The sequence below is a fragment of the Pleurodeles waltl genome, chromosome 10, assembly GCF_031143425.1.
Source record: "Pleurodeles waltl isolate 20211129_DDA chromosome 10, aPleWal1.hap1.20221129, whole genome shotgun sequence".
Classification (NCBI taxonomy): Eukaryota; Metazoa; Chordata; class Amphibia; order Caudata; family Salamandridae; genus Pleurodeles; species Pleurodeles waltl.
The window spans coordinates 52272601-52416779 of record NC_090449.1 but is presented as its reverse complement, the minus strand read 5'-3'; the positions used below and the strand labels follow the sequence as shown (position 1 = coordinate 52416779).

At 45.0% G+C, this 144179-nt stretch overlaps 1 protein-coding gene across 1 annotated transcript; it reads right to left on the bottom strand.

Annotated features, from left to right (window-relative positions):
- Nucleotides 1-58651: 58651 nt before the first annotated feature.
- On the bottom strand, nucleotides 58652-123594 carry LOC138262365 (muscarinic acetylcholine receptor M4-like). Its single transcript, XM_069212262.1, is given in 6 exon segments — nucleotides 58652-58797; nucleotides 81544-82977; nucleotides 91837-91946; nucleotides 98449-98666; nucleotides 122818-122906; nucleotides 123366-123594. Coding segments are annotated over 6 exon segments (2226 nt in total).
- Between the last annotated feature and the right edge of the window lie 20585 nt (nucleotides 123595-144179).

Genomic DNA, 144179 nt, shown 5'->3' with positions numbered 1-144179 from the left:
AACCAAGATGTTTTTCTCACAGTAGACTAGACATGATAAGAGAGAGTGCATGGGTGTTGTTTTTCTTCGCTTGAGCTTGGGAACAGGAGTAGTCTTGGAGACCTGGCCAGTCTCCAAAAGGCTTGCTCAGTTTCCCAGGTCTGAGAGGAGGGGGCACACCTTTGTAACGAATGACACAGGCTGCAGAGATTCAGATTCAAATCTGCCGGACCTCGTGCTGGAGCTTGGCGCCAGCTGCCAGCAATCCCGTGTGGGTAGATGAATCTCTTTCTCGCGGCTGACAAGGGGTCATCAGCTTGCAGACCTTAGAAAGATGAAGCTGTAAATAGTTTCCCACACGGTGAAGTATTTGTTTTGCTTTGCATTCAATATCTTATAAATATAACCTGCTGTGTATATTGCAAACTGATATATTTTGTTTGATTAACGCGGGCTTGAAAGCTACTAATTCGTCATACATAAAAATTGTGGTTGGGGAAGAATTAACAACAATAAAAGTCTTCTTTGAACTCAGAAGTGTATTTCTGGTGGTTTATGTATGTGCTTAGAAACTAGATAAGAGAAAAGCACTATACCCAGTGAAACAGCTGATTCGTCCAACTCAGCCTTGTTTGTGCCAGCAATGGCTAGGAGCATTGATCAGGGCTTCTAGGATCCATATTGCATGGACTATTTGTATGTTGCATGCAAATGTGGCAAAGGGAAAGAAGAAATCTATCTCCACACTAATCCCACTTGCTGAATCACCACGCTAAATGTTAAATACATAACTTGTGGAGGAAATCACATATGAATATACCTTATGCTAATGAAGAAGTAAACAACTGTGTTTCTATATTTCTCTAGCAGCACCTAATAGTGATGCAGGTGTAACACAGCAAACCAAAATGAAAGACATACATGCTCAGTGATGTGTGGTTTCACTCATCCAAAAAAACTTACCCTATCTCAGGGTTTTATTGGGCCTCATCATCTGGTTGGAGTAGGGTACCCCTTGTAGTTTCACCCTTGTAAAGAATTAATACACTAACTCAATGTCACTTAAAAGTATTTTTGTATCCATACGTCATTTAGGGGAAAAGGGAGCAATAGTGGTAAAATTTAAGTTCACGACAAATGTGTGTTAGTCAAAGGGACTCAAAGTAGCTCCATCTTATCATAAGTTGAATGATACTTGAAGAGTGGTAGCCAATGAATAATGGTGAAATTATATCAGAATAAAATCATTGGTGGCAGCGAGACATGCATATACCCATAACCATTCATGCCCTCACAAAAACAAAGTGCTCTGCTCAGTCAATTGTTGCTTTAAAGTGAAAATAGATCATAAGTTCCCATTGTGGGATAAACACAAACACTTGGGGCCAGATGTATCAAAAAACAATTTGCATTTCTTAAATAGCGAATGTTAAGAAATCTCTATTTAAGAAATGGAAAATGGTATGTATGATTTTTGCGATTCGGTAATAGCGATTTCTTAAAATTAACAAATGCTATTACCGAATCACAAATAGAGAATCCGACCCCATTCGCACCTATGGGCCAGTTGCGAATGTTTTTGCATTTACCAAATTGCGAATTCCAGTTAGGAATTCGCAAATAAGGAAATGCAAATCCTAGGGTGCTGGGGGCCTAAGGCCTCCTCTGCTGCACCCCAGAAATATTTTTACGGACATGTGAAGCACACACATGCTTTTGGGGCATGTGTGCGCTACATGTCAATTTAAAAAATGCATTTATAATGCATTTTTAAAATTTGCACATGGTTAACAGCAAACTTTAGTTTGTGGTAATTGCACTTCCTAAATGGCCAATTCGCATTTAGGAACTGCTTGATACGTGTGCTTTAGAAATCGCAAATTGGAATTCTCTATTTGCGATTTCCAATTTAGAGAATCACAATTTGCGATTCTCTAAATGGTGTCGCAATTTTAATGAATCGCTATTTTAGTGATTCTTTAAAATTGCACTGCGAATGCCTTTCATACATTGTGAAAGGCATTTTTGCATTTGCAAACGGCCGAATTTTGCAATTCGGACCGTTTGCGAATGCAAAAACATTTGATACATCTGGCTCTTGGTTACAAGGTCTCCCTAAGAACTCCTTTAAGATGACTTGCTCTAACATAGACTCAATTACAAGAGTAATTCCAGCCACCTTCTCTGGCAAGAGGATCTAGTGGGGCATTCAAGGGTACTCTGTGTTAGGTTCTATTGTTATTCTCATGGGTTCAACATCTTTGATCAGGCCAATGTCTTTGCCAGTATAAACCCAGATTTCCTCCTTCACGGAGTCCTTTAAGTCAGGGGGTTAGTGTTCTCTTGTGAAAACTGGCAACCACATGGCTTGCCTTTGTGTGCTCAACTGAAAGTCTGCATTCTCATTGTGTGTCTGAAGTTTGACAGCACCCAGTGTGCAATAATCACAGAATTTAGTTTACCTAAAATGTTTCAGCCCAACAGATTAACTGGGCTCAAGTCACATATCACAAATGGATGGTCCTCTTCAATGAGACCTATCTTCACAAGGAAATTAACTGAAACAGGATTCACTATCTGCTTGTTTGATATTCCTACAACTTGCTTAACCAAGAAGGGTACGTTTGGACTTCTACAGTTCTTTCAGTAGAATGGGTAGTTCCAGTGTTGAAAGCAAACAACATACAGTGGGCATTCATGTGGACTCTCCATCCATCTATGGGCCACTCTGGTCTCCCTCAAAGACTCTTTCTCACCTCTAAGGCACCGTCAATGTGATTGATCAGACCATGGATCTCCAAAAGTACTAAAGGCCTGGTACAGTTTAAAAGTGTCAGAATTTGTGTTGAACTCTGGGTTACTGGCTCACATTAAATCTGGGGTTATTAAAAGTATGCTGCATTATGAGGTCTTGGGGCATATTAGGATTCTGAGGTCTTGACATTTCCATGTCCTGAGCTTGGAAAACATTCACATTAGATATTTTACCATCAAGTTTCATTCAATTCAGGTTCGATCTACATTCTCATGTCCAATGGCCAACTTGTTACCATAATGACACTGTGTGGTTTCCTTTCATATGGCTATATCTATCCCCGAATTAGGATCAACTGGCATACCTTGCCTTTTACCCTGTGGGACACAATTCCCATTGTGCAGTATCTGACCACACCCTTGATATCCAACTCCCTGAATTCCAGCACCAACATCAATCAATCAATCAATCAAAAAAAATTATAAAGCACGCTACTCACCCATGAGGGTCTCAAGGCGCTTGGGGGGGGGGGAGCAGGAGGGTCACTGTTCGAACAGCCATGTTTTGAGGTTCTTTCTGAAGAGCAGGAGGTCTTTGGTTTTGCGGAGGTTGGTGGGGAGGGAGTTCCAGGTTTTGGGGGCAAGGTAGGAGAAGGACCTGCCTCCTGTGGTGGTGCGTTGGATGCGGGGCACTGTGGCTAGGGCGAGGTTGGCTGATCGGAGGATGGGGGTGGGAGCGTGAAAGTTTACTCTTTCGTTGAGGTATATAGGGCCGGTGTTGTGGAGGGATTTGTGTGCATGGATGAGGATCTTGAATGTGATTCTCTTGTTTATGGGGAGCCAGTGAAGGGTTTTGAGGTGTGGTGAGATTCGTTCGTGGTGGGGGAGACAAGGACGAGGCGCGCAGCTGTGTTCTGGATTCTCTGGAGTTTGCGTGTGAGTTTGAGTGTGGTGCAGGCGTAGAGGGCATTATCGTAGTCTAGTCTGCTGCTGATGAGTGCATGGGTGACTGTCTTCCTGGTCTCTGGGGGAATCCATTTCAAGGATTTTTTTAGAGTGCGCAGTGTGAGGAAGCAGGAGGAGGTAAGAGCATTGATTTTCTGTGTCATGGAGAGGGAGGGGTCCAGGATGATGCTGAGGTTGCGTGCGTGATTTGTGGGGGTGGGTGCGGGTCTTAGGGCGGTGGGCCACCAGGAGTCGTCCCATATGGTTTTGTTGGGGCCTGAAGATGATGATCTCGGTTTTGTTGGAGTTAAGCTTGAGGTGGTTAGTTGTCATCCAGTTGGAGGTGTCGAGGGGAGCTGCGTGTAGGTTGGTTTTGGCGGTGGTGGGGTTGCGGGTGAGGGAGAGGATGAGTTGGGTGTCATCTGCATAGGAGAGGATAGTGAATCCATGTGATCGGAGGATGTTGGCTAGGTGGATCATGTAAATGTTGAAGAATGTGGGGCTGAGAGATGATCTTGGTGGTGGAGTGGAAAGGTGGGAGGCGGACTCTCTGGGTCTGTTCAGTGAGGAAGGAGGTGAGCCAGTCTCAGGCTTTGTGGCGAATTCCTATGTTCTGGAGGTGTGTGCGGAGTGTGTGGTGGCAGAGAGTGTCAAAGGCTGCGGAGAGGTCTAGGAGGATGAGTGCGACGGTCTCGCCTTTGTCGACTTTGGTCCTAATGTCGTCAGTGCATGCGATGAGGGCGGTTTCCGTGCTGTGGTTCTTGCAGAACCCAGATTGAGAGGGGTCAAGAGTGTTGTTTTCTTCGAGGTAGTGGGATAGGTGGGTGTTGACTAGTTTCTCGACGACCTTGGCAGGGAAGGGAAGGAGGGAGATGGGGTGATAGTTGGAGAGGATCTCTGGGCCAGCTTTGTTTTTTTCTTTAGGAGAGCGGTGATTTCCGCGTGCGTCCAGGGGTCTGGGTAGGTGGCAGAGTCGAAGGAGGAGTTGATTATGTCACGGAGTATGGGGGCGATGGTTGGGCAGGCTTTGTTGTAGATGCGATGTGGGCAGGGGTCGGAGGGGGATCCGGAGCGGATGGAGTTCATGGTTTTTTCGGTTTCTTCGTGTGTGGTGGGGGTCCAGGTGGTGAGTGTGGTGGGGGTTCATGAGTTGGGTGAGTGAGGGGTGTGTGTGGTGGGTGTGTGTGGTATGAAGCTGTTGTGGATGTCCAGGATTTTGTGGTGGAAGTGGTTGGAGAGGGCATCGCATAGGGGCTGTGTGTGTGAAGGGTCTTTGTTGCTGGCTTTGGGTTTGGCTAGTTCAATAACAATGGTGAAGAGTTCTTTGCTGTTCCCACTTTTAAGAGTATGAGTTCCTAAATATGAGTTTTTAGTGTTCACATGGGTGTGTGCTGGTCTGCCTGCATTTATATCTGATGTTATTTGTTTGTGTGCATACATCATTGAAGGGTTGGAACTTTGGGCTTTGTGAGTGCTTGTTTTGTGCTTAAATTGATTTAACGAGCATCTACTTAAATAAACAGTAACTTGGGTTACAAAAAGTAAATGGTGAAACTTAAGATAATACAGAACTGAGTTCAGTGATACTCAAAAGATGGCCCTCCTGACCTTTATATGCGTCAACAGTTGGCCAACAGCAGCACTGGGCTGGTGTTCAATGACTCCCCACTAACATTGAAAAGATGTTAAAAACATGGGCAAGCATTCATTTAATTGAAGTTAAAGAAAGGATGTAACTAGGGTGTCCTGCCTCACTGCTCTTTCGGAACGACTTCATTTTTAAAGACTGCTTGCAGGAAATGTGTACATATATGTTAAACTCCATTCAAAATTCAAAAAGTGTATTTTGTTAACATGCAGAACCCTTTCACCTTAGTACATCAGATTATATCAGTGCATTAAGAAGTTTTATTTTAAGTGATACTTTTCAAACATGAATTTAGAAACATTCATGCTTCCCTGCACTAACAACAATGCCAATAGTGAACTAAGATGCAAGTCAATTGTTATGTGCTTCAATTGGGTGACCTAAGTTGTTGCACTTATACATGAACAACATTATAGCTTATCATATAAAACACAGGAGAAGGTTTTGTACAGCGCACATCCTGAAGTCATGTATTTCGAGGTTCTCTTATATGTGATAATGAAAAAAGGAAGGAGAGTGAAATAAAATAGTCACTTATAAGTCATTTACAGCGCAATGGAGATCGGAGGACTGCAATTCAATATACTGCCATCACTGTCAAAAGACAAAAGAGTCACTTGCGCACTTTATGTTTTTCTGCCCTAGATATCTGGTACCCAGGAAAAAGTGGATTGCTCCCTTATGTAGGGAAATTGGAATAAGGGAGTGGAATACGGCATTACGACTCCTAACAACTGATACAAGTGATAAAATAGTTTTCTCTGTGGTGGGATACCTACGAAGTGCATGGTCAATAAGAACAAAAGAACTATTATAAATGTGTAATCCCAACACATTGGTTTTAGACCATATTCATTTAATATATCAGTTTTCAATTGGATGAAGCTATAGCCTTAATGGTCTGGACTTTTAGTTAAAGAATAATGATGATTTGCATGTTTTATAAATTTGTGACCATAACTTTATTTAGGGGTTTAAAAAAAAAAAAAAAAAAAAAAAAAAGAGATAAATGAAAAATTGGTCCTCCAGCGGCGAGGGTTTTTGAACTAAAACTTTGATAATTACGTGCTTTTAATAATTTGGTTTTAGATTATAATTAATTAGTCTGATAAATTTTAATTGATTGAACCCAAATTCTAACGATCTAATATTTTTATATGTCTTGAGATTTTGTAAAAACAAAAATGTTTAAAAACAATATTATCTACACATTTTTAAAAATCTTAAAGTGCTATGGCCCATATTTATACTTTTTGACGCTAAACTGCGCTAACGCAGTTTAGCGTCAAAAAATTTAGCGCCGTCTAACGCCATTCTGAAGCGCCATGCGGGCGCCGTATTTATGGAATGGCGTTAGCCGGCGCTAGCAGACCGGCGCTGCCTGGTGTGCGTGGAAAAAAACCACGTAGACCAGGCAGCGCCGGCGTAGGGGGAAAATGGCGTTAGGGCGTCTTAAAATGGGGCAAGTCAGGTTGAGGAAAAAAAATCGCCTCAACCCGATTTGCGCCATTATTTTCGACGCCCAGACGCCATTTAAATGACTCCTGTCTTAGTAAAGACAGGAGTCATGCCCCCTTGCCCAATGGCCCTGGGCATGGTCATTGGGCATAGTGGCATGTAGGGGGGCACAAATAAGGCCCCCCTATGCCACCCAAAAAAAATTAAAAAATATAAAAAATTATACTTACCTGAACTTACCTGAATGTCCCTGGGGTGGGTCCCTCCATCCTTGGGTGTCCTCCTGGGGTGGGCAGGGGTGGCAGGGGGGGTCCCTGGGGTCAGGGGAGGGCACCTGTGGGCTCATTTTGAGCCCACAGGCCCCTTAACGCCTACCCTGACCCAGGCGTTAAATAGTGGCGCAAATGCGGGGTTTTTTGACCCGCCACCTCCCGGGCGTGACTTTTGCCCGAGAGTATAAATACGACGCATTTGCGTCGCCGTCATTTTTTAGACGGGAACGCCTTCCTTGCATCTCATTAACGCAAGGAAGGCGTTCACGCAAAAAAATGACGCTATTTGCCCATACTTTGGAGCTAGACGCTTCTAACGCCAAAGTATAAATATGGCGTTAGTTTTGCGCCGAATTTGCATCGAAAAAAACGACGCTAATTCGGCGCAAACGGAGTATAAATACGGGCCTATGTTTCTTAATCATGTTATGTTTTGTTTTGTCTACTTTTATGGCTTACAGCCGAAATAAAGAAAGATTGACTAGTCACTTATGATCAAAGGTTAGTCAAGTGGGGAAGCCGGGAGTGATCCCAGGTTTTCTGGTTTCACATTGTGCAATGTTTGCTTCACTTACACCCAACTTAACTCACCACCACTACTACTACCTAACTACTGCCCTGCTGGCATCAGTGTAGCTCTTAGTCACACCACAGACCAAACTTTTTGAACCGTGGGAAACATTTGCCAGTGACCATGATCCAGTCTGTTTCATTACTTTCATGCAACTTCCATACCTTCTGAAGACCTGCCCCTTCGAAATAATTCAACACTACCTAGTTCCACATTTCTACGCATGCTAAACTGTGACCTCTACAAACATACAAAACTGGTTAAGGTAACAAAAAAAGTGCATGTAATTATCCTTTTGTGAGCAAGGGCAGAATTGGCAACTTCTTTTTCATTCTTGGCGGACTGAGAAGTATGTGGTTGCACCAATTTAGTTCATGCTACATCTTTTAATCAGTATGAGATGGGGTAGAAGTGCACAACATCCATCGTTCACATGCAAGTGCGCAGAATACCCAGAAATGCATGCACAGAAAACACAAGGATGAATCCTGAGCGAGGCCTGGAGTCACACCCAAAACCGAGCCAGCGCCTTTGTTCCACCAAGCAAATTTGCATCAAATTAATATTACAATTTTGAAACGAGGAGTAAATATATTGCTTATAATGGCTGGTCTAAGCCTTCTGCTTCAACATTCCAAAGGGTGTCTCTATGTTTCTCCTTTTTAATTTATCACATTCTTCCCTCAGTGGGTGGAATGTTCTAATATCTAATAGCTTTATAGCCTTTCTGCCTTGGGCTACACCTAGTGTTATAAGCCCTAGCCCTTGTTATAGGCCCTCACCCGGTTCTAGAAACTTTTCTTTAATAGTTTAGATTGTATGCCGACACACCAGATTACAGACAGGCAACCAGGCATACTAGCTCTGCGCCCACACAACACACAACGAGGCCTAAGGTAGGGCTCCATTAGGGCTGAGAAGGGGGCTTTGATGTGGAACTGAGAGTCTTGCAGGATAACAGGCAGGTCACGTGGGAGAGGGAGTGGAATAAGTGAGTTGAGGATTCTGGTTTGGGAGTGGTGTGGATATTATGAGATACAAGTCTGTCTGGGACAGCCAATAGTTGGACAGGTGGTACAGTCAGTACTGCACCTCAGGTTGGAAGTGTGGCATGAAATGGCGTGGGACTGTCAGTGAAGGTAAAGCATGATGGGATAACACATTTGGAAATCTGGTACAAGAATGAGGGAGGACAGTGGGCCACCATCAGTACTCTCTGACTGCCAAGGATGCCGGTCCGAGAGGGATGTTGGCTTTTCAATGGTGAGGAACACTAAACATGTTTTTATCTTATCACAATAGTTAAAGATGGAGACAGTCACATCGATAAGAATGACAGACCACTGGCCATACTCACATAGGGGAAACCATCAATCCCGCTATAAGCTGTGATTCATAATTGTAACTGGTCTTCAAAGACTGCTGTAGCACTACCAAGGCAAAAAGACGGCTGTCGAATAGCAGCTCTGCTGGCAGTGGATGCAGGTGCAAAAGACAGCATGAAGGGTATTTTTTAATAGTTGTTTCTTGGTAGCTCTTTTTTTAATGATAAGCACTTGCACTCAGTTCAGTTTGTGGCATGTACTATATCGATGGCCAGTTAAACTAATATTGAAATAGCATAAAATTCCTAAATTATCTTATATTAACGGGCATTTTCACATTCATCCGAAGATTCTTGTGACCAAGCCGGGTACAAACACCGATTTCAGGGCATTCAGAAATAGGTGAACCGGCATGTCTTAAATGCCCCCCAATAAGGAGTGGGTGCTTAAGAATGTGTTGAAAGCAGAGATGCGAAGTGCCACTGCCCTGTCTGTACAATGTGATGCCTAAGCAAAGATGCTGTATGAGCTTTGCGGGGAAATTAGCACGTGCTGGGGGTGCAGAAACCAGGTTTCTGTGTTAGAAACTGAAGATTTCATTGGTAAAATAGAATTTAGTGGAGGAAATAACCTTAGATTACAAGTCGACATGCTGCTTTAACCTCTGCATATTTAGGCCACAGAGAATGAATTCTGACCAAGGGAGATCACCAGAGCAGTGGCCTAACAAAGGACACTGCAGCCCCCGCAGTGAGGGGGCCCATGAGCTCCAGGGCGCCCCATCTGCACAGCACCTGGCCTTAGTGAGTCCAGAGGGGGGCTCCTCCATGTTCTTTGCAGGGGGCTTCCCTCAAGTTTCATTACACCACAGCACCAGAGATGCTCAAACAAGATAAGGCCACATTACCGTAATGCTATGAGTATTACATGCCCTCCTCAGGGTTTCATGTCAGGGTGAAACACGTGTTTGCTGCAGCCTTCACTGAAGCTCATTATCAGCAGGACAACGGTTTTTAGTGCTAGAGGTAACCTGACCAACACATAAGTATGGATCACAGGGAAGAAACAGAAAGCAAGAGCTGACGCAGTTTTAAGCGAGACAACAATTCATGATCACAGTAAAGACATTGATAATTTTCCTTTTAATGCTTTGGGACTTGCTGTGGTGTGCAGCATAAAAAAGGAGAGACACTACACCCTGTTTTGATTTGATTCATTGTGATTTAATTCAATAAATCGCTAATGGTGATTTAATTTGAATACACATTTTATGCAGAGCAACATACACCACAAAATGGCTTCCTGGTGCTCCAAAATCAGATGCAGGGGTGGATTAGTGCAAGAAAACACAAATAACAGATAATGAGAAATATGATGTTGCCCAACAGTAAGAAATAAATGGGAATGAGAAAAGCAACAGCAAACAGAAACCATACGACTTGAGCATTGCACTACTGAATATCAACACCAAGAATATTGTGGGATAAGAAAATTGAGGGAAGTAAAGATTTACTTTTCCTAACTCCACATCTGCATACCTTGAACAAATATGCACCAGATAGGTACATATATGTAGAGTTAGGTATAGAAAATCTAGACTTACTTCACTGTCAATATATTTTTTTGATATTTTGCCCTTGATATTCTGCCCCATCGATATTGTGGGTTTGAATTTTAGGGGCTACAGACTCGTCAGTGAAGCTCATGTGACTCCTTAGTTTGTTAAAGTGTATGCACAGCTTTTTCCTGAGCTACTGAAGGCGCGACCTCCACACCAGCAGCTCTTGAAATGGGTATCAAAAGACTGAAATTAGAGAGAAAAGTTCTCAAAGGATTATAGTGGTAAGCTGGCTGGCCAATCAGGCGGGAGTGAGTACCATCAATGTTCTTGGACTCTACAAGCCAAAGATAGCTAATGCAGGTATTAAGGAGATCCTGAGACGTGGTGAATTGTCATAAACTGAAAACTCCACACAGCCTGTGGGGCTCACTCAAAGTAGATGATCAAAAGTACTTGCATTACACTTGGTATGTACTTTCTACGAGAAGCTTTGTCTTACTGGAGGTCAGTCTCAGAGAGTTAGACCTCACCCAAATGAAATGGTGTAGTGAGCAGGAAATGGGTGCAGTGCACAAAGGGCTGTGCATAGTGCTCCATGAAACTGATGCAGCGGCCCGGTGGAGGGATAAAGAAGGCATGTTCATGGAGATGGTGCCACAAACAAAGGAAGGGGTGAAGGGAAACCCTGAATGAATTCACTTAAGCGTGAGTGAACTGGTGAGGCAGCCCAATGATCCAGTGAAGAGTCAATAACTCAAGCAATGGGTGCAGCCGCAGAGAACTGTTATAAGTGAATGTGACAAAATGGCACAAGTCAACACAATTTAATGATGGGTGTGGGTAATTTAAATAAATAGAAATACAAGTTGTGCTTAAAACATGCTAAAAGCTTTCCTACAACCTAATTGTGGCATAATTTATGATATACAATTAACAATAACCATTAATCGTTATGCCACCTCATTTTCAATATAGAAACTGAAAGTGATGGGATCAGCAACAGACAGTACTATAAGTTGTAAGGTTCCAGGAATCCTTTTTCTATTTAAATAGATCAGGTAGTTCAAATTCCTGAGAATGTAATGTATTAATGCTTGTTATATCCTAACACAGCAGCAGCTAACAATCAGCATGATAAAATGGCTAAGTAAATACATCACTTAAATCACGCATCAGATCTTGTATGATATTTATTTACTTAGTTATGTATTGATAGGGTTTATAGAGTGCGTTCCTAGCCAGGTGTGCAATTAGGCAATTTACACCAAACAGGTTAGCCACAGGATAACATGCAGTAACACCAAACAAAAAGGTTAATTCAGCTTCAGCTTATTGCCATGGTGGACGTACTGCGGGAGATGACTTTTGAACATGTTTTATAACATTCTTTCTCTGTTTAAGTTTACATGTGGCTAGGCTGAGATAAAATGTAAACCCAAAAGTGCCAAAAGTATAAAGTATGATGGAGTCGAGATAAATGACATTTAGAAACCCAAACATTTACAGAAGTTACATCATTTGTGTGTCCTATTATTGACTGCATCCTGGGGTTACAGAAATATCATTAATGTTTTGGCTTTAGCAACGATGTTGCACAGCCTTCATCAGGATTTACAATGCAACATTGTGGTGGATATCAGTTTGACACCAGAAAAGGCCTGAGTGATAGATCCTTCAAAGTACTGATCGACCAAAAATGAACTCCCAGATGCCAGTCAAGTAATTCTGATGTCTTTGGCATTAGTGCTCAAGGACAACTATCTAAGCTGGTAAGTCTTCTCAGACTGTCAGATGTGCAAGTATCTCAGGCACATCCTGTCTCTCTATTCACTATTCACAGGTTCTATATGACATCAGCATGACCTCGGTTGTGAATAGGACACTCTGAATGGCAGAGTAGAAGTCTAAATTGACATGTCATCCTCTCCCAAACTTTGACAGGAGAATCCTTATCACCTATGATGATTCAGCAGTGGTAGCTGTACAATCAGTGTCAGAAATACATAGCACAATCTATCATGGACATATGTGGGACTCCTTACCTGTTGTAACAGTGGCTTAGTTCGGTGGAGATTCACAGGCAGCTCTTCAATGGGTGGTGTGGATCCTTTAGAGAGAGACAGGGATAGGTATAGGCAGATGACCTCTCACAAATAATGGAAGATTCTCTGAACACCAGTCTGGAGAGATCTTTTATATTAAGCCCCTTCTGTGCACAGGAAGCTGATTACAGTGACATTACTGTTCCCTTGACAGCCTCTCCTCATTCCAGACCCTAACAAGTGCTCTCCCATAATAGTTAGGTAATCTTTGGACAATATCCAAGGTAACAATTATAAATAAATTGCAGTCTTTGAAGATATGGTTTGCACATGATAGATGCACAGTGTTTTGTGTAAAAATTATTATTATGTTGTGGGTTCACTTTCTCTTAACCATATTTTCCAAAGTCCTGCGACACAATAGCTACATTAGTCCTGTACCGTACTGGATCCTTGCACGTTGGTGTGCAATACTCATGGTCCCATTATAATTTTTATAAATTATTCTTCAATAATAGAAATGCTGCACTTCCTTTTGAGTAGGGCCCTGCAGGTTCTTTTCTGAAACTGTGCTATAATAATAGTAGCAAGAAATTGCGTGACTATGCAATATGAGTAATTTACCATTAAAGCGAAGGGAATCTAGCAGGTCCCTGACATGGCAATGTGCCAGGAGTGTTCATCTGATACCTCTCTCTAATGGGTCAATGCATCATTTCTAGAATTACCTCTTTGCCTCTTACTGCACTGATGTGTGTTGCCTCCACATCTACCATGTCAGCCAATCCCACACTGAATGGTTGTGTAGAGTACCAATCAAAATCTTTCTTTTCTGGCTCGACCTGGTGAGGCAACATAATTCATACGTTATCTCAGTTGCGCCATAACGCAATGGATCTAGATGTTGCTTCCATTTTCATGTTTTCTTGCCCTGTGATCTGCAGACCTCACTAATAGCGTTGCAGCCTGGCTTCAGTGTCAAATAAATCCCTTAGAAATTGGCGACCAAGGAATATTTGTAGGCTTTATGAAAGCTCATTCCTAGATCTTCGCATGATGTGTTAGGATTCAGGACATTTAGGGGAAATGAGTAGTTCAGTGCACATTTCTGCTACTGTTTGCTCATGTTACAAACTGACAGCTATCAGCGATTAATGATAATGATGTATCTTAAAAAGTAATGCTGCATTGTTAGGTTCACAAGTTTCTGACGAGCAATTGTGTCTAATAGCAAAGGTTGTAGTGGATAAAATATCACTGTTTCCTCACTCATAAAATAAATCCTACAACCAAATGTGTTTTTGTGAAGGACAGAAAAGTGTTAGAGATCAAATTTTACTAATACATTAGTGGCATCGAGGTTAGCATATGGCTTACAAGCTTCATTTAAAAGCTTAAGAGAAAAATTTACATGAGATGTAAAATTGTACCAAAGCAAAACAAAAGGATGATGGACAGAGTGCTGAACAATGCAAACACTCACCCCCAGTCGCAGATGCTCACCATGCCACCCCAGTTTGGACTCAGCCATATACAAATCAGTCTTGATCCTGTTCCTCATGGGAACAGTCCAGCCTGAACTGCCAAGCCAGGTCCTCCCTGGACCGGGAACAAGCATCCTGGGACCGGTTTCAGGGTTTCACCCTTTATCAGCCAGGCTAGCTTGAATCCAGTGGCACAGTGAGCAAGGGACCCACGTCTGGGCATACCCTTCCCACTTAGGGCAACTTTAGCAAAACAAAAAGATGATGGACGGAGTGCTGAACAACGCAAACACTCACCCCCAGTCACAGATCTGGGTTTAATCCATTGTTCTTTTGCTCACCATGCCACCCCAGTTTGGACCCAGCCAGCAGGGTCAAGACTGATTTGCATATAGCTGGGTCCAAACTGGGGTGACGTCGCAAGCAAAATAACGATGGATTAAACCCAGATCTGTGACTGGGGGTGAGGGTTTGAAAAGTTTCAACACTCCGTCCATCATTTTATTTTGTTATATTGCCATGTAAAATTGTACACCTTTGATTGGTGGTTGACATTGTGAGCTCCACTTGTTTTCGACATCATGTTTTACAACCGAAGATGTTGCACATTTATATTTTAGTGAACAACTGACATGAATTAATATTAATATTAAAAGTGTTATTTTTAGAGAAACAGTAGACATGAAAAGAATATAATGAGTATTAATTAAACTTGAATTATTTGTATTCATGTGGATTTAAATTAATTTATTAACGTGAGTTAAATGTGTGCAGAAAAATTAATGCACATTTGAATTGTTTAAACTAAAATCCGTAGCAATAATTGCAATTAAATAATTTGCCTTACATATTTAATATAAAATTCTAAGGACGCAATATCTTTATATGTATTGATTTTTATTAATATGTATTTAGGCTTTCTTAGCAATACTAGGCCTAGAAATCCCTTTCACTGTATTAATGAAATTGCTATCTCATTCTGTTTCTTTTAACCTGAATATTTTTCCTAGGTTGCAGCACTTGTTCTAGCTATTGAACAAGGTAGGAAGCATTATTGTAGTAACATAAGAATGTTAGAATTATCCTGTAGAAGCTTAGGAAATTGCTAGATGTTTCAAATTTATATAGCTGTTATAATTTGCTGGAACCGCATAAGCTCATCAAGCTGATGTTGCACCGTCTCTGAGAAAATCCGGGATCGTTGCAAACCTGAGGGGTGTCCGCAACTTCAATTGGATGTCGACCTTTCTTTGCAAGATGAGTCCAACCTGAGGTCCAATCAGGATTCTTCGTACACTTCTAGTTAGTAATAGACTTTTGACGAGTTAGTTATTCTGCCCCTGATAGTTGGTGAGTTAGTCTTCAGAAACCTTCCCTGGCAGGGTGAGTCTTTTGTTTGTCTGCCTCCTGATAGTTTTCAGTGAGTTTTCTTGTGAACCATCCTCTAACTTCATATTAAGCCTTTGTCACCTATTTTAGTTGTCCTTGAACTCATGCTGTTCAGTATTTATGCCCTCTTTACTCTGGATAGATGACCTGTTATATTGTGCAGCCCATGTTCTGCACTGCCCCTGATGCTGCTGTTTTCTGATGCTGCAACGCTGTGAGTGCTCTGATAGACGAATCCTTCCTGTCTGCTGTACCATGAGGAGAGGTATAAAATGCTATATTGTTTTCTTTGTTTCCTTTTCAGTTTATGGTTTAAATCTCTGTTATTGAATTTATAATGCAGGAACAGTACAAGACACCCACCTACAACCACTGGCCAGTGGGGAAGCAGATAACGTGAGGAGATGGGGTGGAAAGAGGGGGAGAGGAGGGCTACCGAACCTATATCAGGGAAGGTACCCTGCTCAGTGTACGGATTCAAGTTCTGCAATGTGGGTGAGAAGGACCTAGGCCTCAACAGTCAGTCTGATTTGCGGGAGCCCTGGGATGAGTTTGTCAGGCATAGAATGCACAGGTCGGAAGGGCAGGTTAGTTCCCGAAATTCATCCGACAGGTACTGTATACATGTTCCCCAAGTTTTATCGAAGAGGGGCAGCGAGCCGGTCACTGCGGCTGTCAGCTTTTCCATGCCCACAAGGGCCCATAGCCTGTGTAGCCACTTGTTACTTGTTATGTATGGGAATGGTCACAGTACCCCAGTGGGAAAGCAGTAGCAGTTTAGCAGCCCCCAGTGCCAGGCTAACTGCTCTTCCCTTAGGTGTGCGGAGTGGGGATGTTTGAGGGTTGGGAAGGCCCAGCAATACATAACTTGGAAAGCACGGAATGGCTGTGTTATACATGTCATCAATTGCAGTGAGGACGGATTGCCAAAAGGAGGCTATCCCTGGGCAATGCCATAATATGTGAGTAAGTGTACCTTTCTGTCCACACCAGCGCCAGCACTCGCCATCGCCGCATGCCCTCCACTGGGCCACCCGTACAGGTTGTAGTACATGTAGTGGGCTATTTTCGGAAAAATTTCTTTGGTGTTCGTAGCCTGTGCTGTGACCCGTGCTCAGTGAAGGACAAGCCGCTATTCCCGATCTGTAAAACTGCGCTTGCATTCCCTCTCCCATCTACGCCTTGCTGGTGTCATGGAGAGTGTGGGTGTTGTAGTCAAGAAGGTGTAAATGTCGGACAAGAGCCGCTTGTCTGTATCTTTAGTCAGTAGCCATTGCTCAAATCTCATAACGGATTGGCCTGCATGTGGGCTTATCGTGGGTGAGGTCACCCAGTGGTGGACGGCCACAAATTGCCAATAGGCAGAGGACGGGAGTCTGCACCCCTTTTGGAGGGTGTTGAAGTCCATGATGCCATCCTCGTCAAAGAGGCCGCCTATCCGCTTACAATTTGCTTCCTGCCAGGACAGGAAGGCGGGTTCGTCAAGTGCAGGGGGAAAGTCCGGGTTACCGATGATCGGTGTTTGTGGGGACACCGGTGTGGAGAGTCCTCTTGTGACCTGTACCCTGTCCCATGCGTTTAGTGTGGCCCTCAAAATCGGTGAGATGTATACCCCAGGAGGTCTGTATTTCTTCTGCAACCAAGGCATCTTCCAAATATTGATTCCCAGCACCGCCTGGTCTATAAAGCACCAGTATTTCTCTGTCATGGGTCGGTGCCATTCAATCATATAGCGCAGCTGTGCAGCTTGGTAATATCTCATTAGATGCGGAAATCCCAGCCCGCTTTCAGACTGGGGTAGATATGCCTGAGGTCTTGGCGAGCGCGAGCGCGAGACTGTGGTGAGCGCGTCTTTTGTAATCGATGCAGTTTTTACCCATTTTTTTTTTGCCAAAAGCTCTTGTTATCTTGCTCTGTTTGAATTTGAATTTGCACTGAATAATTCATCTATCTTTTACTATAAAATTTGAAATTATAGCTGGCATGATTTAAAAAAAAAAAAGTTTAGAAAGTTTATAAAAGTTTTAACGGCGGAATTTATTTAGTTTACGGGAAGGATTGGGATAATCAATGCCCCTCCTTACCGGAAGAATACTTGATTGAGGAAGGTTTTTCCTTCAATTTGGTGCTCTGACACTCCGACTTCTCTCGGGGCAGGAAGTTGGGCCGGTTAAAGCCCACTTCCGGTTTTCAGGGCCTAACCGCGGTTGGCGGTCTAGTGGTCTGGTCAAGGGGGATAAATGTCGGCGCAAACACGGCCGCGCAGACTGTGGTGAGCGCGTCTTTTGTAATCGATGCAGTTTTTACCCATTTTTTTTAGCCAAAAGCTCTTGTTATCTTGCTCTGTTTGAATTTGAATTTGCACTGAATAATTCATCTATCTTTTACTATAAAATTTGAAATTATAGCTGGCATGATTTAAAAAAAAAAAGTTTATAAAGTTTATAAAAGTTTTAACGGCGGAATTTATTTAGTCTACGGGAAGGATTGGGATAATCAATGCCCCTCCTTACCGGAAGAATACTTGATTGAGGAAGGTTTTTCCTTCAATTTGGTGCTCTGACACTCCGACTTCTCTTGGGGCAGGAAGTTTGGCTGGTTAAAGCCCACTTCCGGTTTTCAGGGCCTAACCGCGGTTGGCGGTTTAGTGGTCTGGTCAAGGGGGATAAATGTCGGTGCAAACACGGCCGCGCAGACTGTGGTGAGCACGTCTTTTGTAATCGATGCAGTTTTTACCCATTTTTTTTAGCCAAAAGCTCTTGTTATCTTGCTCTGTTTGAATTTGAATTTGCACTGAATAATTCATCTATCTTTTACTATAAAATCTGAAATTATTGCTGGCATGATTTTTAAAAAAAAAAGTTGATAAAGTTTATAAAAGTTTTAACGGCGGAATTTATTTAGTCTACGGGAAGAATTGGGATAATCAATGCCCCTCCTTACTGGAAGAATACTTGATTGAGGAAGGTTTTTCCTTCAATTTGGTGCTCTGACACTCCGACTTCTCTCGGGGCAGGAAGTTGGGCCGGTTAAAGCCCACTTCCGGTTTTCAGGGCCTAACCGCGGTTGGCGGTCTAGTGGTCTGGTCAAGGGGGATAAATGTCGGCGCAAACACGGCCGCGCAGACTGTGGTGAGCGCGTCTTTTGTAATCGATGCAGTTTTTACCCATTTTTTTTAGCCAAAAGCTCTTGTTATCTTGCTCTGTTTGAATTTGCATTTGCACTGAATAATTCATCTATCTTTTACTATAAAATTTGAAATTATAGCTGGCATGATTTAAAAAAAAAAAAAGTTTATAAAGTTTATAAAAGTTTTAACGGCGGAATTTATTTAGTCTACGGGAAGGATTGGGATAATCAATGCCCCTCCTTACCGGAAGAATACTTGATTGAGGAAGGTTTTTCCTTCAATTTGGTGCTCTGACACTCCGACTTCTCTCGGGGCAGGAAGTTGGGCCGGTTAAAGCCCACTTCCGGTTTTCAGGGCCTAACCGCGGTTGGCGGTCTAGTGGTCTGGTCAAGGGGGATAAATGTTGGCGCAAACACGGCCACGCAGACTGCGGTGAGCGCGTCTTTTGTAATCGATGCAGTTTTTACCCATTTTTTTTTTTTTAGCCAAAAGCTCTTGTTATCTTGCTCTGTTTGAATTTGAATTTGCACTGAATAATTCATCTATCTTTTACTATAAAATTTGAAATTATAGCTGGCATGATTAAAAAAAAAAAAGTTTATAAAGTTTATAAAAGTTTTAACGGCGGAATTTATTTAGTCTACGGGAAGGATTGGGATAATCAATGCCCATCCTTACCGGAAGAATACTTGATTGAGGAAGGTTTTTCCTTCAATTTGGTGCTCTGACACTCCGACTTCTCTCGGGGCAGGAAGTTGGGCCGGTTAAAGCCCACTTCCGGTTTTCAGGGCCTAACCGCGGTTGGCGGTCTAGTGGTCTGGTCAAGGGGGATAAATGTCGGCGCAAACACGGCCGCGCAGACTGTGGTGAGCGCGTCTTTTGTAATCGATGCAGTTTTTACCCATTTTTTTTAGCCAAAAGCTCTTGTTATCTTGCTCTGTTTGAATTTGCATTTGCACTGAATAATTCATCTATCTTTTACTATAAAATTTGAAATTATAGCTGGCATGATTTAAAAAAAAAAAAAGTTTATAAAGTTTATAAAAGTTTTAACGGCGGAATTTATTTAGTCTACGGGAAGGATTGGGATAATCAATGCCCCTCCTTACCGGAAGAATACTTGATTGAGGAAGGTTTTTCCTTCAATTTGGTGCTCTGACACTCCGACTTCTCTCGGGGCAGGAAGTTGGGCCGGTTAAAGCCCACTTCCGGTTTTCAGGGCCTAACCGCGGTTGGCGGTCTAGTGGTCTGGTCAAGGGGGATAAATGTTGGCGCAAACACGGCCACGCAGACTGCGGTGAGCGCGTCTTTTGTAATCGATGCAGTTTTTACCCATTTTTTTTTTTTAGCCAAAAGCTCTTGTTATCTTGCTCTGTTTGAATTTGAATTTGCACTGAATAATTCATCTATCTTTTACTATAAAATTTGAAATTATAGCTGGCATGATTAAAAAAAAAAAAGTTTATAAAGTTTATAAAAGTTTTAACGGCGGAATTTATTTAGTCTACGGGAAGGATTGGGATAATCAATGCCCATCCTTACCGGAAGAATACTTGATTGAGGAAGGTTTTTCCTTCAATTTGGTGCTCTGACACTCCGACTTCTCTCGGGGCAGGAAGTTGGGCCGGTTAAAGCCCACTTCCGGTTTTCAGGGCCTAACCGCGGTTGGCGGTCTAGTGGTCTGGTCAAGGGGGATAAATGTCGGCGCAAACACGGCCGCGCAGCGGGCGCGCCGCTGGCGCGCCAAAGGCGCGCCAAAGGCAAGCCCGTCTGCGCCCGTCTGTGCCAGAACGGGCCAGAGGGCCAGGAACCTTGTATTTGGTTCTGGAAAAATGAGTTATACCTCTGAAGAACTCAAGAAGTTGGCTGGCCCTCGGTGCACCCACACTCTGAGCCCGGACACTGCTTGCGCCTGGAGGTGTGCGCAGTGCAATTGGATGGTGTCTATGCCATCTTTGATGGGAAAGCAGGTAACCCAGGGAGTTTGGGCTGCAGGGGTGAATAATTTTGAACATGCTTTGGGGGGATTTGTAAAGGACGGCAGAGCGGGGGGCCCTTTTGCTCTTATAAATGCTAGATCCCTCCCTAAACACAAATTTTAAATTAATGAGCTCATCCTTACTCTCAATATAGACTGTCTCTTTATAACAGAAACTTGGGCCAGGCCTGATTCGGATTCCGATTTTATCGAAGCAACCCCTACCGGCTACTCCTCTTACAGAGTGGATAGGAATACAGGCAGAGGAGGAGGCCTGGCCATCATTTGTAGGTCTGAGCTTACCTGCACCTGGAATAGTGCGAGTCACATTCCAGAGGTCTGTGAAGCTATGGCCTTTAAATTGCTCCGAGATACATCTCTAGTCTGGGAAGGCCTGCTAATTTATCGTCCCCCCGGTCCTGTTGCTAAGTTTCTCTCGATATGGCCCTCAGTATTGGAACCTTTAATCATGGCCCCTAAAGCCTTCATCTTGGGAGATTTTAACATTCATTTTGACAATACACGCGATTTGCTGGTTGCGGAATTCCTCAACCTTATGGTGGTACTAGACTGGGTCCTAAAGGATGGGATGGCCACGCATAGAGCTGGTCATACCCTAGATGGGATTTTCACGCGTCCTGAGGAAGCATTATATCTTTCTACCACCCCATTAGAGTGGACAGATCATGCCCTTTTGACGTTTAAATTTCTGGCCAAGCAGCAGCCCATAATATCAATTCCCCAGAAAAAACTGATAAGACCCTGGAGGAAAATTGAAGTAGAACCACTGACAGCTGCACTTCTACATAATTGGAATGATCCCAAGGTGTCCAGGCTGTCTCCACTTGCTAGATTTGATCTGGGTATTAAACAAGCAATGGACACGCTAGCATCGGTAAGAATCTCCGCTCCTCGCATTAGGAAGAAACCTAATCAACCTTGGTTTTCTCAAGCCCTTAAAATCCTACAGAGGAAATACCGGCAGAAAGAGCGCTGCTGGAAACTCAGCCTCGGCGAAGCCGAGAGGGCGGATCTTAAGCTCGCACTTCACACTTATAAAAAAGCCTGCCAGGTAGCCAAATCGGTCTATTTTACATGTAAAATTAATGAAGCAGCTAATTCTTCTAGACAACTATTTAGAACTGTTAACAGTCTCACTACTCCGTTAGGCTCTCCCAAAGTTGAAAATTCTCAAGATTTCTGTAATAAAGTAGCTAAATTTTTCGAATGTAAGGTGCTAGACATTCACTCCAGCTTTAGGTTGGATAAGACATTAGCTAGCCCGTCCCCCCGGCTGACTGTTCATCCGCATCCTGAGGTGACTACCAACCGGGTGCCAGACAAGCCATTTTTATTTTCAAATTTTAAGATGCCCTCTCCTGAGGCTCTGTGTAAACTGCTCTTGGAAGGCAAATCAGGCTCCCCGATGGATCCCTGCCCCCCGGCTATTCTCCATTTAGTACCAGAACTAGTGGTTTCTATGCTGGCCCCTATTTTTCAGGAAGTACTAGCATCGGGCTCTTACCCCAGGGTCTGGAAAGAATCTACTATCATTCCGCTAAAAAAGAAGGCAGCAGGTAAACCCGATGACTTGACGAACTTACGTCCTATAGCCCTTCTCCCCTATGCAGCCAAAATTTTGGAAAAGCATCTTAATAAGGAATTGGTTGATTTCCTGTCTGCTTCAAAAGGCTTGGACAGCTCGCAACATGGTTTTCGGAAATCCCATAGCACCGAATCTGCGCTTATTGCATCTTCTGACACCATATGTAGATTGGTGGATAAGGGGCAGGGGGTCTTTCTGGTGTTATTGGACTTGTCGGCAGCTTTTGACACAATTGCTCCCCATATCCTGCTAGACCGCTTATATCAGGCAGGCATTAGAGACCAGGCTCTCAAATTGATCGAATCTTTTTTATCTGACAGGTGGGCCACAGTTAGTTGTGGTGATTTTAGATCTTCTTCCTACCTTTTGCCATGTGGGGTTCCTCAGGGCTCCTCTTTAAGCCCAACGTTATTTAACGTGTATGTGGCACCGCTGGCAGAGCTGGTTCATTCTTTTGGCTTCATTCCCACTTCTTATGCTGATGATACTCAAATCATTATCCCTATTGATAACGATCTTGAAGAAGTGGCTATCCACTTCAACGCCTGTATGACGGCAGTCAGTCATTGGATGAAGTCCAACTGGTTGAAACTCAACCGAGATTTTGTGCTTTGGAATTGAAAGGGTACATTGGACCTCTAGCTGGTGGCCTGAAGAGTGTGGGACGCTTCCTGTTCCACGGTCTAACTCAAGAAATTTAGGAGTAGTGTTCGACGAGCAACTGTCATTCAAACCTCAGGTCAATCTGACAATCAAGTCCTGTCTGTGGACTATGAAGAAATTAAAAAAAATATTTCCTTTTATTCCTCAGACCTGTAGAACCACCGTCATTCTGGCTCTAGTCATTTCCAGATTGGATTATGGAAATGCGCTCTTACTTAATTTGGATAAAGAATCTTTGCACAGACTTCAGCTGATGCAGAATACTGCTGCCAGGCTGTTATTAAAATTGCCTCGTGGGGCCTCTGTTAAGAGGTGCCTTAAAGATCTACACTGGCTTCCGGTTATCCATCAGCTTTCTTTTAAGGCTCTCTGCATCACTCACAAGGCTGTCCATGGGATTGGGCCGACAATACTAACCACCAAGCCGAAATGGCATAGGCCGAATCGGCTGTTGCGCTCAGCCGGTGCCTATCAAATTCAAACATCCCGTACCAAGAAAGTAAAATGGGGAGACAGAGCATTTACGATTGCAGCTGCTAAAATTTGGAACTCTCTACCATTGAATATAAGGCAAGAACATAATTATTTAACTTTTAGGAAGCTGGTCAAGACTTGGCTGTTTCCTCAATAAGTTTGGGAGTTCTCCAGCCTAGTTCCTTTGCCTCACCCAGTTAGCGCTTCGATGCCCTAGGGCCGGAATGCGCTTTATAAGTACTCAATACAATACAATACAATACAATTATGGCCCTCTTTCCACCCCAGATGAATTCCCAGATGAGTGTTTGCATTTTGTCCAGGAGGGCGGGAGGGGGCTCTAGTGGCAGGTTCAGTTTAGATAATTACACCAGTGGCCAGTTATAGCTAGGTACCATATTTAGAGAATTTTCCAAATTATTTTTGCCTCTTCTTTTGTTTTTGCCTTCATGTGCAAGTTCATTCCCAAACATGCATGTCTGAATTCGTAATAGGGATGAGGATGATCAAGCCCCAATTACCGACTGTTGTTGATTGACTTTGATGATTACTGATGTCACCATTATCTGCTTTGAGAACTAATCGTGATGTGCATATAATTTTTTTGTTGGTTTGTGTTATATTTTTGGAGTGTTTAATAGTATTGCTGTTTAGTAAGCTTAATATCTTTAGACATTTTGGTAAGCCCATGATTTTTATGTATGTTCATAATTTAGTTGTGCACCATTTATGTTAAATTGGCTTCGTGTTTGTTAAAAAGCTTTGAAACTGTATTCATTTTAGAGTTTTCTTTCTGTGGCCAAATTGGTCATGGTGTATAACATTATTTGTGTTTTCATGTTGTTGGTTTATGTTGATTGAATCTTACTACCACACTCTTCACTAATTCCAGAGATCTGGTCGGCATCTATGTGGGTGTGACGTGTTGTGGTGTCTCACCTGAGTGCACGCGGTTTCTGAACTTGAGGCGTGAAGAAGACTTCTGCGGTTTGTGCTACAGCAAATGCTAGTGCCGGGAAAAAAGTGCTGGGAAAAAAGCCTGAGGCCAGACAGAGGCCTAGGTTTACTGTTGGTTGAGTGGGAGCTCTTCAGCACAGCACAATTTTGATCTTGAGGTGCCCTTATGGGCCTTTTTGTGATAATTAACTCAAGGTGATACTTTGTGCCTCTTTTTGCCACACAGGCACCAACATAAATTAAATAACTCCCAGAATGTTCAGCAATCTCTTCGAGCTAATACTTCCAGTCCCTCAACCAGGTGAGACAAGCATTGGTAGCTGTAGCTTGGAAGAATGATTTACGGCTGCACAATGACCTCTCTGAGATATGGGCTTCCCAACACTTGGGATTCTAAAAAGCAATGCTGTGGTGTAGAATGTGATATTTTGTAGCGCATACTCAGATCACCAACAGAATGTTAGAAACAAAAATATTGTGTGGATAGAATATTGTGACAAAATTATTGAGGACCAAAATATCAAGAAGATAAGTGCAAATAGGTAAGTTTAGATTTATGATTCTTAACTCCACATCGACATACCTGACATTGTCAATGTATTTATTTGTGGGGTTATATATATAGTAAAACTTGGCTTACCTAAAGAAACTTACTTTCACAATAATTGTGTCCTCAATATTCTTGACACTATGGGGGTCATTACAACATTGGCGGTAAAAGCCACTTACCGCCGTGCAGAAGACCGCCAATACACTGCCGCGGCCGCGGAATTCCGCCACAGCTATTATGACACACATCTCAGAATCCGCCAAAAATCAGACACCCACACAAGTCCGCCACACCAAAGGTCAGTGATAAACTGGCAAAAACAAATCCTCCACTGTCACACCAACAGAAACACGCCCATTCTATTACGACCCACGAATCCACACGGCGGTCTTTCAACCGCTGTATTCCATTGGCGGTACACACCGCCGCGCTCAAAATACACACACATCTCCAAAACACCGCCACATTGGACATTTCAAAATACACACACCTGATACACATACAAACACCACTCCCACACACCCAACACAATATAAAACACACACCCACATCACCCACAAACCCCTACGACCAAAAATTAGAGACGAAGGCGACAGAGAGAGCACAGCAATAGACAACTCCACCACACAGAGGCACACAACACCATCACCCACACAACATCCATGCACAAAACACCCCACACCACTACACATCACCACACTCATCACCACATACACCACCCCACACATCACCTACACCACCCAATGGCACGCCAAAGACACCCCAGGTTTTCGGAGGAGGAGCTCAGGGTCATGGTGGAGGAAATCGTACGGGTAGAGCCACAGCTATTTGGATCACAGGTGCAGCACACCTCGATAGCTAGGAAGATGGAGCTATGGCGAAGAATCATGGACAGGGTCAACGCAGTGGGACAGCACCCAAGAAATCGGAAGGACATCAGGAAGAGGTGGAACGACCTACGGGGGAAGGTGCATTCAGTGGTCTCCAGGCAAAACATTGCGGTTCAGCGGACTGGCGGCGGACCCCCACCTCCTCCCCCACAACAACATGGGAGGAGCAGGTCTTGACCATTATGCATCCTGAGGGCCTCGGAGGAGTTGGTGGAGGAATGGACACTGGTAAGTCATATCTTAACTATCATATCCCCCACCCTACCTGCATGCTATCACACACACCCACCCTCACCCACTCCCCTATCACTCCAACTCCTCACTAATGTACTAATAACACAAACCACACATCTCAACACCAAGCCCTGCATGACACAACAAAGCATGGACACCCATCACTAAAGCATGCCCACTGCACATACCCATAACAACCCTTAACCATCATCACACAAGCCCCCACACAGGAATGCTAGCACTGGGGTACACGCTCACCCACCCATTGCACACCATGACACACACAGATGCAATGATCATGCTTTTATACCCCTGCAGGACCACTACCTAATGTCACCAGACAGGAGGGTCCAGACATCTCTACCCCACCCACAGAAGAGGCCCACAGTGATGACAGCAGCTCTGGCCAACTGGATCCAGATGACCAGCCCGGACCATCGTGGGCCTCGGGACAGTCGGTTCACCTCGTGCAGTCACAGCCCAACACTGACCTTCCACCCTCTGGAAACACCAGTACAGCACCCACCCAGCGGGCCCATACCTCCGTCCCCAGGAAACGGCAATCAGCTGTGTGTCCACCACTCCAGGGAACCCAGGATAACCCACCAACCCAACAACAACAGGGACCTGGGGGCAGTAGTAGTGGGCACACGGTCCTGGGGACGGAGGCACAGGAACACAAGGGAACTGGGAAGGCTGCTGTGCGACAGGGGGCGGACAGGCCAAGGGAACCCACTCTCCATGAGGCCCTCTCCTCCATCATAGGAGCATACCACCACTTCCAGGAGACGATGGCTACGGTCCTGGCCAAGTTTCAGGAGACCCAGCGCCTGCAGGAGGAACAGTATTTGGGGTTCAGGGAGGAACTCAGAACCATCAGCTCTGCCCTGGGCACCATCGTAGGGGTGCTGAAGGACATACAGAACACCATGAGGGCACTTCAAGGGGCACCTGACACTAGCCTGGACGATGAACTGCCCACCACCTCCGCCGGCACTGGTGGACAGGACGCCCCACCACAGGACCACCACACCAGCACCCCACCCCCTGCAGACGGAGAACCACCGCGCAAGCGGTCCCTGAGATCCAGGAACAGGACAGAGCACGATGGCAAGACCCCCGCCAAGAAATGAGACCACCCTGATTGTCATCCCACTGTCCCACTTTGTAACCCTGTCCAGATTGGAACTGCCCCAGCTCCACTTCCTATGCCCATATGGGCAGTGCACCTGTGAGACTAATAGACTGGACTCTGCCATGGACATTCCTCCACCATCACCCATCCCCATTTTACCACCCCCTCCAACAATTAGCACTTCAATAAACACCCTTGAACCACAAAACAATCTGGAGTCAGTCTGTGATTTTGAAAATGTGTATTAGCTATGACAATGACAAAATCCGTTCTCAATAGTAATGTCAACATACCTATGTCACCACATCACAAGTCCATGAAGGATGCAAGCAGATGACACACGTTGGTAACCACACCTGTGAAACCGTAATGGAAATGTACAACTCAGTTACCAAATACTGCTTGAAATTGACAGACAGGATAGAGGTAGAAGTGTGAAAGTAAAAGTATTAGTAAAGAAAGTGTTCTCACCTGTGTGTCACTGGAAATACTGCTGTATGACTGAGTCCCTGTTGTCAATGTCTTCTTCCTCTGCTTCCTCCTCATCACTGTCCACAGGCTCCACAGCTGCCACAACACCGTCATCTGGACCATCCTCCTGCAGAAAAGGCACCTGGCATTGCAAAGCAAGATTATGAAGCATAGAGCAGGCGATGATGATCTGGCACACCTTCCTTAGTGAGTAGAATAGGGAACCACCTGTCATATGGAGGCACCTGAACCTGGCCTTCAGGAGGCCGAAGGTGCGTTCGATTACCCTCCTAGTCCGCCCATGGGCCTCATTGTAGCGTTCCTCTGCCCTGGTCCTGGGATTCCTCACTGGGGTCAATAGCCATGACAGGTTGGGGTAACCAGAGTCCCCTAATAGCCACACCGGTGCCTCTGGAGTTGACCCATCACATAAGGGATGCTGCTATTCCGCAGGATGTAGGCATCATGCACTGAGCCAGGGAGCATAGCATTTACCTGCGAGATGTACTGGTCTGCCAAACATACCATCTGTACATTCATTGAATGATAACTCTTCCGGTTCCTGTACACCTGTTCACTCCTGTGGGTGGGGACCAGAGCTACATGGGTCCCATCAATGGCACCTATGATGTTAGGGATATGTCCCAGGGCATAGAAGTCACCTTTAACTGTAGCCAAATCCTCCACCTGAGGGAAAACGATGTAGCTCCTCATGTGTTTCAGCAGGGCAGACAACACTCTGGACAACACGTTTGAAAACATAGGCTGGGACATCCCTGATGCCATGGCCACTGTTGTTTGAAATGACCCACTTGCCAGGAAATGAGCACTGATAGCACCTGCACTTGAGGGGGGATTCTGTGGGATGGCGGATTGGTGACATAAGGTCTGGCTCCAACTGGGTACACAGTTCGTGGATTGTGCCACGGTCAAACCTGTAGGTGATGATTAAATGTCGCTCCTCCATTGTAAACAGGTCCACCAGCGGTCGGTACACCGGAGGACTCCGCCATCTCCTCACATGTCCCAGCTGACGGTGCCTAGGAAGGACAACAGCGACCACAGAGTCAAGCAATTCAGAGGTATGTACCCACAGCTACACAGAACACAAAACAAAATCCCAAAAGTTGTCTGTATGTGTGTTGAGTCCAGGCCTAGGTATGTGTGACGCAGTTGAAAATGAAGCCATGTGGGCCCCTGAAATGGCAGATGCCTGACCTCTAAACTGGGACAATGGGATGTGAGGTAACTGCGCTGGCGTTGTACACCGTCGGGGTAGGCGGTCGTAGACCGTGGCGCAATGCTGCATTGGTTAACATTGGACCCTGTGGGTCCCAGGAGCCAATGATGAAGTGCGCCGGCGGTGATGATACGCACCGCCGCGGACGTCACCGCCGCGGACGTGACCGCCATTTTCTATCTGTTCAATCACTCGATACCTGATCTTCGACAGGAGAGGACCTATACTGCAAGTGCTGCTGTGACCTCGGTCTGGAAGAGACAATGGTACCTGCGTCTGGGGAAAGGACCCCTGCCTTCACTGCACAGGAGTTGGAGAAGCTCGTGGATGGGGTCCTCCCCCAGTACACGCTACTCTACGGGCCTCCAGACCAACAGGTGAGTACATAGGGTGCAAGTTGTATGGGCTATGCCTGGGTGGAGAGGGCTGGATGTAAGAAGGAAGGGGGCAGAGTTCTGCGAGCATGCATGAGTGTGAATGCATGTGCCACATGGCAAGGGCAAGGATGTGGGCCACTCACTTCGATGGTGCAGTTGGTAATGACTTCTCTTCTTCCCCTGTACATGTCATGTAGGTCAGAGCCCACCAGAAGAAGGATATTTGGAGTGCCATTGCCAAGGACGTCCGGACACCTGGGGGTCCACCAGAGACGGAGCACCCACTGCCGTAAAAGATGGGAGGACATTCGCCGCTGGAGCAAGAAGACGGCGGAGGCTCAGCTGGGGATGGCCTCCCAACGTGGGAGGGGTGCCCGTCGCACCATGACCCCCTGATGTTCCGGATCCTGGCGGTGGCCTACCCTGAGTTGGATGGGCGCATGAGGGCATCACAGCATACACAAGGGGGTGAGTACACTCTCATTCTGCTGACTTTGCGCGCAGTGGGGGGGTCTGGGTGGGGGAGGAGGGCTGTGGGTTTCCACAGGCCAGGGCGAGTTCCGTAGGCTAGGCCCCTCCGTAATGCAGGCCATGTGCCACTCCACCCCACCTCTGTAGAGTGGCAAGTACAGGTATACATGCCCCTGTGTCATCTATGTGTGCCGAAGTCCACCATAGCCATGTAGGCCATATCCCAGGAACTGCATCTGTAGAGCCCAAGAGCACGCGTAGTGCAGGGGGCTGCTGTGTCTGTATTGTCCGCCAACGGTAGCGGTAAGCCATGCACTCAACCTGTCTTTCTTCTGTTTCCCCACCCCTTTTTGTGCTCTCCCTTTTCTTTTGTGCATCAGCATCATCAGGCGGAGGTACAGTAGCACCGGAGCACGAGGGGGCTGCATCCCACATGGCCATGGAGGGCCACACCACAGACTCTGAATACACCAGTGGGACGGAGGGCGAGGGGAGCTTCACGGTGGTCACCGGATCAGCAACCAGCGACACAGACTTGTTCTCCGATGGGAGCTCCCTTGTGGTGGCGGCACCATCTGTGCCCCCCACTTCTACAGGTACAGCCGCCACCCCCCCTACCAGCACCGCCCTCCCAGCAGCCCCTCAGCCTTCGCAACGTGCCCACTCACCCAGGAGGGTGGGCATCACCTTTGCCCCAGGCACCTCAGCCCCTGCCCCTGTCACCCCTGCTGCCCTCAATGAGGAGGCCATTGACCTCCTCAGGTCACTCACTGTTGGGCAGTCTACCATTGTGAATGCCATCAAGGGTGTAGAAAGGGAGTTGCAACACACTAATGCATTCCTGGAGGGCATTCATTCTGGTCAGGCTGCCCATCATCGAACCCTGCAATCTCTGGCCTCAGCACTGATGGCAGCCATTGTCCCTGTGTCCAGCCTCCCCCCTCCAACATCCTCCACCCAGACCCAATCCCCTGTACCTCAGCCTATCCCAAGCACACCATCAGACCATCCTGCACACACCTCAACACACAAGGGCAGCTCAGGCAAACATAGGCACCACACTTCCCACAGGCACTCACACAAGCATCACCCACATACAGACACAGCAACATCCACTGCCTCCACTGTGTCCCCCTCGTCTCCCTCCTTCCTCCCAGTCTCGTCTACACTCTCACCTGCATGCACTACCACTATAGCCACTAGGACTCGCACCAGAACACCCAGCACCACACCCCGCTCACCTGCACTCACCACCCCCACTACCGTTTACACGTCCCCTTTGTCCTATCCCAGTGTGTCTGTGACGCCCCCTCCCAAAGTACACAAAAACGGGCACACACACACCCAACATCCATCCACCTCAAGACAGTCTCCAGAATATGCACCTGCACCCAAATCATCAAAAGTTACACCTCCTACAACCACATCCTCTTCCTCCACTCCCAGACCCCCTCCAGCTACCCGTCCCAGTGTTCCTAAGAAACTTTTCCTGAGCAACGTTGACCTCTTCCCCACCATTCCCCACCCTCCAATTCATAGGTCCCGTAGTAGCACCTAAGCCAAAAAATATCCGGTACCAGTGGTGCCTGTTAGAGGTATGTGGAGTGCACCGGGCACCAGGGCAGCCAGTGTGACACGGAGCCAAAGCACAGCCAGTCGTCTCCCCTGTGAAGCACCAGAAGTTGGACAGTGCCCGACGGGAGAGGGTGAAGACTCCTGCCGGCAAAGCCGCTCACAAGGGTCCTGGGGGGAGTGTCGAGTCAGCTGTGACTCCTCCCAAGGTGGGTAAGGGGCAGAAGAAAGTGCCAAAGTCTAGGAAGAGCAGCACGGCGGAGAAGGCCACGATCATCCCCGCTGCCCAGGACGCCACCGCCAGCCCCATCGTCACTGGTCAGGAGACCACTGCCAGAGTCAGTGCCCAGGAGGGCAGCCCAATCGTCACTGGTCAGGAGACCACTGCCAGAGTCAGTGCCCAGGAGGGCAGCACATTCGTCACTGGTCAGGAGACCACCGAGAGAGTCAGTGCCCAGGAGGGCAGCACAATCGTCACTGGTCAGGAGACCACCGCCAGAGTCAGTGCCCAAGAGGGCAGCACAATCGTCACTGGTCAGGAGACCACCGCCAGAGTCAGTGCCCAGGAGAGCCCCGGCAGCCACAGCCCCGCTGGGCAATGAAGGACCGCCATGGCACACACCGCAGCACAGGTTAGAGACAGCAAAGTCAGGCACCGCTGAACAGGGCAAAGACCGCCATGGCAAGCACCGCTGAACAGGGCAAGCACCGCTGAACAGGTCAGAAACTGCAAAGTCAAGCACCGCTGAACAGGGCAAAGACCGCCATGGCAAGCACCGCTGAACAGGGCAAGCACCGCTGAACAGGTCAGAAACTGCAAAGTCAAGCACCGCTGAACAGGGCAAAGACCGCCATGGCAAGCACCGCTGAACAGGGCAAGCACCGCCAACTCAAGCATCGCTAGCCCATGTGCGGCAGGGGCAGTGACGGAAATGAGACTGTCACGGGAGAGTGATGCTCTCTGGGAACCAGTCCCCCTCCAGAACCAGTGGAGAACAGCATCCACTACCTGAGTCCTTAACAGGATGAAGCACTCTAGGCACCAGTCCCCCTCCAGAACCAGTGGAGAACAGCATCCACTACCTGAGTCCTTAAGAGGATGAAGCACTCTGGGCACCAGTCCCCCTCCAGAACCAGTGGAGACTGTTATCCACTTGAGAGTCTGTGGCTTTGCACTCCCCAGGATGGTACAGTGGGCAAACCACCCACTGCAAAGACTTGTGAGACTGTGGCTTTGCACTCCCCAGGATGGTACAGTGAGCAAACCACCCACTGCAAAGACTTGTGAGACTGTGGCTTTGCACTCACCAGGATGGTACAGTGGGCAAACCACCCACTGCAGAGACTTGTGAGACTGTGGCTTTGCACTCCCCAGGATGGTACAGTGGGCAAACCACCCACTGCAGAGACTTGAGAGACTGTGGCTTTGCACTCCCCAGGATGGTACAGTGGGCAAACCACCCACTGTAGAGACTTGAGAGACTGTGGCTTTGCACTCCCCAGGATGATACAGTGGGCAAACCACCCACTGCAAAGACTTGAGAGACTGTGGCTTTGCACTCCCCAGGATGGTACAGTGGGCAAACCACCCACTGTAGAGACTTGAGAGACTGTGGCTTTGCACTCCCCAGGATACATCAATGGGCATGGAGCCCTGTCGTGGATCTGGCGTGGTGCTGTAATCCGGCTGAGGTGCTCCCCCTTCCCTTCCCCCTGAGGTGCCTGTTGTATTTCTATCTGATGCTCCTGCAGTGTTCTCTCCGTTTCTGGACAGGTATCGTGTGTGGGCCTCGCCCATGCATTTTGGGCCCAGTGGTCCACGGACATTGAATGGTGCATACCTGCACTACTAATCGTGATGTATATTTTTGGAATTTGTATATATTTCTGTATATATTAGCTTACTGTATTTTGATACATTACAATGGTTGTACTCATTTCCTTTTGTCTTTGCATTCTTCCGGGGGGGGTTGGGGGTTGTTACTGTGATGTTTGGAAATGCATTGGTGTGTATGTTGTAGTGTGCGAGGGTCGGGGTGGGGGTGGGGGTGTTGCGTGTGTGTGTCCCTGTTTTTTGCCTCCCCTATGTCGTAGGTGCAGTACTCACCGTTGTCTTCGGCGCCGGCGTTGCTGATGTTCGGAGAGGAGTAGGAACACTATCGCAGGGAGTATTTGGAGTTCTGGCTCCACGGTGCCCTCCTTCCTCATGGAGTGTGTTAAGGTGAGCGTTTTCCCATTGCAATGGCTGTTTCCGCCGTGTTTTTATCCACGGTGAATCCGTCCCGGAAAAGGTGGCGGATTGGCCTGTTGTAATACTGTGGGCGGTACTTTGTCTTCCGCCTGTCTGTTGGCGGTGACCGCCGCGCTGCTTGTCTGTACCGCCGTGGCGGTCGGAGTGTTAAAGAGGCTGTATATGTTGGCGGTTTCTGCCACGGTCATAATTCCCTTTTTTTTTCTGCCAGTCTGTTTGCGGTATTACCGCCGCTTTAACACCGCCCGCCAGGGTTGTAATGACCCCCTATATTTTGTCCACACAATATACTTTCTCTAATAGTTTGTCTAAGCACTGCATAAACATAGCCATGTAATTTCAAGCCAGTAACACATTCATGTGATTTTTAAGAAATAAACAGCATTTTTGTTCCATAAAGGTTGCTTGTTATTCAAAATACAGCACAGCATAGAATCGAAATTTTAAAGGCTATTCAAGGTCACCTAACTATTAAAAAAGATTGTGAGTGTGTTCTTTAAACTGACATGCAGACTTTTATTCATCCATTGTAAGTCTCATGTACTTCTCCTTCTCTGACATGTATGAAGACCATGCACAAGTAAAAGGAGCAGGGAACAGGGTTGCACTGCTGGAAGGGATATATGTTAGCCCCATTAAGCGGTCTTGCCTTTGAGACTGCCTTTAGTTTTTCTAAAAATATATCAAATTATGTAAAATGCATACAGTTAGTGTTTTTTTGTTAGCAGTCTTCATCCATTGGTCTGGTAACTTCCCATTCACATTTTGTGTATGCTCACCAACTGATAGATAATTCATTAGTGTTAGAATAATTCAAACAAACCTTTAGTCCCCGCCACAACTTCCCCCAACCCCCACTTGATTCCCAGGCACATACTTATGGCAGTTGGTGCTCTCTTTCAGACCAGCAAGAGACCTCAGGGTCCATAGTGGTCTAAAATGTTAGGAGGGTCATTCATATGAAGATTTGTTCCGTCATAGCAATTACACCACAAAGTGCCCCTTAGAGTCAAGGAAAAGGCTCCACCAAGAGAAAAAGTTGATATTGAACAGTTTCCATATTGCACGGTTTCCTTATTGCACACATCCCAACTTGATAATCCCTAAAAATGTAATGAAGCGTAGCATATGCACTGGATACCCATAATTAAATAGGAAAAGTACCCAAAATGTAGCGTGGACATCCAGCACAGTTAAGTTAAATATTCATGGTATTTAAAGTAGAAAAATGGGTTTGTGCATTACCAATAGTTACAAAACACATATTTATAAAAAAAATGTGTCAAGTAGTTTGACCACAAACTAAAATCCAAGTTTATTAATCATTAATGTTCAGAAACACTGTCCTCAGTGTAGGAAAGTACCATCTTTCTTGGCATGCTACCCCTAATTTCTGCCTAATGTCAATGTGTTTTTGGCTGTGTCACTGGGATCCTGCTAGTGAGGACCCCAGTGCTTATGTTGTATGGCCTACTTGTCAGTGTGTTTTACTGTTTTCTAAATTGTAACTGGAGTCCTGCTAATAAGAACTCCAGTGCTCATGCTCTTTCTCTCTTCCTAAATTTGTCACTATAGTCTGGTGACTCCATATTCCACTGGGGTTCCAGGAGATCCTTATGGGCTGCAGCATTTCCTTTGCCACCCATAAGGAGCTCATACAAACACTTCTTCATGACTGCCATTGCAGCCTGTGTGAAATAGTGTAAGCATTATTTCACAGCCATTTTCACTGCACCAGGTCACTTATGAGTCACCTATGTATCTAACTTTCAGACCCTGAAGGCTAGGTTCATAGTACCTGTGTGTGAGGGCACCCCTGCACTAGCAGAGGAGTGCCCACGTCGTCCAGGCCCATTCTCCCAGACTTTGTGAGTGTGGGGGCACCATTATAAGCGTGAACTACATATAGGTCAATACATATATGTAGCTTCACAATGGTAACCCAGAATATGGCCATGTGAGGTGACTAGGAACTGGAAATCATACCCCCAATCTGATTCTGGTATGGGGGGGGCAATTCCATGCACCCTGGGGGCTCCACCATGGACTCCCAGTACTACCAAACCAGCTCTCTGAGGTTTCCACTGCAGGCCCAGCTGCTGCCACCTCACAGACAGGCTTCTGCCCTCCTAGGGCTTGAGCAGCTCAATCCCAGGAAGGTATAACAATGTATTTCCTCTAGGAGAGGGGTGTTACACCCTCTCCCTTTCGAAATGGGTGTTACAGGCATGGGAGGGGTATCCTCCCAGAGCCTCTGGAAATGATTTGAAGGACACAAGCAGTGCCTTCCTTGCATAATCCAGTCTACACCGGTTCAGGGACCCCCAGTCCCTGCTCTGGAGTGAAACTGGACAAAGGAAAGGGGAGTGACCACTCCCTTGTCCATCACCACCCCAGGGGTGGTGCCCAGAGCTCCTCCAGAGTGTCCCTGGGTTCTGCAATCTTATTTTCAGGATGGTCAGGGAACTCTGGGAACATCTGAGTGGCAAGAGCCAGCAGATGACGTCAGAGACCCCTCCTGATAGGTGCTTACCTGGTTAGGTGACCAATCCCCCTCTCAGGCTATTTAGGGTCTCTCCTCTGGGTGTTTCCTCAGATTCAGTTTACAAGACTCCAGCAGGACTCCTCTGCAGGCTTTGCTTCACCTTCTACTATCGGATCAACCGCAGAACTGCTCCAGGAACTCTACTACTGCAACAAAGTATCCAAGACGGCTACTGCAACCTTGTAACTCCAGCTCCTGCCAGCAACTGCAACAGTTTCCATGTCATGCACGCTCCAAGGACCGCCTATCTTCAGCCTGCACCAGAAGGGCCGAAGGAATCTCCTGTGGAGTGATGGAGTCACTTCCCTGCTTCAGCAGGTACCACTCTGCAGCGACGACCGGTACACTGGGTCCCCTCTCCTGATGACAAGCGTGGATCCTGGAACACAGGTTGTGGACCAAAGGGACCCTGAGTGTCCAAAAGTCCAGCTGTCCAAATTCGGTGGAGGTAAGAGCTTGCCTTTCAGAGCCAGACAGTATCCCTGTGCTCTGTATGTTTTGCAGCTCCTAGGACTTCTGTGCACTTCTCCAAGAAATCCTTCGTGCACAGCATAGCCCAGGCCCCCAGCACTCTATTCTGTGACGCTCAGCTCCCTGAGGTGTTCTCCGACGGTGTGGGTTCCCTTCGTGTAGTGCTGCAATGACCTCGATTTGCAACTTCTTTGCCCCCATGTCCTGGGACTCCTGTGGGTGCTGCCTGATCTTCTGAGGGCTCTCTTTAGTGCTGAGAGGCCCTTCTGTCGCCTCAGTCTGAGTTGAGACCCCCAGGTCCCTCCTGGGTCCAGGGAGCACCGTTTCCCCCAAACGCATCTTGAGCCAAGGCTTGTTGGTGGAATCCAATGATGAAAACCAGCCTGCATCCATCTATTCAACGTGGGACATCTCTTGCACCAAGCAGGAACCCGCAGCTGTCTTCGTTGGTGCATTTCTGACTTTTTCTTCTAACCGGAGAATCCACTTTTGCACCTTCATCCGGGTTAGCAGGGGCTCCTGTTAGTCCTGGACACTTCAGCTGTTCTTGGACTTGGTCTCCTCTCTCCACAGGTCTTCAAGTCCAGGAATCCATTGTTGGTGTCTTGCAGTCTTGCTTGGTTGTTGCATAATTCTTTATCACAACTTCTAGTGTGTTCTGACGAAACTTGCTGTACTTTACTCCTCTTTTCCTGGGCTCTGGGTGGGATGATTTGCTTACCTTTGGTGTTTTCTTACACTCCCAGCACTCCTCTACACACTACTCTTGCCTAGATGGGAAACCGACATTTGCATTACACTATTTTAGTATATGGTTTGTGCTCACCCTATACCCATTGTAACCTATGGTGATTTTCACTATTTGCACTATTTTATGACTGTTTACTTACCTGATTTTGGTTACTGGTGCATATTTTATGTATAATACTTACCTCCTAAGGGAGTATAGCCTGTAAGATATATTTGGCATTGTGTCACTAAAATAAAGCACCTTTATTTTTGGTAACACTGAGTATTGTATTTCTTGTGTGTGAGTACCGTGTGACTACAGTGGTACTGCAAGAGCTTTGCATGCCTCCTAGTTCAGCCTTGGCTGCTCTGCCTACAGCTACCTCTAGACACCCTGGCTTCTAGACACTGCCTACATCTCACTAATAGGAGATAACTGGACCTGCTGTAAGTACCTTAGGTACCCACTCCAAACCATGTAAGCCTCCTACAGACTGTCTAGGTTCCAACCCTTACATCATTAAGTCATGAGGTAGGGAGATTCTCTTTCGCCTTTAGTTTCCGGTCAACTATTAATACAACTTTGGTGAACTCACAATTTAACGGAGTGTCCAGGGAATTAAAGCTGGCTAAATTGGTGTGTCTACATGATTGTATTTCCTGGTGTTAAAAGATATTCTCAGAAGGGCTCTCCTTTCATTAAAAAATTAGCAGAGAAACATAAAAGGTGGGTCAATCTTCAGCACCTATCCCACCTAAATGACAGGGGCTTATTGCCTCAGACCGAAGCCAAGGTAGGGTTTGTAACCGTGCAGGAGGATGAACAAAGCAGAACCTCATAAATGTCCTCTTCAAGTGCTGATTCCAACCCACAGTTAGATAGGACTGTGGTCTGAGTGTTTTATAGTCATTTAAAATCATGCAGCCATGCAAACATTTTGCTAGTAGCTCTTTATTCATAACTGCTGATTGCTTCCTCATAAAATGTTTAATAGATATTTTAAATACTTCAGAGAAAGAACATCAAGAGTGATTATTGCTGATTCAAGTTAAACCCGAGGAAGAGCACTTTCATTCCTGGCAAGCTCTAGCCATAAATCTTTGCTTAATGTATCGTCAGGGGCTGCTCATTGTTTATGCCAAGTTTTAACATAAGCCCTCATCTTTCCAATGGGCTCCTTTATTAGACCAAAGTTTAAATGAATTTGGGCTCAGGAGGCACTGATTGGCAAACTAAAGAGGAGTCTATATGTTTTTGAAACATCTATATCAAAGATAACTGCGTTGTGTCCATGAAAGGCTTCCCTAGCATACGCTAACGATGGTCACAATTTGGCAGACATGACCTTTAAAATTGGATCAAAGTTAGAGCCAACCAAAGATCTTTTTAAAGTTAGCAAAGCAGTAAATGCAGAACTACTTTTCCACTTTAATTTCTGTTTGTTGGGAATAAAGGTTCTCTTGTCATCAAATAAAACACCTAAATATATATACTCATTTGCTCTCTCCAGTCACTGATTACAGTTCAACACTATTCTTTATTGCATATCATGAAAGCACATTTATGAGCCCTTCCAGGCCAATGTCTGTTTGATTAATTAAAACAACGTCATCTGCTTAAAGAAGTACGTATCCTAACTTTGGTGGATGAGTATTGACTTCATCAAGAGCTTTTGGGAGGTCAGCCAGAAATAAATTGAATAAATAAGGTGCCAGCACACAACCTTGCTTCACAGGTGTGAATTGTTGTCAACAGTGTTGAACCATCAGCAATTTTTATTTTTACCCACATGAATGTATAAAGGAGTTGAACACCTTTTAATAGTGCAGCAAAAATACCCCAGGATCATAGTTTTGTCCAGAGAAGATTGCAGCAGACACGATCAGCGGCTGACCACTAAAGTGTACAAATGGTGTTCCTGGAATATGTTGGTCCACTTTGGCATAGCCTGGTAATGTTAAGAATTATGATAGAATCGGTATAAAGTGGTCTTCCATGGCATTTTGTGATATGGTAGGTATTGTAATGGTTCTGCAATAACCTGACCCAATTTGGCATAGTCAGGGAATTCTAATAAGTATGTTAGCATTGACAAAAACTGATAATCTGTGGCATCTTGTCAATATTCTAGGAATTATGGATGTCTATTTAAAACCAGGCAAAGTGTCAGCTAACAAAAATCAAAGGAGACATATTTTGGCAAAAACACTTAGAAAAAACACATATTCAACATGTAATTAGGCCAGGATGGTTGAAAAAGATACTTTTGCAAACTGATTATAAAATGCAAGGTACCAGTTAGAAAGCTAGTCCAAAATTTCTGTTTAGTCAAGAAGCACACATTTCAAAGACAGATTAGAGTGAGAGATTTTTCAGCTAGGATATGTAAGTCCTTGTAAAGATAATCAGAGCCAAATATGGGAAAGAAATAAAAAACAGATAGCAAAATAGAAGTGCATGTGGGAATGCCTTTCTCAATAAGGAAAATTAATTTCACCAGTAGGAAATAATAACATTTGCAAGAGTGGCATACTAAGGTCATGGAGAGAAGTTAGCAAAAGAGAGACACATTTTGAACATTTCTTTGAACATTTACCAGGTAGACATAAGAAGGGTGTGTGAAGGAATGACTCAAGAGACAGACAGACAACACACAACACAAACATAAATAAATATTTGATAGTATTGTGCAAGGAAACACAGCTCAAAAGTAACAAATTTTTCAAAAACAGCTGCTACAAGCTTTTGAGTTAACTAATGAGCAGTAGATTGTGTTCCTGTGCTCAACTGCAAGAAAGCAGCTGGTATATGTTTACTTTATAAATCATTTTTAACATACCATAACAAACAGGTGTTTCCCAACCAAAGAGAGCTAGATGCAAGATTATTATGGGTATTACATTTTTAAAATAAGTATTAGCAGCTATACCATTATTTTCAGTGTTACACTTACACCAGAGACGGAGAAATCTACATTATCATTTACTAACATGACTTACTAATATGACATCTGGACATGTATGGATGAGGGTAAATTGAAAGCTTCATTTGTAGATTACATGAAAGAAGATTACACAACAAACGTTTATTCTAGGTTAGTACAAGAATACACACAAGCTTTAGATGCAAAGAATTGTGCGCACTTACCATCAGCTGTGGATATGGTGGCATACCATCACTTACCTTTGTCATGCAATTACATGTAAAATTTAGCTTTGCTTAGTATATAGGCAAGAACACTTTGAATATTACTATTCTAACATTAACATGATCCTATCAAAAGTTCCTTTGCAGAAGAGTATGTATTTACATCCACAGGCAAAAGAAATGGAGACAACTTTACATTATTTTAGGCCATTCTTACCTATACACACTGTCTAATGAGACCATTAGAAAAAATGTATATCATGATGTTAAATGAAAGGAGTGCACATTTTCATACAATACAAATAGAGAAAAGAACATTTTTGAAAAAGGAGGAAAGTGTTTTCCGAAAGAAAATTATTTATCCTAAAGTGAAATTAGACCGAAGAAACAAAGAAAAAATATGTGTTTGCGGCAGAAAAAATGAATTTAGGAAGAGACCTATAGGTAACAGTAATTGTAGACACACATTTGAATTATCGGGAGGCTCATGGCAAATTTGACAAGGAGAGGAGGCAGTCATACCTGGACTTTATTTTGTTTGTAGACATGATTCTTATTTGAAATTGCTAGCTGATTGAGGGGGTATTTTCTATTTCGCATTGCTGTTCCCTAAGATGTATCATGTATATAGTATAGCCGCTTTCACAATAACACCATCACACAGACACACATGTAGTATTAGTGATGGATAACAATTAGTTGGAGACATTTTCGGAGCGATCCTTCCACCTGTGGGAGTTGTGTTTAATTACAAGAAGATTAGAAAACATTCAACAGTACCCACTCCCTGTAAGGAGATTGAGACAACAAACCCACATTAATAAAGAAGGCAGAGCAAGTTGATTCTCAGGGTTTTGGATTAATTACATCAGGAGTAAAATTCCTGTTCTGGAACGTGGCAGGCCTGCGTAGTAAAATTGAGAACGAGGATTGGCTGAGCTTCATTAGACCCTTTCCTTGTGTGTCTCTACACGAGACCTGGTCTATAGAGCCTATCCATATAAATGGTTATAGGACATTCCATACTCCCGCTATTCCCTCTGCACGCAGAAGGTCAAAGGGAGGTCTGTGTACATTCATCTTCAACAAACTTGACTTAATAAAGGTGATTAGCTTAACCTCCAACACTTTTTATCAGCTGATTTTATGCTAACTAAAAAACGTAGCGCAGTTAGCTATTATCAATTTCTATAATAATGCTCCACCATTCAAAATTCCACACATAATTAAACAACTACAGGATGACCTGGAACGTGTATATAATTCTACACGTAAAGAGATTCTGATTGTATGGGGAGGTGATTTCAACACACATCTATGCACACAACCAGCCGAGAAAGTCTGCTGCCTTTATGCAGGAGAAAATGACTACAAATTTCACTTTATTCATAATCCTTATGGTAGTTTATTGAATGATACAATATTCAAATTTAATCTACTTCTCTGCAACTGATTAGATGACAGCAAATCACAGATTAAACCTACTTTTAATGGCAGATGTGCAAATACAACAATAGACTTTATATTAATATCTGACAACCTCGTCTATAGCACATCTGAGTACCAAATCTATGATATTGCGTTTAGTGATCACTACCCCTAACGTATACAACTTGCATTGACTCAAACTATTAATAAAGGAGTCATAGAAAATGTTCCCAATATTGAATTGGGTGCAAGAAATGGATATTCCCTACGATGGTTCCAGATTGAACCAGCTGTTGAGTGATTATGATAAAGAGGTTGAAATCTACCTCACACAGAATACAAGCCCACTGGACTGTATTAGAGCTTTTACAGCAATTACCACGGGAAGTAAAAAGTTACTCACTGTTAGTGCAAAAAAGTCCAGAACCCGTGGACAAAAAAGGGTGGTTTGATATCGAATGCACACGGGCTCATAAGAAACTCAAACAGTATTTACACACGAAAAATCCAAACAAGAATGAGATTACTATTCTTAGACATGAGTGTAAGAAGGCCATAAAAAATAGGAAAAAATGTATAAAAGAAGAAGCCTGGAACACTCTGTATGAAGCAAGCCTCCAAAATAATAATGCCTTATTCTGGTAAGTTGTAAACTCTCCGTTGTTGGGAGAAAGTACATCACCTAGCATTGAAATAGCTATCACGGAAGAGGAATGGATTACCCATTTCTCAAAAATATACTATTCGGAAAAGGCAACCCTAGACCTAGAAGACCATAGAGTTAATCCCCAGTCTATTACTCCACCATTCACTTTAAACGAGGTCATTGACGCTATAAACGACAGCAAGAGTGAAAAAGCTCTAGGTCCAGACGGAGTCCCATCTGATATTTCTTAATCCAATACTGCACTCTGGGGCCCCTTACTGACACAAGTTCTACGAGCACCATAGGCTTTATTCCTACCTGGGCGGAGTCCATCATAGTCCTAATATTAAAAAAAGGCAATCGTCAAAATCCTGCATGTTACAGACCAATTTCACTTCTCGATTCCCTTGCAAAGATTGCAGAACGTATTATCTTGTATAGGTTGCGGGAGTGGACGGAATTAAATAACATATTAATGGACACATAATACGGATTCAGATCAGGGATAGGGACGGTAGAACAGGCCTTGAATTTAGACATCTCGCGTGCAAATATACAAAGGCCAAGATAGGAAATCTATATCTTGTTTTTGTAGATCTGACCTCGGCGTTCGACTGTGTAATTCATAGTAAACTATGGTCCATTCTGTTACAAATGGGGGTAGACAAAACAATAGTCTATTTTATCAGGGAACTAAATTCTGGCAGTAAAGCAAGGGTGCGATTTGGGACACAGGGATAATGCACTACTTCCTTTGCCATAAAACAGGGGGTACGACAAGGTTGCGTTCTAGCACCTCTTCTGTTCTCTCTATACATAAACAAACTAGAGTCTGTTTTATCTACAGCATGCAGAGATTTACCACAAGTCGGTTGTCGACTGATTCCAGCTCTTATGTACGCCGATGACGCCGTTCTTATGGTGCGAACCCAATAGCTTTGCAGCGTTTACTGGTAACCTTTGCTAATTATATGGAAGATCTAGGACTCAAAATTAACCGCTCTAAAACATACACAATGAAATGTGGTATACAATCAGCTAAAAAAACTCCCTGTTACAATAAAGGGTGGTAAATTAGACTGGGATTCATGTTTGATAAAAAGGGCACCTGGTCGCAAGCAATTAGCTCAAGGAAACAATACTTTGCAAAAACTATCATGGCTATAAAAAACAATTCCAAAAAAAGTTGGAAGGGTCACTCCAAAAGATGTGATGAAAATTTACACTGTGAAATGCATCTCTGTTGCATTGTATGGGGCAGGCCTATGGGGACATAGAAAATGTAACGCCTTGCAGACAGAAGAAAACAACTTCTTAAAGTCTATTTTATGTGTTCCAAAGTCTACTTCAACCTTTGCATGTCATTTAGATATGGGGGTCACATATATCACAGACTTAATAAGATTGCAACCAATACTAATATGGCACAAAGTTTGGACTTCAGAATTTGCAAGTTTGAACAGGGCGATTATAGCAGACTCTCAATCATTAAGCGATTCACTGCAAATTCCATGGCTGGAGTATATAAAGAATTTTTTACGCACCTGCGTCATCCAGAGTATTATTTTACACTAGCAAAAATTGACTCACTTTCCAAGAAAGATTTGAAAAAGACCTGCCTTACCCACCTGGCCGACTTAAGGTGGGCTACTGAAGCAAGGAAACCTAGTGTGATGAGGTACTACCTGCTGCAGCAAACAGACGGTATGGAACCATATCTGAAGTACGTCTTGAATCCAAGGCACCGCTATGTTCATACTCGTTTAAGGCTAGAGATATACTATTGACTCGTTAGTTTTCCACTCATTAATGACTGGAGCCCAGACCTGGAGAAATGCCCTTGTGACTCAGTGTCGATACAAAGTATATTGCATATAGTCTTATTTTGCACATTATACAACGAACCGAGGAAAGATTTTGTGATACCACTTTTAAAAACCCTGCGAATACAACAGTGCCGCCCGGCCTTTCTTTATTTGTTGACGTTGCCATCAGTACAGATCTGTAATGGCCTTGCGGCCTACCTGTGTGCATTTTTGAAGGCCAGAAAATACTTTTAGACAAATACGAAGAGGCTTTATCTCAAAAACAACATTAGCTAAGCTACAAGACCTCCATTTTTAACAAAATGCACATTAACACGTCTCTTTCTATTTAGTTTTTTTCTGTCATTTTTAAGAATAATTGATTTTAGCTCCTTGCACTGAATTCCATGACACAGAATATAGCTGTTAGAAAGATATTATCAATATATTGATATTTTATTTTAAATGATGCTAATCCCTTGTCGTTTGAAAGAACAATACAATCTAGTTCTCTGTACTGAATCTCATGATATAGGATATAGGCCCTCATTACAACATTGGCGGTATAAGCTGCTTACCGCCGTGCAGAAGACCGCCAACACACCGCCGCGGCCGCGGAATTCCGCCACAGCTATTATGACCCACATGCCGGAATCCGCCAAAATTCAGACACCCACACAAGTCCGCCACATCAAAGGTCAGTGATAAACTGGTGATAACAAATCCTCCAACGCCACGCCAACAGAAATACGCCCACACTATCACGACCCACGAATCTACACGGCGGTCTTTCAACCGCGGTATTCCATTGGCGGTACACACCGCAGCGCTCAAAATACACACAGCCACATTGGACAATTCAAAATACACACACCTGATACACATACACACACCACTCCTTCACACCCATTACAATATAAAACACACACCCACATCACCCACAAACCCCCACGACAAAAAATTCCAAAAGAAGGCCCGAGAGAGAGCACCAGCAAGAACAACAGCATCCACAGGCACACAACACCATCACCCACACAACTTCCACGCACCTCACACAACACACCACTACATATCACCCCACATATCACCACACACTCCACCCCACACATCACCTAGACCAGCCCATGGCACCGCAAAGACACCCCAGGTTCTCGGAGAAGTAGCTCAGGGTCATGGTGGAGGAAATCGTCCGGGTAGAGCCGCAGCTATTCGGAGCACAGGTGTAGCACACCTCCATTGCAAGGAAGATGGAGCTATGGCGAAGAATAGTGGACAGGGTCAACGCAGTGGGACAGCACCCAAGAAATCGGGAGGACATCAGGAAGAGGTGGAACGACCTACTGGGGAAGGTGCGTTCCGTGGTCTCAAGACACCACCTGGCAGGTTCAGAGGACTGGCGGCGGACCCCCACCTCCTCCCCCACAACTAACAACATGGGAGGAGCAGGTCTTGGCGATTCTGCATCCTGAGGGACTCGCTGGAGTAGCTGGAGGAATGGACTCTGGTAAGACAAATCTTAACTATTACAACCCCCACCCTACCTGCATGCCATCACATACCCCCACCCTCACCCCCATCACCCCAACTCCTCACATATGTCCCAACATCACAAACCACCCATCCCAACACCAAGCCCTGCATGCAACAACAAAGCATGGACACACATCACTCAAGCATGCCCACTGCACATACCCATACAACCCCCTAAACCATCTTCATACAAGGCCCCAAACGGGAATGCTAACACTGGGGTACACGGTCACCCACCCATTGCACACCATGACACACACAAATGTAATAACCATCCTTTTACACCCCTGCAGGACCCCTACCCAACGTCACCGGACAGGAGGGTCCACACATGTCCACACCACCAACAGAAGAGGCCCACAGTGATAACAGCACCTCTGTCCAACTGGATCTAGATGACCAGCCGGCCCATCGGGGACCTCGGGACAGTCGGTTCCCCTCACACAGTCACAGGCCACTACAGAGCTTCCCCCCTCTGGAAACACCAGCGCACCACCCACCCAGCGGGCCCATACCTCTATCCCTAGGACACGTCAATCAGCAGTGTGTCCACCACTACAGGGAACCCAGGTTAACCCACCACCCCAACAACAACAGGGACCTGGAGGCAGTGGTAGTGGGCACCCGGTCCAGGGGACGGAGGCCCAGGAACACAGGGGAACTGGGAGGGCTGCTGTGCGACAGGGGGCAGACAGGCCAAGGGAACCCACTCTCCACGAGGCCCTCTCCTCCATCAAGGGAGCGTACCACCACTCCCAGGAGACGATGGCAACAGTACTGGCCAAGTTTCAGAAGACCCAGCGCCTGCAAGCGGAACAGAATATGTGCTTCAGGGAGGAGCTCAGAACCATCAGCTCCACCCTGGGCACCTTCGTAGGGGTGCTGAAGGAACTACTCAACAGCAGGAGGGACACTGTGGCACTACAAGGGGCCCCTGACACTAGCGTGGACGATGAACTGCCCACCACTTCTGCTGGCGCTAGTGGACAGGATACCACAGGACCACCAGACCAGCACCCCACCCCCTGCAGAGGTCCGTGAGATCCAGGACAAAGACATACCACGATGCCAAGACCCCCACCAAGAAATGAGACCACCCTGATTGTCATCCTACTGTTCCACTTTGTCACCCTGTCCATCCTTAAACTGCCCCAGCTCCACTTCCTATGCCCATTTGGCCAATGCACCTGTGAGACTAATAGACTGGACTCTGCCATGGACATCCCTCCGCCATCACCCCTCACCATTTCACTACCCCCTCCAATATTGAGCACTTAAATAAACACCCTTAAAGCACAATCTGGAGTCTGTCTGTGATTTCGAAAAATAGTGTATTAGCAAGTACATGCTCTTACAAGTTTAATGTCAACATACCTATGTCACACAGCTCTAGTCCATGAGGAAACTAAGCATATGTCACACAGTGGGACCCACATCTGTGAAATCATATGGGAAAGTGACAACTCAGTGGCCATACACTGGGTGAAAAAGACACACAGTAGAGAGGTAGTAGTGTTAAAGTACATGTAGTAGGCAGGGCTGTACTCTTACCTGTGTCTCACTGGAAATATTGCTGGATCACTGAGTCCCTGTTGTGCATGTCTTCTTCCTCTGCTTCCTCGTCTTCACTGTCCACAGGCTCCACAGCTGCAACAACACTGCCATCTGGACCATCCTCCTGCAGAAAAGGCACCTGTCATCGCAAAGCTAAGTTGTGAACCATACAGCAGGCCACGATGATCTGGCACACCTTCTTTGGTGAGTAGAATAGGGATCCACCTGTCATATGGAGGCACCTGAACCTGGCCTTCAGAAGGCCGAAGGTCCGCTCGATCACCCTCCTAGTTCACCCATGGGCCTCATTGTAGCGTTCCTCTGCCCTTGTCACTGGGGTCAGGAGCCATGACAGGTTGGGGTAACCAGAGTCACTTGCAAATGGTGATGGACAACTGTTAGACACGCACTATCCTGGAGGGATATCCCCAGACCCAGACAACCATTCCCACTGACTTGCTTCCAGGTGCTCACCTAATAGCCACACACAGTGCCTCTGGAGTTCACCCATCACATAAGGGATGCTGCTATTCCGCAGGATGTAGGCGTCATGCACTGAGCCAGGGAACTTGGCATTCACATGGGAGATGTACTGGTCTGCCAAACATATCATCTGTACATTCATAGAATGATAACTCTTCCGGTTTCTGTACACCTGTTCACTCCTGTGGGGGGGGGGCAAAGCCACATGGGTCCCATCAATGGCACTTTTGATGTTGGGGATGTGTCCCACGCCATAAAAATCCCCTTTCACTGTAGGCAAATCCTCCACCTGTGGGAAAACGATGTAGCTCTGCATGTGTTTCAGGAGGGCAGACAACACTCTGGACAATACGTTGGAAAACATAGGCTCGGACATCCCTGATGCTATGCCCACTGTTGTTTGAAATTACCCACTTGCAAGGAAATGGAGCACTGACAGCACTTGCACTTGAGGGGGGATTCCTGTGGGATGGCGGATTGTTGACATCGTGTCTGGCTCCAACTAGTTACACAGTTCCTGGATTGTGGCACGATCAAGTCTGAAGGTGATAATCAAATGTCACTCCTCCATTGTCGACAGGTCCACCAACGGTCGGTACACCGGAGGATGCCGCCATCTCTTCACATGTCCCAGCGGACGGTACCTATGAAGGACAACAGCGAGCACAGAGTCAAACAACTCAGAGGTACGTACCCACAGCCTACACAGAACACCAATCATACACAAAAGGTGGCCTGCATGTGTGTTGAGTCTAGGCCTAGGTATGTGTGATGCAGGTGGAAATGGAGCCATGTGGGCCCCTGAAATGGCGGCTGCCTGACCTGTAAACTGGGACAATGGGATGTGAGGTAACTGCGCTGGCGTTGTACACCGTCGCGGTAGGCGGTCGAAGACCGCGGCGCAATTCTGCATTGGTTAACATTGGACCCTATGGGTCCCAGGAGCCAATGGCGATGTACACCGGCGGTGACGGTATGCACCGCCGTGGACATGACCACTATTTTCTATCTGTTGAATCACTCGATACCTGATCTTCGACAGGAGAGGACCTACACTGCAAGTGCTGCTGTGACCTCGGGTTGGAAGAGACAATGGCTCGAGTGTCTGGGGAAAGGGCCCCTGCCTTCACATCGGAGGAGTTGGAGAAGCTCGTGGATGGGGTCCTCCCCCAGTAGACGCTACTCTACGGTCTTCCAGACAAACAGGTAAGTACACAGGGAGCATGTTGTATGGGCTATGCCTGTGTGGAGAGGGCTGGATGTAAGAAGGAACGGGGGAGAGTGCGGCGTGCATGAAAGATGGTGAATGCATGTGCCACATGGCAAGGATAGGGATGGGGGCCAATCACTTTGACGGTGCAGTTGGTAATAACTTCCCTTTTTCCCCTGTACATTTCATGTAGGTCAGCGCCCACCAGAAGAAAGATATTTGGCGTGCCATCGCCAAGGACGTCCGGACCGTGGGGGTCTTCCATAGACGGAGCACCCACTGCCGGAAAAGATGGGAGGACATTTGCCGCTGGAGCAAGAAGACGGCGGAGGCTCAGCTGGGGATGGCCTCCCAACGTGGGACGGGTGCCTGTCGCACCATGACCCCCCTGATGTTCAGGATCCTGGCGGTGGCCTACCCAGAGTTGGATGGGCGCTTGAGGGCATCAGAGCAGACACAAGGGGGTGAGTACACTCTCATTCTCCTGACTTTGCACGCAGTGGATGTGTCTGGGTGGGGGAGCTGGGCTGTGGGTTTCCCTAGGCCAGGGCGAGTTCCGTAGGCAAGGCGCCTCCATAAGGCAGGCCATGTGGCACCCCAGCCCACCTCTGTAGAGAGACAAGTACACCTAGTCATGCCCCTGTGTCATCTATGTGTGCAGATGTCATCCATAGCCTTGTAGGCCATTTCCCAGAAATTGAACAGTGGAGCCCAAGAGCGCGGCGTAGTGCAGGGGGCTTCTGTGTCTGTTGTGTCCGCCAACTGTAGCGGTAATGCATGCACTCAACATGTCTTTCTTCTCTCTCTCCCCCCCTTTTTGTGGTCTCCCTGTTCTTGTGTGCATTAGCATCATCAGGCGGAGGAGCAGTGGCACCGGAGCACGAGGAAGCTGCATCCCACGTGGCCCTGGAGGGCGACACTACGGAGTCTGATTTCACCAGTGGGACGGAGGGCGAGGGGAGCTACACGGCGGGGACAGGAGCTGACACCAGCGTCACAGACTTGTGCTCTGATGGGAGCTCCCTTACCATCCCCCCTACCAGCACCGCCCTCCCAGCAGCCCCCCAGCGTTTGCCCCGTGCCCGCTCACCCAGGAGGGTGGGCATCATCTTCGCCCCAGGCACCTCAGGCCCTGCCCCAGTCACCCCTGCTGCCCTCAGTGAGGAGGCCATTGACCTCCTCAGGTCCCTCACTGTTGGGCAGTCTACCATTTTGAATGCCATCCAGGGTGTGGAGAGGCAGTTGCAACAAACCAATGCATTCCTGGAGGGCATTCATTCTGGCCAGGTGGCCCTTCAGCAAGCTTTTCAGACTTTGGCCTCAGCACTGACGGCAGCCATTGTCCCCGTCTCTAGCCTCCCCCCTCGAACTTCCTCCACCCGACCCAATCCACTGTACCTCAGCCTATCCCAAGCACACCTAAAGACCAACATGCACACACCTCAACACCCAAGGGAAGCTCGAGCAAAAAAAAGCACCACACATCCCACAGCCACAAACGCAGGCACACACCCACCCAGCAGTCATCCACCTCACGACAGCCTCCAGCGCATGCACCTTCACCCAAAGTCACCAAACGTACACCTCCTACAACCACCACCTCTTCCTCCACTCCCAAACCCCCTCCAGATACCCGCCCCAGTGTGTCCAAAAAACATTTCCTGTCCAACCTTGACCTCTTTCCCACACCTCCCCCACCCCGTCCGTCTCCTAGGTCCCGAACTAGCACCTCAGCCACAACATCTCCGGGACCAGTGGTGCCTGTAGTCACCGGAATCTGGAGTGCACCGGCCACCAGGGCAGCCAATGTGGCACGGAGCCACAGCACGGTCAGAGGGGGGAAGACTCCAGCCACAAAAGCCGCTCCCAGGGTTCTCGTTGGGAGTGTGGAGTCAGCTCTGACACCTTCCAAGGTGGGGAAGGGCCACAAGAAACCCAGCAAGTCTGGGAAGGGCAGCACTGCGGAGAAGACCGCCATCAGCCCAGCTGCCCAGGAGGACACCGCCAGCACCAGCCCAGCTGCCCAGGAGGACACCGCCAGCACCAGCCCAGCTGCCTAGGAGGACACCGCCAGCACCAGCCCAGTTGGGCCCAGTTGGGCCATGAAGGACCACCAGCAAAAGGCCCGCTGGGCCATGAAGGACTGCCAGCAAACCTCATCCACTACCTCAGTCCTTTCTCCACTGGTTCTGGAGGGGGCTTTGTGCCCAGAGTGCTTCATCCTGCTAAGGACTGAGGTAGTGGATGGATCTCTCCACTGGTTCAGGGGGCAAACCACCCACTGTTAAGACTTGAGAGACTGTGGCTTTGCACTCCCCAGGATTGTACAGTGGGCAAACCACCCACTGTAGAGACTTGAGAGACTGTGTCTTTGCACTCCCCAGGATTGTACAGTGGGCAAACCACCCACTGTAGAGACTTGAGAGACTGTGGCTTTGCACTCCCCAGGATGGAATAGTGGGCAAACCACCCACTGTAGAGACTGTGGCTTTGCACTCCCCATGATTGTACAGTGGGCAAACCACCCACTGCAGAGACTTGAGAGACTGTGGCTTTGCACTACCCAGGATGGAACAGTGGGCATGTGACCCCCTTGTGAATTTGGCATCGTGCACTCTAGAGGCTGAGGTGCCCCCCCTTTCCCTCCCCCTGAGGTGCCTGTTTTATTGGTATCTGATGCCCCTGCAGTGTTCTCTCCATCATGGTCGGGGATCTTGTGTGGGCCTTGCCCATACCGTGTGGTCCCAGTGTTCCACTGACTTTCTTAGTGCATTACCTGGACTACTATGCTTGGTATGTAATTTGTACATGGTGTATATATATATTTCTGCCTACTTGTTTTTAATATATTACAAAGGTTACACACATTTTCTATTGTCTTTGCATTCTTCCAGGGGGGTTGGGGGGTGTAACTGTGATGTATTGATATGCATTTGTATGTGTTGTAGTGGGTGAGGGTGGGGGTGTTGCGTGTGTATGTCCCTGTTTTTTTGCCTCCCCCCTCCCCTGTGTCGTAGGTGCAGTACTCACTGTGGTCTTCGCAGCCGCCGTTCATGCTCCTGGTAGAGGAGCAGGAAGACTATTGCAGGTAGAATTTGGAGTTCCGGGTCCATGGTGTCCTCGTTCCTCGTGGGGTGTGTGGAGGTGAGCGTTTTCCCTTCGAAATTCCTGTTTACGCTGTGTTTTTATCCGCGTTGAACCTGCCCCGGAAAAGGTGGCGGATTGGCCTGTCATAATAGTATGGGCGGTACATTGTCCTCCGCCTGTCTGTTGGTGGTGACCGCCGCGCTGTTTGTTTGTTCCGCTGTGGTGGTCGGTGTGTTAAAGTGGCTGTCTTTGTTGGCGGTTTCCGCCACGGTCGTAATTGCAATTTTTTTACCGCTTGCCTGTTGGCAGCCTTACCGCCTCTTTAACACCGACCGACAGGGTTGTAATGACCACAATAGTGTTTTAGGAAGATTTTATGAATATATGTCTTATCTAATTGTATATGATTTACGTGAATTTGTGATATATGTATTATTTTTATTGCTTTTATGGTTGTTGATATACAACTGAATAAAGTAATTTTCTTTCATTCATTCAACAGTAGTAGACAAACTAGCAACCAGCACTTCTAAAGCTTTATTAGTATTTAACACAGAAGTAGTGGTTGGTTGATCAATGGTTTTGCAAAATGTCTTAGGATTAGGCATTTTACTCACAGAACAAGGCTGAGTCTGCAAGTTGCTGAAAGCTCAGCATTGCTGCACTTACATACCTGGTGAGATTAAGAACATTTTAGAATGCAGAAAAAACATTTCTGATCTGAAACCTGAATTAGAATCATTAGAAACCACTAGTGTTTTAGAAAGTTTAAGTAAAGGGGTTTCTGAAATTGGCAACTGGTTTACAACAGCTAGAGGAGGGATTAATAAAGCAATACTGATGTTTGTTTCCTGACTTTATTAGGATTTATATAATATAAAAGGTTGAAGGAAACTGGAAATTTAAAAAGAAAGAGACACAACGGAAGATGGAAGTGAACTCTGAAGATTCAATTGTGAAGAATTCATGATGGTTGATAACTATCAGAGGAAGGAAGTTGCAGAAGCATTTTTATTGTTGGAAAATTATTGCAATAATGTACAGAAGTAACATGTAGGCCACACACAAATTATGTTTATAAATTGCAGAGAAATGTACTAGGAAGTCATAGTTACAGGTATTAGGCTTGGATAGCTGCAGCAGCATTTCCTGACAAACTGACCTGGTTCAGAAATGTGAAATGTTATGTTTTCTGACCTTCATGTACACATATTTTTCATAATAATACAATAGTTGAATGAAAATGTGGTTGCTTAACCCTGGCAAATATTTCTACTTACACAAAGGACACTGTAGAATAAATGAATAAGTAGCTTGCTTTTTAGTGAAGTAATGTCGAAGCTTGCAATTGTAATTTAAAATTTAAAATGCAATTTCTTAAGGCAAATTAATGATAAGAAAGCTTGTATGCTTATGTAATAAGGCTGATAAAACTGTTTCATTCCAATTGCTGTCTGAGGACTATTCTATTCACTGTGAGAAGAGGAAGGAGGTTTCCTGTTCCGATGATGACATCGAAAGTTGATTGGTTGATTGAAGAATGAAGAAGCAACATGTTGCAAAGCTTATAATATACTGTCTATAACAATGTGTGTTCCCAGAGTCGTTTACCTCATCGCAGACTCAATCATATGCCACTTTTCCTGTCCGGAGCTATGCTGGTCATGCTGAGACTCTACTTAGTTTCTTGGACTTTTCTTTATGGGAAGTTCTGCTTTGATTGATTCTGATATATGTCACTGAAGCTTCATGCTTTGGTCTAACTAATTTGAGTTCTTTATGGTTTCTGACTGACACCTTTTTCTCTAACCATCCTCATTCTTAGAATAGGGATTCTTTCCTTTATGGAGCGTGCTTTATGCATTGATTCTGAATTACTGATTGCCTATTTTTGATCTTTGACTAAACTGATGAATGATATTGATGAATTTGATACGGACTCCTCCTTGGGAGAGCCATTGCACTGAAACAATTGCAACAGCAGAATGCCACCTATTAAAGCCAAAGTAAACAGAAATCCCCCCAAAACTTTCAAACATATTGGGTGTATGGCTGAAGGTATTAAGCCAAATATAGAGGAAAAGGTGTGAATGAAACCAGAACCAACAGCCTTAAAGAAATGCTCAATTCCAGTAGTACTGGAAGTGTTTAATATCTGTCCCATGAGTTCACCAAAGTTTCTTGGAAAGTTTGTACTTAAAAGGGACTGAATCCCTGTGGATGATTTTGCAACATAAAAGCGCATAGGTCTCGTATGCAGATGTAAGCGCCACATGTTTTTGAAACAATAAAGCCTTGAGTCTGCTCAACTTGTCAACATTCACACCTGAAGTAACAATATGAGGCCAAATCTCTGCTACTTCATTTTGTTGTGCAGGGAAAAGGGACATTCCCGCCACAGGTGACAATTTGTGAAACCGAAATGACATTATCTACTCTGGCTTGCATTCCACAACAACTCTCAGTGTTAAGAAGTACATAGCTTCCATTTGAGAGCACCTGGAATGCAGTTCTAATCAGGGGACTGAAACTCCCTTCAGATAGCAAGCCAAGTTCGCTGCTGAGGCATTACACGCCCCGTGCAAGGACAGCTGCTTACAAACCATCAAATGTCTCACAGAAGTCACTGCCACTAAGAAAGACATCTTTCATGTTATTTATACATTTGTACAAAAAGCGAAGCTCCCACACCCGAGTATATAACTATCTCCCAGCCTTTTATGTCTGCTTATTGAATGTGTCTCAAGCAGGATGTGAATTGAAGTGTTGAAATAGGTAGATTAATAATCCTGTGTACTTCAGCCACAGTAAAAGGCAACTTTTCTAATTTCTTAATGTTTAGCATGATATAAATCACTTCCTTCGTATCCATTATTTGTTGTTGCTGTGTTTAATTAAATGTTAAAAATATATTCCTTGCGCTAATGTGTTGCCACCCAAAGCGACCTGCTTTCAATGTTTGTAATGTCCAACCTAACTTCATAATGGAACTTAGTTGACTCTGTCCGTGGTGTAAGGATGATATGTCACTCTGTACTATATCTATTGCAGAAGAAACAATGTTGTTTAAAGTGTATATACAAGGTGTTAATCCCATTATCTACAGCGACTAATGCTTTCTGTAAATTTTCCTGATGTATTTGCCTTAACCGGGCAGCAGCTTCTTGTTGGGAATGTTTCCAAATTTCATTATATACTGCCTATAAGAAACACTTTTGGTGTTGTCTTCTGGACCTAACAGGAAATCCTGTAAATCTGTATCGTTAGACAGGAGACTGAGGTGTTCTTTAAAAGCATCAAGTGAGGAACTTCTCAACCACTGCAGGCATAATTTCCATACACCCTATGTTGTCACAATACCCAAGTGTTCTGTTGACACACAGCAAGGGTATGGCCTATTTGTTCTAAAGCCCCCCGTGGAATTCACAAAATGTGCATGGCACCCATAGGTGTCTACTGGCCACAATAATCACCCACCAGGATGTGAAAGTGATGGGTTAAATGTCCCAATCTGGACCCACTCACCGAGCTGATCCTCAGTTGCATTTATGTACTTTTGCCATTTGTAACATTTAGCAAGGGCATTAATACTGGGTGCATTCCAATCCTTAATTTTTGCCAAGCCTAAACAACTTGTTTGTTGAACAGTTTCATTTAAAAATATAATTTGAACAGGTATCAGGTATGGTCTAAATAAAGCTTTCTTTACCATTGCCAATTTTTAGTTCCCCACACACTTTTTAAGTCCTTTGACTTCAACTAATATTCATAACCTTCTATTGCTAACTGGGAAACAAAGGAATCAGAATAATTCCATTAATCCAATAATATGACTCAGCATTTCTAACATTGTGCCCCGAGAAATGTGCAAACTTTTCAGTATACGTTTTGGAACTCCCTACTGGCAGAGTCGGACAGTGTTCCCACTGAGTAAAATTAAAAATAGTCTTTGGGGTACTTGTTCTGTGACTGAAATGATGTCCATTAAAATTATAACAGAATATATATCTCCTTAATTTTCTTTGGATTGATAAACATCTTCACTTTCAAATACAGTGAAATATTGCAAATCAGACATCAGAGAATCAACTATTGTCACATCCCAATCATCAGAAACTACTTTGGCTATTATAACACTGTTCATGGAAAGTTTAAATACATACGGAATTTGGATGACCTCCGTTGGGCCATATATATCAAATAATACTTTCTCCCAAACAGTCCCATCAGGAATTGGTATAGTGGAAATGTTCACTAGGGACAAATCTCTGCGGACTTTGTGAGAGGAAAAATGTGGCTTTAGGACCTTATCACCAGTTCAATTGTAGAGCATTCAGGAAGGTAATGACCATGTATCAGTAAAAATAAAATGATGACAACCCCAATCCAAAGGAGGAAGGCAGGTACAGTTAATAAAAGCCATAGATAGTTCCAGGGAATAATAAAATAGTTCGTTTTAAACCACATTATCAGCTTACGTGCTATTTATAGTTCTGTTGCAGTAGAGGCAGATGATAACGGTGAAAGTGTCATTGATGTCGGCAAAATATCCAGAAGCAGTTTTTGCAAAAACTGGAGCTGTGTTTGGAAGAGGAGAGCTAGCAGATGTCTCCCTCTGAGGTTCATAGTAGACTATACCATCCATTTGTGTAGAATTTGAGTACAATCACTCAATGTTGTTGAAGTTACTTGTCACGGAAGAAGTTAATATAACTAGTGAAAGATCATTTTCCACCCTCACCACGCTAGGAGAGGTATCATCATTGTTGCTTAAAACCTGTAGAGGAACATCCTGGTCTGTAGTGAGAGGGATTCAGGCACTTCTAGGTCTTCTGTGTAGGATCAGCCATATGATGTAGCTTGACATTGTTGATTGAGACAAATCGATGTTCTTTATAACCAGGCAGCGGTGGTACCTTTGCTCGATAGGAAGGACCAAACTTCTTTTCCACAGCATTCTTTTCACATACTAGATCTCCAACTTTTGGAATCCAGCCGGTAGATGTTATTGGTACATTTCTTATTCCCAAGGAGGAGGCCCTGCAGATGCGTTGTCATCACCGAACTGTTGTAAGTCCTGCAAGACAGTGACATGTTCATTTATGTCAAAAGGTGTATCTGCTGCCTCTACAACAGGACCATCAAGATTTGGATCATGCATTTGTGTTCTGAACAGGCATTCGTGTGAGGTACGCCCCCCATGGACCTTCTGGGTAGATTATTAAGTGCTCTTTGGACTCCATACAGGTGAGTAAGACATCTACAACCTGTGCCTAATACTCTGGCTGTTAAGGATTGCTTTAATTCCCGGTTTCTTCGCTCCACAACACTATTTCCCTCAGGATGAAGTGGAGACGCTTAAATCAGTTGGACCCCTAACAAAGCCATGATGTCCCTGAAAGCCCTTGAGGTGAAAGCAGGGCCCTTGTCCGAGTGGAAAGCAGCAACAGAATATGTGTAGAGAAAGACTTACAAATCTTTAATATCAGTTTGAGCATCGGCTGAGCATTGTGGTCAAACTCACAGAAATCTCGAGCATGAGTCAAAAGTGACCAAAATGTATTTGTATGCACTGGCAGGTGTCAGGGGACCACAAAGGTCCAAGTGCACACACTGTAATGGTTTGTTTGAAATTAGAAGGGGTGTCTGCGGTGGGCGTTTGACTGTGGACCCTTTTATTTCTCGACAGATGTCACAACAAAGGACATACTGCTTGGTCCGTTTATATAGAAGTGGCCACCAGTGACATGCTTGTAACAATGATATTGTAGCCACCACACTAGCATGGGCAGAAGCAACTCCCTCATGCGCTGCTTTGATCAATTCTGGTCTTTGATCTTTGTTGGGAATCACACGATTACCCACCCCTGGAATTACTACCAGGACTGTATTGCGGCATGGTATGCAGTAGGAATATTTGGCAGTATATGCCTTTGGCATGGGCCTGCTGTCAACCGAAGCTTTCACAGCAGCCAGTGTTTAATCATCAATTTTCATTCTAGAATGAGTTACTGCAGCGACAGAAGCCGTAGTTACTGCTGATTTGGCTGCTTCATCAGCTAAGGTATTGACAGCAACATGTATTCCACGCTGGTGTCCTAATGTATGTACAACATGGACAATAGGTAGCGCTTCCTTCAGATATGCTACTTTCCCCCCAGAGAAGACTGTGTTTCATGGTGTTTCCTTTTGAATCTCTGAACCCATTTTGGCACCAGTAATGCAGATATTCATTGAAGGACTGGACATAATAGACAATCATCGTCAGCTGTTCAGGATCTGTGTGTTCGAGTGCCATCCCCAGAGCTTTAAGTTCTGCCAATTGTGCAGTGCAGTCCCCTAAGGTCGGTGTACAAGTATGCTGTAGATGGAGCTCACCATCCTTCATGTAGCCACTTACGACTGTGCAAGCAGTGGAATACTGATGTTTTGTGCATATAGCTGGTTGGGCTGAACCATCAGTGTACATAATTGTTTGATATTGTTCAAAAGGCAATGTGTTTCCTTCAACTGGGTATTCAAGTTTGTATTTCAAAAATTCTTGAGTTTGTAAATTTGAGTAAAAAATATATTCAACATCAGTGGCTGTCAGAGATTTTGCCCTTTGAATCCAACATGAATGTAGTGCTTTAGCATTGGCAACACTAGCTTTAGTAATGCCTCAGGGGGCGGGATCGGAGATATGACAATAATAAGTTTCCCCTGGGCCAGAGGTCTCTCTTTGATGACGCCATCTGAACAGCATTGAGAATTTTCTCAGTGAGAGCAAAGCATTGTTCTGCTGTAGAGTACAAATGTGGTTTGTATGCAATAGGGAATGTCTCACCCTATTGAATGTTACATAGGTGAAACCTTTGGCAGCAGCAATCACTCTGATGATCAAGTGTTTTTTGTTGTCCCTTGTGTGTAAGTGTTTAGCCGCAAGCATGTATTTTTGTGATGCTCTGAGAATGCATGTGTGTTTGACTGTCCAGTATTTACTGTAAAAGTCAGGACGTATCAAGTCATATAAAGGTTTAATGAGTTGTTCATAATCTGGAATGTATGCTCTGCCAAAATTTAAGAAGCCCGACAAAGACAGGAGCTTTTTGATGGCTTTTGGAGGTTGTAGTTGTGCGCATTTTTCTAATAATTGGGGAGCTAGGCTCTTGCCTTCATCTGATAATTCGTATCCCAAAAACAGGACACTAAGGAAGACTATTTTTATTTTTTAAATTTAATTTAGAGCCTAATTCAGCAAATCCCAAAACAATGCAGGCTACCTGTCTTAAATGTTGCATGAGGTCATCGTCCATGAGGTAGATGTCATCTACATAGGACAAAGACTCAGGGTCAATGTTGTGTAAAATAGATGGGACATGAGCTGAAAACAGTCTTGGACTGTTCTTGTACGCTTGTGGGAGTGAGCAAAACATTTTCTGAGAACCTAAAGCACTAAAACCTGGTAAGTCACTACTTTCAGGTGGTATATTTTGGCAGAAAAATCAGTTGGAAATATCCAAGGTTGTTTTATATTTTTTGCACACTATATTGTTCATAAGTGCTGTATGCATTTTGTATAGCAAATGTGCATGTATGACTGTTTAAATGTCTGTAGTCTAAGACTATTCTGTATGAATGGTCTGGTTTGGCTAAGGGGAACAATGGATTGTTCATTGGTGAGACATAGGATTCAAGTACGTCCTGGTATTCTAACTGTGTGAAGAGTTCCCATACGGGTCCTTCAGCTCTATGCTTTATCGAACATTGGGGTTGATGTGGAATTGGGATTTAATGAGTACTACATGATAGGGGGAATCTTTATCCCACCCTACGTGGTTGCGATATAACACAGGTCCCTGCTCCAATGCTCAATCAATGTCATGAATTTCTACGATCTTTCTGGGAACAAGGGGTGAGAAAGATTTTTCAATTATTTCTTCCCCATTAGGGAGATTACGGACAAAATCTGGTGCCAATACTTCTTGGGCAGCAAAATGTCACAAATGGTGATGACGCGATCCCAAAACATGGCGTTGATTGTGCGTTCAATGTCTTCTTCTAACTGTATAGTTACTTTATCCCCCCTTTTGGGCATGGAGACATGTGTGTCTGCAGTCTCAACTTGTAAGAAGTCATCAGTTGCTTTCACCTCCAGATGCTCTTGAAATTCCCGGAAACCTATTGTGACCTCTGTTGCACTGTCTAGCAGTGCTAGTGCCCACTTCCTGTTCTTCAGTAAAGCCCTCTTCCTGAGTGGCATGTCATATTGCAACTGCTGCCACTTTTTTTCTTTTTGAATTGGGGGTTTTGTTGGGGAAGTTTCTCTTCTTTCTTAATAGACACTACAGATGAGAATTGTGAGTCCTTCCTTGATTTCACATACTCTGTTTGCTGCTATGACTGCCCACCTATCTCACTGTGTTTTTCCAGAGAGTCCTGAAAGGTTGGCGTGTATCAGTATATTGATATCTGTCAGGCATTTTTATACTATCTCTATTTCTAAGATGATAGCAGTTTTGAGGGGTCACCGAATGCGGAGATTCTCCCCTTTATTTTGTAGGTGTTTGTTGTTTTTGATCCCAGTGTTTTTTAGAACCTACAGGTGATTGTTTGGTAGAATCTTCATTTGATCTACCCTGTAATTGTGGTTTAATGGGTCTGGTCCCCAGACTATCTCTACCAATACTAGAGTAGGTCTCGGCGATAATCTTTGGCAGCTCACGTTCTTGATTCTGTGCAGAAACCTCCCAGAGCCACATACGCACCGCTAGTGCAAAATCCTCCCCTTTGAGATTACTCAGTATTATTGAAGACACTGTAGCAAAATTGTCCATCATTTGCACCCCAAATCAAGGGCCAGGGCATCTTGAATTTGTTTTAAAACTTCCAGCATATTGGCAAGTGTTGGTGTATGGTGTGTGGTAGTATAGAGTGTGGCAAATGCCATGCTCTAAGTGTTGCAGTTATCTACTGTGGGAACCATCCCCAATAACAGGCACATAGTGAGTATCCTATGTTTATCATGAGCACACATAAGGGGGAAAACTGCTTTCAGTGCATTAATTTTTTGAGCTAACCAAAATGGAATTTCCCTCCTGCTTGGTGGGTACTTTACCCATGATTGAATGTACAGTTGCAGGATTGATGTTTGGCGTAACTGCATGTGATTGCACTTGGGCAGCATGTGCTGGGTTAGTATTTAATGCTTCCATTACAAACTGCACAACAGTCTGTATATTGCTGTGAGCTCTGTATATAAGAGGCGAACTTCAGCTACCGCCAAGGTTGCTGCATCAGGGTGCGGTGTATATGTGGCCAATAAAGGCCAGGTAGGGCCATTATTGCTCAGAAGACCTAGCCTAACATGTAATATTGTATGTGGTAGGGTGCCATCAAGCCAATGATTATGGTCTTGATAAGATAGAGGTATCTCTAAATATTCATAAGCTCTATGTTGTGCAGGTATGTTAGCAGGTGTGTAGTGATGAAATGTGTTTGAGTTCCCATCAACTGCTGGAAAAGTGACCCAAGAATAAAATGTTTCTGTTCTGTAGGCCGAATGAGTCTAAACAACAAATACGACTTGACCCCAGTGGGCTGTGAGGCCATTTGCCAATAAATGTCCAGTGAGGGGTGGTCATATGTTTTCTGCAATTACTACTCGTTCCTTGTTCGCCATGGTAATGGTAAAAGTATTTGTTCAGAGAGAAGGACACCAAATGAGGATTAATCTTTTTAAGGTGCAAGCTTGAACAACCTCCAGGGTTGGATAGGTACTACCCACTTAGCTGAGGAGGCAATCCTCAATACCACAGATGTCTCTGTATACAGTATTGAGGTGCCTTTAGCACATATTGAGACAGAGATACTTTAGGAGGATCCAAAAATGAGTGCCTGACCAAATGTTGGTGGTGTTATGTCAAGTAGGTTCTCATTATCCTAATGAGTCTACTGGATTTGGGTGGCAGAATCACCTGAATTGTGGGGTACTGAGTTCAATCCCACACCATGTGACGCCTGTTGACCTAATCCGGTTTTTTTTTGCCAACTAGTAGTGCCTCATCTCCACATAAGAGCAGGGCTGATTATGGCAACCGAGGGCATGACAGAGAGAGGGGAATCGCGGTCAAAGAGATCTCATACCTTTATCTCAGTTACATTAGTCTCACACAGGCAAAGACAAACAGAAGCAGAGTGGAGTTCAATAAGGTTCATTGAAGTAACTGCGTCTCAGATAAAAAGGCATGTATTGCAATAACTAGGATGATAAAACACACTAGAAGCAAAATTGTGACAAGGAGAGTGAAACACAAAAACAGTCCCACCATGCTTTCAGTAGGAATGATATATATTTTTCTTACCTAAGCTATGTTAGAGCACAGCGGATAAGCCATAATTCACCCTTCAGGTTTCTCCCTTGGGAAGACATCATCCCCCATTCCTGAGCAAGGAAGCTTGTTGTCTAGAAAGACACCGTCCCCATATAGGCCAGGGATTCGGTAGTCTAAGCAAGCAGCATGCAGTCATGGTCATCTGGCTGGAATCTCCCCTTGGGGTGTATGGGACAGAGAAGCGTTTTTTAATAAAAACAACTGATGTTCTAGGAAAAGGTCCCCCCATAAGGATATCAATTTTTTTGTAAATGTCAGAGACCCAGCGTACCACTTTTTCCGGCAACCCTATCTGACTGCAGCCTTGAGGAAAGCACAAAGTGAAATGAATGCAGTGCTAAGAACGTAATGCAAAAGAACAAACAAATAGAGAAAATAAAACAACACTGCAAATGTGGCTCATGCTAAAAAAATAAAGTGATGCTGAATAAAATGTAACAGGGCTAAAGAGCACAACGGCAGGCATATTTTGCCCAAAAAAATGTCTAAAACATGGCTTAACTAGCTAAACAACAACACCAAAATCTGGATGATATAGCAAATACTGTGGGCCTCATTTACAAGAATTTGATGCATCAGCTTTGATGCACCATATTTCTTGTGCTGCACTACAACCCCCTAACAATGCCATGGATGCGTTGTATTTACAATACAGAGCTCCAAGATGCACGCTTTCACAAATGCATCAGAAATTCTAACACATCTGTGGATCAAAAAAATGATGCTACTCCTGCAATGCAAGGAGGACACTATTGAGAAATGCCCTGCGTCATCTTATACCTGCTCTGAGCAGGTGGTAAAATTCTGATGCAGTGAAGTCGCAAAATGACGCAGTGGAATGTTGTAAATTTTGATGCGTCAGTTCTGCATGGCTTTTATCGTGGGAATGCCTATATTGCATACTTCATACCTGGCGCAGGTATATTGTGACACAAGGCCTTATGAACTGATGCATTGGGCCCAATGCGTCAGTTTGCAAATGTGGCTCAGACAGAGCCCTTCTTGCGCCACCGTTGCGTCAAAGAAAATTATGGAACAGTGGCACAAAGGCCTTGTAAATGACGCCCTGTGTTTTTCTCCTGCTAAATTTTAGCAAGTTTGACCTGCCAAAATGTAACAAAGGCAAGTGATTTAATGCATCCGATATTTATCCATAAAAATGTGGATTTCTGATCCATGCACAAACAAGGGGCAGAATATAACGAGCAACTTGTAATCAGGGTCCTAGTCTTCATTGCACCTCATATGCCTTTTCTCCAGTACACATTTTGAGTGTCAGCATTACATACAGTTTTTTAGACGTAAGTGAGGCAAGGCTTGACACGCCTTATTATGACAGTAGCATTGTGATTGTGGAATTGTGTGACAACATTTGTTATGCCTATTTGTTGGGTTGAATTTTGTTGTGGTGATGATGTATTGTCTTACAATTTTGTGTTCTTTTGTTTTTGTGTTGCATTATTGCATTGAACTGTCATTGTGATGTGCTGTGTTCTGCTTTGTATTTATTTTGGAGATGCCAACATTCCCTGTTGAACTAAAATATACAAAATAGTGATGGATGGACTGCTTGAATTAATCTCAGCCCATGGTATTTACTCAGAGCTGCATCCCATGCCAATGTTATTTTACACACCATGCCATCTCAAATTCGACCCAGCCATATGCAAATCAATCTTGACCCTGCTCCAATGGGGACAGTCCAGCCCAATCTGCCAGGCCAGGTTTTCCCTGAATCAGACACCAAGAAAACCAGGAGTAATTTCTCTCTAGTTAGGGCTCATCTGCCCAGTATAACTTGATCACACTTACACAGTTTGCATGCAACCCACGTCTGTGCATGCCTGTCCCACATATGTGTGACAGACTAAAGTATACAAAAAGTGATGGATGGAATGCTTGAAATAATCTCAACTACTGGTAATTACTTGGGGCTGCATCCCAGTCCATCATTATTTTGCACATCATGCCACCTCAATTTAGGACCAGCCTTATGCAAATCAGTCTTGACCCTGTTCCAATGGAAACATTTCTAGTTAAAAGTAGCACATACATTTAACCCTTTAGTTTTGTAGGCTCCACCCCCAAGAGCTGATCACTTTTTTCCTGAAGTTTTTTTCCACAAAAGGTATTCTTTCCAAATGTTGCTTCCTACCCACATGTTTGGGATTTTAAAGGTACCAGGAGTTTGTGGATTTGACTAGAGGTAAAAGGCAAAATATAGTAAAATGTGTTTAAATTTTTTAGGAAGTAAGGGAAATACGTTATGTGCAAGAAAGTGTATTTTTTCAAAAAATGGAATAACCAAAAGATTGTGTGTGCTAAGATCACCATCTTCCCTGGTTTTAGGAAGAATCAGAGAGAAAAATGTAATGTTGCTGCAGTGTTTGCATTTTTCTATGTGGCAGCCGATTTTTTATTTTGTGGTTTCCAGCTACTTGCAGTTTTTGATGGATACAGGTGTGAAACACATGGGTGAGCCTGGAGAGATGTACATTTCCAAAAAGAAACCACAATCCTGAAATAAGCAAGGGGTCACTTATGTAGACCAGTCATTGGTCCCTGAAAGAAATTAGGCTTTGAAATAAAAAGAAATAATGATGATAAGTGCAAAAAATGAAAATTGTTGACCATGTTTACATCTGTTTTTTTTCCCTGTTGTCAGGCATGAAAAATATAATATTCTATTATATGCATCTAATCCTTCTGGTGGCAATAATAGGTGGTGTTTGTTTATTATCCAATAAAATGAAGTACCCATAGCTAAGAAATGAGCTGCAGCTTGTAATTATATTTCACTGTGTACAGACCACGCTCGATTTATCTGGCAAAAAAAAAATGAATTATAGTTATGTAGGAAGCATATGTATTAATTATATGAGCCCTAGATATTGTGTTTAGTGATAGGGGTTATTTGCACAAATCTGAATTTAGTGAAAATCTACACCTTACTATGCTTCAGAGAGTATTCTGAAATAAATGTACTTGCACACTGGCTTCCATTTGGAAGCCTCAAAAATGGAGACAAATTTAGCTTGTGCTACTATTCTGGTTTTCCATAATTCTCCTGATAAAAATGGTACGAAACCTGTGTGGGTGTTTTGGTCACCCCCAACAAAAAAGTCCCCAAAATGCCACTTGGATTCATCACTTTTTCAGCATGAATATTGACCCACTTTAGTGATGTGATTAACTGCAGGATATGGGCCTGGGCTTGTCCACCAACGAAGAATACCTACTAAACCCGAAGATTCCTAAACATCTAGACACCCAGACAAGTACTGCATTGTGTGGATCGCAAAACAATTTCTAATTCTAAATGCATTGTATCCCTCAAACTTTGGCTAAAATGGCTACAAATAGCAAATATTTTGCATACCGCATCCAACAGAGCAATCAGGCGGTAGTTCCCAGGACAGCTGCGGTCCCCCTTCTTAAATAGAGGAACTATAATACTACCCGTTCAGGACGGGGCAAAACTATTTCGTATTCACAGTGCATTGTATCCCTCACACTTTGGCTAAAATTGCTAATTCTACTTACATTTTTGTGAGGGAACATTTCAGAATCTCTAGGGATCCACATACTTCCTACCACCCAGTGACAATCTTCCCACTCAAAAGTGTACCTCACTTGTGCGGCTTATTGCCCTCAATAGCAACCGGTCTAAATTTGAACTATGTGAAGTCAATGTAGTATCAATGAGGTCTTTACATGGTTACAATTTTGATCTATCCCAATGATGTACACTAGGTCACCCACTAATGGGAACAGTGTTTCAATCAGGAAAAGCACGGGAACTCAAGGTGTTAAGACTTTCTTAATCGGGTGAAAGTGCCCCAGTTTTCTGTCTCATAATATAGGAAAAAATTGCCTTTTTTGACCAAAATTTTGATGTTAGAAGGGTTCTTAGGTTGAGAACGTGTCCTGGGATCCCAGTAAGCACACCACATTGGATTCCATTTGGTGTCTAGGTTTTATACATCCCCAAGGTTGGTAAGGATCCCTGTTACTGGCTGACTCAGGAACCCAACAGTGCAGCCCCTCACCATAGCGAACAAAAGGAATTGCCGTTTACCACCTCTCTGCGTGCCTATATGTCAAAATCACATAAAAATCCAAATTTCCTCTCGGTGCTCTAAAGCAAGAAAGTTTGGTGGGGATTTAGGGGTATGGGTGCAGTCTGATGTCAGTATGGACTGGCTACCACTCCATTTCTTATCCTTGGTATCCAGTGTGCATTCTGCTTCCACTAGGTAAAGATTGAGGGGACAACCTCCTATCTCCACCACAGGGGAACATAAAGACTGTTGTGGCCTTAGAGGTGTGGGCAATGAATGCTGGCCCCCAGCTTATTATTATAAAAAATACATTTTCTTTGGACCTAGTAGGATTTCTCTCCCCACTTGGAGGAAAGTTTGGGTAAATCACCTATCTGCAACTCATGACCTTTTCAAAGTAATACATAAATATTTCCTTTTGTCCATATTTCTGACTCTCTCTGGATCAGTTTGGGAGTAAACTGCACCGCTTGCTTTCATGTTTGCCACAGTGACAAAAGGACAATTGAAAACACAAAGGACACTCTTTAGTTGCGATGTGAATTTTATTTTTTGCACCAGAAGGGTTTTCTCCAGCAATGTGGTGGGCAAACCATTCACACCCACCATACTGTGAAAGTAGTGCAATGGATACAAATGATTCCCCTACCACACAGAGGTTACATTTTCAGTGAAAAGCAACTATTTGCTACAGAATTACACCGTGCAATAGCACTGCTCCATCACTTGTACTATTTAAAAGACCAGTCAGTTCAAAGCGGTGGCACAGACAATTTGCCTGATTTAGAGGTTAGGTGAAAGGTTACTCTATCACAAATGGGACAGATAACCTGCCTCCCTTATTGAAGTGCATTATATCCTATGGCACTTGTAGAGAGGTAGATGGACTATCCTTCACGTTTGTGACTGAGCAACCAGTCTGCCGTACTCTAAATTAGCAAACACAACAGATGATGGATGGAATGCTAAACAATGTAAACATTCACCCCAGTCAAACATATGTGCTTATTGTATAGTTTTTTCACTCACCACGCCACCCCAAATAAGGACAAATTCAAGTTTCTTCATCCCTGCTTCCACCCTTTGTCACTGTTTTGCTGTGTTCCTCTTCCTTCTTATTTCTTGCTTTTGTGATTTTAGTCTCTTGCTCGAGTAAAAATCAGATGACAAATCATAACTCCTGGTCCGCAAAATGAGTGCCCACCACCAGAAAAAAGTAAGAACTGGTTATTATTTGTAAGTGCCCAAGAGGCTAGACTTACAAAAATAGCAGTGAAGAGAAAGGCACACACACATCTGAAACAATCTTATCTCATAATCGAAAGTGTGAACACAAGTAACACAAACAAGCATGGACCACTTTTCTAGTCCAGAGACATCTATTTTTATTTTTAGTAGCAGTAAATATGAAATGGCAGGAGTATTAGTTTTCTGCCCCCCTCCTGCGGGCTTCTGCCTCTCAGAGATTTAAGGAGGGGAAAAGACATATTTTTAATCAAAAGTGCAGATGTTTATTGGTTACTGTGTTTACTGTGAACCTAAGAGCTGCCCTACTGACATTGTCACAGTATACATATATTGAAGAAATTAATTCTGACCTCTGTCTCCTTTTTGATCTCTACATCTTCCACCCCAAGGACAAAACTTGATAGTGAAACACTAGCACAGATCTCCTCAAAAGTGATCTATCTACCTGAGCAGAGGTTCTTATACTGACACATCAGAAGGTGTTTAAAGGTCTTTTTAACCCCTTCTGTGCCGCGGACGTAGTGGTTACGTCCTGCGGCACAGTGCTGCTGTGCCGAGGACGTAACCACTACGTCCTCGGCACACAGCCCAGAGGGAGCGCTCTCGCTCCCTCTGTGGGGTTCCCCCCCACCCCCCCAAGTCAGGGATGGAAGGGGAAGCCCTTCCCCTCCCACCCCCGACCCCCCCCAACTCCCCCTGTGACGTCAGCGCGCGAGCGCGCGCTGATTAGTCACAGGGTCTCCCCCATCGCGCTGGAAGCAGAGCTTCCAGCGCGATTGAAAAAGAAATGCTTTTGCATTTCTTTTTCAATCCCATGGGGGAGGCCCCGAGAGGCTTCAAAGGGAAGGAAATGTATTTCCTTCCCTTTGAAGTCTCTCACAGGTTTCAAAAGCTGGATTGCTTGCAATCCGGCTTTTGAAACCCCACTAGACACCAGGGATTTTTTTTTTTTCTTGAAATTGGCAAAAGGGAGCGACCCCTTGGGCAAGGGTCGCTCCCAGGGGGGCATTTTTTTAGGAAGGCCTTTTCTGCCCCCCCTGGGGGCAGATTGGCCTATTATTAGGCCGATCTGCCCCCAGGGGGGGCAGAAACCTCTAGGCACCAGGGACCATTTTTTTTTTTTTTTTTTTTTTGTGATGAATTCTTTTTTTTTAGGTGGGGAGCGATCCCTTAGGCAAGGGTCGCTCCCCTACGGGGCAATATATATTTAGGCCATTTCTGCCCCCCTTGGGGGCAGATTGGCCTATTTTGATAAGGCCAATCTGCCCCCAAGGGGGGCAGAAACCATTAGACACCAGGGAGTTTGTTTTTGCGCGCGAATGTCACGCAACAAAGCGACCCCTTTGGCAAGGGTCGCTCCCAGGGGGGGCAATTTTTTGGGAAGGCCTTTTCTGCCCCCCCTGGGGGCAGATCGGCCTATTATTAGGCCGATCTGCCCCCAGGGGGGGAAGAAACCTCTAGGCGCCAGGGCAATTTTTTTTTTTTGTGTTTTTTTTTTTTGTTCTTTTTTTTTTTTTTAGAGATGGGGAGCGACCCATCAGGCAAGGGTCGCTCCCCTGGGGGGCAAATTGTATTTAGACCATTTCTGCCCCCCTGGGGGCAGATTGGCCGATTTTAGGTCAATCTGCCCCCAAGGGGGCAGAAACCACTAGGCACCGGGGATTTGTTTTTTGGCGCCAATGTCACGCAGGGGGAGCGACCCCGTAGGCAAGGGTCGCTCCGGGGGGGGGGGTGGGGGGGCAAATTTATTTTAGGCCATTTCTGCCCCCCCGGGGGACAGATCGGCCTATTATTAGGCCGAACTGCCCCCGGGGGGGGGGGCAGAACACTCTAGGCGCCAGGGCAATTTTTTTTTTGTGTTTTTTTTTTTTGTTGTTTCTTTTTTTAGAGATGGGGAGCGACCCATCAGGCAAGGGTCGCTCCCCTGGGGGGGCAAATTGTATTTAGACCATTTCTGCCCCCCTGGGGGCAGATTGGCCAATTTTAGGTCAATCTGCCCCCTAGGGGGCAGAAACCACTAGGCACCGGGGATTTGTTTTTTGGCGCCAATGTCACGCAGGGGGAGCGACCCCGTAGGCAAGGGTCGCTCCCGGGGGGGGGTGTGCCGGTTGGGGGGGCAAATTTATTTTAGGCCATTTCTGCCCCCCCGGGGGACAGATCGGCCTATTATTAGGCCGAACTGCCCCCGGGGGGGGGGGCAGAACACTCTAGGCGCCAGGGCAAATTTTTTTTTTGTGTTTTTTTTTGTTGTTGTTTCTTTTTTTAGAGATGGGGAGCGACCCATCAGGCAAGGGTCGCTCCCCTGGGGGGGCAAATTGTATTTAGACCATTTCTGCCCCCCTGGGGGCAGATTGGCCAATTTTGGGTCAATCTGCCCCCAAGGGGGCAGAAACCACAAGGCACCGGGGATTTGTTTTTTGGCGCCAATGTCACGCAGGGGGAGCGACCCCGTAGGCAAGGGTCGCTCCCGGGGGGGGGGGTCGGGGTTGGGGGGGCAAATTTATTTTAGGCCATTTCTGCCCCCCCGGGGGACAGATCGGCCTATTTTTAGGCCGAACTGCCCCCGGGGGGGGGCAGAACACTCTGGGCGCCAGGGCAATTTTTTTTTTGTGTTTTTTTTTTTTGTTGTTTCTTTTTTTAGAGATGGGGAGCGACCCATCAGGCAAGGGTCGCTCCCCTGGGGGGGCAAATTGTATTTAGACCATTTCTGCCCCCCTGGGGGCAGATTGGCCAATTTTAGGTCAATCTGCCCCCAAGGGGGCAGAAACCACTAGGCACCTGGGATTTGTTTTTTGGCGCCAATGTCACGCAGGGGGAGCGACCCCGTAGGCAAGGGTCGCTCCCGGGGGGGCGGTGGGGGTTGGGGGGGCAAATTTATTTTAGGCCATTTCTGCCCCCCCGGGGAACAGATCGGCCTATTATTAGGCCGAACTGCCCCCGGGGGGGGGGGCAGAACACTCTAGGCGCCAGGGCAAATTTTTTTTTGTGTTTTTTTTTTTGTTGTTTCTTTTTTTAGAGATGGGGAGCGACCCATCAGGCAAGGGTCGCTCCCCTGGGGGGGCAAATTGTATTTAGACCATTTCTGCCCCCCTGGGGGCAGATTGGCCAATTTTAGGTCAATCTGCCCCCAAGGGGGCAGAAACCACTAGGCACCGGGGATTTGTTTTTTGGCGCCAATGTCACGCAGGGGGAGCGACCCCGTAGGCAAGGGTCGCTCCCGCGGGGGGGGTGGGGGTTGGGGGGGCAAATTTATTTTAGGCCATTTCTGCCCCCCCGGGGGACAGATCGGCCTATTTTTAGGCCGAACTGCCCCCGGGGGGGGCAGAACACTCTAGGCGCCAGGGCAATTTTTTTTTTGTGTTTTTTTTTTTTGTTGTTTCTTTTTTTAGAGATGGGGAGCGACCCATCAGGCAAGGGTCGCTCCCCTGGGGGGGCAAATTGTATTTAGACCATTTCTGCCCTCCTGGGGGCAGATTGGCCAATTTTAGGTCAATCTGCCCCCTAGGGGGCAGAAACCACTAGGCACCGGGGATTTGTTTTTTGGCGCCAATGTCACGCAGGGGGAGCGACCCCGTAGGCAAGGGTCGCTCCCGAGGGGGGGGGTGGAGGTTGGGGGGGCAAATTTATTTTAGGCCATTTCTGCCCCCCCGGGGGACAGATCGGCCTATTATTAGGCCGAACTGCCCCCGGGGGGGGGGCAGAACACTCTAGGCGCCAGGGCAATTTTTTTTTTGTGTTTTTTTTTTTTGTTGTTTCTTTTTTTAGAGATGGGGAGCGACCCATCAGGCAAGGGTCGCTCCCCTGGGGGGGCAAATTGTATTTAGACCATTTCTGCCCCCCTGGGGGCAGATTGGCCAATTTTAGGTCAATCTGCCCCCAAGGGGGCAGAAACCACTAGGCACCGGGGATTTGTTTTTTGGCGCCAATGTCACGCAGGGGGAGCGACCCCGTAGGCAAGGGTCGCTCCCGGGGGGGCGGTGGGGGTTGGGGGGGGCAAATTTATTTTAGGCCATTTCTGCCCCCCCGGGGAACAGATCGGCCTATTATTAGGCCGAACTGCCCCCGGGGGGGGGGCAGAACACTCTAGGCGCCAGGGCAATTTTTTTTTTGTGTTTTTTTTTTTGTTGTTTCTTTTTTTAGAGATGGGGAGCGACCCATCAGGCAAGGGTCCCTCCCCTGGGGGGCAAATTGTATTTAGACCATTTCTGCCCCCCTGGGGGCAGATTGGCCAATTTTAGGTCAATCTGCCCCCAAGGGGGCAGAAACCACTAGGCACCGGGGATTTGTTTTTTGGCGCCAATGTCACGCAGGGGGAGCGACCCCGTAGGCAAGGGTCGCTTCCGGGGGGGGGGTGGAGGTTGGGGGGGCAAATTTATTTTAGGCCATTTCTGCCCCCCCGGGGGACAGATCGGCCTATTTTTAGGCCGAACTGCCCCCGGGGGGGGGGCAGAACACTTTAGGCGCCAGGGCAATTTTTTTTGTGTGTTTTTTTTTTGTTGTTTCTTTTTTTAGAGATGGGGAGCGACCCATCAGGCAAGGGTCGCTCCCCTGGGGGGGGCAAATTGTATTTAGACCATTTCTGCCCCCCTGGGGGCAGATTGGCCAATTGTAGGTCAATCTTCCCCCTAGGGGGCAGAAACCACTAGGCACCGGGGATTTGTTTTTTGGCGCCAATGTCACGCAGGGGGAGCGACCCCGTAGGCAAGGGTCGCTCCCGGGGGGGGGTGGGGGTTGGGTGGGCAAATTTATTTTAGGCCATTTCTGCCCCCCCGGGGGACAGATCGGCCTATTATTAGGCCGAACTGCCCCCCGGGGGGGGCAGAACACTCTAGGCACCAGGGCAATTTTTTTTTTGTGTGTTTTTTTTTTTGTTGTTTCTTTTTTTAGAGATGGGGAGCGACCCATCAGGCAAGGGTCGCTCCCCTGGGGGGGCAAATTGTATTTAGACCATTTCTGCCCCCCTGGGGGCAGATTGGCCAATTTTAGGTCAATCTGCCCCCAAGGGGGCAGAAACCACTAGGCACCGGGGATTTGTTTTTTGGCGCCAATGTCACGCAGGGGGAGCGACCCCGTAGGCAAGGGTCGCTCCCGGGGGGGGTGGTGGGGGTTGGGGGGCAAATTTATTTTAGGCCATTTCTGCCCCCCCGGGGGACAGATCGGCCTATTATTAGGCCGAACTGCCCCCGGGGGGGGGGGGGGCAGAAACCTCTAGGCGCCAGGGGAATTTTTCTTTTTTTTCTTTGTTTTTTTTTTTTAGAGATGGGGAGCGACCCATCAGGCAAAAGTCGCTCCCCTGGGGGACAAATTGTATTTAGGCCATTTCTGCCCCCCTTGGGGGCAGATTGGCTGAGTTTAGGTCAACCTGCCCCCAAGGGGGCAGAAACCACTAGGCACCGGGGATTTGTTTTTTGGTGCCAATGTCACACAGGGGGAGCAACCCCGTAGGCAAGGGTCGCTCCCGGCGGGGGAGGGTGGGGGTTGGGGGGGCAAATTTATTTTAGGGCATTTCTGCCCCCCCCCCCCCCGGCTGAGCTACAGGCCAAACACCACAGGTAGGCACCTTGCAAAAAACACCTCTGTTTTCTGTGAAAAAATATGTTGTGTCCACGTTGTGTTTTGGGCCATTTCCTTTTGTGGGCGCTAGGCCTACCCACAGAAGTGATGTACCATTTTTATCGAGAGACTTAGGGGAACGCTGGGTGGAAGGAAATTTGTGGCTCCTCTCAGATTCCAGAACTTTCTGTCACCGAAATGAGAGGAAAAAGTGTTTTTGGGCCAAATTTTGATGTTTGCAAAGGATTCTGGGTAACATAACCTGGTCAGAGCCCCGCAAGTCACCCCATCTTGGATTCCCCTGGGTTTCTAGTTTTCAAAAATGCACTGGTTTGCTAGGTTTCCTCAGGTGTCGGCTGAGCTACAGGCCAAAATCCACAGGTAGGCACTGCTTTTTATAAAAAAATGTGATGTGTCCACGTTGTGTTTTGGGCCCTTTCCTTTCGTGGGCGCTAGTCCTACCCACACAAGTGAGGTATCATTTTTATCGGGAGACTTGGGGGAACGCTGGGTAGAAGGAAATTTGTGGCTCCTCTCAGATTCCAGAACTTTCTGCCACAGAAATGTGAGGAACATGTGTATTTTTAGCCAAATTTTGAGGTTTGCAAAGGATTCTGGGTAACAGAACCTGGTCCGAGCCACACAAGTCACCCCTCCTTGGATTCCCCTAGGTCTCTAGTTTTCAGAAATGTACAGGTTTGGTAGGTTTCCCTAGGTGGCGGCTGAGCTAGAGGCCAAAATCTCCAGGTAGTCACTTTGCTAAAAACAGCTCTGTTTTCTGTGATGTGTCCACGTTGTGTTTTGGGGCATATCCTGTCGCGGGCGCTAGGCCTACCCACACAAGTGAGGTATCATTTTTATCGGGAGACGTGGGGGAACGCTGGGTGGAAGGAAATTTGTGGCTCCTCTCAGATTCCAGAACTTTCTGCCACAGAAATGAGAGGAACATGTGTTTTTTTAGCCAAATTTTGAGGTTTGCAAAGGATTCTGGGTAACAGAACCTGGTCCGAGCCCCACAAGTCACCCCTCCTTGGATTCCCCTAGGTCTCTAGTTTTCAGAAATGCACAGGTTTGGTAGGTTTCCCTAGGTGGCGGCTGAGCTAGAGGCCAAAATCTACAGGTAGTCACTTTGCTAAAAACAGCTCTGTTTTCTGTGATATGTCCACGTTGTGTTTTGGGGCATATCCTGTCGCGGGCGCTAGGCCTACCCACACAAGTGAGGTATCATTTTTATCGGGAGACTTGGGGGAACGCTGGGTAGAAGGAAATTTGTGGCTCCTCTCAGATTCCAGAACTTTCTGCCACAGAAATGTGAGTAACATGTGTATTTGTAGCCAAATTTTGAGGTTTGCAAAGGATTCTGGGTAACAGAACCTGGTCCGAGCCCCGCAAGTCACCCCTCCTTGGATTCCCCTAGGTCTCTAGTTTTCAGAAATGCACAGGTTTGGTAGGTTTCCCTAGGTGCCGGCTGAGCTAGAGGCCAAAATCTACAGGTAGGCACTTTGCAAAAAACACCTCTGTTTTTTTCCAAAATTTAGGATGTGTCCACGTTGCGCTTTGGGGTGTTTCCTGTCGCCGGCGCTAGGCCTACCCACGCAAGTGAGGTATCATTTTTATCGGGAGACTTGGAGGAACGCTGGGTGGAAGGAAATTTGTAGCTCCTCTCAGATTCCAGAACTTTCTGCCACAGAAATGTGAGGGACATGTGTTTTTTTAGCCAAATTTTGAGGTTTGCAAAGGATTCTGGGTAACAGAACCTGGTCCGAGCCACACAAGTCACCCCTCCTTGGATTCCCCTAGGTCTCTAGTTTTCAGAAATGTACAGGTTTGGTAGGTTTCCCTAGGTGCCGGCTGAGCTAGAGGCCAAAATCTACAGGTAGTCACTTTGCTAAAAACAGCTCTGTTTTCTGTGATATGTCCACGTTGTGTTTTGGGGCATATCCTGTCGCGGGCGCTAGGCCTACCCACACAAGTGAGGTATCATTTTTATCGGGAGACGTGGGGAAACGCTGGGTGGAAGGAAATTTGTGGCTCCTCTCAGATTCCAGAACTTTCTGCCACAGAAATGTGAGGAACATGTGTTTTTTTAGCCAAATTTAGAGATTTGCAAAGGATTCTGGGTAACAGAACCTGGTCCGAGCCCCGCAAGTCACCCCTCCTTGGATTCCCCTAGGTCTCTAGTTTTCAGAAATGCACAGGTTTGGTGGGTTTCCCTAGGTGGCGGCTGAGCTAGAGGCCAAAATCTACAGGTAGTCACTTTGCTAAAAACAGCTCTGTTTTCTGTGATATGTCCACGTTGTGTTTTGGGGCATATCCTGTCGCGGGCGCTAGGCCTACCCACACAAGTGAGGTATCATTTTTATCGGGAGACTTGGGGGAACGCTGGGTAGAAGGAAATTTGTGGCTCCTCTCAGATTCCAGAACTTTCTGCCACAGAAATGTGAGTAACATGTGTATTTGTAGCCAAATTTTGAGGTTTGCAAAGGATTCTGGGTAACAGAACCTGGTCCGAGCCCCGCAAGTCACCCCTCCTTGGATTCCCCTAGGTCTCTAGTTTTCAGAAATGCACAGGTTTGGTAGGTTTCCCTAGGTGCCGGCTGAGCTAGAGGCCAAAATCTACAGGTAGGCACTTTGCAAAAAACACCTCTGTTTTTTTCCAAAATTTAGGATGTGTCCACGTTGCGCTTTGGGGTGTTTCCTGTCGCCGGCGCTAGGCCTACCCACGCAAGTGAGGTATCATTTTTATCGGGAGACTTGGGGGAACGATGGGTGGAAGGAAATTTGTAGCTCCTCTCAGATTCCAGAACTTTCTGCCACAGAAATGTGAGGGACATGTGTTTTTTTAGCCAAATTTTGAGGTTTGCAAAGGATTCTGGGTAACAGAACCTGGTCCGAGCCACACAAGTCACCCCTCCTTGGATTCCCCTAGGTCTCTAGTTTTCAGAAATGTATAGGTTTGGTAGGTTTCCCTAGGTGCCGGCTGAGCTAGAGGCCAAAATCTACAGGTAGTCACTTTGCTAAAAACAGCTCTGTTTTCTGTGATATGTCCACGTTGTGTTTTGGGGCATATCCTGTCGCGGGCGCTAGGCCTACCCACACAAGTGAGGTATCATTTTTATCGGGAGACGTGGGGAAACGCTGGGTGGAAGGAAATTTGTGGCTCCTCTCAGATTCCAGAACTTTCTGCCACAGAAATGTGAGGAACATGTGTTTTTTTAGCCAAATTTTGAGATTTGCAAAGGATTCTGGGTAACAGAACCTGGTCCGAGCCCCGCAAGTCACCCCTCCTTGGATTCCCCTAGGTCTCTAGTTTTCAGAAATGCACAGGTTTGGTAGGTTTCCCTAGGTGGCGGCTGAGCTAGAGGCCAAAATCTACAGGTAGTCACTTTGCTAAAAACAGCTCTGTTTTCTGTGATATGTCCACGTTGTGTTTTGGGGCATATCCTGTCGCGGGCGCTAGGCCTACCCACACAAGTGAGGTATCATTTTTATCGGGAGACGTGGGGGAACGCTGGGTGGAAGGAAATTTGTGGCTCCTCTCAGATTCCAGAACTTTCTGCCACAGAAATGTGAGGAACATGTGTTTTTTTAGCCAAATTTTGAGATTTGCAAAGGATTCTGGGTAACAGAACCTGGTCCGAGCCCCGCAAGTCACCCCTCCTTGGATTCCCCTAGGTCTCTAGTTTTCAGAAATGCACAGGTTTGGTAGGTTTCCCTAGGTGGCGGCTGAGCTAGAGGCCAAAATCTACAGGTAGTCACTTTGCTAAAAACAGCTCTGTTTTCTGTGATATGTCCACGTTGTGTTTTGGGGCATATCCTGTCGCGGGCGCTAGGCCTACCCACACAAGTGAGGTATCATTTTTATCGGGAGACATGGGGGAACGCTGGGTGGAAGGAAATTTGTGGCTCCTCTCAGATTCCAGAACTTTCTGCCACAGAAATGTGAGGAACATGTGTTTTTTTAGCCACATTTTGAGGTTTGCAAAGGATTCTGGGTAACAGAACCTGGTCCGAGCCCCGCAAGTCACCCCTCCTTGGATTCCCCTAGGTCTCTAGTTTTCAGAAATGCACAGGTTTGGTAGGTTTCCCTAGGTGGCGGCTGAGCTAGAGGCCAAAATCTACAGGTAGTCACTTTGCTAAAAACAGCTCTGTTTTCTGTGATATGTCCACGTTGTGTTTTGGGGCATATCCTGTCGCGGGCGCTAGGCCTACCCACACAAGTGAGGTATCATTTTTATCGGGAGACGTGGGGGAACGCTGGGTGGAAGGAAATTTGTGGCTCCTCTCAGATTCCAGAACTTTCTGCCACAGAAATGTGAGGAACATGTGTTTTTTTAGCGAAATTTTGAGGTTTGCAAAGGATTCTGGGTAACAGAACCTGGTCCGAGCCCCGCAAGTCACCCCTCCTTGGATTCCCCTAGGTCTCTAGTTTTCAGAAATGCACAGGTTTGGTAGGTTTCCCTAGGTGGCGGCTGAGCTAGAGGCCAAAATCTACAGGTAGTCACTTTGCTAAAAACAGCTCTGTTTTCTGTGATATGTCCACGTTGTGTTTTGGGGCATATCCTGTCGCGGGCGCTAGGCCTACCCACACAAGTGAGGTATCATTTTTATCGGGAGACGTGGGGGAACGCTGGGTGGAAGGAAATTTGTGGCTCCTCTCAGATTGCAGAACTTTCTGCCACAGAAATGTGAGGAACATGTGTTTTTTTAGCCAAATTTTGAGGTTTGCAAAGGATTCTGGGTAACAGAACCTGGTCCGAGCCCCTCAAGTCACCCCTCCTTGGATTCCCCTAGGTCTCTAGTTTTCAGAAATGCACAGGTTTGGTAGGTTTCCCTAGGTGGCGGCTGAGCTAGAGGCCAAAATCTACAGGTAGTCACTTTGCTAAAAACAGCTCTGTTTTCTGTGATATGTCCACGTTGTGTTTTGGGGCATATCCTGTCGCGGGCGCTAGGCCTACCCACACAAGTGAGGTATCATTTTTATCGGGAGACGTGGGGGAACGCTGGGTGGAAGGAAATTTGTGGCTCCTCTCAGATTCCAGAACTTTCTGCCACAGAAATGTGAGGAACATGTGTTTTTTTAGCCAAATTTTGAGATTTGCAAAGGATTCTGGGTAACAGAACCTGGTCCGAGCCCCGCAAGTCACCCCTCCTTGGATTCCCCTAGGTCTCTAGTTTTCAGAAATGCACAGGTTTGGTAGGTTTCCCTAGGTGGCAGCTGAGCTAGAGGCCAAAATCTACAGGTAGTCACTTTGCTAAAAACAGCTCTGTTTTCTGTGATATGTCCACGTTGTGTTTTGGGGCATATCCTGTCGCGGGCGCTAGGCCTACCCACACAAGTGAGGTATCATTTTTATCGGGAGACATGGGGGAACGCTGGGTGGAAGGAAATTTGTGGCTCCTCTCAGATTCCAGAACTTTCTGCCACAGAAATGTGAGGAACATGTGTTTTTTTAGCCAAATTTTGAGGTTTGCAAAGGATTCTGGGTAACAGAACCTGGTCCGAGCCCCGCAAGTCACCCCTCTTGGATTCCCCTAGGTCTCTAGTTTTCAGAAATGCACAGGTTTGGTAGGTTTCCCTAGGTGGCGGCTGAGCTAGAGGCCAAAATCTACAGGTAGTCACTTTGCTAAAAACAGCTCTGTTTTCTGTGATATGTCCACGTTGTGTTTTGGGGCATATCCTGTCGCGGGCGCTAGGCCTACCCACACAAGTGAGGTATCATTTTTATCGGGAGACGTGGGGGAACGCTGGGTGGAAGGAAATTTGTGGCTCCTCTCAGATTCCAGAACTTTCTGCCACAGAAATGTGAGGAACATGTGTTTTTTTAGCCAAATTTTGAGATTTGCAAAGGATTCTGGGTAACAGAACCTGGTCCGAGCCCCGCAAGTCACCCCTCCTTGGATTCCCCTAGGTCTCTAGTTTTCAGAAATGCACAGGTTTGGTAGGTTTCCCTAGGTGGCAGCTGAGCTAGAGGCCAAAATCTACAGGTAGTCACTTTGCTAAAAACAGCTCTGTTTTCTGTGATATGTCCACGTTGTGTTTTGGGGCATATCCTGTCGCGGGCGCTAGGCCTACCCACACAAGTGAGGTATCATTTTTATCGGGAGACATGGGGGAACGCTGGGTGGAAGGAAATTTGTGGCTCCTCTCAGATTCCAGAACTTTCTGCCACAGAAATGTGAGGAACATGTGTTTTTTTAGCCAAATTTTGAGGTTTGCAAAGGATTCTGGGTAACAGAACCTGGTCCGAGCCCCGCAAGTCACCCCTCTTGGATTCCCCTAGGTCTCTAGTTTTCAGAAATGCACAGGTTTGGTAGGTTTCCCTAGGTGCCGGCTGAGCTAGAGGCCAAAATCTACAGGTAGTCACTTTGCTAAAAACAGCTCTGTTTTCTGTGATATGTCCACGTTGTGTTTTGGGGCATATCCTGTCGCGGGCGCTAGGCCTACCCACACAAGTGAGGTATCATTTTTATCGGGAGACGTGGGGGAACGCTGGGTGGAAGGAAATTTGTGGCTCCTCTCAGATTCCAGAACTTTCTGCCACAGAAATGTGAGGAGCATGTGTTTTTTTAGCGAAATTTTGAGGTTTGCAAAGGATTCTGGGTAACAGAACCTGGTCCGAGCCCCGCAAGTCACCCCTCCTTGGATTCCCCTAGGTCTCTAGTTTTCAGAAATGCACAGGTTTGGTAGGTTTCCCTAGGTGGCGGCTGAGCTAGAGGCCAAAATCTACAGGTAGTCACTTTGCTAAAAACAGCTCTGTTTTCTGTGATATGTCCACGTTGTGTTTTGGGGTATATCCTGTCGCGGGCGCTAGGCCTACCCACACAAGTGAGGTATCATTTTTATCGGGAGACGTGGGGGAACGCTGGGTGGAAGGAAATTTGTGGCTCCTCTCAGATTCCAGAACTTTCTGCCACAGAAATGTGAGGAACATGTGTTTTTTTAGCCAAATTTTGAGGTTTGCAAAGGATTCTGGGTAACAGAACCTGGTCCGAGCCACACAAGTCACCCCTCCTTGGATTCCCCTAGGTCTCTAGTTTTCAGAAATGCACAGGTTTGGTAGGTTTCCCTAGGTGGCGGCTGAGCTAGAGGCCAAAATCTACAGGTAGTCACTTTGCTAAAAACAGCTCTGTTTTCTGTGATGTGTCCATGTTGTGTTTTGGGGCATATCCTGTCGCGGGTGCTAGGCCTACCCACACAAGTGAGGTACCATTTTTATCGGGAGACTTGGGGGAACATAGATTAGCAAAACAAGTACTATTGCCCCTTGTCTTTCTCTACATTTTTTCCTTCCAAATATAGGAGTGTGTGTAAAAAAGACATCTATTTGAGAAATTCCCTGTAATTCACGTGCTACTATGGTCACCCCGGAATTCAGAGATGTGCAAATAACCACTGCTCCTCAACACCTTATCTTGTGCCCTTTTTGGAAATGCAAAGGTTTTCTTGATAGCAATTTTTTACTCCTTATATTTCAGCAAATGAATTGCTGTATACCCGGTATAGAATGAAAACGCACTGCAGGGTGCAGCTCATTTATTGGCTCTGGGTTCCTCGGGTTCTTGATGAACCTACAAGCCCTATATATCCCCGCAACCAGAGGAGTCCAGCAGACGTAACGGTATATTGCTTTCGATAATCTGACATTGCAGGGAAAAGTTACAGAGTAAAACGTAGAGAAAAATTGATGGTTTTTTCACCTCAATTTCAATATTTTTCTTTTTCAGCTGTTATTTTCTGTAGGAAACCCTTGTAGGATCTACACAAATGACCCCTTGCTGAATTCAGAATTTTGTCTACTTTTCAGAAATGTTTAGGTTTCTGGGATCCAGCATTGGTTTCATGACCATTCCTGTCACTGACTGGAAGGAGGCTGAAAGCACAAAAAATTGCACAAATGGGGTATGCCCCAGTAAAATGCCAAAATTGTGTTGAAAAATTGGGTTTTCTGATTCAAGTCTGCCTGTTCCTGAAAGCTGGGAAGCTGCTGAGTTTAGCACCGCAAACCCTTTGTTGATGCCATTTTCAGGGGAAAAACCACAAGCCTTCTTCTGCAGCCACTTTTTCCAATTTTTTTGAAAAAAACGAAATTTTCACTGTATTTTGGCCAATTTCTTGGCCTCCTTCAAGGGAACCCACAAAGTCTGGGTACCTCTAGAATCCCTAGGATGTTGGAAAAAAAGGACGCAAATTTGGCTTGGTTAGCTTATGTGGACAAAAAGTTATGAGGGCCTAAGCGCGAACTGCCCCAAATAGGCAAAAAAAGGCCCGGCACAGGAGGGGGAAAAGGCCTGGCAGCGAAGGGGTTAAAGGTGGCATTACAGAGTGCATAACACACTGGGTTGATGGTGCTGTTGATATAGCAAAGCCAATAACCAATCAACCACATTGTCTCAGGTACACATGTCTGGCAGAAAGTGTTGATCAGGACCATGCTATTGTACGGTGTCCAGCAGATGAGGCAAGCCATCAAAAATTGAAAGATTGCTAGATTGACCTTTTGTTCCCTTGAAGCCACTTGATGCTTCTTCCAGACCAAGTTCATGGTGCTGCTGACAAATGTACAAGGCACATTGGATGGACTATTCTTTGGGAAACCATCAGGGACATTGGCTGGTAAAACCTTTGCAGCTGTGATGCACTCACTGCTGGTTTGCTCAATGACAGTCTGGCTGTTGGACAGATTGAATGCTTCATTCTTACACTGGTATGTGGGACTATAGTTCAAGGTCAGCATCTTCTTATTTATAAGGAAATTTGTTTTTTGGACATTGCTAACTGTTCTGAACTCTGTGGAATCTTCCTTCCCCTCAGCAAAGGGATTATCTTCAATACACCCACTTTCAACCTTTGCTGAAACTGGCAATGTGTGCTCTGGAAAGCAGTTGGTGTTTTCTTCTATTAAAGATGTCTTAAGGGAGCAGAAGTTATGTGTGTTTTTAAACTCTTGTTGACTTGGCTTCACCCTGCTCTTGCTGGCAAGGGAGACTTGTATGTACAACACAAACATGATAACTACTGGCAAGAAGAAGGCCGCAATGGCAGTGCCCAATGTTACTGCTGGGTTAGAAAAGAGTTGAATGTAGCATGCACCATCAGGGACAGTCCTCTTACCAACAATGAACTGCCAGAACAAGATGACGGGTTCCCAGAGCACGAATGACAGAATCCAGGCAGATGCTATCATCAGGCCCGCCATCTTGGTTGTCCTCTTCACTGGGTAGGTCAGTGGCTTGGTGACACAGAAATATCTGTCAAAGCTGATAACAAGCAGGTGCATGACTGATTAATTGCCCACCACATAGTCAAGGGCCAACCAAAGGTCACACACCAAAGGTCCTAATGGCCAATAACCTTTGCTATTGTATACTGAGTATATGTTCATGGAGATGAGTCTAATGAACAGGTCTGCACATGCCAAGCTAAACAGGAAGTAGTTGTTGACAGTCTGTAGCTTTCTATTGACTTTGATAGACAGCATAACCAGAATGTTGCCCACCACAGTGACCAGGCTGAGGGTGCCTGTGACAGCAACAATGAACATGTGCTCTTTTCTTTCATATTGGTCTGGATGTTTCTTAACAAAAGCCTCTGTTCCGTTTACTGTGGTAGCATTGCCTTTAGTGTGATCACCAATTGTCATCTGCCAGTACTCATTGGAGATATTCTTCAAATGATCTGTGGAAACATTAAGAGTACTTCAATATCTGACACTAAGGGGGTCATTCTGACCCTGGCGGTCATTGACCGTCAGGGTCAATGACCACGAGAGCACCGCCAACAGGCTGGCGGTGCTCTCAAGGGCATTCTGACCGTGGCGGTTTGGCCGCGGTCAGAAAGGGAAAACCGGCGGTCTCCCGCCGGTTTTCCGCTGCCCTCAGGAATCCTCCATGGCGGCGCAGCTTGCTGCTCCGCCATGGGGATTCCGACACCCCATACCGCCATCCTGTTCCTGGTGGTTCGCCCGCCAGGAACAGGATGGCGGTATGGGGTGTCGTGGGGCCCCTGGGGGCCCCTGCAGTGCCCATGCCAATGGCATGGGCACTGCAGGGGCCCCTGTAAGAGGGCCCCACAAAGAATTTCAGTGTCTGCTTAGCAGACACTGAAATTCGCGACGGGTGCAACTGCACCCGTCGCACCTTCCCACTCCGCCGGCTCCATTCGGAGCGGGCTTCCTCGTGGGAAGGGGTTTCCCGCTGGGCTGGCGGGCAGCCTTCTGGCGGTTGCCCGCCAGCCCAGCGGTAAAGCCAGAATGGCCTCGAGCGGCCATATGGCGGTTCCCGCCAGGCGGGCGGCGACCGCCGCCCGCCGGCCTCAGAATGAGGCCCTAAGTCTAGAAGCAAACCAGCACGTTCATACTTTTAATTAGCAGTGGTCAGTATCGGACAAATTCTATATTGACATTCTGTAATCATTTATATTGTATATTGATCACTATGAAGAGTTTCTACACGAATCATAAACTCATTGTAAACAAAACAAGTTTGCAAAAACCAAAACTCTAGATAATTGCTTAAGATTGGTGAGACAGAATTGGTAAAGAATTATTGGGATATTTTGTCCATACAATAAACATTCAGAGTGAAATAGGAGGGCTACGTGTCCTTCTGTATACCATACAGTTAGCTAGAATGAAAGCAATGCCTTGGACTATTGTTGATTCCATTCATTGAGTTAGGACAGAAGTGTGATTGGAGAGATGTATTATTGGATGCCTTGCATTGCATGGCTTTTTTTGTGCAGTCTGTAACAGAGTGGTACCAGGTTTGCAAACTGACATGGGGTAAGGAGGCAATAGTGAGGATTTATATACATCATTAGGATGGGTGAATTCTGTGAACGTTTGCAATTAGCTGAAAATTCAGATATTTAGGCCTGCAAGGGACAGCAGAACTCCGTCCCTGCATTCATATTCACAAAGTGCATGTATGACGACCTCTGTCAAAGGCAGCGATACCAAAAGAGTGATAGGTGCACTGGATGAAGAATGCGTTGGAAAATGGCACCATTGTTTATTTATAATGATGTTCTCTTCTACCACTTGCATAGTGGAAGACATCTTTCCACGGCTGATGGTTCCTTCCCATTTGTTTATCAATTGACAGGGATAGTAGGTAAACTTTTGTTGTGTTGCTAATTGCAATCCTTTGATAGGTTTTCTGAATTTTGCTACTTATGTGGAATCAGCCCTTTGCTACTCACTTTTTTATTTTTTGTTGACATAATCGCAATGTTGAAATTGAGTGTCACTTTAATTTTTACAACTCACACAAGGTCACTTTGCTACTTTATCTTTTGTGCTTTTTTTCACCATTTCCTTTAGTTTTTTTCACCATTGCGAAATTTACCACATTGAGTGAGGCATGTTTTGTGTTTTGAGAAACAATGCATACATCAGACACCATGTATCTCTTATCCATGTAGCGATACAGCATTGCACAAAGGATTGAAATGCCCAGTAATATTCATAAGTGTAATATAGGACATTACTTTTGTTGTGGTCCTTCTGCTTCTTCTTGTTTGGATTTGCTGGCTTTAAGACTCTGGGTGCCAGATTTACAGTACTTTGATGCAGGGCAGCACCATAACCCTTCTTGCTGTGCTGCCATGCGTCAATACAAAAGGGCAGGAATGTGCCATATCTACGAGATACAGTGCACTCCTGTCCTTTTCCCCTGTGCTGGTGCACAAATTGCTGCTGTGTGCCAATGCAGGCACCCTTGCTCTAGGGTGTAAGGGTGCCTGCATTGTGGGGATGATTGTTTTTGTGAAGAAATGGGCACATTCCTGCACAAAAACAATCCCAAAAGGAGTTTTCCTCTTTGTATGTGTGCTGCGAATAAAGATATTTCTCCCTGTTGTGTCACTTCTACGCCACCCCTAGGGTGGCATAGGGTTTTGATGCATACATAACCTTGTAAATCTGTCAAAGTGTTAAAATCCATGGGTGTTGTGCGGGAACACCCATTAAAAAGCCTCCCCGTTGCAAAGTCAGGCAACGCAGAAACTTATGTTGCGTTGTCTTACTCCATATTGTAAAGTCATGCAAAAGTGGCTTTGCATGGCCTTATAGATATGGGTCAGAAGCCTGCACCACCAATGTGTCAAAAAAAGTGATGCATCAGTGGCGTAGGAAGCTTTCAAATCTGGGTCTGGGTGCTATGACACTCCTAAACAGGATTACAGTAAGTGTGCTTTCCCACTAAAACATGCACAAGGGAGTACTTTTACCTCCCTAGCTTATTTACCTATCCAATCTGGCCAAAGATGCAGAAGACGCAGTAGTGACATGGAAGTTAAATGTAAATTCTGAGCTTCAAAGTGTATTAATGCTCCTCACTTATATTATTATAAAAATAAATGGCTCCATTACGGTCAGGTTGGACTCCTGTTTATAAGTGCTGAAGTGACATATGGCAAGGAAAACTGCTTTGCTACATAGAGAAAATGGTTCACCTTGTAGACAAGAAATAGAGTCGAAAGTATAAAGATTGACAATGTTCTCTCTAATCTCACAAAGCTACATTTAGGTAGTTCCTCAATATTCCATAGTATCACCAACAGTCTTCACCTTGCACCTGGAACCTATGACTGTAGTGCTGAGAAGCACTCATGTCATGGCAATACCATGCAGCTGATTGCCACCTCTACATGAAGATATCCACTGCTAATGATATTTCGACAGTAGTCTTCACTCCTAAAGAAGCTCAGCTGTGCATGCCACAACCACCACTTAAAACTGAACTCCCTCAAAACTGGAAGGCATATTTATGAGCCCCATTGCATCACTTTTGCGCCACTCAACAAGGTGTTGTGTGGTGCAAAAGTGACGCAAGCCCTAAGTCAGATTTATTCAGCCACGCAAGGCCAGTTTGCATGGCCTGCGTGGCTCCATCGGGAGTAACGCATGGCAGTACAAATCACTGTGTTGCATTACTCCCCAGGAAGGAGCTCCATGGTCGCAGCGTGGACATTCTTATGGAACTCTCATTTTTTTCATGCATTCCCAGATCTACCAAACCTGGTAAACTTGGAAATGCAGTAAAATGCTACTCCTTCCCAAGGAAGGCCTACCAAGGAGAAATATCTATTTCTCCTTATTTCCTCCTCTTTCGAAGTGCGTGCTGCATTTAGCAGCACTCATAGAAAGAGGAATATGCCTCCAAGGTGTCCCTTCCTGCACAAAAACAGTGATGCATGCAACAGAGGCACCCTTGCACCATGGTGCAAGAGTGCTTGCGTTGGCGCTAGGTAGCCCATTGTGCTCCAGCACAGGGGGAAAAGGCAGGAATGCACCCTGTTCTGTAAATACTGCATGTCCCTGCCCTTTCTCTGAGATGTAGGGCAGCTCAGCAAGGTTACTTGCTGCACTGCCCTGCGCAACAATTCTCCTAAATCTAGTCCTGATTTTCCACTCTTACCCATCCAAAATGTGTCATCCTGATACAATGGCTCAAAAAATGTCTATTACATATCACAGCCCTGTGATTATTCAAAATTTGAAATAAATTTACTCAGCACACCACTTCAAGGTAACACTACATGCAGCCACCAGACTTCTCTTTAGAGCAAGGAAATTTTACCTCATCACTCTCACGTTATTCTATTTAAAATGGCTTTCCATTCGAAGCCAGGAGCCAGTGCAAACTGACCTGCCCGACGCCCAAAGCATGGCTTCTTTGAGAGGGTAACTATAGTCTTGTTACATTGGAACTATCCTGTAGTAGGTTAAATAAACCAGTGCTCCACCTCTCCCTGGTTCAGCTGCCCACTTTTCTGCTAAAACACAAAGCAGTTCAATTTGGTAAACTTTGATACCGACCTACCTAGCTCATAAACTTTGCATTTGCAGTGGACATCTGTCCTTCAAATTCCAACCGGGATGCAAGTATTTTTAGGCAAGGTATCCACAATCTGGAAAATCGCTCCCCTCTCGTCCCCCTCAATGTCTACAGATCCTCCAACTTTTCAAGAAAAAACTCAAAGAACTAATATTTCAATGTTTTTTAGAGTTGTCTGAAACATTATCATGCATAATTCACTCTTCCGTATGAACCCCAGGGCGCTTTTCCAATGGTCATGCACAGTTCTCCTAGCTCTTAATAATTTACATGCTAACTGTATATTTTATGTATATAATGCCTAACTTTCTTGCATCCAATATTCTGTAACACAGTCTATCAACGGATAGTTTGTGCATATTAATTTCATTTAATGTACCTGTAAATCATTCCGACCCGGAGCAGCTCTTCCATGAGGGCTTCACCAGCCCCCCTCCCCGGTAGCAGCGACAGCTGCAAAACCTTTACAAGGAAACGATAACAGTGTTTGTTATTGTTTCCTTGTAAACGGGTAGAGCCACGGGGGAGCTCAGCACTACCCCAGCAATCCCACTCATAGCGCATGTGTGTTGGCAGGCCGTCTCGGGCCGGCCAAACACACGTACACAGAGCTCTCTCCAGCCCAGCAACACTGTTGCTGGGCTGGAGAGAGCCTGCACAGGCTCCCAGTCTGCCTTGGAGTACCCTGGCAAGGCGCTCCCAGGCAATCCTGATGCTGCTTTGAGCAGTGACAGGATTGGTTGCAGGGCAGGCTGGGAGCCTGTGCCTGCCTCCAGCCAGCAGATGAGCTGCGCGCGGGAGCCAAGGCACATTTTTTTATTTTTTATTTTTTTTATTTTATTACTATACCCCTCAGCCACCCCCCTGCCCCCCACCCGTGCGTGCCACCCTGCCCTGTCCCCTTCAACACCCGTGAGCTGCGACTGATTCCAACACCAGGGTTTAGGAAGAATTCGCTACACACAATTTTTGAAAATAAATAAACAGTTACAAAAATGCATTTTATTGCTGTGTAGGAAAACGTAACTTTTCCATTGAAAGGCCTACTTAGTAATACATGTACGTTTTCCTATCTTAGAATTGATTTGGGAAATACTAAAGCTGTCAAAAAAAGATACAATCTAATTCAGTGGTGTAAGTGTGTTTATAACACCTTTAGTGGAAAAGTAGCGTTGCACTTTTGCCTCAGAGTTTAAGAATGTACATCTCTGGATCCTCTTGCGTGTTTGTCATCGTTTTCGTGTTGTTTTGCTTCTTATATCTTTCTAGACGTTTCCATGTTGGTTGGTGTCTTATATTGTACTGTGTTCTTGTTTTTTTTTAATACAGCTTGAATTTAGCACACATTTCTATGAGCACTGCCTGCTACTTGTGCCATTGCAACCAATGTCTGAACAGAGGTTCTTTTACAACTGTGTTGTGAACTAATCAGGTTGTTCTTATTATATTGAGCGGACATCCCTCCTAAATTAATAACCCAACTTCTGACAATTTGTTTTGTTAACTGTATGACTGAAATCAGTGTGCATCCATAGGAGAGGGATGGGTATTCAAAACTATGTGCATTATGTTATACTTGCATATTTTGCAACATGCAAAGATGTGTTTATATTTAGTGACCCAGAAATACTTCCTAAATGAACCCGGTTTTGGTCAAGTCACAAAGGTGGAACTGGAACCCCTGCACCAGGTTCCAAAATAAGCCCCAACTCATTTTAATTCTTGCATTCACATCAATCTTCAGTTAGTTTTGGCCAAAGGGGGTTTTCACAGTTCATGACAAATGACTCCATACAACAGTTAACAAGAAGAGGCCACGGAACCTGAACTTTACAACTGCTTTCTGTTTGGTTATCAAGTAGAGATTTGCAACTGTCATGACCCAGGAAAGGAGTTTACATCCCTCAGATGTTAGCCACGTGATAATTGACTGGTGATTCGCACTTTATTGATTTAGGCATGGCAAGGCTGTATGTTACTCATATCGATGAGGGGTGCTTCACACATTAATACTTTGTCCTGATGATGACTCTTTTGAATGAATTTTTTTGTTTTGGGGTCAAAATGTCAACATAAAACGTGAATGTGGATTGGACTTTGGTAAGTGCTTGTTGGTTCTGGACATCTACACCAGGGGTATTCAAAGGAGACTACACGATTTTTAGATACATTTGTTTTTATTGCTATGTAAATAGAACTGATGCACTTTACTAACACATAATTCACTTACACTGTGTCGTTACCATATCGGAGCACCTAATATACCCTGCTTTAAGCTGTTCAGATTGAGTATAATTTTATCCTAATATATTTGATATAATACTGCATGGACCTCACTGATTCAGAGGGTTTTAGTGGTACAACCACTATTGTGAAAGTTGATAAGTACTCTTCCCCCCAGGGGACCATTGTTAGCTGTTATATTGGCTGCTCACCCAGGTCCCAGGGTTACTGGGTTGCCCCATTTTGTTAAGACAAACTATCTAAAAGTGTCATTTTCAGATTTGTAACACCAAACCCAACTTTACCATTAAAAAAGATTTATTGTTATTATGCCATTGGTACTAAACATGATATGTCTACTCCTTCTCAATTAGGCTGTACTGCTGCCCTAGAAGCACAGGTTTCTTGCTGTGCTAACCTGCTGCCCTCCTTGACAGGGTGAGAAGGACTGACCCCACATCACTTGAACCAAGTAGCCAAAGTGACTCCAAGGGCCATCTAGCTGGTCTCCTGTTTTCTGAAGTCTCAGGGATATAAAAGACTTCCATCTCATCTGCTCCTGCACGTGGACTCTGCCAATTGTGAGTCTGCCCTGCCAAGTGGTGTCCAATCCACCCTGGAGCCCTGGAAGTGGGCTAAAGTGCATTTCCAGCAGAATCTATGCAAGCCAAACGCAGAGCCAAAAATCTGTGCTTTGCCGTCAGTGTGGAGCCCAGAACCAGAGCCTCGCCGCCTTTGCTTTGTGGACTGCCAATGATGCAGCACCTTCTCTGCACACCGCATTTTGGCTTCGATGACAACGCAACCAATGTACTTTTCAGAGGGACAAGTCTGAGCCCTGTAACTGGCCCACACTCCATCGTGGTTGGCCTGCATTTTCGACTTGGTCATGATCTAGCATCACCAGATATCCCCAGGTGGCGCTTTCTGTTTCTAAGTGCTATTTTACAGTTTATTAATCACAATTTCATCACCCAAGTTCTACTTATTGGATTTTTGTCACTTTGGTCTTGCTTCTCCATTAAATTAAGTTCTATTTTTGTAACCAATGTGTGGCCTCTTTTTGTGTGGTGTTTTCACTGTTTTACAGTTTGAAGTGTTGTACAAATACTTTATACATTACCTCTCACATTAAGCCTGTCTGCTCTGTGCAAAGCTACCAGAGGGTGAGCACTGATTAATTCAGAGTGTGATTGTGGTTCCTGCTCAGACAGTATGCACAACTCTGCCAACCAGAATACCCAGCTTTTAACATGCACTTCTCTAGTTTTCTTGTACTTTTAAAATTTGACGTTATTTGAGCATCACTAGCTACCATTAAATTGCACTCTGTAAAGAAAATCCAGTTGCATCTTAGCCATGTTAGATTCCACTCCAGACTACCAGCACCTCCTGAGGTCACACTTCAATTCACCATAAGACACATACAAAATCATATATCTAATAGCGAACAGTAACTCTTATGAAGGACAAGCAGGACTCATTTCTGTTCTTTATCTGACTGAAGATATTGCCTGTGAATGATTGGTACTGACCTGGTAGATTAATACCTTTTAAACCTGTGAAGTAAGGAGTGGCTTAAATATAGCACAGGGGCAGATGAATACCTGAATGATACATGAATCCAGGATCTCCTGATGCTGATATGATCAAGAGCACATCATTCTTTAAGTAGGACATTGCCAGCTCATTGGTTTATATATTTGTCACATACATATATGTTAAAGCTGCATTATTATTCCTCTGACATGCACTCTTATGAGCCACCTATTCTTCTTGTTAGTAACATGTTCCAATACTGCTTCCATACTGTAACTATTTTGCATGGAGGAGTGGTTTTGGTATGTAGTACCTGGACTTACCTTTGTGGCTTGTAGTGCTCCCTTCAAGGCAAGGGAAACAGTGAGAGCAGCTAGGAGGCCGCGTGGCAGCTGATATTCTGGATCCCAGGGCACATTTGTCACTACAGGAAGACAGGGGGACCTATAGCTTTGTGAAAGATGGAGAGAGAGTGACAAAGGGGTGGTCTAACACAGTGGCGGCTGCCAACTACAGAGAACGGTGGGGCAGGCAAATGGGTGGTAGGTGCATGCAAGCTCAATTACATTTACAAAATTGCTGACATGCACTACATTATTGTTTTAAAGTTAAAAGGTTTAACTTTAAAATGGTAATGTGAAGCATGTCGGCGATTTAGTGCACATTTGCACAGGCATTAAATACATTCAATTGGATCGTCATTGTCAATATGTTATTCTTATTGTCATTGCTATTAGCTACATTTTATTTTATAACCATATATTTTAGGTATATTTTAGGTATATAGAATTAACGGCCAAGATGAAATCCACTCGTGTTGTTTGCACTGAGGCTCACACAATTGTGGTTTACTGTCATACCGTACCTATCATTGTGCCATTGTCCTTGTGTACAAGCAATGTTCACCATTTTGATGTATTTAATAAAGGTGTACCTCTTTGTATATCGGGGTACACTTGCTGATCTGAATTAACATCGTTAGCATTTAATGGTATACCTATTTCCAAAGGCAGGCTGGGGAATGTGGGCAAAATGTACATCGAGCTGTAATGGAATTTAGATCAGAATAATATTGAACACTTTTCTTGCTCTACGGATGTGTGATTTTGGCCAATCACCCACCCACCCCTGGAAAAAAATGAGCCTGCACCTTATGCTGAAAATAATGTTTTCAAATTTTGTGGATGGGGATATTACTTCAATGTTCTGTTGTAGACGTTTTAAGTACAACTGATAGCAAGGGGATTGTGAAGTAACCAGCATGCGTGGGCTGCCTGACAATACACAGACGTCGCTACATTTACGGCTGACTACTATTTCTTGTTTCATTATAAGTTCTAGCGTCACCTTGAAGTGAAATAAAGTAAAGACTGAAGCGAAAACACAGAAACTGCTGCCAACATCGACCATGCTCAAATATAAGACAATAAAAAATCAGATTGTAATAAAGAGAAATAGTTCTCAGTTTGCACAGTGCTCAGACAAATCACGATCTCCCAGAACAGAGGTCGGTTGTGGAAAAATATGTATTATTAGCTACTTACCTTGCTGTACATCCTACTCGGCTGGCTTCGGTCTGGTGTGCTTTGGTCTCCATGCCGGGCCCCAGCCAACTAACCTATCAAGTCCTGGGCTGCTCTCAGGCTGTTAACCAGCATGAGAGAAGAACCAGGATTGGAGGGAGCGGCCTCTCTCAGCTTTTAAGAGCACTGGAGGCCTGTGGTTGCTCTAATCCCAGCAATCATAGTCTGTTGGGTTAGAGATGTTTAAAGTGCACATGTCTGGCTGGTTCTCACAAGACAGCCGGACAAAGTGACATGCACACTTTAAACATAAGTGCCCAGCCCACCACTCCTCCCTGCTGCTGCCACTCAGCAGCAATGGCCCCACTCCGTCCTGACACTTGGCTCGGGGCGCGGGTTAGAGAAAAATATTGGGGTGGGCCTCCAGCGCTCTAATAGAGGAGCAGCTCCAGGTCAAACATTCTTGCTTCCATAGAGCTTCTAGTAACTTACATTGTTGCATCCTGGAACATCTCTTGCTGCTTGCCTCAAGCATCGTCAAAGTGCAACATGTGCACAAATATGTTTAGTATTAAAAGCATATTGTGTTGTTTGGTCTGCGGTGATGAGTGGGAAGTCAAATGTTTAAATTCTAGGTTACATTATTGCATTTACAATGAACCTTTCTGTGCTTCACTCCCCTCTTTTTATTTCGAACACCATATTCAGCAGAGATAGGAAGTACAGTTGTGATTCTACAACGCCCTCTAGGGGGAATCGAGGTTATGCTGTAGCTATTATTAGCTAACATTGGCTCTGCTACTTTTATTTATGATGGTTTGGGAGTTCGAGAGTTTGATTTCTTATGCACTCATGGCTGAATCTCTATACTCCTCACGGGCTTTGAGTGTGCTTCAAACCAGTGCAGTCTTTGTATCTTCTTGAGGCTGCAAAGTGAGCACCATTCAGCTAGTTACGGACACATGGTATTTATCTGCCAATAAAATGCTAGATCTTCCAAAAGTTGCATAAAAGCATTTTCAAATGCTGACTTCAGGAACTATCGGTAAATATAATGAAAGGATAGCATCTGTCATGCAAGTGAATACTTAAGATACACGAGCCCAATGACCTATCTAATCAGCATTCATAATAATGTGACCATTGAATATCTAGTTAGTGAGTTACCAAAATGCCAGGACCAGCGATTGACATCATGCAACGCAGGTGCATCTCTCTGATGACATAAGATAAAGTGACATTATGTGGCCTTTCACCATGATTCCATCCCACCAGAGGACAGAGAACAGACTTGAGTGATGCCCATTCACTTCCATAGCATGTGGCATGGCCAATATGGGCTTCTGCCTGTGGTGATGTAGTGTTTAGGAAGCAGACCCAATCCCCTAGCATCCTTTTCTCAGAATGCTAATTCTGACTGTATCCGAATTTGTTGCAAATGTCCTGGGGAAGAATGTTGTTTAGAAAAAGGTGCTTTGATGATTACTACACCAAAACTTTCAAGCAAGTTTAACTGAATGCCTTGCCTTTTAACTTACAATGTGTTGTATGCCTTGGCATGGGCCTCTAAGTAGGAACCATGGGTGTTAATAACTTACAATAGAACTGTCAATGTACTACAACTACATGATACATTTAAGAACATAAGGGGCATAGCTGATGCCTCTGGACATCTCTAATTAACATCTATGAACATGCACATTGCTGCACCATAACAGGCCTTCGTGGCAAGGGGCTGTGTTAAGTAAGTCATTCACTGCCAGCCTGGTGACTACCAATGAAGCAGGTTTGGTTTGGGAGCCTGTGTGCACTAAGCAGTGACAAAAGAATGAGAATTTGCATAACCCAGCAGATACCTTTCTGTGATGTTTTCCGACCAACGATTTCCTTGCAATACACGTCCTGTGCCTTTAAGGAAAAGGTGCCTCCTCCACGACCTGGAAGCTGTGTGTGTAAGTTTGCAGATCCTGCCTCACTGAGCCTGTGTCACCTTGTTCTCAATATCATTATCCTGGTGAACCTATGGTGTAGTAGTTTTGAGGAAGTTCAAGTCAAGGGCTCCTTGTGAGTTGCCCTGCAAGCTTGATGCTTGTGTTTTTCCCCCGATCATAGGAATTGAGAAGACCTGCACCCCAAGAGTGTCCATACCACTAGAACTCACCAGCTCTGAAATATTGGGGAAGGGCATGGTCACATTCAAACAATAAAGGTCCTTTTTGCTGATGCTCATATGTAGTGCACAGCTAGCATAGAAGAAGGGCAGTGCATACATAATGTTCTGCTCAATTGGGGCCATCTGAAATAATTGCACATTGGACAGTGCTTGTTACGAGATATCTTCCTTTACAATGGATTCTAAAACACTGATAGCACTGCCAGCATTGGAGTATACCCCATCATCATGCATTGGTTTGTAAAACCTGAAAAGGATTTTGTGTCAGGTCAGTGTTATAAAAGTAACACAAATCCGAAGCAAACCTTCATAAATCTGGGCCTAAGTTTTTTATGGAAGACAGGATTTATGTGGCCTAATGTGGTAGAGTTAATTCTCAGTGGTGGTTTAGGCGTATGTGTGTATGCATGGAATTCATAGTAATCCTTCCTTTGTGAGGAAGTACAGATTATCCAAAAGGTATACATGTATGTATATCAGCTGCTTGAGTTGCCATCAAGTGCTGCATAGTCTGAATATAAACTGGTGTGTATGGCAATGTTATCCTATCCTTTAACCTCTTTCCCCTTTGTGCATCCACACACAGGAAGGATTAATAGGAATACCACGCATACACACATACATCTCAACCACAGCTAAAAATTAAGAATACCACATTAAGTCACAGGAACTCTGTCTTCCGTAAGTAAATTGGGGCCAGATTTACAAAGTTTTGGTTCGTTACTTTTATAACACAGACCTGGAGCAAAATCATTTTCAGGATTCCTAAACCAATGCAGATTGGCATTTTTGTTGGTTTGTAAGAAAAAGTAACAGAAAACAGTGCAAAGCACTGCTTTGCATTACTCTGTGTCAAGTGAGAGTTCCATGCGTGGTACATGGGCACTCCAGTGCAACCACCCATTTTTTTGACACAAAACCCTATCTACTAACAATAGTAGATAGGGCTTTGCACTAAATGTAATGCCATATGAAAGCAGGCCACTGTATGGCACACATCCAAAGTGGGAACATTTTTAAAGTCAGTCTAAGGGTAGTATTTTAAACTCGAAGGGTACCCTTCCAGTACTAAAACTCTGCTGGACCCAAGCAGACACCTTTGCACTATCGTAGAAAGGGGGGAGAGTGCCATATCCCACATTTTTTTCACTTGGCTCGCTTCCTGTGACATAATGCAGCAAGTTTGGGTGATGTGCTGCATTCTGTGTTAGTAAATCTGGGACTTGGTTTCCAGGCAGCTTCCAGCACAACCACTTGGGTCATTGTTAAAACTAGGCCTGGGTGGAGTTTTTGGAGTTCTGCTATGCGGAACTCAGCGAAGTGACCCAAAAACTCAGCCACGCTACGCAGGATTCTGCAGCGGCGAGATGCGTTAGGTCACACCGTTCATGTTAAGTTTTAGCAGCTGGTGTTTGTCCAGCACTGAAAAATCAGCATGGAGGGTACCACACGCAGCACAAGAAGGCACTGCTTCTTTTCTGCCGCTCGAGTGGATTATCTACTTGAGGGGCAACTTCCTCAATGCAAATGGAAATTTCTGAATGCAGCTGGTAGCGACCATCCACAACCGTCTGAGTTGAGAAATCTCTCTGCGAGGTGGTGATTTTCCTTGTTTTGCGCTAGCCAACTTAATGGTCGCAAGCGTGAACATGAAAAAAACTCTGATATGCTGAGTTTTTGGGAACTCCACGCTCTATTTTCTTTTATGTTAATGTGGCCAAACAAGGCCAAAATTACTGTGCCAGATTTACAAAGTGGCATAATGCATGCATTACCCCACTTTGTAACCCCTTGTAACACATTATGCCTGCGCCAGGCATAATGTATGCAAGGGGGGGTGCCAAAAAATGGTCAAAAAAATATAAGAGATTTCTTTTCCCCATTTTTTGCAGCATTTTAACGCCTGCACAGAGCAGTCGTTAAAAGGAGGCAAGCCATCATTTATAATGGGCCTCAATGAGCTTTGCAGGATTAGCCTCAACATTTTTTATGCTAATCCTGCAAAGCACTAAACTAGGGTACAAAATTTTTACGCTACTTCCCTAACTACTGACAATGTGCACTGTATCTTAAATATGGCGCACACATGGTGGCATTAGGGGGGCCGCTAAGGAGCGCATGACAAGTGGTGCTGCATTGGATGCAGGGTCACTTTTCTTAAATCAGGCCCTTAATTTGGAGAAGCAGGTGAGCTGCCATAAAATGGTGGTTCAACAACCCCACCAACTATGCAGTACTCCCCCAAAATCCTATAGAAGTGGGAGGCTACCGCTTTTCGCTTCCAGTGCCTCAACTGGTCCTTGGAAGCCCATGTGTCACAGGGCCACTAAATCATATTACCAGTCGTTCCACCCTATTTCGAAAGGTTGCTGTCGCTAGTTTTCCTGTCAAGGACTGCCATATCTCAAAGAGCAGGAAAACTGACACTGTTTTATGAGTTTGTTATTGAATAACATAAATGTCTGGCTAGTGGGATGAAATCAACATATGCTCCATACAGCCAACACCTCTGCCTTCAAAGCAACTACCCTGTTTGTGATTGCTCTGAATTCACTGAAAATCTGCCATGCAAGAGGGTATGTCAAGCTAAAAAGCCTACAAATCTCTTCTATTAGACAAGACACTACATGGGAGATCTTCTATTTTATTTTGGTATGAAGCACTCTCTAAATATAAGAATATATTTTCAAAAAAATACATGCACTTTGCATATCACTGACAATCTCCAGGTCACTCTGAACATACGACTTCTAGGCCCATATTTATACATTTTTAGCACCGCATTTGCGTCATTTTTTGATGCAAAAGCAGCGCAAACTTAAAAAATACAGGCCCGTATTTATACTCCGTTTGCGCCGAATTAGCGTCGTTTTTTTCGACGCAAATTCGGCGCAAAACTAACGCCATATTTATACTTTGGCGTTAGACGCGTCTAGCGCCAAAGTATGGGCAAATAGCGTCATTTTTTTGCGTGAACGCCTTCCTTGCGTTAATGAGATGCAAGGAAGGCGTTCCCGTCTAAAAAAATGACGGCCACGCAAATGCGTCGTATTTATACTCCCGGGCAAAAATCACGCCCGGGAGTTGGCGGGTCAAAAAACCCCGCATTTGCGCCACTATTTAACGCCTGGGTCAGGGTAGGCGTTAAGGGGCCTGTGGGCTCATAATGAGCCCACAGGTGCCCTCCCCTGCCCCCAGGGACCCCCCCTGCCACCCCTGCCCACCCCAGGAGGACACCCAAGGATGGAGGGACCCACCCCAGGGACATTCAGGTAAGTTCAGGTAAGTATAATTTTTTATATTTTTTAATTTTTTTTGGTGGCATAGGGGGGCCTTATTTGTGCCCCCCTACATGCCACTATGCCCAATGACCATGCCCAGGGGACATAAGTCCCCTGGGCATGGCCATTGGGCAAGGGGGCATGACTCCTGTCTTTACTAAGACAGGAGTCATTTAAATGGCGTCTGGGCGTCGAAAATAATGGCGCAAATCGGGTTGAGGCGATTTTTTTGCCTCAACCTGACTTGCCCCATTTTAAGACGCCCTAACGCCATTTTCCCCCTACGCCGGCGCTGCCTGGTCTACGTGGTTTTTTTCCACGCACACCAGGCAGCGCCGGTCTGCTTGCGCCGGCTAACGCCATTCCATAAATACGGCGCCCGCATGGCGCTTCAGAATGGCGTTAGACGGCGCTAAATTTTTTTACGCTAAACTGCGTTAGCGCAGTTTAGCGTCAAAAAGTATAAATATGGGCCACAATTATATTTTGTAACTTTGCGCCGCTTTTGCGTAAAAAAATGACATAAATGCGGTGCTAAAAATGTATAATATGGGCCTAGAAGTGCGTACTTTCCACCCCAGTAGATGGCACTGTTGTTGATGGTGAGCTGGTGGCCTGGTGGACTGCTGCCGTTGTATGTGCCAACTTTCTCAAAGCTGCTGGTGTTATTGGCAGTTGTGTGCCAATACATCAAGTCGAATAAAGGTGGGGAGTCTCCGTGAGCATGAAAGAAAGCATGTTCCTCTCTAAATTTCGTCTTTTCGACATTCTTCAGATAGTGCAAGATCTGTATACAAAAAGCATGTGGTTAGACAGAGTGCTACCTCAATTTGGCAGAAAAATGGTTAACATTTTAGGAAGTAATGCTTTACAACAGGGTATCCAACCGAAAAAGGCTAGACCTATGCCCAGTTTTCAGGATAACATCTTACATGTAAATTAGATGCATCAATATTTACTTTAGGAAGATCCATGGTAGAAGAATATCCCATGGTGTGGTATGCCTGGTCCGATGCTGAACATCCCTAAAATACAAAGGCTCCGGAAATTGATTTTTACTCCACTCAGTAAATACAGATTCCACAGGGAAAGGTATTTACCCCCTATTCTGATATTATGACGTAGTAATGCAACATCCCTATTTACCAAACTTAAACTCATTGTTTTGCCTTTTTTTTACAGATACTTATCCCAATAAATGTCACCCGTTTTTTTTCCTTGCTCGTGAAATGGGTGAAATCTATGAGGGTGCAACCATTAAGGAACTATGGCCCGTATTTATACTCCGTTTGCGCCGAATTTGCGTTGTTTTTTTCGACGCAAATTCGGCGCAAAACTAACGCCATATTTATACTTTGGCGTTAGACGCGTCTAGCGCCAAAGTATTGGCAAATAGCGTCATTTTTTTGCGTGAACGCCTTCCTTGCGTTAATGAGATGCAAGGAAGGCGTTCCCGTCTAAAAACAGACGCACATAGCGGTGCGTGGTATTTATGCTCCAGGGCAAAAATCACTCCCGCGCGGCAGGCGGCGCAAAAAAATGGCGCAAAGCATGAATAGCGTGACATTTTAACGCCTGGGTCAGGGCAGGCGTTAAAATGGGGCAAACACACCTGTACTTAATCAGAACACACAGAACAAACAACAGAGCAGCAGAGCAGCAACAGGGAGACATGGAGGTGCTTTTTCTTCAACGTGCACGTAGACGCAGAGCCCTGCAGCAACAACAGCAGCCACAACAACAACAGCAGGGACCCCAAAGACAGTGCAGAAGGCAGGAGAGGATATTCCGCCCAAGAACAACCCTGCATGGCCTCAGGGAACGAGACATCATCCAGAGGTACCGGTTGAACTGGCAGGCCATTCAGCAGCTGCTGACAAATATTGAACAGCAATTGGCCCCCACTTTAGTGACTCCACGCACTATCCCAACAGAAACAAAGCTGCTTGCCGTACTTCACATGCTGGCAAGTGGCTCCTTTCAGACAACTGGTGCCCTGGTTGGTGGAATCTCACAACCATCTTTCTCCGCATTCCTGCCTAAAGTACTGGATGCCATCATTGGACTGACACCCCGCCACATCTGCTTCCCTAACACACTGCAGAAGCAGCAGGAAACAAAACAGGGGTTCTACGCCATCAGTGGCTTTCCGCACGTCCTTGGTGCAATCGACTGCACACACGTACGCCTTGTGCCACCTGCTGCGAGTGAACACCTCTACCGCAACAGGAAGCACACACATTCCATCAACGTGCAGGCCATAGTCGATCACCAAGGACTGATCAGCAACATCGTGGCTAAATATCCTGGGAGTGTACATGATGCATTCATCTTCCGTCACTGCACCATCAACCAACACTTCCAGGATGGACGGTATGGCAATGGACTACTTGTTGGTAAGGACAAAAATCTACTTATATACTCACTGCACAGAAACCCTCTAGGATAAACAACACATACACCACAATAGCAACACCTAGACAGGAACACACTGAGGTACTCACATCACTAGCCATGTGTCACAAGTCACCATTGAACCTCTCACACATTTGAATTTACTCCACAGCTTAGTGTGAAGACATTCATGACTGTGGTTGCCTAAATGTCACCTTGCAAATTGGAAGTCTCACAATAACCTGTACACTAATACAATGCATAACTTTTAAGGGATGGGATGGCCTGGCTATGTTCATATGGACGTTTCTAATACCCTTTCATGTTTCAACTCTGCATGGAACTATCATCACACCCCCAGTGAGGACACACGGACACCTGTGTCACAATGCAAGGGAGGGCACACTGTACTTGAGAAACCAATACATCCTGCTGACAAACAGTTAGACAACAAACACTTGCTCAGCCAAGGAAAATAAACAATGCCAAAGTTTCCACCAACAACCATAGGTTGTCACATTAGTACACAAAATAGTCACAGACAACACAACACAACTACTGCCATCAAAGATACGTACAACAGTGCCTCCTACATCTAATTGATACCATTCTGTGTTTCTCTTTCAGCTGATCAGGGGTATGGCATCCAGCCTTGGATAATGACACCATATGGGAACCCAAATACTGCTGCTGAGCGGGCATACAATGACGCCCACAAGAGGACACGCAGCATTGTGGAGAGGACCTTTGGGATCCTAAAGTCAAGGTTCCGCTGCCTTGACATCACTGGCGGAAGCCTACTATACTCCCCAGAGATGGTATGCAAAATTATACTCACTTGTGCCATATTACACAATATTTGTGTACAAAGGAACATTCCCCTCCTTGAATCGGACCCAGACATGCCTGAGGATGATGATGAGGAGGATGCTGGCCTGCAACAGGAGGGGGAACAACCTAACACCGCAGCAGGAGTGCGTAGGCGCCAACAGCTTGTGAACAATTTTTTTACTTAAGTCATTATCATCACTTGTATTCCACACTTGTAAATAAACACAGATCACAAACACCACATTATGCTTTGGCCTATTCATTTCTGACCACCTTTAGTTTGAAATAGCTGAAGATGAATGTCGTCTCATTGATCAAGAATGCCATTAAAAATCATCACACCAAAAATAAACATCACAACTGTATGCACAGAGGGTAGGATGTGACATGTTACATTACCATACACAGAGCCCAACAAGAGTACAAATGTGACAATTAGACATGCCGGATCCAAACAACTGAAACAGTCTCTCATCCAGCCCAAAATTGGAGATCATTTGAAAGTCACATCACACGGGTTCAGAGACAGGGTGGGACCATCCATGTGTACGTGAACATGTCATCAATGGCTTCTCTCAAGTGTATGATGTGAGCAATACACAATTGCAACAACATCAGCTGCCACTAACTCAGGAGGAGACCTTGAAGTTACAGTGACAACATACACACAGACAGGTCATACTGGATCCACATTCCCACGCACATGTACACATATGTCATACAACCAACCTAATATTTGAAAGTAGACCATCACAGTTGTGTCCCAGTTTGAACCTAGCAGGAAGATTGTAACATGACACTAAACCAGTTTATGCAGAAAGGGACACAGACAAGCAAAACAATCTTCGCATTATCACATCGTGAACGCTGAGAGTCTTGCAAACTTAGGGGGTCATTCGGACCCTGGTGGTAATTACCGCCAACAGGCTGGCGGTGCACCGATGGGCATTCTGACCGCGGCGGTTCAGCCGCGGCCAGAAACGGACTTCCCGCTGCCCTTGAGAATCCACCATGGCGGCGGAGCGCGCTCCGCCGCCATGGGGATTCTGACACCCCCTACCGCCATCCTGTTCCTGGCGGGTCTTCCGCCAGGAACAGGATGGCGGTAGGGGGTGCCGCGGGGCCCCTGGGGGCCCCTGCAGTGCCCATGCCAATGGCATGGGCACTGCAGGGGCCCCCGTAAGAGGGACCCACAAAGAATTTCAGTGTCTGCTTTGCAGACACAGAAATTTGCCACGGGTGCAACTGCACCCATCGCACCTTCCCACTCGGCTGGCTCCATTCTGAGCCGGCGTCCTCGTGGGAAGGGTGTTTCCTGCTGGGCTGGCGGGCGGACTTTTGGCGGTTGCCCGCCAGCCCAGTGGGAAAGCCAGAATGACCGCCGCGGTCTTTCGGCGGGAACCGCTTTGCGGGCGGCGACCGCCGCCCGCCGCGGTCAGAATGACCCCCTAAGTCATATGAAAATGGTATGCAACTTAGCTCCAAATCATCAATACTGCAAACGTCAAATGGGCTAATGAGATGAATGAATGGTCAACAGTCATTCATACCATATGGCCTTACATTCGCCCGCTGCTGCAGGTTTGCCAGGATATGATAAAAATACTCCATGGATACAGTAGCTATTCTGGATGGTCAAATCCTAGGGTGCTGGGGGACTAACTCCACCTCTACCACCCCCAAAACATACAGGAATCATGTACTTGTGAACTAAACACATGCATAAGGCACATATGTGGCCTCAATGTCACAAGTCCTACACAAATATGAAACACAAAATCATAATGGGACATGGTCAGCCCCCTAAAAACTGAAAGTGACTCTCCCACTCCCTGTTAGGACTACAGATAAAAGCATCCCCATCATAAAGGTGGGGACATTTTGGAGACGGAATACATAATGGTATCAAAAATCTCATTTCAAAATAGCCATCAGCAATTACACCAAATATGTTGTCAAATATGGTCAATACATTAGTTAACGTATCCCAAACATCACAGTGTGAAGGCCGTCTATACATAAAAGTACGGACATTTGTCAGATACAAACACAAATGTGTCTCACATCGCACCGTTTTACCATGACAAATCACCTTTCCAAAGCTAAACACATGAAGACATTTGGATCAATTTGCTCCATATTCTACGCATACAGCATGGCCATCATAATTTGTTCATGTACATGAGTGCACACAATGCAGAGTCAGATACAAATGTATCCAAAAGTGTCTTGATATTTCACCTTCAAATTATGATTTACATCCACAATATTTTTGACTCTGCATCATGTGCACTACTGTACGTGTAATAAAAACCACGCACATGATGTATGCGTGGTCAAAATGACGCTATATGCACAATATGTTGGTCATCTCATGTACATTATCAATATTAATATTCATATCATATTTTTTGACTCCGCATCATGTGCACCACTGTACGTGTAATAAAAACCACGCACATGATGTATGCGTGGTCAAAATGACGCTATATGCACAATTTGTTGGTCATCTCATGTACATTATCAATATTAATATTCAAATCATATTTTTTGACTCCGCATCATGTGCACCACTGTACGTGTAATAAAAACCACGCACATGATGTATGCGTGGTCAAAATGACGCTATATGCACAATATGTTGGTCATCTCATGTACATTATCAATATTAATATTCATATCATATTTTTTGACTCCGCATCATGTGCACCACTGTACGTGTAATAAAAACCACGCACATGATGTATGCGTGGTCAAAATGACGCAATATGCACAATATGTTGGTCATCTCATGTACATTATCAATATTAATATTCATATCATATTTTTTGACTCCGCATCATGTGCACCACTGTACGTGTAATAAAAACCACGCACATGATGTATGCGTGGTCAAAATGACGCTATATGCACAATATGTTGGTCATCTCATGTACATTATCAATTATTAATATTCATATCATATTTTTTCACTCCGCATCATGTGCACCACTGTACGTGTAATAAAAACCACGCACATGATGTATGCGTGGTCAAAATGACGCTATATGCACAATATGTTGGTCATCTCATGTACATTATCAATTATTAATATTCATATCATACTTTTTTGACTCCGCATCATGTGCACCACTGTACGTGTAATAAAAACCACGCACATGATGTATGCGTGGTCAAAATGACGCTACATGGTCAATATGTTGGTCATCTCATGTACATTATCAATTATTAATATTCATATCATATTTTTTGACTCCGCATCATGTGCACCACTGTACGTGAAAAAAAAACGACGCCCATGATGTATGCGTGGTGTAATTGACGCTACATGCACAATATGTTGGTCATCTCATGTACAATTGGAAATATTAATATTCATAGCATATTTTTACACTCCGCATCATGTACACTGTAATGCGTCAAAAAAATATGACGCACATCTGTGTATGCGTGAAAATATGACGCATTACGCGAAAATAAAAACGGCGGCCATTTTATGCAGGAAGTGATGTAATAGGATATCCTGTTTACCAAATCTGTACTGGGAGTTGACTTTCACTTTCACTTTGCAGTCTCAGAGTTATCTAGACTGTGTGGTTGTGTGAAAGGTGTTGTCCTGTGTTTTACTGCTTTAGTGTCCTGTGTGCCTCGTATTTTGTCTTTGTGTCAATCTTTTATTGTTGTCAAACATTGTCTCAGTCTGTTTAGTGTTGTTTGGTCTATACCTGTGATAGTTTGTATTGTCTGTGGGAGTCTGTTGTGGGTAGCATAGTTTGGGGTGTTAGTTGGGCTATTTTTCTCCTTCTTCTTTTTCTTTCACACCTCTACCTTTCCCCATTTCCCACTTTTTCTTTCATTTTTCTTTGTTACTTTTTTCAACCTCGCATCATGTCAGGTAGGCCTCGCCTGTCCAGGATGGGTGAGGACGAATTGGGGGGCTTCATATGGCTCGTAAGCCATTTCCTCCCACTGATGCTGGAGGCTGGGGGCCGTGTGATACAGGGGTATCACACGGAGGCGAGGAAAATACGTTGGGAGAAGGTGCGCCATCACCTGGTCCGGGTCTACGGGAGTATGAGGAATGTCCATCAACTCAAGCACCGCTGGGCAGATCTGATCACCAGGGAACAGGACCTGCTGGACCACCTGGGACTCCGGATTGGTGGCTATGTTGGTGAGTAATAATCAATTACATGGGAATAATAGGAATGTGTGCGTGAACATGTGATGATTGGTAGCCAATCTGCAAAATAAGTAGCTGACTGCGTGTTATACTAGGGAAACCTAGGCCCATGGGCATACACATAAATCCCCATTTTTGCTACACATGTACACCCAATAACAGCAGTAAAATGCAACATCTATTAGTATTTTGCTAAGTAGCCCCCTCTCTGCGTCACAAAATGATGCAAATGCTGCGCTACAAAGGTATACATATGTGTCCAAATGTGTATTTGTTGCCGGGTGTGTATGAAGACCTATGCTACCAGGCCGATGCCTTATCTTTGCAACACATACCAGATGGCTGTAGCTGCATGGAATGTAGTGTTGCATTTGTGTCTGAAAAGCAACACGTGAACTGCTCAATTTGTACTCTACTGGTCATAATGGCCAGTGAGTACGTCATGTAGAAACAACATACCTACATATGTAGACGCCATAGCTAGACCGAAAATTGCAAACACATGATGATGCAACACCTGTGTGTTGCCTTCACGTCACATGAAGTTAGTCATGTTGTCCACACATATGTCACATGTGTGTCTGGTTGCTGTGTGTTGAACCTGTCCCCATAGCCTGTTTGATGGTGAGTGGTCATGCAGTCCTCATGGAACCAGTTGTGAAATGTTTCTCTCTGGGATGCACATGCTGAGATGTATGGATCACATGATTGTTCGGGCCTACTAATGGAGGAGTAACTTGGACGACACATGACTGTCCTGGCCACTGCATGAGTGTAGTAGGGTGTGTCACTGGAGCAGGAGACTCATCCAATGATAATCTAGAATACAAAGTCAGCCAGGCAGGATGAGCATGTGTGAAAGTGTATCATTACCATGTAATATTCACACACTGTCATTGTAACAGAAATTATTTGTCTGTTCACCCAGTCTGAGTATAATCTTCCTTTCATGCTTTACAGGTGGACCAGCCCCGTACACCGTTGGTGAGGTAGCCCATTTTGACGACCCCGATACCTACAGTGAGTGTTGCCTAAGTGCTATTTACATTGTTTGGAAATGAAGCATGATGGATTACTGTGTGTTCAGGACAATTCATGATATGATGTGCTGGCCGTTCATTGGCTTTGTTGTTTTGGTGTGATATCAAATTGGAATAATGTTTCGGTAAAGCAATCCCTAGTCATCTCTCAGATTGAGGGGCAGTAGGTCATTCAATTAGTGCGACTATTGGGAATAGCATGACTCATTTTGAACACACTGGTCAATGTTAGACTTGGTCAGGAACTTGCCATTAACTGAGTCAGCATATCAGACTGACAGTCTCCCAGATAGCTTAGGCACATGGCTTCGATGACAAGTGCTTCTTCCTAGTTGAGGATGGACTGTGTACACTGTAGGTCGGATCTTCCGGGGGCATGTACTTCCACAAGGTGACCTCGAAGTGTGTGTGACTTGAGTGCAATGGCCTAGGTGTTCTGTTGAATCATGTGAATGGGTGTTCTACCTCCTCTGTGTGTGTTGTAAAACATGCCTCACTAATAGTATGTTATGTTTGGCTAAGTCATATCATTTTGACATGTGTGGACCTGGGATGTGACAAGGTTGGGCTGACTCCAACGTGTTGCTAGCCCTTCATAGGTGTTGTGTGTGAAGGCACATGCTTGTTGCACTTTCTGTACACTCCTGGTTGTGCATTGATCATGGGATTGTTGTTTGTTCTTCCCACACCACCCACAAAGACTGGGATGTTACTGTGAAACAGGGTACCTAGGACTGTAGCAACCAGTATGTTACACGTACTTAACACCTTTTGTGACTTGAGTTTGTACCTAGGTCCAGATGTAGCAAAATGTCTCCACATTGCAAATAGCATAATTTGATGTTAGTGAGTTGCAAACGTCTGTTTCCTAATCCAAAATGTTATTGGTGGTCATGTACATATTCGCAAAATGGTTTTCTAAAGTAAAAAAATAAAGGAGTTTACCAGCCCTACTTGCAAATCACAGTGTTAGGCAATCCCATTTGCTAACGAGTACGTGGTTGCAAAGTGAGTAGCTGTTATCATCCACTTGAAGTGGCTGCTAACCAACTTGCTGACTGGAAGGGGTCCTCATTGTGAACCTTCACCTTTGTGAGTGGACCAAAATACTCCTGCACAAAACAGCCAGTGGTCTAGGGGAGCAAAAATTATTGTGTAAATTACGAACAATCAATTGTTGTGAATTTAAACAAATCGCAGCTCATTTTCCTTTCAGATAAAGGGCCTACACTTGGTGAAAAATAACTTGCTTCATTTAAAAGCAGTCACGTCTATGGAGTTCTGCTGTTCCCAGCAGGCCTCCATCCCCGTGAGTGCACATAGTTGCTAAGGTGGTGCAAGTTGGAACCCACATCATTGATGTTCATGAGGTGGGATTTAGGGACCCCATAGTGACTCGCAGACGGTGTCAGAGACACCGTTCAGCTTTGCAATTTGCTAGTTGATTTCCCATCAATTCCTACATCTGGCCCATAGTGTCGACATATGATTCATGGCCAGGGGTTCAATCTTAGCACACAACTATTTCGAAATGCCATTGAGTGAGGAGTGTGATTCTTATCACATAGAATGACATATGTAGTGAAGTCAGTATGCGGACGAGCTGGTGCCATAATGTATAATGGCTTAGGTATGAATTGTAGGAGTAGTTTAGGGTGATGTCATCCATCATGTAGAGACATGGATCTGCTATATGTGATATGCCCTTCAGTATGCATGATTCACATGTACTTCCTCTGAGCCTTCCCGTGACATATGTTGTAACAATTGCTGCAACCAATACATTGCTAGTAATGGTCAAATTACCCATTGTGGTATTCAACCCACTGTAAATTCTATGCTCAATATTTGCCTTTTCCCTTCACAGCTGCAAACCTGAGTGCCGCAGCTCGAAACCAGTTTGAGCGCCGTGCAATGAGGTACAGGCACATCCTGCAGGTGCAGTGTGGGTATCGGAGGATGGCCCGCAGATACAATTCGGAACGGGCCTCCGGGGCGTGGTATGCCACACCACAGGCTCCACCAACGGTGCCACCTACAACCACCAGGTCTGCCCAAGGGGACCCAGCGACGGACCAGCCATCTTCCTCCAGACCTGGACCCAGCCGTGTGTTGGGAGCAGGGCTGTCCCGTGGCCACTCCACTCCAGCAACAATCTCCACCTCCACCGGCACGCAGACCAGCAGTGACCCTCCAATTGACCCTGCAGCCTTCAACGCATTGTCTAGGAAACTGGACAGGTTAATTCAAAAGGTTGACAACCTGACGGAGGACATGGCGGAGGTCAAAAAGAAGGTGCGCTCCATCCGGCGCACACTTCAGAGGGCAAATCCTTAGTTATTTTGCCCTCCTGAACTTTTACCCCTCCCCTCTCCCCTCTTTCCTCTTTTCATACTGTTAGTTGGGGTTGGGGGGTTAGTTGTAGGATAAGTATAGGTAATTAGCTTAGTTAGTGTTAGGTAAGAGGGTGGGGGGTCCTTATACTTTCTATCTAATATTTTTGTGTGGGTGGGTGGGTGGGGGGCAATGTTGGGATTCCTGTTTGATTAAAAAAAAAAAAAAAAAAATATATAAAAAAAAAAAAAATACAAAAAAATATATGTTTGTTTAGGATAGTATAGTATGTGTGTAGGTTAGTAAGTGTTGTCCTGCATGTGTCTTTTCTCATAATGGTGGGTGGGGGGTTGATGTTTAGATCGTTTCGTTACATGTGTAGAGTAAGTTTAGCTTAGGTTAGTTAGGGACAGTTGTGGGTTAGTAGTAGTCAGGTTAGATTAGTGTAGGTTTATCTTTCCCTTAGTTGCCTCTTTTCTTACTTATTGGAAATAAAAAATTTGTTAACCCTTTACCAGATGCGTTAGGTGCTACCTTTTCATGGCCTTGACATCAGTGTAGCAGAAAGTTTTAGTATGACATTTGTGTCCTATGCTCGCTATCCCCAGGCTATTGAGGTTTAACATGCCAGCTACCCGTGTGCTAACTTGGTAAGTATCCACCGTGTGGGAGAGCCACCATTGGTAGTCTGCATAGATCATCAAGATTTGGGGTTGGTATGTATCCTACTTCACAAAGAGTGCTTCCAGAGTTGATTTTGTAGGTAAATAGATAGGTCGGACAGCATTGTGAAGTTCAGGGAGAGCTTTGTAGATGAGTATTTGTTCACACTCTTGTCTTGTTGCTGTCATTGCTGACCTACATCATGTGTGTACTGCTTGAGCATGACTTTCCTTCATGGTAGTATACGCTGTAAGGGTGATTGATGCAGTGTAATTTGGTTAACATTCCTTTCATTTTACAGCATAATGTATTGTGTTAGTATCGCAAGGTGCCTACATTTCTCATCCACCATTAGTTATCTAGAATAGCTATGGATGGGGCCTCATTCTGTCCAACACAGCATGATTGTGTGTGCTTAGTCCCTACATCAGTTATTTTCCTCAGTCTAGTAAAGCTATGATGCAATCCTGGCCACTGCACAGATGTTTCAGTAGACATGAAATCAGGACAGTAGTCTAGAGAATCAACATGGTTGCCACACAGCCACTTTGGAGTTATGTACTGCACAGTTGAAGTGTGAAATGACACAGAGACACAATTGGTGTGCAAGTGATATTTATTTTTAGGTGGAGTAGTGCAAAAAGTCCATTAACAATGTTAGGTGAGTCCGTTCTGGTGCATTCTTAAATGGTGATCCTATTTACAGGGTGTGGATGATGCTCCTAACATGCTGGGGTGATGTCACAGACGGTGCAGAGGAACAGGAATTGCCAAATGGTAGGAGAGAAACATTTACAGCCAATGTGGACAAGTTAAACAGTAGATTGCCGAACAGTCATTGAGGGTAGTTGGAGTGAGGCTGGCATGTGTCAAAACGTAGGACCTTGGTCAGAGTGGGGCATGGTGCAGGGACTAGGGCTTCCGGGTACTCTTGCGTGTGAATGTTATCTGTTCCATGTCTTCTTCTTCTGATGTGTGTGTTGCCTGGTGTGTCCTTGTTGTTGTTGGTTTTGAAGGGGCAACACACACCTCAGTGTCAGAAGACATGGAGGCAGACATCCCGGGGGCTGATCCCTGTCCAGTTATGAAGGGCAGTACTGCAGCAAGGAGAGCGTGCTGGTTTTTCAGAATGGCAGCCACATCCCGATGGTAGGCAGCCAGGTCTGCCCTGAGGGGTTCGATGTTGCATTCGTGCACACGCTGACTGGCTTGCTGTTGGAGTTGTTTGGTCAACTGGATGACAGCTGTGCAGATTGCCTTCTGTGTTACTAAAAGTTCCTCCAACAGCGATGTTCTGGCTTGCATTGCAGCTGCCTGATCAGCAGTTGACAGCATGCACGAACGCACCCCCTCAAGGCTGGCTGCCATAGTTTGCATCCCCACCCGCACCTCCTTGGCCAGCTCCCGCTGGACCCCAACGACTGTTCTTTCGAAGCTGGTGCCAGTGTCGTCAGAGTCCTCAGCTGTGTTGGAGCTGGCAGGTCTTACAATTGGGGTGGCGGGTGGTTCTACTGTGGTGGCTGCTTCATCTTGGCTCCTCCTTGTTACTGAAGGGGGGGTTTGGAGGCTTTCGAGGACCATGTCAATGGTCTCTTGTGTGAGGTTGATGTTCTCGTCATCCATGTCATAAGGGAACTCATGGACAGGCATATCGGCAGGAGATCCGTGTTCCTCTGCAAAGAAACAGGGTACAATTAGTGTGTCTGTGTTGAGATCATTTAGCACTAAGATACAAGCCTTTGGATGCCTTTACTTTGTACTCTGATTTTGTCTTGGTATCTGCTGTCTGTCATAGGGCATTGTTGTAGGCCTATGGCCCACCTGTGTGTCACATATATGATATGGAGCTATCAGACATGCCTGCCAGGACATCTCTAGGTGTTGATTTGTAATTATTTTGGAATATGCATTTTTTTGTCCTACTCCTCTCTCGGTGTTTCACTATTGTTATGGAGGGACATTTGTTTGGGTGGGCTCTCATTATCCTACATGTGATTCTTGGCTTTCTAGGCAGCAGGATAGCTAATGGTGTGGGGGACTAAGTTTGACCCACTTGTAAATAACTCTGTCACCCAGATATTGTATTTAGCTCAGACAGACTAGCAGTGCCTCTGGTCTCCCACAACAGAGGAATGTTTAGAAGTCCAAGCCCATGACATCTTTGGGACTTCTCAGGGAAGTGGTGGTCACTCAGGTCCTACACATTTCTATCTTTTCCGGTATGTTCCCATACACAAATGACACAGACAGTATTTGTTGGATATGAAGTTTCAGTGTACAACTGACTTGTAGGAATTTCGGTGTGAGCCCCAATAACCAAAACAATACACACAGTTAGAACTGAAATAGTCCGCAGGAAAGTAATACATTGGTACACAGCTATCATGGTGCCTAACAGTTTCTACTCTCCCTCTGCTTGTTCTATATATAGCACTGCATGTTAAGTTTGGAGCTTGTCTGTCTGAATCACAGGGGAGACATCATCCCTCATATCAGAGGAATGGGCTGGGATCTGGTTGTGCATCAGCAGCAAGGCAGGCAGCATCTAGATGTGATTTTCGGTTTGTAAACTCCCCCATGCGTGTCTTGGGATGAGGAAGTGAATTTAAAAGACATATGTCATGGTGATGACAAAGTTTCCCTACGCAGGAATGGCAAACCTTAACCCCTACCACATCTATCATCAACGAACCAGACGGTATCCTTGACTGGGGCACAGAGTGAATATGTTCTGGCAAACTCCAGTGCAGAATTAGGCAAAACAAGGTGATTTGACTAATTGCCAACACCTCAGGACTGACTATTTGCTACATTAACTGATAGGAAGGGCAATGAGATTCATTTAGTGCAAAGTGCTCTGAGGCACTTAGATGTGAGCAAATGAGTATAAGTACATTCAGGGTAAGATGCACAAAGGCCTCCAGCCTGAGGCTATTGCGCAAAGTATACGTTTCACTTGCCACGCTACACTTTGACTGACTGTGGGTGTTGTGACTGCCCTGCCAGCACACTTGCCTCACAGGCCCTGCACCATACACTTTTTATTCACATTGCATGATCTGTACATGTTAGGTGGCATGACCTATGTATGTCAATGTTAGGATGTGGTATGGATGTAAACATTGTTGATGTTTGTATCTGATGGGGTCTCGTGTGTCTTACTGGATTGGCTTGTTTATCGTATGGATGTCCTATTTTTTGGTTAGACTGTGCAGATGTGTTTCATTGACCAGTTGCCTGTGTCCCCTCGTCAATGTTGTTGTCTGAGCAGTATGACATTTGTGATGTAGCATTGTTAGGCAGGCACGTGAGGGACCCTGATGTATGCAGCATGTGTGTGTCGTTAGTGCTGTGTGGCTCCTATTGCTGTTTACTTAGGCTTATGTATGTGTCAGTTATGGACATTCGGCATTTAAGTGTACTGGTAGCTTTGTCTTATTTCTAGGAGTAGTTGCAGATGTCATCCTCACCCCCTAATTTAGGAATGTATGTTCCAGGGTGGGGTTCCTGCCATTTGGTACTATAGCTGCCCAGAGATGAGAGGTGTTATTGTCAACTGTGGTGGCAGTTAAGTTGCAGTTGTTGTATTTGCTACTGCATTACAGGTAGGGACCTAGTTGATGGGGAATAGTTTGTGCAAAACAAGTGCCTGGATGTGGATTCAGGGTAGTGTCCTTCCCACCTGTCACTGGTTTCCCTTGGCTCTCTTGTTGTAATTACAGGATGTCCCCATGGGACTGTAGTGGTGGCAGTATTTTGTCGTGGCCCGGCTATGGTCAGTACTGGGCATTCCCCCCTGCCGTGCCCCTTTCCCCATGCCACTTCATATATGTGCTAAGTTACATGCATTGTGTAGTAGGTATCCCCCCCCTGCTTACAGTCCCCATTATTGCATTGTAATTCCCCATGCGACTTACCCTGCATGTGCGTAGTGTTGTGGTAGTCTGCGCTGTCCAGTCCTTGTATCCCTGTGACAATCTCCTCTGGGATGACGGCTGCGACCATCTCCTCCATGTGGTCCAGAGCCTCCTGTTGTGCTGGACTCCCCCCTCCAGTCTGCATTGCTGCCTTCCTGTTCCTGGCCATTTTCTCTTTGGTCCTACGTTTACAGTCATGCCAGCGTTTCTTACACTCGGTGACTGTCCGGCGTTCTTCAGCCACACTGTTTATCTTGTCCACAATTTCTTTCCAGATGGCCTCTCTCCTACTGAGTGGCAATTTTGAGGATATGAAAAGTTGGTGCTGGTGTTCCGTCACCTCTTTCACCAGGATTTCCTGCTCCTCTGCACTGAAGCGACACTTTCTTTTTTTCTTTAACATGTCCTGGTTCCTGTGTGCTTCCTCCTGGCTGGGTCCTGGTCTGCTCTCATCCTCCTGGGGTCTGTTGGGGCATCTGGGATCCATTTTGGGTCTCCTCTCCTGTCAGTGCAGTTTTCGCGCAAAAATGTCACGCAATAGCGTGAAAAAAAACGCCGTATTCACGATAGCGCTGTCGTAAATCGACCCACAGTGATTTGCGTCACTTTTACGTGGGTTTGCCTTACGACAGACCGACGCTGTTTGCGTCACGAAATAATGACTCCCACCTGTTGGTTGCGCCGCCGTACGTCAAAGTATAAATTTGACGCCCGAATGGCGCATCCAAATGGCGTTAGACGGCGCAAATTTTTTTGACGCAAAACTGCGATGGCGCAGTTTTGCGTCAAAAAGTATAAATATGGGCCTATTTTCCTTTCCTGTAGCCGCCCAAACTCCTGCTTGAGCACGGACTGGATTTTCTTTTTTAAATAGTTTTTACTTATTTTGCAATAACACCGTCGGGCAGTTTCCCAAAACTCTCAAACGTGTGCGATCGTATTTTTGGTCTCAAAACATTCCAAACATCGCTCATACTATTATCATGGATAGAATCGTTAGACTCAGCAAATTACCTACGACTAGGAATAAACAACATAAAAATTCTAGACATAAAATAAAACAACTAAGTTATTATAGGTACCGCAAAAGGTAGTTAGTGCACGATGTCTCCAAATGCGTTAATCTGTCACAAGGCGACTCACATTGGAAAAACAATAGAGTTGATGTGTCCCCACCTAATTCTAAAACATTGCAGTGTGTATCGCTGCCCCCAAAATGTAACATAACATAACGAGAGGAACTACAATAACATACGTAAAGGGATTTGAGAATGAGTGAGCATCAGTTAATGTGCATTAATCTAGTGATCCGAGTGAGGGAATGAAAGAAGCAATCAGCACATTGGGCACCTTTGGCGTGTGAGCACAAAACACTGGTGCAATATGTTTGCAGTGTCTTTACTCCTGATTTTATGGTCAGTGCACAAACATGAGAAAAGCGCTCACAAATGCTGTTTACACCCATTTTGCACACATTGTTAATGCACATTCTGAATGTTGCACTCACATTTGTCACCAGCCTGGAGTCTGTGGTTTGAGAAATTACAAAGGTTGAGCTTTCTCACTGTGTGTAGAGCTAAAGCTGGAGTCTGTCCATGAACAAGCTCATTAGGTATTTCTGTCCATTTGTTTATTAGCAGCCGGGTCTAAGTGACCACTTAAAACATGAAATGTAGCAGAAAAAAATAACTTTAAATTCATATCACTGCTTGTGATAACTGAGTTGGTCAAACAGGGCCATTCAATATTTGATCTTATTGGTTCAATGTTCACATACAAGAAATGTGAAATCACAGGGCCTGATGTAAAAGCAAATAAACTCATCTCACTCATTCTCAAAACAAATAAATGTGAATTTACACGAAAAAAAGAAAAGTCTTCTGGGCTATAAATCAGTGTGCCAGTGCCCTCACCTGCCATGGCTTGAAGCTCTGAGGATCTGCACATGATCTGTTGGCAAATGGACCTTCCTGAGGTTTGCAAGAAATAAGATCATCCAAGGCATGTGCCAAAGCATAGACGGCATTATAGGAACTATACTTAAACCGGCCATGAGGCACTGAATCATCAACATTTTCTGACCAAGTGCAGGGTCTGAACCCATCTGCTGTTTCTTCACCATTATGATCTCCTACCAACGAGCAGTTGAATACATGCTCCCAGAACCTTAACAAGAAAGTGTCTCCTGCATACATAGATGGATGAATTCCACTGAAGAAATATTTAAACCCAGGGATCTCCCTGTTGTACACTGCAAATCCCAATGTGCCATTTAACACTTGTCCTAAATCCTGCATGCTAAATATTGATGAAGACATCAAACTGGTAATGCCAATCCATATTTGGTTGAGATGCCAAGCAAGGATATACCCTTCAGAACTGGGATGATATGCTTTTCGAAGGTGTAGCAGATAATGACTGTAGCTGTGGATCGGTACAGTACTCCTGTGGTGTGGTCCAAGGAGGCTTGGCTGGCACCTTTTGGTAAAGTCTAAAAAGACTCAATGCAGATCCCCCACTTTTCTGCTTCTCGCTTTAGAATACTGCTGCCTTGGAGACAAATTGCATTTTTGGAGATCAGGATCCCTATCCATGTCCAACCACAGTGGAGCAGAAACTGAACTAGAGCCAAAGGCTGGGCGTCAGCGTTGGTCACAGTCCGGAGGAAAGATGGGAATTGGATTTTATCATTAAGGATGGGAAGTGCTGCAGCACAGCTGATCTGTTTAGAGGAGAGGAAGGATTATGATTGTTAGGTTCTGGTTCACTAATGCATACTCACCCTACAGTGTGTACTTGCAATTGGTCTATAAATGTCAGTCAACAATGTTGTGTTGTCAATACATAAGGAAAAGATAAGGTATATTTACACTTTTCTGATTGCTATACAATTACTGTTGTTAGATAATGTCAATAATACTCGAAACATGCCCTCTATATTAGACAGACATGCCTATGAATACTGACCACTCGTGAGATGAATGTCTTTTGCAAACTAAGACAGTTTTGCTTCAACTAGACGTCTGTAACTTATAGCACACACTTAATAAAATAATTCTGCAAGCAATGCACTGCAATGCCCCTGTGTCATTTACAGTCACTGTCGTTGCTCAATGGGGAAAATTTACTGTTTTATCAGCCAATTCTGTTCACTTTCTCAGTTACAGCACATTTTGTCATTCTATTTAGAAAGAGGCTGTTATTTTTCCTTTAAAATTACTGCACTATCATATAAAGCTAGTTATTCTGGACAACAGTTATCTTTAAGCTAGGGATAGATGTATTTGTTACCTCTCCTTTGTCTGATAGCCAACACTTTATAATGTGTATGTCTATATTTTGCTTATGTATTTAAGGGAGATTTTTTTTCTTTTAGTAAATCTAGATATATTTTTCAGTGCATATACAAATGCAACGAAATAGCAAGGAATGGCTTTAAATGTAACATGATCAATGTAGCATTATGAAGGGGCGTGTTCTACTAGAGCCAAATGTACTATTTCCTGGTTTCAATTTGAGACCAATAATTTTGAAACTAGTGAATAGTTTTCCAAACTGACCGAGGTATAAATAGGTTGGTACAGAAATGTAGATTGCGAGCAGGTCGCAATCCGACCCACCTTATTAATACTCATGATGTCATCACAGCTATTTCTGTGATCACGTTTAAACAAAGTATTTTTTAAAAAAGAAACAGGTCTGCATTAATGATTTCTTTTACTTATTTTAAAAGGTTTGTTTAATGTAAGGTTTGGCAGCGGTCTCCTAAACTACTGACCATTCCCAAACAAACTGTTTATTTACATTTACAAAGGGTAAAGGGTCTCAAAGGGACTCCTTCCCATTGGCGAATGGGTGACTACCTCCTTCAAGAAGTCAGTAACCTATCAATGGTTTGCGACAATTTTTTTTGTCACAAACGATTGATTCATAATATTGCAAATCGTAAAGATTTCAATTCCAAATGCATTTCTGGCCCTGTTCTCTGATTTGGTAACCAGTTATCGGATGGAAAATTAGTTTAGTACTTCCGGAAAAGCTATTCAGCAGTTGCAAACCCTGTGAATCAAAGGCTTTGCACCATCAAAATTGCTTGCTGCTTTAGCCCCAAATCCACTTTCTACTGACATTTCTTTACAGAGGCATTGCTGCTGATGGCTGAAAACTTGACAGAAACGAATATAGAAGCTGATTTCCTTTATTTATATCTCTAATTTAGAAAAGTTACCTCATGGAAATATTTTTGCGATAAATAGGTATACCTAGTGTGCAACCACCATCACTGCCTGAAGTGTCCGCCCCCACGGCCTCGACACAATTTCATATGCCGACAACACCCAACTCATCCTCTCCCGCATGAAGAACCCATCTACAGCCAAAAACAACCTACACGCCGGACTCCTCGACATCGCTGACTGAATGACAACAAGCCACCTCAAATTAAACTCATAAAAAAACGAGCTCATCATCTTCGGCCCCAACAAAACAGCATGGAACGACTCTTGGTGGCCTGCCACCCTAGGACCACCCCAACACCCGCCATCCACGCACGCAATCTCGGCATCAGAATTGACTCATCTCTCTCCATGACTCAGCAAATCAACGCCATATCGTCCAACTGCTTCAACACCCTCCGCATGCTATGCAAGACCTTCAAATGGATTCCATTAGAAACTAGAAAATCAGTCACCCACGCCCTCATCATCAGCAGGCTGGACTACGGCAACACCCTTTACGCAGGGACCACAGCCAAGCTTCAAAGAAAACTCCAGCGCATCCAGAACGCCGCCGCACGTCTCCTCCTCAACCTCCCTTGCCACAAGCACATCTCTACCCACCTCAGATCCCTACACTGGCTGCCCATCAACAAAAGGATCATCTTCAAAATCCTAATCCAGGCTCACAAAGCCCTCCACGACACCGGACCGGCCTACCTCGAGCTGACTGGCTCTGCACAAAAAGAAGAGAACTTCAGGGATGTTTTCTCAAGCCTCTGCTTGGAACCCAGAAAAGTTGAATGTATTCATCAGGCACCTACTCCACAGAATGTAGCAGAAGTATGTAGCATCCCGGGAAGTAAAGTAAATTACTCTGCACAGTTTATACCAAAGTTGGCCACCCATCCACAACCCAGCTACTTCTCCTATCACTTATTCGGGGCTATTATTTCCAACGTTAACTTACACTTGTGAGTAATGTACATGTGTAAGTTTGCTCTTAATTTTTTTCAATATATTTCCTAGTTTGAGCTAGTCACAAAACCCAAGTGTGTAGTTACTCAAAAATGCAGGCTTGAAACAGAGGTGGAGCAAAACTGATGAGTGACAGCTACCACTCTTCCACTGCCTAATTATTAAATAAAATATTTGTCTCATACCTAAGGGATCCTGTTTACACCAAGGACTCTAACCATGGACAAATCTTCTGATGAAGGTCCGTCTCCAATGAAACTCGACACTTTTGGCCTTCAGAGGCAGCTGTAATTGGAAATAGTCTTGTTTTGGCCAGTGAGTAGCCACAGCATCGCTTCAATTGCACTGGTCTCCGAGTGGCAAGAATCTAAAATCTGGAACCCCAGATTAGTGTTGGCCAAAAGGGTGGTATTCCTATAGACTTCTACTGTGGCAAAGACCATGGTTATGATAGCTTGATACCTGTCAATAGATATTCTGAAGTGCAAAATGAAATAAACCCATGAAGATGAATTACAATTATGTATCCAACCTGGAAGTTAAAAATTGAGAAAGCATGTTTTATCAGGTTTTTTGGTGGGAATCATTTAACGCGTGAACAATCTGTGCTTTTAAGTAGATTTAGCCCACCTATCATAGTACAGTTTAAACATCGAGTATAAAAACACGCTGGTAACAAATTACATTTGTGCTAAGGGTCTGCGATTTTGACTCCAGCATGAATATGAGGGTTTATAATTGTAACAAATGGTTTCAGAGCCGGATATTCCTTATTTTTCTGAATTCTGTACTCGGTTTTATCAAGACCAGACTTTATTGCTCAAACCAAGTACAAAACCATTGAACAAGCACTACTGTATTTCATGTCTCCAGTGGAACACTATAGATCAGTGCTTAATTTGAGCCAGTAGTTTCGGGTACAGGGCACCAACACTTATTTTTGCGGGCCGGCACTTAGGGGCATATTTACAAAAAAAAGTGGTACATCGGCTATGATGAGCAACTTTTCTTGGCCCCCCTACGCCCTACTATCGTCACTATGGTAGCGCCGTATTTGCAATACGGCACACTAAAGCGCACATTAGCACAATATCATCAACATTTTTTACGCTATTGTGGCGCATTGGTCGACTAGCACCAAAAATGATGGCGCTAGTCCAGCAATTTGTTGGGAGGCCTCTTCAAAACAATGGGAGCGTCACTTTAACACCTGCCTTGGGAAGGCATTAAAAATGACAGGAAAAATGGCGCAGTGAAATCTTGTAAATTTTACTGAGCCCTTTTTCTGAGTCTCCCAACGGGGGAACGCCCCCCTTTGCAAACATTATGCCTGGTGCTGGCATAATCTGGTGTAAATGTGGAATGGGGAAAAGGTCTCCTTGACGCCACCTTAGCATGAAAAAATGACACTAGAGCAGCGCAAGGAGGCGCTAGGGGCTTGTAAACATGCCCCTTGGTTTTCTGCATCAGGCATTTACTGCGGGCAAAAGACAAATATGGGAAAGTGGAAGAAGAGAAAAATGAAAAAGCGATAGTGAAAGAGTGAGCTGAAGGTGCAGGGAGTGGCTGTAAATGGATTAAAGAGGCCCAATGCAGCAGCCGCGTGTTTCAAAAGAGAGCTTTGGGCACCGACACGTTTTTATTGACAAACTAATCACTGCTACAAATGGCTCAAGAAGTGACCACAATTAGTGCTAAATAGGAACATATAAGTTCATGACAATTAGAAATCTCCAAAAGAATTTAAAAATTATAGTAGAAGAATTGTATTGGCCGCAGTGGTTTATTAAATTCGTAAAGGGTACCCATTTGGCACTAGTTATATAGTAGAGAGAGGTCTGCAGCACAAGTGTGGGAGAAATTGTGTATTTTTTCCAAGTATCAGAAGCATAATTCTTATTAACATTATGGTTTGTACCTGTCTTACATATGTGCAGTCATATATTTTAAAAAAATGTATTCCAGGTATCCCGTCCCACGCAGGGGCATGAGTGACACCAACTGAATGTATTGTTCATAGAATTTCTAAAGGGTCCAGGTTATGGACGTCAATTCACCAAACTGCCAGGGGCAGCGGAAGTGACATCATGCGCCCTTTGACAACCACTTTCACTGACGCAGACGTACTTATACATGCACACACATTCACACTTACAAACACTCTCTCACACACACACTCTCGCCCGCAAGCACGCACACCACATACATTTAAAAGTATTTTTACATACCTCAGCTGTCACAGAAGGGCATATTCCTGCTAATCATTACCCATTTGTATTACCCTAATAGTGAATAATATACCATTGTTCACTATTAGGGTAATGCAAATTGACAGAAAACAAAGAGTGTGGAGACCCGCGAGCTTCACCTGTGTTCTGGGCACTGACTTTGCCCCTTCTGACATCAGGGGTCGCAAAGGCAGTGCCAGGGGTAGCAAAGGACAAGCTAGGGGTCACAGCTGTGACCCCGGGCGACCTCTAAATGACGTCCATGGACCTTGTGAACGTTACTAGTGCAGGGCGTGTGGCCCTGGCATGCAACGCTCTGCACAGTTGCTGCAGGTGATTCCCTGCTAGAACCAAGTCTAGCTTAAGAAGAAATTGCCCAGTCATTATAAGTTTATGGAAAACAAATTCATGTGATGACCACAGTCCAATATTCGGATTTTACACGAGATTCTGCTCTCATTGAATATAAATTAAACATAGACCAGCTCTGCAATTCTGTATATTTAGGTAGCCATCTACAGTGAGTGATGAAGGGCAACCTAACATTCCCACACAAAACTCTCTTGTTTTAAGAAACATAACTGAATACCAGAGCAGGTAGAGACATTCAATTGTTTGCCTCTCTGCTTCTCAAAGGTATGACTTAACAGGGAAGAATCAGCCTTTTTATAGATATGCAAAATCATCTTTATTTTTTCCTAAAACGCAAAAACTTTTAAGAAAAATCACACAAAATTGTATGTTTTTTTATGGGAAATGAACTTTGCTTGTACCAAAATTTTATGGAGGGGCATTCCTCATTTTAAAAATTCACGTGAGATAATGACAGAACATTGGTTTGAACTGAAAATGTCTCTGAGTGGTAGTTTTATACACACATTTTCGTCTCTAAATCATATAGGGCCAGACTTACTATGAAGTGGCGCAGCGCGATACTGCGCCAAAATTTGCAGTGCCGCATTGAATCATTTTAGAAATGCAGGGATGCACTGTATTTACTAAAATACTGCCCATTCCTCTGTTTCCCCCTGGCCAGCTCTAAATATAGCTGCACACATAGAAGTAGCAAATTGTCGTTTTTGAATGAATGTTTATGTGCAGGAAGAGACACCTTCCTGCACATAAACAATCATCAATGGCGGGTTTGCTCTTTCTATGTGTGCTACAGAATGCAGCACACATGGAAAAAGCAAAAATGAGGAGGAAAAAAAGTATTCCTCCTTGTTGTGCCATATAACGCCACCCTGCTGTGGGGTTAGTTTTTGGTGCCTCCACAGATTTATGCCTTCTTGTAAATCTGGGGCAGCGTCAAAAGCAATGAGTGTTGTGGTGGAACACCCACAGCAACACCCATTGCACATCCCTCTGATGCAGAAAACTGCCAGAGGGGACCATATTTACAAGGTGGCGTTAAGCCACAAAAAGTGGCTTAGCTCCACCTTGTAAATGTGGTGCACAGCCCCACTGGAGCAACACCAAAAATTATGCTCTGGTGGCACAAGGGCGTTGTAAATCTGGCCCACAATGTCTTGAGATTTTGATAAAATTTTGCCAGAGTCTAGATTTAGTTTTACCTTCGGAAACTATTTTCAACATTATTGGATACAGAAAGAATCATGTGCCTTCTACAAATCGACAACACCCGTAGCTTTCAAAGAGTATGCCACTTTTCAAAATGTAATCATGCGGATTTGTTAGTAGGTTAAAAGCAGACATAATGTGCATTGATACAATTACCCTTCGTTTCTTCTGAGAAGGGATAATATTTGGTTTTCTGTTTTTTCTAAAGATTATAGAATGGGCAGGAAAACATTTGCAACTCTACACGTCACTATTGAGAACGGCCCGTCATTACTTATTTTTGAAAATGTTTTTTTTTCACATTTTGGGAACAGAAAAGTAGTGCTAATCCTACTAATGGGTGCAAATGTATTACTTGTTAGAGTACTCAATATTCTGAAGTAGAACTGTACAACTGGGAATACCATGCACCATATTCCATGGGTACCTGCTTCCCCAGTGTGTATTTCATTGTAGTACAGTCTAGAGAAGTGCAAATGCACATTGTTTTCTTTTTTTGTCTCCACGTGGAAAACACTTTTCCTTGCAAAGAAACCGTTTCTCCTACATCTCCAGTGTGGAAGCAGTCTGCTCACCTTCCCTTCCTGGAAGCAGGGGTACTCCAGCTCTGTGCTGGAGTAAATCTCCACCCATTTCCAGAGCTGGAAAAGTAGGGCTGAGTATTCTTAATGTCAACAAACATACAAGTTTGTGGGGTTCATAAACTTATAAACTCTTAAAGCTAACCATGATAAGATGTGTCTACTTAATATCCCCCTGCATAGGGGTCACTACTGAGCATTAGTCTGCAGTTGACAGAAAACTAAATAGTTATCCCATTTATGTCAGTCGGAAGTCCTTTTGCGAATTCTTGGTAGGTCTAAAGGGAGGCATATTTAACCACAAATGTAGGTTTATGATTAAAAAATCTTTTTAATTGCTAAATTTGTTTCGAAATATTTAGGTCTCATGGCAGCTGTTTGTGTTTTGTTAAATTGTCAACCCTTAGGAACTTGCTTCCTATTGTGTTACATGTATCACTCTTATTGGCTTGCTTCTATTGAGTATGTGCCTCATTGGTCACATACTCAATGCACGAGGAGATTACAAAATAAATAATACAAATTAAAATGAACACCATTACTTTCGACATTGTCTCGGAGCGGAGGGTCCATCAACTGTAAGGTGGAAGGAAGGAAAAAACTCTCCAGATGAATATCAGGGACCATTCCGAAGATCACATCTGCGTTGGTGGAGTGCGCCTGAGTTTGGGATTGGCGTGCAAAGAGTGGCGCGGGTGGGTTTTGTATTGCTGCAGCTTTAGACACCTCTGCAATGAGGTGCAAGAGCAGAGATGCTTTAATTAGTTTCATCTTGATTGATTGATTAGCTGATTGTAAAACGTGAAGTTAGTGTTGAATCTGGAAATGAAAAAAGTACAGTCAATGGAACAGCATAAATTCAGTAATTGATCTCAAGTTCCACAGAATTCCACCAACACCACAAACTTTCATCTAAAACAATGGTGGTCTTTAACGTACAGATTGCGAGTAACATGTTGCATACTGTAGTTTAAAATGTTCTTGCCAGTGGGTTCACAGCTCAGTTTTATTTTCTGCTAGTACTAGACACCATAAACATTTGTTGTAATGTTGTGTTCTTCTGGAGGATGCTAAGGCAGGATCACAATTTTTTGATGGATCCCGAGTCCTCAGGCACATGTACTTTGATTCACTAAAATGCTATGGGTAGTGGAAGTGACATCAAGTGCCCTTTGACCATGGCTGCATTGTGTGACTCTTAATGTGATGGGACCACCGGAAGTGACATTTTGAGAATTTTCACAATGATGTCATCATATTAGGTGGCATCATGGAAGTCAATAGGAAATTATTAACAGACTACCTTACTGTAGCAAGGACAAATACACCAAACACAAAACAATACCTGAAAACCTGATGAAACGTCTCCTAAATATTGTGTTAGTTGTCAGATAGTAGCCTCAGGTAGAGGGTTGCAGTGAAATAATGACTCATTCTACAGATTGCATGGTGTACATGATGTGAGGACTTTTCTAGTGTGGCTCAGAGATTTTCAGTTAAAAGAAAGCCATCTGACTGTCTACTCTAAAAAGAGTGGACAGTTGAATGACTTACCTCAGTTGGTCCCTATTCCATTGGGACCTCAGAAGAGTACATTTTACTCCATCGATGTCAAACATGTGGTCGGCCTGACTCAAGATCATGTGAGTGGACCCTGTGTTGCAATGAAGTACTCTCTCTGCCAAACTCTAAACCAGCCACAGAGACCCACCTAAAGCAAATCTGTACTGATCCTGCTCCTCATGGGAACAGTCCATCCAGAAATGGAACATTTGAGATTCTCACACCTCGAATCTCACTGTCTTATCTACGCCCCTACCAGCAGGAAATTCTTGCCCTCACCTGATTGGAAAGGAAATGCCAGTGAAGGGTTACTTTTATAAGGCATTGCCAACTGTAAGATTTTTTTTGGCATGTATGACTACAGTACACAGGTATCCCGGACAATGTCTTGGATCATCTGTTTAGTTTTGCTAAATTCTTTTAGGAATAATATTGAAATACAGTTTGCCATTTTTAGTTTTTTGTGTATTAATGTCAGACCTAAAAATGTATGGCCAGGCTATAGTGTTATGTTTTATTTCCATAGAAGGCATACTATTCTGTTCTACATTTTATATTGGTATCATAAGAACTCAACATTATTAAATGCAATATCTGTGAGTGCTCATGATCAAGCTGCTAGAAACATTGATAAAAGTTGCACCTGTGCAAATTGCTCCAAGTCAATTTCATGCAGTGAATGTGCCTAAATGTGACAGGGGCAAATGCCCTGTAATGGTAATTGTAATTACATTTATATAGCACTTACTACCCCTTACAAGGCATTGAAGTGCTTTTTGAGGAGTAGCACGCTTCTCCAGGACCCAAAGTGCATTAATATGGGGAATTCAAAGTTGTTAAAAGGCGCGATGGACATGTTAGTCTGTTAGTTGGATGGATTGATTAGGGTAAAGGAGGGGTAGAGGAGGGAGCAGTCTAGTAAATGTTATATGGAATGACTCGAGGGAGGGCTGGAGAAGGGAAGAGTCTAGAAAGGGTTACTAGGCACATCACAGTAGCAAAATGAGGTTTGGTATGAGTCAGAAGAGGGATATAGGAGGGTAGTAGCACTTCTTGATTACCTGCTTTGTAACCTCTGTTATAGTTTTAAAGAGTAAGGCGGGCAGAGATTACAAATAAACTATCTAATGAAGAATGCAATTCTACCTTACATTAGTATGTATCAAAGGTCAGGCAATCAGGTGCTTCCTGAGGCCTTAGCGTCTGACAGAAGTGACTTAATGATGTTGGGCTTACCATTGTTGCAGCCCTTTATCTTCACTTTAGTGGGTGCTGTAGTCGACCACAGGAGAGGAGCAGCTGATTGATGCATCCTAAGGCATGGTAAGAAGAAGCCCTGCATGAGGCTTCACTTACACTAGAAGTCTTCTTGCTGGGTTCGTGTGCTTCTGCCAGGCTCTGCTCTCATGGGGAGGAAGGAAGGAGTAAAACAGGCAGTGCTTGCGACATTTTTGCAGAAACCAAAAACACACATGCAACTGAGTACAGACTGTGACTCCTTTTGCAGGTCATGTTTAGAGACAGCATCACTCGAACGACTGGTTAGCTGTGAGGTGAACAGCATAGATTGGGAGTTAAATGTGGACTGACTTGGCCCAACTGCAGCTGGCAGCCTACATCACTAAAACCGGAATATGTCAGGTATAGGAAAAAATCAAACGCTGCACTCACCACTAAGGTTTTGCCACTTTATTGAATTCAGCCATCCTATCCCTGATACACTGCTTTAGAAAGGTGTAGTGGACTGCTGCCTATTTTGTTGTTTAATTGTGCACAATCAGTTCCGCCGGTTCCCTTTCCATGTGTTCAAATTGATGTTATATGCCACATGGTTCTTTTTTTCAATTGGGCCGGTGTACACTGCATCAGCAAAATTGATCTCGCAAGTGCAGGCTTTATGTGTTCATAGTGAAAGAACAGGGATGTCTGATGCCTCTTCATCTACATGAAAGAGAGCTCAGACAAATATTCTGGAGTTATTTTTGCATTAGGACTCCTACTGCAACAACACTTATGGCATTGTCGTAAAGGCAGGGGAGGGATGAATGTTTTGAGGTTCTTGTTTAGAAACTATTATTTTAATAAATACTACTCAATGCAGTAATATATTTTGGTGTGCCACAGTGAAACATTTACAAATGTTAAAGAAATACACTTTTTTTAATTGCTTGTTGCACGATTTACATCCCAAACATATGTATGCCATGCAAAGTGCATGGGCTCCTAAAAGTAAGGACCGGGGGGAACTATGATGACTGTTAGAAATGGGGTCTTTGGTTGGCAGTCAAGTTAACCCCTGTCCAAGCAAGGACCCTCACTCTAGTCAGGGTAAAGGAGAATCACCCTCAGCTAATCCCCGCTCACTCCGTTGGTAGCTTGGCATGAGCAGGAAGGCTTAACTTCAGAGTGCTAGGTGTAAAGTATTTGTACCAACACACACAGTAACTTGATGAAAACACTACAAAATGACACAACACAGGTTTACAAAAATAGAAAATATTTATCTAAACAAAAGAAGACTAAAATGACTAAAATCCAACATACACAAGTCAAGTTATTCATTTTAAAAGCAAAAGAGTCTTAAATCCTTTTGTAAACAGGGAAAAAACTGTACCTGGGTAGCGTCGAAAAAACACGCACGGGTGAGTGTGCATCGAAAAAGGTAAGATTTCGTCAATTTCTCACCCGCAAGTGAGACCGTGCCTTGTTTCTCCTTCTCCAGTCGGGTCGGCGTGTGTCGTTTTTCCTCCCAGCAGGGGAGCGATGCGTCGATCCGGGCAGCACTCGGGTCTGGGCAGGCGTTGCGTTGTTTTTCTGCTCCCAGCAAGGTTTGCGTAAAAAATCCTGCCACACGGTAATAGCAAAACGGTGCTGTGTGGGTTGGGATGTTACCAGCCCCCATCAGTGATGCAGCATGTCGTCTCTCTAGTCGCGTGCATCAATCTTCCAGCGGCACTGCAAGCGCTGCGTCAACTTCAGCCGCTCTCGGAGGTTGCGTCGGAAATTTCACCGCACAGCAGTCTGTGCGTGGATTTTCAAGCTTGGTCTGCCAGCTTCACCTGTCAAGGCCCCAGGAACTTGATAGGGCACCATTTTGGCAGGGCAGGAATCTCATCAGAGAGTCCAGGTGCTGACAGAGGAAGTCTTTGATGGCCCTGAGACTTCAACAACAGCAGGCAAGTTCAGGAAAAGCTCTTGGAGATTTCTTCACAAGCAGGAATGCACAACAAAGTCCAGTCTCTGTCCCCTTTCACCAGGCAGAAGCAGCAATTGCAGGGTAGCTCCCTAAAGCAGTCACAGGCAGGGCAGCTCTTCAGCTCTTCTCCAGGCAGAGGTTCCTCTTGATGTCCAGAAGTGATATAAAGTCTGAGGTTTTTGGTGCTCTTCTTATACCCATTTTGGCCTTTGAAGTAGGCTTACTTCAAAGGAAAGTCTCTCTTGTTTGTGAAATCCTGCCTTGCCCAGGCAAGGCCCCAGACACACACCAGGGGTTGGAGACTGCATTGTGTGAGGGCAGGCCCAGCCCTTTCAGGTGTGAGTGACAACTCCTCCCCTCCCTCCTAGCACAGATGGCTCATCCGGATATGCAGGCTACACCCCAGCTCCCTTTGTGTCACTGTCTAGTGTGAGGTGCAACCAGCCCAACTGTCAAACTGACCCAGACAGGGAATCCACAAACAGGCAGAGTCACAGAAATGGTATAAGCAAGTAAATGCTCACTTTCTCAAAGTGGCATTTTCAAGCACATAGTCTGAAAATCAACTTTTCTCCAAGATGTATTTTTAAATTATGAGCTCAGAGACCCCAAACTCCACATGTCTATCCTCTCCCAAAGGGAATCTACCCTTTGATCATATTTAAAGGCAGCCCCCATGTTAATTTATAAGAGGGATAAGCCTTGCAACAGTGAAACCCGAATTTAGCAGTATTTCACTGTTAGGACATTTAAACACATTAGTATATGTCCTGCCTTAAACATACACTGCACCCTGCCCAGGGGACTACCAAGAGCCTACCTTAGGGGTGTCTTACATGTAAGAAAAGGGAAGGTTTAGGCCCGGCAAGTGGGCACACTTGCCAAGTCGAATTGGCAGTTTAAAACTGCACGCACAGATACTGCAGTGGCAGGTCTGAGTCGTGTTTACAGAGCTACTATTGTCGGTGGCAGAACCAGTGCTGCAGGCCCACTAGTAGCATTTGATTTACAGGACCTGGGGACCTCCAGTGCACTGTACTAGGGACTTCCAGTAAATCTTATATGCCAATCATGGATGAAGCAATTACATAAACATTTTGTATGGGAGCACTTGCACTTTAGCACTCGATAGCAGTGGTAAAGTGCCCAGAGTAACAAAAACAGCAAAAACAGAGTCCAGCACACATCAACAACCTGGGAAATAGAGGCAAAAAGTTAGGGGAAACCACACCAAGGATGCCAAGTCTAACACTGACAAACGCACCATTTTCTCTGTTGCAAAAAATCTCAAAGGGGAGTCACTTTTATCTCCGTCCACTTCTCCAAAACATAGGATATGCACTTGCTTGCATGCTGCAAACAGGGGCATGGATTTATGGCCCATCACTTTCAAAGTTCACCCACAACCACTGGAGGAGGGAAGAACCCCTCCTTGTTTAGAAATCATTATTTGTGAGACTATAGTAGTAAAAGGAGGTTTGGGATGAGTCCTAGGAGGAATAGAGGAGGGAAGAGACTAGAAAGGGTTATAAGTGATATTGTAGTAGTCCAATGAGGTTTGAAATGAGTTTGAGAGTGGATATATTGAAAGCGGTATAAGATGAGACAGAGTAGTGAATTGGAGAGAGTTGAATTTTTTTACAGTATAGGAGTAAAGTAATAAATATATAGATATATAACTACATAGAAAGGTATACATGTATATGGAAAATAATACAGAAATATGAGGTTGCATCATCTAAAGACCCATATGCACATGTATGGTTACATAATTAAAAACTCAAATTTGCAAGTGTTGCTGTAAATAAAGCTGATTTATTAATGTATTGTAATTTTATTTATTTTGTTAAGTAATTTATTTAAATTTATTTTATTGTATATATTTTTCTCCAATATTTCAAAAGTGAATCACTTACACATACAATTATTATGATCACATTTACAAATTGTGATATATAAAATAATTAAAACATAATCATATAATCAAATTGCCAATCTGTAAACTATACAGTGACTTAAATACATCTTAAGCATAAATAATAAATATATACTTTAACCTTAAGTAACATATAAATGTGTTAAGCAGATCCATAAGAATAGCTATATATTTTTAAACAATAAGTATAATATGCATTTGCAAAGAACTGCACATATCTAAGTATGTGCATATAATCAAATTATGCATCTTTACATTCACAGGCATAGGCTGTACAGTTGTGCTATGAGTATGGTTGTCATGTAGGAAAGAGCCAGCTCTTGAGTAGTCTTCTAAAAATGAGACAAATATCAGTGAATCTTATATTTGGGGGTAATTATTTCCATAGTTTGTCTGCTTGAACAGAGAAAGTTCTACAACCCATGTTTTTATTCTTGTATGCTGGGGTTTTGAGTGGAGATGCCAATATGGAGCAGAGGGTGCTTTATTGTATGTATTTGTGATTTTACTCCTGATGAAAAGTGGCCCTGGCCCATGAATTGCTTTGTGGGTGATATATTATGCCAAACTGAGCACCATTATACAATTTGTGTCAACAATACGTCAAGAATGACTCCAGTCGTGCCATGGCCATCTCTGCCCAGCTAACCCTGTGGAAACTGGGATTACTAAACAAAGAATTACTATTTCATCAAGGGGACTAACTCGAACATTCTTTAACTAACTTAAAGAAACACTACTGAATCATCCTCAGGATATCAATTCCTCACAGAGATTTGAAATTGAAAATTTAGGTCCAATGAAGGGGTAGGCGAAAAAACAGTATAAAGAAGAAAGGGTTAATTTAAAGCTATTTCTCGCTTATTTGAAAATCATCTAATATAACAGCCAGCACAGACAAATGCATCTAAAAACACCAAGATAAACACACCATCATAAACACTTTACATTGGTAATGATGTAACTACATTCTCATTAAGCTATACTCTTTTTCACACTATCCTGGTTCTGTATTAATTAGATGATTGAAAACATCAGTTATTTAGTCAACGTTTGAAACCATCATTTGGACAGTTGTATCCCACTTTTGGTACAAACCATATGTCTGCTGTTGATGTTAGCATGTAACAGATGCAAAACACTATAAGCCAGTTTGGTATGCAGACGAGAAATTAGGTTTTCCAAATGATTATAAGTGTTGTTTGACAATCTATTTTTGCTATTTCTCTTAAATTGGGGGTATTTCAAGTGGGTGCCTTTACTACCTGGAAAGTTACATGTAATGGCATGCTTGATTGGCGATTCAAGTTTTATGCCATGTTGTTACCGTTGAACCTACCTGGCAATGATTTGGATCCTGTATATCACTTGCTTACCGCAAATATTTCAGTGTGCCTTTTTTATTTTTTTTAAATCAATGTAATTGATACCCTAACAAGGTTTAAAAATTAAGTATTGTTTTGTTAATTTATTTGGAGAATGCAGAAATCAGATTCAATAGATAAATTAGTGAAGTAGTTTTTGTTTGTTCATTATACCAAGGCAAACTGTATACTCCAGGTGGGACTGCATGCCATGAATGGCCACATTCCGTCAAAAATGATTACTGTTATGCCAAGTCCAGCATTATGCCACAACTGAGTACCATCATGTCATGAGTATCCACAGCATGTAAAGTAGTCATCACTAAGCCAGGGCATGCAATATGGTATGAATGTCCACCAAGGCCAACAATGTCCACATTATGCATTATATGTGGGCTTCATTTTAGTTAATATCCCAGTTACATGGCACATTGAACTAGACATGCATGGAAATACCGGGGTGTATACATGAAAAACAGATACCAAGCAAAACCACCATAATAAACATTTTGGAAAGTGAACACATGGACATTGATTGCCAATACTTTCCTTTCTAAAACACCCATAAAAACTTGCAAATACATTATACTTCCTTTCAACACAGAAGCCAAAATGTATTACACCTTTTAAATTTGTGCAAAAAATCCAGACTGAAGTCCCAATACACAGTACTATTATTCTGCTTATATGTTGTGTCGTGTGTAGTCCTGTTGGTGTGTTGAGTAATTACAGTTGTGTTCTGTGAGTTGTCATACTGGTGTGCTATTCTGCAGTGATGTCCTGTGTTACAGTGACTGTTATTCTGCTGTGTGTGGTTGTGTTGCTATAGCTGTTGTGCTAGATAGTGTTGTGCTGTAGCACTGAGTTGTGTTACTGTTAGACACGACAGCCTTAGGGTGGTCTTCCCTCAAACGTTTTACTTGTTTACCTCACATTTTTGCTGAATTATTTTTGTTGGCCTTAAGACTCTGAGCTAAAGTGCATGCTCTCTCTCTCGTAAATGTGGTTGATTGGTATATCCACAATCAGCATATTTGATTTACTTATAAGTTCCTAGGAAAGTGCACTACAAGTTCCAGGGCTTGTAAAATAAATGTTATTAGTGGGACTGCAGCACTGCTTGTGCCACCCACTCAGGTAGCCCTTAAGCATGCCTCAGGCCTGCCATTGCAGAGCCTGTGTGTTAGAAATGGGGTTTTTGGTTGGCAGTCAGGTCGCCCTCTGTCCAAGCAAGAACCCTCACTCTAGTCAGGGTAAGTCACACACAATCCAAAATCAGCCTGTGCTCACCCTCCGGTAGCTTGGCACGAGCAGTCAGGCTTAACTTAGAAGGCAATGTGTAAAGCATTTGTGCAATAAATCATACAACACCATAGCATAACACCACAAAAATACACCACACAGTGTTTAGAAAAATATATAATATTTATCTGGGTATCTTCAGGTCAAAACGATCAAAGTTGAAATACGAATTTGTAAAGATATCACTGAAAAGTGATAGAAAGTGTCTTAAGTCTTTAGAAAGTAAACAGAGTCTCTTTCAAACACAAAGTACCTGGTTTCTGGTGGAAAATCTCCTCAGAGGGCCACAGGAGAAGAGGTGCGTGGAAAACTGGTGTGTGCGTCGATTTCTCCTCAGCACACACGGACTTGCGTCGTTATTTTCCACGCGGGGAGTCGGGCGTCGTTTTCTAGCGCGCGGACCGTCTCTTACTGTGGTTTGCGGGGAGTACCAGATGTCCCGGGTCTGTGCGTGGATTTTCCTGCTTGTTTTCCGGCTGCGCGTCGTTCTGCGGGGCTGCGCGTCGAAGTTTCGATCTCACGGCAGGCGTCGCGTCGATTTCTCCTGCGGAGTCGGGCGGCGTTGTCCTTGCGAGGCCGTGCGTCAAAGTTTCGATCTCACAGCAGGCGTCGCGTCGATTTCTCCTGCGGAGTGGGGGGGCGTTGTCCTTGCGAGGCAGTGCGTCAAAGTTTTGATCTCACGGCAGGCGTTGTGTCGATTTCTCCCGGGAAGTCGGGCGGCGTTGTCCTTGCGAGGCCGTGCGTCAAAGTTTCGGTCGTCCCGAAGAAGTCGCGTCTATCAGCGTCGGTGTGCGGTGTTTTTCTTGCCGCGGAACAAGCTGTGCGTCGAAAAGTTCGGCGCACGGAGCGTCCAAGAGGAAGAGAGAAGTCTTTTTGGTCCTGAGACTTCAGGGAACAGGAGGCAAGCTCTATCCAAGCCCTTGGAGAGCACTTTTACAGCCAGACAAGAGTTCAGCAAGGCAGCAGGCCAACAGCAAGGCAGCAGTCCTTTGTAGAAAAGCAGACAGGTGAGTCCTTTGAGCAGCCAGGCAGTTCTTCTTGGCAGGATGTAGTTTCTGGTTCAGGTTTCTTCTCCAGCAAGTGTCTGATGAGGTAGGGCATAGGCCCTGTTTTATACTAAGTTGTGCCTTTGAAGTGGGGGTGACTTCAAAGAGTGTCTAAGAAATGCACCAAGCCCCCTTTCAGTTCAATCCTGTCTGCCAGAGTCCCAGTAGGGGGTGTGGCAGTCCTTTGTGTGAGGGCAGGCCCTCCACCCTCCCAGCCCAGGAAGACCCATTCAAAATGCAGATGTATGCAAGTGAGGCTGAGTACCCTGTGTTTGGGGTGTGTCTGAGTGAATGCACAAGGAGCTGTCAACTAAACCTAGCCAGACGTGGATTGAAGGGCACAACAAGGTTTTAGTGCAAAGAAATGCTCACTTTCTAAAAGTGGCATTTCTAGAATAGTAATATTAAATCCGACTTTACCAGTCAGCAGGATTTTATATTACCATTCTGGCCATACTAAATATGACCTTCCTGCTCCTTTCAGATCAGCAGCTGCCACTTCAACAATGTATGAGAGCAGTCCCAATGTTAGCCTATGAAGGGAGCAGGCCTCACAGTAGTGTAAAAACGAACTTAGGAGTTTTACACTACCAGGACATATAACCACACAAGTACATGTCCTGCCTTTTACCCACACAGCACCCTGCTCTAGGGGTTACCTAGGGCACACATTAGGGGTGACTTATGAATAGAAAAAGGGGAGTTCTAGGCTTGGCAAGTACCTTTAAATGCCAAGTCGAAGTGACAGTGAAACTGCACACACAGGCCTTGCAATGGCAGGCCTGAGACAAGGTTAAGGGGCTACTGAGGTGGGTGGCACAACCAGTGCTGCAGGCCCACTAGTAGAATTTAATCTACCTGCCCTAGGCACATGTAGTGCACTCTACCAGGGACTTACAAGTAAATTAAATAGTCAATCATGGATAAACCAATCAGTAGTACAATTTACACAGAGAGCATATGCACTTTAGCACTGGTTAGCAGTGGTAAAGCGCCCAGAGGTCAAAAGCCAACAACAACAGGTCAGAAAAAATAGGAGGAAGAAAGTTTGGGGATGTCCCTGTCAAAAAGCCAGGTCCAACACTGTGTGTGCAGGATACACTACTATCGACTTGGCATTTAAAACCTCTTGCCAGGCCTTAAACTTCCCTATTGTAGGCCCTAGGTAGCCCATAGGGCAGGATGCAACGTAACTAAAAAGTAGGACATGTGCTTTTGAGTTCTACTTTTCCTGGTAGTGAAAAGCTCCCAAACTCGTTTTTGACTACTGTGAGGCCTCTCATAGGTTAACGTTGGGGAATTCCTTAGCACATTTAATAAGCTGTAATTCTAAACAGAGAAGAAGTAGACCTGTCATGTTTAGTACTTACGGAGCTGTAATAATACATCCTCTTTATTAGTAAAGCTGGATTTGTTGTTAATATTTTGAAAATGCCACTTTTAGAAAGTTTGCATTTTCCTGCCCTTAGCCCTGTGTGCCTGCAGTCTGCCTCCAATACACGTCTAGGGTGAGGTGACTGCCGGATTTTGTGCATTCCCCTGAGACAGCCACACACCAAAGGAGACTAAGGCCCTCATTCCGACCCTGGCGGTCAAAGACCGCCAGGGCCGGGGACGACGGAAGCACCGCCAACAGGCTGGCGGTGCTTCCTGGGCCATTCTGACAGCGGCGGTAAAACCGCGGTCAGAAAACCGGGTCCGGCGGTTTCCCGCCGGCTTTCCCCCGGTTGCCCAAATCCGCCATGGCAGCGCTGCAAGCAGCGCCGCCATGGGGATTCTGACCCACTTCCCGCCAGCCTGTTTCTGGCGGTTTTTACCGCCAGGAACAGGATGGCGGGAACGGGTGTCTAGGGGCCCCTGGGGGCCCCTGCACTGCCCATGCCACTGGCATGGGCAGTGCAGAGGACCCCTAACAGGGCCCCAGCCTGCTTTTCACTGTCTGCCTAGCAGACAGTGAAAAGCGCGACGGGTGCAACTGCACCCGTCGCACACCTGCAACACCGCCGGCTCCATTCGGAGCCGGCTTCAGTGTTGCAGGCCTCTTTCCCGCCGGCCCAGCGGGAAAGTTGGAATAGCACCAGCGGTCTTTTGACCGCAGTGCGGACAAATGGCAGTTCCCGCCAGGCGGGTGACGACCGCTGCCCGCCGGGGTCAGAATGACCCCCTAAGTGTGACTGATGGGCCATCAACATCCTAATGGAAAATCCTGGGCAGGATGGGAGAGATGAGCTGACACTTACACCTGAATGGGCAGTGTCCTGCTTCAACACAAAGGGTAGTGAGTCTGGATCAGGGCAGGAAGAAAGGACCTCTGCGCACTTCTAAGATCCTTCTTTGTAGTCACGCTACTTCAAAGGTGCAGCTGGGTATAAGTACTGGACCTCTGATCCTACAAACTCAGTAAACTTCTGGACCTGTGTGGAACCCTGCCAGGAAGGAGGATGGTTGTGCTGCTACAAGAACTGCCATTCTGGACTACTGCTCTGGAAGAATTGCTTTTCTGCTGTGATGCCCTGCTGCCCGCTGCCCTCTAACCTCCTGGGGACGTACTGGACCTATCTCACTTGACCAGAGTGACTCCAAGGGCTTGCTGGCTTGCCTCTTGTTATTCTGAAGTCTAGGGACACAAAAGACTTCCAACCCATCATCAACAGCACCTGTAGTTTTCTTGCTGCAAGTCTTGCACTGCTAAGTGGTGCCAATCCAGCCCTGTGCCCTTGAAAGTGGGTATAAAGTACTGAAACTGCCAGAACCTGCACACCAATATCATTGCACCGCTCGGAACCGGCACACACCCATGAATGCTGACGCATTGTCGTTGCTGTGAGGATAGAGGACAGTGCCCTCGATGCCCAAGCATCACTGCCACTGGGAATGTTAAAAGCACTGCGCTGCTGACTTCACACGGCTAGAAGCCAACCCATCGCCCACATCTTCGGGACTGATACCAATGTGCCAACACATCGCCTCCCTCGTGACTCACATCTTTTACTCAACTTCGAAACATCTCCAAACTGAGGTACAGTTTCAGTGGACCACGACTGGTCCCTGTATCCGACCCGGGCTCCATCGCGGTTGGCCTGACTTTTCAGGTTTGACCCTGTCTAGCACAACCAGATAGCCCCAGTTAGCGCTTTAAGATATTAAGCACTACAGTTTAATTTATTCTTTAAAAAAATCATATATTATACTTATTGGATGCTTGTTGTTTTGGTCCTCTTTTGTTCATAATCATATAATCTATTTTCCTGACTTGGAGTGGAGTCTTTTTGAGTTGTTTTTACTGTGTTACTGTTTAGAATTTTGCAAAAATACTTTACAAATTATCTCTTAACAGTACACTTCAAGTTCCAGACCTGAGATACCTGTAAGGTGGACAACTGCCTTTTGGCTAGGTATGCCCTAATCAAATAACACACATGCACAAACATACATGCATACATGCATACATGCATACTAGCAACTGAAGTGCAGTCCAGGACCTTCTGGACAGTTAAACTTCAGTAAACTGTCCCCAATCAGGCACTAGAAAAGAAACAGTCACTGTATCTGACACTACTAAGGTCACCAAAAGGAGAGTGTTTTATTTACTAACTTTTGGGAAGGCATTTCCTTTTTTTGAGAGGAGAGTTACAGAGTAGCCTAGATCATTTAGCTGAGGGTCTAATGAAAGGAGAACAACACTTCTAGCATTTCAGCACCAGTTACTAAAACTAAATCTCAGCTAAGTAACCGAAACAAAATCTCTGCTAATTAAATGAAGAAACCAGACTGGCCTTTCCCGCACTCTGTTTCTGCCTTTCAAGTTACCTTTGCAGGACTGTGATTTGGGCTTTTGTATTTCTGTGCACCGTCCTCTTGCAAAGATCGTTAGTTTTGAAACTTTTGATCTACGGAATTTCACAGGGATCTTTACAACCTCCTTCATTGGATAACATTGACCATAAGCCTCAAGGTTACCTGTATCTACTATAATTTGCACAGTGGAGATATAATAGCGTTAAGGGCCAGATCTCTGGCTCAAAGCATACTAGAAAGTCCTGGTCTTCCCTGCCTATCCCCTTTTTGTGTGCTATACTTTATCTAGGTACCTTAAAATCCGTTCATTTTTTAAAGCAAACAACTAACTGTACCGCACCCATATTAACTGCCACTTACGAGTTAAATGTGTTCCAAGTGGCTAACATCACACCATCCCCTCAGGAACCCTTGATCCAGTTCGTGTACGTCAGTGATAAGACCCCCAGACATCCAAAGTAAACCACCTCAAAAGTTTCATTTGGAACCCAGCAACCTCTGGATGTCTTGGGACGAGAGATAAAGGTCTCTTTTTATGCCCAATTTGTTGTCCTTTGAAAGGATGGAGGAATTAATCCGTCTTGCTGGTATTCAAGCTTACAACTTGGAGAGCACACCTTCGTAAATCGTCGCAACATAATGGCTTAGTTAACGGTTATGCCTATACCTCCATGAAGCCTTGCATAAGCATGTTTGTAACCAAATCCTCATAAGTTAACATAGTGTTCAGCATCCAACTCTTTAAGCTGTGTACAGAAAACTCCAAGCCCCCTACCATTTAGAAGGCTAATACAGCAACTTGCAGACTACATGGAGCCCGGAGTGTCTGCATTAACATGTCTAACTTTCATAAACTAGCCCACCTGCAGCTTTTACTTGGCCAAGTTCCAAGATCTCCAACTCAGACCTCTTTTTCACGTCCATTAGAGAGCAACTGAAAAAAATACCTTTTCCTGAAACAAATAGCATCTTCTTAAGTGACTAGAATGCATTCTGTCTACACAAGAATGCTTACTCTGTAACAATATACAATGTCAATTATTTGACCTCTGTCCCAATGACCACTGTAAATGCAGAACTGTAAAAATAGCATTATTATTCTGTTGCGCTAAAATGTAACCAAATTTTGCAATCACATTTACTTGTACTCTATATGACCACAATGAATATTTAATATATTAATGTAACTTTTCCTTTTATTTGCAGTAAGAAGTTCAAACATACTCTTGGATCATGTCCGTGTTCAGGAAAAAATATTATACAGCCCTTCATCATCAAAACTCAGGGTTTTTTTTTGTTCTGATCTGTGTTTCTCGTCCCAGATCACTTTACGCACAGAAAGTAACTTCCATCACACATGACTTCTGCATGGGTCCCTCCAACGACTGACCAGTCCTCACAAGATGGATTTGGTTGTAGCAATGGCAATATTGTGCCTAGATTTATACAAAATGTTTACTGTGGTACCAGCCACAAATATGCAAAAAGTCAAAAAGGGTAAAACTACCCTGGCAACCTAGTTTTCATTCTTTAAAGTTAGAGTCCGTGTCACCCCACCTATAAAAACAAGGTTCATATTTATGGACAATTGGAGTAGGGCAGAGCTGCAAGTCTTTTTGCTGCGTTGCCCCACGCCAATGTGAAAGGGCTGGATGCACCGAATTCTGAAATACGGTGCATTCCTGTCCTTTCACCCAGCACCGATGCACAATTTGGTGCCCTGCGCCAAGGCAGGCACCCTTGCACCATGGTGCAAGGGTGTGTGTGTTTCATGCAGATTTTATTGTGCAGGATGTTGCACTTTCCTGAACAAAAACAATCCCAAGAGGCATTTTCCTTTTTCTATGTGTTCTGCAGCACACATGGAAAGAGGAAATAACGAGGAGAAATACAAATATTTCGCCTCCTTACTCCACCCCTGGTTAGGCATAAGGTTTTGACCCTGTCCCAGGATTACACCATTTAGTAAAGCTGAGGCAACGTCAACATCCATGGGTGTTGCATGGGAAAACCCACTGCAACGCCCATGGAACACCCCGCTGATGCAGAGTAAGGCAAACAGGGGCTTGCACCGCTTTACCTTACTCCATCCGTATGAGGCCATGAAAGCCACACAAAGGGGCTTTGCGTGGCCTCATAGATAAGGGGGAGAGACTTGCGCATAAGTGACGTTCTGGTGGCGCAAACTATGCCCGCATGTTCCAATATGACAAACGATGCTGTTTAAATCACTCAGCTCCTGATTCACAAAGGTAAATTTAGACCTGAAGTCTGTTAGACCTCACGTCTAACTATAGACTTCATGTCTAAAGTTAGCCTTCAGGTCTAAGTTTACCTTTGTTAATCGGGCCCCCGGTTCGGACGCCCTCTAAAGCAGCTGAAACGCAATGAAAGCATTGAAACCCCCAAACAAAATTTTGCAGAGAAAAACACCAAAAGGATCTGTACTGCATATTCCAAAAGACGACGCATAAACGGGGTGAACATCTTAAAAATGACTTCAACACTTGTCCGTTTGAATGTCACAGCTTGAGATCTCAGCACGTGACTGCACATGATTAAACTCAAGAGTTGTGAAAATGGCCGCGAAATACCGCGCTATATAGACAGTGAAACACCTGTTAATAGCCCTTATGTTTTTTTTTCTGTAAAAACATAATCATCACACTGTGATCCTTTAAAACAATCACCTATTTCAATGCACCCCCGTGTAAATTTCATGTTGCCCTAGTTCCGCGGCAGTAGTGCCTGCATTTAAATTTAAGGGGTTGCAATTGAAAGCTCTGCAGTAACGGCCCAATCACAAATGCACCCGAAACTACGAAGCAGCCCCATGCCACGTGCGACGCCTCCAGCCACCACCACACCTTTATCCCAAAAGCTATTTGCATGTGTATGTTTTAGGTCTATGTTTAAGTAAAAACACAAACTTTTCATACAACTGTAACCTAAACGCTAGGACTTGCTGCAAGTGTCAGGCTATCCTGGAATCCACTCGCTGGCTATGGAGAAACGAGGAGATAATATTGGAGAAAAAAACAAAACTAGCAGCTAATCCTCGGTGCTCCTGGCTGTTCGTTGATTTTAAACAGAGCACCTTTCAAAACAAATCACTGAGTGTAGGCACTTCTGGGGCAAAGCTGCAACATGCACCCGGGTTCTTTGTTCATGTGTTTTCTTCCTGTAGTAACTCAAACATGAACGCTGTTCAGACACCACACAAAAGCATGAATTCACCAGACAGGTTCATGCGAACAGCTCACACAATACAGTAATAAACTGCTCACTTACCACAAAATCCAGCGACCACACGGAGGGGCAGCTCATTGGACACCTGAGGACACGTGAGTGCTCCTGATTAATACGCACAACTGAGCACAGGCACATAGGGTGTTTTGTGCAAACTCACAAGTAGCTTGAGAAACAGCTCAGACGCTCAGCACTAGCGGAGTACAGGTCAAGTTGCTTCCTTCATCTTATTTCTTTACTTTAGTTAGCAGGCAAACGAAAAGGCTGGTTCGTATTTCTTCTCCCGCTCTGACAAAGCATGTGGGTGCACCGGGCACACTTCTCCAAGGGGTACATCACAGATCTATTTGTTACCCTTCAGACTTGCGGTTCTGGCACTGTGGTTTTACATCCCTGAACATGGTTAACAATTCTATGTCAAGACCGGAGGCTCAGATTATGCTTCTCTTTCTATGCTTTAATCATTCGAGCAGCCAATCAGAGAAGATGATATACAAAACAAAACATATCCCATAGTTCAATGAATATCACGTGACAACCATAGAGAAGAGCCTGTATATAAACACCAAGCACTAGCGTCCTTCCTCTTTTGTTGCTGCTTCTGCAGCCAGTTAAGTGCCTTTCGCTTGTCTTTGCATATTTCCTTATAACGCATGATCATTGTTCGCGCTCGCATTCCTCTGCGATTTTGCCTATTTTCTTGGTGGAGCGTGAGCGGGAGTGGACCGTGAGGCATTTGCCCGCAGGCCTATTTTCACTCCCTCGGGATTCGGAGCACGCGCGTGTGCTCGTTCACCTGTCTCACCGCTCGTTTCAATTTCGGCATTACGGCGGTGTCTGCAGGTCAGACGATCGCGCGTTTCTGTTCTCCCTGGCAATGGTGACTCAGCCCTGCTGCTTTGGCCTTCCTTAGGTCCCTACGTGTGTGCTCCAACTTATTTTGATTCTTTTGTCTCCCTGAAGCCCTGTTAATTGGCTCAGGTTTGTAAAATTTGCATAGGCCTTGCCTAGAGTGCTGCAGGCTGCTCCCTCCACATTTAATTGTGTATTTTTCTCACGCCAGCTGGGGTTTTGCACTCCCCCTGACCGTAGCCTTTGGCTACCATAGAATTTACAGTCCTTCGGACTCGTGTAAAGTGATTATGGCTCCTTCATATGCATATGATGAGGATTAATATTTTGGGGGTGACGCCTCCTCCTTTGAAGAGAACCTGGTTGGGGCCCTTGACAACAGCGTGCAGCTCTCTGTTAACAAAGCCTTAGCGAAGGCTCTTGGTCCCTTCACTCATCATTTTGAGAGTTTTTGCACGCCATAAAGGTTGGCTCCCCCCCCACGCCATCCGATGATGCACAAGCTGGGCAGCACTCTACCTCTAAAGGTAAATCTAAAACGCCAAAATGGGCTCACTCAGAGATATTTGACAAGCTTTCTGCATCCATGCAAACGGAGCACAGCTATAGTTCTTCCCAACAGCATGAAGGACATGTGACTGACCAGTCATCTGACCATTCATCCTCAAATCCTACATCGTACTCTGACTCAAATACAGATCACGAGGACCGCCCCGGCCCAAGCAAACGTAAAAAGTCAGATAAGTCCAAGAGCCCTATGTCCAAGGTCCCTCGAGTCTTAATGTTTAATCCCGAGGACATTGTCCATCTTCGTTCTTCGAGTTGGACTCCACCCCCTGAGGTAGCGACGTACATTCAGGAACACATCAGGGCAGGTTTTGATAAAGAAGTGAGAGCCTGACTTCGGGCAGAGTGCCCCAGACTAGACCTGGATGGAAAGGTCACAGATACCCCAGATATCGACCCCACGATGGTCACGTTTATGAAGAACTGGGCTAAAGACCCTAAGAAGGACCTAGACCATGCTTGGAGGTCCTGCCAAGATAAATAACTTGATCTCTCTGGCCCTCTCGCTAAGATTCTAGAACTGGCCTTCCTGGCTAAAGAATCTAACACTCCAATCGAGCCTGATGTTTTAGTGGGTTGGGCTCAGAGCGCTATCTGCCACCCGGGTAATACCAATGTGGCAATCTCTACTGAGAGAAGACGGTCTATTTTAATGCGCATAGACCCCCCAGCTGAACGAACTTGCTACTTCAGAAGCTGGTACAGTGGCTCAGGGCCTTCTCTTTGGAGCTCCCTTCATCAGGGACCGTCAATTCAATGGACAAGGCCCAGTTGAAGAAGGTATTCAGGGAGACTCTTTTTCGGAGGGCCGGATGTATGCGGGGTCGCTCGTCAGGCTGTCTCTACTACCAAGGCCCCAGACGTGAGTCCTTTGGGTGTGGAAGTGGCTATAACAGAGATCAATCAGCAGATTCAACTTTCTAACCCTCTCGCCCCCGTGGAGGTCGGTCTAGATACCGAAAAAACTTCTACAAAAGACAGCAGGGTGTCGCCCAAGACTCCTCCAATGCAGGTGAGAATTATTCCTTATTCAGAGGTTACTCTTGGGGGCATAGTTCAGCTATTTCAGACGGAATGGCAAAAATTGACCAGAGACTCATTCAGGGTTTCAAACTAGAATTTTACCAATCTCCCCCACCAACAGTCCCCCTTCCCCATTTTTCCCTTCACGACCAAGAGGTCATAAGCTTAGAGGTTCAAGCTCTCCTCCAAAAAGGGGCTATTTGTCAGTCCTCCCCTCATCCCAAGGGTTTTATCAGCCCCATCTTTCTGGTAGACAAGAAAGGAGGGGGTTCAAGGTTAGTTCTAAACCTCAAAGAATTCAATGCCTGGATAGTCTACAGGCATTTCAAAATGGAGGGAATTCATCTTTTGAGCGATATCCTTCAGGAAGGAGATTGGTTGGTCCGCTTGGACCTAAAGGACGCATATCTGAGCATTCCAATATTTTCCCCTCATCGCCATTTTCTTCAATTCTTTTGGCTAGGCCAATGCTTCGAGTTCCGGGTCCTTCCCATTGGGCTTTTATCCGCTTCTTGGGGCTTTACCAAGGTGATGAGACTGGTGGTAGAGTCTCGTTCAGCCCGAGGGGTGCACCTGATCGTGTATCTCGATGATCTGATCTTCATGGCCCAAGACCCCTTGGTCCTTCTCAATCACCTGGCATGGACGATCCACCTTCTCCAGAGCCTGGGCTTCTTGATCAACCAACCCAAAATCTTCCCAACAGATAGACTTCTTGGGTTTCCAGATAGACTCTGTGAAGGCACCGTTGATCCTTCCTCCGCAGAAGGTACACAACATAAAGAAGGAATTACGCCTTCTCCTGTCCAAACAAATGGGGTCCTTGAGTAACCTAGCCCGGATGGTGGGACTTTTATCTTCCTCGATCCAAGCTATCTTCCTCGGTCCCCTGCATTACAGAGCTCTTCAAAGGCTCAAGATATCTCATCTTCAGAAGGCCCTATTATATTCAGACAAGGGTCCCCTCTCCGTAGAGGCCCGGACTTAGATAGCCTGGTGGCTAGACCACATGGAGGCCTGGAATGGCCAGGCAATATTCGGCAACTCCCTGGTTGTTATTCTGGAATCAGATGCCAGCAGGTGGGGGTGGGGAACCCGGTGCGGGTCCCTGACCACGGGAGGTCGGTGGTCAGAGGAGGAGCTTCAGCTCCACATCAATTGCCTGGAGCTGCTGGCCGGTTTGTTTGAGATCCGGAGCTTGTCGCCCCTGGGGTCGGATTGTTGCATCCTGTTGAGGATGGACAACATCTCGGCAGTCAGGATATTAAAAAGCTGGGTGGTACAAAATCTCAGACCCTAGCTTGGATTGCCAAGGAGTTCTGTCAATTTTGCCTTCAACACCGAATTTCGGTGATTGCAGAATACCTCCCGGGGGTGAACAATGCAGCAGCGGACTGGAACTCTAGGTTTCTTCGGGATGACAGCGATTGGAGGCTCCACCCGAAAGTGCTTTATTATCT